Source organism: Pelecanus crispus, chromosome 11, assembly GCF_030463565.1.
Source record: "Pelecanus crispus isolate bPelCri1 chromosome 11, bPelCri1.pri, whole genome shotgun sequence".
Classification (NCBI taxonomy): Eukaryota; Metazoa; Chordata; class Aves; order Pelecaniformes; family Pelecanidae; genus Pelecanus; species Pelecanus crispus.
In genome coordinates, this window is record NC_134653.1 from 20885657 (window position 1) to 21007552 (window position 121896).

A 121896-nucleotide genomic window follows, 5' to 3' on the forward strand; every position below is an offset into this window, starting at 1 on the left:
GCTCTGCCGAGAGTGAGACATCGTTGCACTGGGTAGGCGCGGGGCGAGAGCAGAGCGGCAGTGTTAGCGTGGCGGTGAAACACTGACTTGCTCCTTACTTGCTAGTGAGGAGCGGTGAGGACTGGCAGGAGCATTAAGCGCCAAGGGCATTCCCAGCCTCCAAAACACCGCAGCTCTCTGCTTGCTGTGCCTCTCTGTCTCACTCTTGGCAGTGCCCTGGTAGATAATTGCAAACGTCCCGGCATTTCTCCCACACCGTAGCTGTAAGCGCTTAACGCTCTTGCCAGTCCTCACCGCTCCTTGCCTGCGCTTTCACAGCCGCGCTAACGCTGCCGCTCTGCGCCTGCCCTGCGCCTACCCTGGTGCAACAACGTCTCTCACCACTCGGCAGAGCCCTGCTCCGAAAACGCAGACGACCAGCGATTTCTCCCACATCCTCACTGTTACTGCTCTTTATCTTGTTGCTGATAGACACCTTCCCTCCGCTGCGCTTTCACAGACTCTAAAACGCCGCAGCCCCTGCTCCGAAGAGTCCTAATACCGTCTCTCTGTCTCACTATTGGAAGAGCCCTGGTGGAAAATGGCAACCGTCCACTGATCTCTCCCCCCACACCACAGCTGTTAGCGCTTAGCTCCGATACTGCTCTTGCCAGTTCTCACCGCTACTTGCCTGCGCTTTCGCAGCCCTACTAACACTGGCGCTCGAAGGTTGCCCTGTGCCTACCGAGAGGAGCAGTGTGTCTTACACTCGGCAGAGTCCCGTTAGAAAATTGCCAACGTCCAGCAATTTCTTCCCACACGTTAGGTGTTCTCAATGCTGTCGCTGGCCCTTACGCTCCCTGCTCCGCGCATTCACAGCCTCGACATCAACGCGGCCCTCTGCTTGCCCCTGCTCCAAAGCGTCCTAACAGCGTGTCTCCCGATCTCACACTCGGCAGAGCCCTGCTCCCAAATCGGAAAAGCCCAGCCACTTCTCCCACACCGTAGCTGAAGTAAGGGCTTAATGCTGTTGCCGGTCCTCACTTTCCTTTAGCTGAGCGTTCAGTGCCCCTGCAACACAGGCTCTCTGCTATTGCCTTGTTTCTCTCCACTACAGTGACAGCTCGCTCTCGCTCTTGGCAGGGCCCCGGTAGAAAGTTGCGATCGCCCCGCGATTACTCCCGCACCGTAGCTGTAAGCGCTTAATGCTCTTGCCAGTCCTCACCGCTCTTTGCCTGCGCTTTCACAGCCCCACTACCACTGCCGCTCTGCGCCTGCCCCGCGTCTATCCAGTGCAACACCGTCTCGGCAGAGCTCTGATTCCCGTACCGCAAACGCCCAGCAACTTCTCCCACACCGTAGGCGTTAGGTTCTTAACGTTGTCCCTGGTGATCATCACATTCCCTGCGCTGTGCTTTGACAGCCTCGAAAACACCGCAGCTCTGCGCTTCCCTCTGCTCATAACCGTCCTAATACCGTGTCTCACTCTTGGAAGAGCCCTGCTCGGAAATTGCAAACGTCTTGCGCTTTCTCCCACACCGTAGTTGTCAGTTCTTAATGTGGTCGCTGGTAATCACGGTCCCTTCACTGCGCATTCGTAGCCTGGAAAACTCCCCAGCTCTGTGCTTGCCCCCCCCCCGTCCCTTAGTGTCCTAATACCGTGTCTCCCGAGCTCACACTCAGCAGAGCTCCGCTCCGCAATCGCAAATATACTGCGGTTTCTACCACACCACAGATGGAAGGGCGTAATGCTCTTGCCACTCCTCACCGCTCCTTGCCTGCGCTTTCACAGCGCCACTGACACATCCGCGCTGTGTTCGCCCAGTGCGTAAAGAGTAGAAAAATGTATCTCAACTCGGCAGAGTCCGGGTGCCAATACTTCCTATTTCTCTCAGGGTTGCCTCAGAACACTGACAAACGCTGACCGATTTCTCCCACGATATAGCAGCTGTAAGAGCTTCACACTGCTGGTGGGCCTCACCGTCCCTTGGCTGAGCTTGCACAGCCCCACAAACACTGGCGTACTGCCATTGCCTTATTTACTACAGGGACCCCAAAGTCTCGCTTGCTCTCGCTCTCTCAAGGTTGGCACAGCCCCACTGGCACTATTACAAACTTTGAGGGATTCCTCCCACAGAGTAGGACTGAGGGCCTCAAGCTGTTACTCTTCCTCACCTTCCCTTGGCTGAGCTTTCACAGCTGCACAACGAGTGGGGCTCTGCCGTGGCCCTACTTCCTCTGTGGTCCAAACGCTCTCTCTATTTCTGTCAGGATCGGAACGGCCCCACTGAAATACTACAAACGTTGAGGGATTTCTCCCACACCATAGGTCTAAGGGCCTAATGCTGTTGGTGGTCCTCACCTTCCCTTGGCTGAGCTTGCACAGGTACAAAAATCGGGGCTCTGCCATGGCCATACTTCCTATATGGTCCCGATACTTTCTCTCTCAATCTCTTTCAGAATTGCCTCAGCGTCACGGAAATCTTCACGAACGTTGAGGGATTTCTCCCGCACCATGGGTCTCAGGGCCTAAAGCTGTCGGTGGTCCTCACCTTCCCATAGCTGAGCTTTCACAGCCACACCTACACCGGCGCTCTCCTATTGCCTTACCTCCTATAGGGTCCCCAGAATCTCTTGCTCTTTCGCTCTCTCAGGGTCGGCAGAGCCCCACTCAAATATTAAAAACCTTGCAGCATTTCTCCCGCACCATAGGCCTGCGGAGTAATCGCTGGAGGTGACTTAGACATTAGACTTCGATGTACGATTTCAACAAAAGGCACAGCATTGAAGAAGCTTTCCAGGTGGAATGCAGCCGGCATCTGTTCCACAGGAAGTTCCCTAAGCCTGCAACCTTGGGTGTCGGCAACCCCAGGGGAGCCTGGTGTGCTGACTCTAAGAGGAGTTGCCCAGGGAGCGGAGTGGTGCGGAGACATCGCGGCCAAGCTCTGCCATCAGGGAACTCGGAGGAGTGCCGCGGCACCGATAAGCCGCGTAATTGCTACGCCGAGCCAACGAGCTGTCATGATTTTGACAAGATGCTGTCCTTTTGGTGAACTTTGCTCATGTTAATATCATTATAATACCAAAACCCACCTCCATCCCAAAAACTACCCGCCTCTAAGGTGAGACCACTCCTCACTGAGCCTGCGCTTTGACTTTTTCCAAGCCTTTAAAACGAAGCGAGAAAGTTTTACACCAATCATAACAAAGTATGCATGACTAGAGTCCCTCAAGCTCCGCCGGAAATTGGAAAAAATAGTATAAATTAGCCTAAGAGAGAGGGGATGTTAGGGAAGATACCATCGCGTGCTACTCTGACCTCTGGGATCAGTCGACGGGCTGAGCCTCTCTTACCCCCATCGGGACGCCTTTGGGTAAGAATCTAATACTTGGTTATACCAAGTGCCTCCCCGGGAAATGTAGAAACCTCCATAGAGGCGCCTTTATGTCTTTTGATGCATCTGTGTGACCCAAAGCTTTGGTATTTGCATGTGCCTTGCAGTCAGTGTATTTACCACCGGTAATCCAAAGAACCTGTGTGCCTGTTGCTTTAATAAATTGCTTTGATTTATTGGTCTAGCCGTGATAGTGGTCATTGAACGCGACCGGACGCTTCACGTGTGGCCGTGGTAGTTCATGCAGCACGACTAGACGAAAGGTGCCTACGTTATCCGTGCATCCGTAATCGTGGTAGTCCAGTGTACTGAACGCGACCGGACTTACAACGATGAAGCGGGTACCTTCCAAAGCCCTCTTGACGCAACAAGGTCTAAGGGCGCAATGATGTTGCTGGTACTCACCTTCCCTTGGCTCAGCTTTGACAAGACCCACAAACAGAGAGAGAGAGAGAGAGACAGAGAGAGAGAGAGACGGTGTGGGGGCGATATAGGAGGCAAGGCAAATTGGGCAGAGCACCAGGTCCTTAGATCTGCGGTGGGGGAGAAATCCTTAAACGTTTGTGAGACCGGAGTGGGGCTGTAACGGTCCTCAGAGCAAAAGAGCGAGCTTCTTCGGGGACCCTATAGGAGGGAAGTCAACAGGAGAATGCCGGTGCTTGTGGGGCTGTGAAATCCCAGCCACCGGAAAGGTGAGGACGAGCAAGAGCATTAGGTCGCCAAGGCTATTGTGTGGGAGAAATCCCTCAAGGTTTGCAATATTTCTGTGGGGCTGTGGCCAACCATGAGACAGAGCGAGAGAGAAGAGAGAGCGCGTGGGACCTTGTATGAGGTAAGGGAATAGGAAAGCGCCGGTGTTTGTGGGGCTGCGAAAGCTCAGCCAAAGGAAGCTGAGGACAAGCAGCAGCATTAGGCCCTCACACCTCTGGTGTGGGAGAAATCCCTCAACCTTTGTAACGTTTGAGTGGTGCTGCGACGGTGCTCGGAGCGAAAGAGAGAGAGAGATTTTGGGGGACCCTATAGGACGTTAAGGTAATAGCAGAGCACCAGTGTTTGTTGGGGCTGAGAAAGCTCAACCGGCGGAGCGTGAGGAGCAGCCACAGCTTTAAGCCCTAAAGCTGTGGTGTAGGAGAAGAGGCTGGGTATTTGCGATTTCGGAGCAGGGCTCTGCCGAGCGTGAGATCGAGAGACACCGGTGTTAGGACGCTTAGGAACAGAGGCAAGTGCAGAGCTGCGTGCGGCGTTTTCAAGGCTGTGAATGCGCAGCTTAGGGAATGTGATTACCAGCGAGGAGATTACGAACTACCACCTAGCATGTGGGAGAAATCGCTGGGCGTTTGCAATTTTCTACCAGGACTCTGCCGACTGTAAGACACATTGTTCCACTGGGTAGGCACAGAGCAAGAGTAAGAGCGGCAGCGGTAGTGGGGCGGTGAAAGCGCAGGCGAGGAGCGGAGCGGACTGGCAGGAACAGTAAGCGCTTACAGCTACGGCGTGGGAGAAATCGCTGGGCGTTTGCAATTGTCTACTAGGACTCTGCCAAGAGCGAGAGCGAGCTATCACTGCGGTGAAGAGAGGCGAGGCAATAGCAGAAAGCCGGTGTTGCAGGGGCACTGAATGTTCAGCTAAACGAAGGCGAGGACCCGCGACAGCATTAAGCCCTTAGAGCTACGCGGTAGGAGAAAAGGCCGGACAGCTGCGCTTTGGGAGCAGGGCTCTGCCGAGTGTGAGATCGGGAGGCGCTCTATTAGGACACCAAGGAGGAGCAGGGGCAAGGCAGAGAGCTGCGGAGTTTTCGAGGCAGAGAATGCACACCGAAGGGAGCGTGTTTATCAGCGATAATATTAGAAACGGACACCTACGGTTTAGGAAAAAATCGCTGGACTTGTGGTGTCGGAGTAGGGCTCTGCCGAGCGTGACAGCTATTGTTGCACTGGGTAGGCGCAGGGCGGGCGCAGAGCGGCAGTGTTAGCGCGGCTGTGAAAGCGCAGGCAAGGAGCGGTGAAGACTGGCAAGAGCGTTAAGCGCTTACAGCTACGGTGTGGGAGAAATGCCGGGACGTTTGCAATTTTCTGCCAGGGCACCGCCGAGAGTGAGACAGAGAGGCACGTTGGAAGGTCTCTTAGGAGCAGGGGCAGCACAGAGCAGCGGCCTTTCCGAGGCGCAGCGAAGGGAATGTGATTACCAGCGACAAGATAAAGAACTAAAACCTACGGTGTGGGAGAAATCGCTGGACGCTAGCAGTATCGGAGAAGGGCTCTGCCGAGAGTGAGACATCGTTGCACTGGGTAGGCGCGGGGCGAGAGCAGAGCGGCAGTGTTAGCGTGGCGGTGAAACACTGACTTGCTCCTTACTTGCTAGTGAGGAGCGGTGAGGACTGGCAGGAGCATTAAGCGCCAAGGGCATTCCCAGCCTCCAAAACACCGCAGCTCTCTGCTTGCTGTGCCTCTCTGTCTCACTCTTGGCAGTGCCCTGGTAGATAATTGCAAACGTCCCGGCATTTCTCCCACACCGTAGCTGTAAGCGCTTAACGCTCTTGCCAGTCCTCACCGCTCCTTGCCTGCGCTTTCACAGCCGCGCTAACGCTGCCGCTCTGCGCCTGCCCTGCGCCTACCCTGGTGCAACAACGTCTCTCACCACTCGGCAGAGCCCTGCTCCGAAAACGCAGACGACCAGCGATTTCTCCCACATCCTCACTGTTACTGCTCTTTATCTTGTTGCTGATAGACACCTTCCCTCCGCTGCGCTTTCACAGACTCTAAAACGCCGCAGCCCCTGCTCCGAAGAGTCCTAATACCGTCTCTCTGTCTCACTATTGGAAGAGCCCTGGTGGAAAATGGCAACCGTCCACTGATCTCTCCCCCCACACCACAGCTGTTAGCGCTTAGCTCCGATACTGCTCTTGCCAGTTCTCACCGCTACTTGCCTGCGCTTTCGCAGCCCTACTAACACTGGCGCTCGAAGGTTGCCCTGTGCCTACCGAGAGGAGCAGTGTGTCTTACACTCGGCAGAGTCCCGTTAGAAAATTGCCAACGTCCAGCAATTTCTTCCCACACGTTAGGTGTTCTCAATGCTGTCGCTGGCCCTTACGCTCCCTGCTCCGCGCATTCACAGCCTCGAAATCAACGCGGCCCTCTGCTTGCCCCTGCTCCAAAGCGTCCTAACAGCGTGTCTCCCGATCTCACACTCGGCAGAGCCCTGCTCCCAAATCGGAAAAGCCCAGCCACTTCTCCCACACCGTAGCTGAAGTAAGGGCTTAATGCTGTTGCCGGTCCTCACTTTCCTTTAGCTGAGCGTTCAGTGCCCCTGCAACACAGGCTCTCTGCTATTGCCTTGTTTCTCTCCACTACAGTGACAGCTCGCTCTCGCTCTTGGCAGGGCCCCGGTAGAAAGTTGCGATCGCCCCGCGATTACTCCCGCACCGTAGCTGTAAGCGCTTAATGCTCTTGCCAGTCCTCACCGCTCTTTGCCTGCGCTTTCACAGCCCCACTACCACTGCCGCTCTGCGCCTGCCCCGCGTCTATCCAGTGCAACACCGTCTCGGCAGAGCTCTGATTCCCGTACCGCAAACGCCCAGCAACTTCTCCCACACCGTAGGCGTTAGGTTCTTAACGTTGTCCCTGGTGATCATCACATTCCCTGCGCTGTGCTTTGACAGCCTCGAAAACACCGCAGCTCTGCGCTTCCCTCTGCTCATAACCGTCCTAATACCGTGTCTCACTCTTGGAAGAGCCCTGCTCGGAAATTGCAAACGTCTTGCGCTTTCTCCCACACCGTAGTTGTCAGTTCTTAATGTGGTCGCTGGTAATCACGGTCCCTTCACTGCGCATTCGTAGCCTGGAAAACTCCCCAGCTCTGTGCTTGCCCCCCCCCCGTCCCTTAGTGTCCTAATACCGTGTCTCCCGAGCTCACACTCAGCAGAGCTCCGCTCCGCAATCGCAAATATACTGCGGTTTCTACCACACCACAGATGGAAGGGCGTAATGCTCTTGCCACTCCTCACCGCTCCTTGCCTGCGCTTTCACAGCGCCACTGACACATCCGCGCTGTGTTCGCCCAGTGCGTAAAGAGTAGAAAAATGTATCTCAACTCGGCAGAGTCCGGGTGCCAATACTTCCTATTTCTCTCAGGGTTGCCTCAGAACACTGACAAACGCTGACCGATTTCTCCCACGATATAGCAGCTGTAAGAGCTTCACACTGCTGGTGGGCCTCACCGTCCCTTGGCTGAGCTTGCACAGCCCCACAAACACTGGCGTACTGCCATTGCCTTATTTACTACAGGGACCCCAAAGTCTCGCTTGCTCTCGCTCTCTCAAGGTTGGCACAGCCCCACTGGCACTATTACAAACTTTGAGGGATTCCTCCCACAGAGTAGGACTGAGGGCCTCAAGCTGTTACTCTTCCTCACCTTCCCTTGGCTGAGCTTTCACAGCTGCACAACGAGTGGGGCTCTGCCGTGGCCCTACTTCCTCTGTGGTCCAAACGCTCTCTCTATTTCTGTCAGGATCGGAACGGCCCCACTGAAATACTACAAACGTTGAGGGATTTCTCCCACACCATAGGTCTAAGGGCCTAATGCTGTTGGTGGTCCTCACCTTCCCTTGGCTGAGCTTGCACAGGTACAAAAATCGGGGCTCTGCCATGGCCATACTTCCTATATGGTCCCGATACTTTCTCTCTCAATCTCTTTCAGAATTGCCTCAGCGTCACGGAAATCTTCACGAACGTTGAGGGATTTCTCCCGCACCATGGGTCTCAGGGCCTAAAGCTGTCGGTGGTCCTCACCTTCCCATAGCTGAGCTTTCACAGCCACACCTACACCGGCGCTCTCCTATTGCCTTACCTCCTATAGGGTCCCCAGAATCTCTCGCTCTTTCGCTCTCTCAGGGTCGGCAGAGCCCCACTCAAATATTAAAAACCTTGCAGCATTTCTCCCGCACCATAGGCCTGCGGAGTAATCGCTGGAGGTGACTTAGACATTAGACTTCGATGTACGATTTCAACAAAAGGCACAGCATTGAAGAAGCTTTCCAGGTGGAATGCAGCCGGCATCTGTTCCACAGGAAGTTCCCTAAGCCTGCAACCTTGGGTGTCGGCAACCCCAGGGGAGCCTGGTGTGCTGACTCTAAGAGGAGTTGCCCAGGGAGCGGAGTGGTGCGGAGACATCGCGGCCAAGCTCTGCCATCAGGGAACTCGGAGGAGTGCCGCGGCACCGATAAGCCGCGTAATTGCTACGCCGAGCCAACGAGCTGTCATGATTTTGACAAGATGCTGTCCTTTTGGTGAACTTTGCTCATGTTAATATCATTATAATACCAAAACCCACCTCCATCCCAAAAACTACCCGCCTCTAAGGTGAGACCACTCCTCACTGAGCCTGCGCTTTGACTTTTTCCAAGCCTTTAAAACGAAGCGAGAAAGTTTTACACCAATCATAACAAAGTATGCATGACTAGAGTCCCTCAAGCTCCGCCGGAAATTGGAAAAAATAGTATAAATTAGCCTAAGAGAGAGGGGATGTTAGGGAAGATACCATCGCGTGCTACTCTGACCTCTGGGATCAGTCGACGGGCTGAGCCTCTCTTACCCCCATCGGGACGCCTTTGGGTAAGAATCTAATACTTGGTTATACCAAGTGCCTCCCCGGGAAATGTAGAAACCTCCATAGAGGCGCCTTTATGTCTTTTGATGCATCTGTGTGACCCAAAGCTTTGGTATTTGCATGTGCCTTGCAGTCAGTGTATTTACCACCGGTAATCCAAAGAACCTGTGTGCCTGTTGCTTTAATAAATTGCTTTGATTTATTGGTCTAGCCGTGATAGTGGTCATTGAACGCGACCGGACGCTTCACGTGTGGCCGTGGTAGTTCATGCAGCACGACTAGACGAAAGGTGCCTACGTTATCCGTGCATCCGTAATCGTGGTAGTCCAGTGTACTGAACGCGACCGGACTTACAACGATGAAGCGGGTACCTTCCAAAGCCCTCTTGACGCAACAAGGTCTAAGGGCGCAATGATGTTGCTGGTACTCACCTTCCCTTGGCTCAGCTTTGACAAGACCCACAAACGGAGAGAGAGAGAGAGAGAGAGACAGAGAGAGAGAGAGACGGTGTGGGGGCGATATAGGAGGCAAGGCAAATTGGGCAGAGCACCAGGTCCTTAGATCTGCGGTGGGGGAGAAATCCTTAAACGTTTGTGAGACCGGAGTGGGGCTGTAACGGTCCTCAGAGCAAAAGAGCGAGCTTCTTCGGGGACCCTATAGGAGGGAAGTCAACAGGAGAATGCCGGTGCTTGTGGGGCTGTGAAATCCCAGCCACCGGAAAGGTGAGGACGAGCAAGAGCATTAGGTCGCCAAGGCTATTGTGTGGGAGAAATCCCTCAAGGTTTGCAATATTTCTGTGGGGCTGTGGCCAACCATGAGACAGAGCGAGAGAGAAGAGAGAGCGCGTGGGACCTTGTATGAGGTAAGGGAATAGGAAAGCGCCGGTGTTTGTGGGGCTGCGAAAGCTCAGCCAAGGGAAGCTGAGGACAAGCAGCAGCATTAGGCCCTCACACCTCTGGTGTGGGAGAAATCCCTCAACCTTTGTAACGTTTGAGTGGTGCTGCGACGGTGCTCGGAGCGAAAGAGAGAGAGAGATTTTGGGGGACCCTATAGGACGTTAAGGTAATAGCAGAGCACCAGTGTTTGTTGGGGCTGAGAAAGCTCAACCGGCGGAGCGTGAGGAGCAGCCACAGCTTTAAGCCCTAAAGCTGTGGTGTAGGAGAAGAGGCTGGGTATTTGCGATTTCGGAGCAGGGCTCTGCCGAGCGTGAGATCGAGAGACACCGGTGTTAGGACGCTTAGGAACAGAGGCAAGTGCAGAGCTGCGTGCGGCGTTTTCAAGGCTGTGAATGCGCAGCTTAGGGAATGTGATTACCAGCGAGGAGATTACGAACTAACACCTAGCATGTGGGAGAAATCGCTGGGCGTTTGCAATTTTCTACCAGGACTCTGCCGACTGTAAGACACATTGTTCCACTGGGTAGGCACAGAGCAAGAGTAAGAGCGGCAGCGGTAGTGGGGCGGTGAAAGCGCAGGCGAGGAGCGGAGCGGACTGGCAGGAACAGTAAGCGCTTACAGCTACGGCGTGGGAGAAATCGCTGGGCGTTTGCAATTGTCTACTAGGACTCTGCCAAGAGCGAGAGCGAGCTATCACTGCGGTGAAGAGAGGCGAGGCAATAGCAGAAAGCCGGTGTTGCAGGGGCACTGAATGTTCAGCTAAACGAAGGCGAGGACCCGCGACAGCATTAAGCCCTTAGAGCTACGCGGTAGGAGAAAAGGCCGGACAGCTGCGCTTTGGGAGCAGGGCTCTGCCGAGTGTGAGATCGGGAGGCGCTCTATTAGGACACCAAGGAGGAGCAGGGGCAAGGCAGAGAGCTGCGGAGTTTTCGAGGCAGAGAATGCACACCGAAGGGAGCGTGTTTATCAGCGATAATATTAGAAACGGACACCTACGGTTTAGGAAAAAATCGCTGGACTTGTGGTGTCGGAGTAGGGCTCTGCCGAGCGTGACAGCTATTGTTGCACTGGGTAGGCGCAGGGCGGGCGCAGAGCGGCAGTGTTAGCGCGGCTGTGAAAGCGCAGGCAAGGAGCGGTGAAGACTGGCAAGAGCGTTAAGCGCTTACAGCTACGGTGTGGGAGAAATGCCGGGACGTTTGCAATTTTCTGCCAGGGCACCGCCGAGAGTGAGACAGAGAGGCACGTTGGAAGGTCTCTTAGGAGCAGGGGCAGCACAGAGCAGCGGCCTTTCCGAGGCGCAGCGAAGGGAATGTGATTACCAGCGACAAGATAAAGAACTAAAACCTACGGTGTGGGAGAAATCGCTGGACGCTAGCAGTATCGGAGAAGGGCTCTGCCGAGAGTGAGACATCGTTGCACTGGGTAGGCGCGGGGCGAGAGCAGAGCGGCAGTGTTAGCGTGGCGGTGAAACACTGACTTGCTCCTTACTTGCTAGTGAGGAGCGGTGAGGACTGGCAGGAGCATTAAGCGCCAAGGGCATTCCCAGCCTCCAAAACACCGCAGCTCTCTGCTTGCTGTGCCTCTCTGTCTCACTCTTGGCAGTGCCCTGGTAGATAATTGCAAACGTCCCGGCATTTCTCCCACACCGTAGCTGTAAGCGCTTAACGCTCTTGCCAGTCCTCACCGCTCCTTGCCTGCGCTTTCACAGCCGCGCTAACGCTGCCGCTCTGCGCCTGCCCTGCGCCTACCCTGGTGCAACAACGTCTCTCACCACTCGGCAGAGCCCTGCTCCGAAAACGCAGACGACCAGCGATTTCTCCCACATCCTCACTGTTACTGCTCTTTATCTTGTTGCTGATAGACACCTTCCCTCCGCTGCGCTTTCACAGACTCTAAAACGCCGCAGCCCCTGCTCCGAAGAGTCCTAATACCGTCTCTCTGTCTCACTATTGGAAGAGCCCTGGTGGAAAATGGCAACCGTCCACTGATCTCTCCCCCCACACCACAGCTGTTAGCGCTTAGCTCCGATACTGCTCTTGCCAGTTCTCACCGCTACTTGCCTGCGCTTTCGCAGCCCTACTAACACTGGCGCTCGAAGGTTGCCCTGTGCCTACCGAGAGGAGCAGTGTGTCTTACACTCGGCAGAGTCCCGTTAGAAAATTGCCAACGTCCAGCAATTTCTTCCCACACGTTAGGTGTTCTCAATGCTGTCGCTGGCCCTTACGCTCCCTGCTCCGCGCATTCACAGCCTCGACATCAACGCGGCCCTCTGCTTGCCCCTGCTCCAAAGCGTCCTAACAGCGTGTCTCCCGATCTCACACTCGGCAGAGCCCTGCTCCCAAATCGGAAAAGCCCAGCCACTTCTCCCACACCGTAGCTGAAGTAAGGGCTTAATGCTGTTGCCGGTCCTCACTTTCCTTTAGCTGAGCGTTCAGTGCCCCTGCAACACAGGCTCTCTGCTATTGCCTTGTTTCTCTCCACTACAGTGACAGCTCGCTCTCGCTCTTGGCAGGGCCCCGGTAGAAAGTTGCGATCGCCCCGCGATTACTCCCGCACCGTAGCTGTAAGCGCTTAATGCTCTTGCCAGTCCTCACCGCTCTTTGCCTGCGCTTTCACAGCCCCACTACCACTGCCGCTCTGCGCCTGCCCCGCGTCTATCCAGTGCAACACCGTCTCGGCAGAGCTCTGATTCCCGTACCGCAAACGCCCAGCAACTTCTCCCACACCGTAGGCGTTAGGTTCTTAACGTTGTCCCTGGTGATCATCACATTCCCTGCGCTGTGCTTTGACAGCCTCGAAAACACCGCAGCTCTGCGCTTCCCTCTGCTCATAACCGTCCTAATACCGTGTCTCACTCTTGGAAGAGCCCTGCTCGGAAATTGCAAACGTCTTGCGCTTTCTCCCACACCGTAGTTGTCAGTTCTTAATGTGGTCGCTGGTAATCACGGTCCCTTCACTGCGCATTCGTAGCCTGGAAAACTCCCCAGCTCTGTGCTTGCCCCCCCCCCGTCCCTTAGTGTCCTAATACCGTGTCTCCCGAGCTCACACTCAGCAGAGCTCCGCTCCGCAATCGCAAATATACTGCGGTTTCTACCACACCACAGATGGAAGGGCGTAATGCTCTTGCCACTCCTCACCGCTCCTTGCCTGCGCTTTCACAGCGCCACTGACACATCCGCGCTGTGTTCGCCCAGTGCGTAAAGAGTAGAAAAATGTATCTCAACTCGGCAGAGTCCGGGTGCCAATACTTCCTATTTCTCTCAGGGTTGCCTCAGAACACTGACAAACGCTGACCGATTTCTCCCACGATATAGCAGCTGTAAGAGCTTCACACTGCTGGTGGGCCTCACCGTCCCTTGGCTGAGCTTGCACAGCCCCACAAACACTGGCGTACTGCCATTGCCTTATTTACTACAGGGACCCCAAAGTCTCGCTTGCTCTCGCTCTCTCAAGGTTGGCACAGCCCCACTGGCACTATTACAAACTTTGAGGGATTCCTCCCACAGAGTAGGACTGAGGGCCTCAAGCTGTTACTCTTCCTCACCTTCCCTTGGCTGAGCTTTCACAGCTGCACAACGAGTGGGGCTCTGCCGTGGCCCTACTTCCTCTGTGGTCCAAACGCTCTCTCTATTTCTGTCAGGATCGGAACGGCCCCACTGAAATACTACAAACGTTGAGGGATTTCTCCCACACCATAGGTCTAAGGGCCTAATGCTGTTGGTGGTCCTCACCTTCCCTTGGCTGAGCTTGCACAGGTACAAAAATCGGGGCTCTGCCATGGCCATACTTCCTATATGGTCCCGATACTTTCTCTCTCAATCTCTTTCAGAATTGCCTCAGCGTCACGGAAATCTTCACGAACGTTGAGGGATTTCTCCCGCACCATGGGTCTCAGGGCCTAAAGCTGTCGGTGGTCCTCACCTTCCCATAGCTGAGCTTTCACAGCCACACCTACACCGGCGCTCTCCTATTGCCTTACCTCCTATAGGGTCCCCAGAATCTCTTGCTCTTTCGCTCTCTCAGGGTCGGCAGAGCCCCACTCAAATATTAAAAACCTTGCAGCATTTCTCCCGCACCATAGGCCTGCGGAGTAATCGCTGGAGGTGACTTAGACATTAGACTTCGATGTACGATTTCAACAAAAGGCACAGCATTGAAGAAGCTTTCCAGGTGGAATGCAGCCGGCATCTGTTCCACAGGAAGTTCCCTAAGCCTGCAACCTTGGGTGTCGGCAACCCCAGGGGAGCCTGGTGTGCTGACTCTAAGAGGAGTTGCCCAGGGAGCGGAGTGGTGCGGAGACATCGCGGCCAAGCTCTGCCATCAGGGAACTCGGAGGAGTGCCGCGGCACCGATAAGCCGCGTAATTGCTACGCCGAGCCAACGAGCTGTCATGATTTTGACAAGATGCTGTCCTTTTGGTGAACTTTGCTCATGTTAATATCATTATAATACCAAAACCCACCTCCATCCCAAAAACTACCCGCCTCTAAGGTGAGACCACTCCTCACTGAGCCTGCGCTTTGACTTTTTCCAAGCCTTTAAAACGAAGCGAGAAAGTTTTACACCAATCATAACAAAGTATGCATGACTAGAGTCCCTCAAGCTCCGCCGGAAATTGGAAAAAATAGTATAAATTAGCCTAAGAGAGAGGGGATGTTAGGGAAGATACCATCGCGTGCTACTCTGACCTCTGGGATCAGTCGACGGGCTGAGCCTCTCTTACCCCCATCGGGACGCCTTTGGGTAAGAATCTAATACTTGGTTATACCAAGTGCCTCCCCGGGAAATGTAGAAACCTCCATAGAGGCGCCTTTATGTCTTTTGATGCATCTGTGTGACCCAAAGCTTTGGTATTTGCATGTGCCTTGCAGTCAGTGTATTTACCACCGGTAATCCAAAGAACCTGTGTGCCTGTTGCTTTAATAAATTGCTTTGATTTATTGGTCTAGCCGTGATAGTGGTCATTGAACGCGACCGGACGCTTCACGTGTGGCCGTGGTAGTTCATGCAGCACGACTAGACGAAAGGTGCCTACGTTATCCGTGCATCCGTAATCGTGGTAGTCCAGTGTACTGAACGCGACCGGACTTACAACGATGAAGCGGGTACCTTCCAAAGCCCTCTTGACGCAACAAGGTCTAAGGGCGCAATGATGTTGCTGGTACTCACCTTCCCTTGGCTCAGCTTTGACAAGACCCACAAACAGAGAGAGAGAGAGAGAGACAGAGAGAGAGAGAGACGGTGTGGGGGCGATATAGGAGGCAAGGCAAATTGGGCAGAGCACCAGGTCCTTAGATCTGCGGTGGGGGAGAAATCCTTAAACGTTTGTGAGACCGGAGTGGGGCTGTAACGGTCCTCAGAGCAAAAGAGCGAGCTTCTTCGGGGACCCTATAGGAGGGAAGTCAACAGGAGAATGCCGGTGCTTGTGGGGCTGTGAAATCCCAGCCACCGGAAAGGTGAGGACGAGCAAGAGCATTAGGTCGCCAAGGCTATTGTGTGGGAGAAATCCCTCAAGGTTTGCAATATTTCTGTGGGGCTGTGGCCAACCATGAGACAGAGCGAGAGAGAAGAGAGAGCGCGTGGGACCTTGTATGAGGTAAGGGAATAGGAAAGCGCCGGTGTTTGTGGGGCTGCGAAAGCTCAGCCAAGGGAAGCTGAGGACAAGCAGCAGCATTAGGCCCTCACACCTCTGGTGTGGGAGAAATCCCTCAACCTTTGTAACGTTTGAGTGGTGCTGCGACGGTGCTCGGAGCGAAAGAGAGAGAGAGATTTTGGGGGACCCTATAGGACGTTAAGGTAATAGCAGAGCACCAGTGTTTGTTGGGGCTGAGAAAGCTCAACCGGCGGAGCGTGAGGAGCAGCCACAGCTTTAAGCCCTAAAGCTGTGGTGTAGGAGAAGAGGCTGGGTATTTGCGATTTCGGAGCAGGGCTCTGCCGAGCGTGAGATCGAGAGACACCGGTGTTAGGACGCTTAGGAACAGAGGCAAGTGCAGAGCTGCGTGCGGCGTTTTCAAGGCTGTGAATGCGCAGCTTAGGGAATGTGATTACCAGCGAGGAGATTACGAACTACCACCTAGCATGTGGGAGAAATCGCTGGGCGTTTGCAATTTTCTACCAGGACTCTGCCGACTGTAAGACACATTGTTCCACTGGGTAGGCACAGAGCAAGAGTAAGAGCGGCAGCGGTAGTGGGGCGGTGAAAGCGCAGGCGAGGAGCGGAGCGGACTGGCAGGAACAGTAAGCGCTTACAGCTACGGCGTGGGAGAAATCGCTGGGCGTTTGCAATTGTCTACTAGGACTCTGCCAAGAGCGAGAGCGAGCTATCACTGCGGTGAAGAGAGGCGAGGCAATAGCAGAAAGCCGGTGTTGCAGGGGCACTGAATGTTCAGCTAAACGAAGGCGAGGACCCGCGACAGCATTAAGCCCTTAGAGCTACGCGGTAGGAGAAAAGGCCGGACAGCTGCGCTTTGGGAGCAGGGCTCTGCCGAGTGTGAGATCGGGAGGCGCTCTATTAGGACACCAAGGAGGAGCAGGGGCAAGGCAGAGAGCTGCGGAGTTTTCGAGGCAGAGAATGCACACCGAAGGGAGCGTGTTTATCAGCGATAATATTAGAAACGGACACCTACGGTTTAGGAAAAAATCGCTGGACTTGTGGTGTCGGAGTAGGGCTCTGCCGAGCGTGACAGCTATTGTTGCACTGGGTAGGCGCAGGGCGGGCGCAGAGCGGCAGTGTTAGCGCGGCTGTGAAAGCGCAGGCAAGGAGCGGTGAAGACTGGCAAGAGCGTTAAGCGCTTACAGCTACGGTGTGGGAGAAATGCCGGGACGTTTGCAATTTTCTGCCAGGGCACCGCCGAGAGTGAGACAGAGAGGCACGTTGGAAGGTCTCTTAGGAGCAGGGGCAGCACAGAGCAGCGGCCTTTCCGAGGCGCAGCGAAGGGAATGTGATTACCAGCGACAAGATAAAGAACTAAAACCTACGGTGTGGGAGAAATCGCTGGACGCTAGCAGTATCGGAGAAGGGCTCTGCCGAGAGTGAGACATCGTTGCACTGGGTAGGCGCGGGGCGAGAGCAGAGCGGCAGTGTTAGCGTGGCGGTGAAACACTGACTTGCTCCTTACTTGCTAGTGAGGAGCGGTGAGGACTGGCAGGAGCATTAAGCGCCAAGGGCATTCCCAGCCTCCAAAACACCGCAGCTCTCTGCTTGCTGTGCCTCTCTGTCTCACTCTTGGCAGTGCCCTGGTAGATAATTGCAAACGTCCCGGCATTTCTCCCACACCGTAGCTGTAAGCGCTTAACGCTCTTGCCAGTCCTCACCGCTCCTTGCCTGCGCTTTCACAGCCGCGCTAACGCTGCCGCTCTGCGCCTGCCCTGCGCCTACCCTGGTGCAACAACGTCTCTCACCACTCGGCAGAGCCCTGCTCCGAAAACGCAGACGACCAGCGATTTCTCCCACATCCTCACTGTTACTGCTCTTTATCTTGTTGCTGATAGACACCTTCCCTCCGCTGCGCTTTCACAGACTCTAAAACGCCGCAGCCCCTGCTCCGAAGAGTCCTAATACCGTCTCTCTGTCTCACTATTGGAAGAGCCCTGGTGGAAAATGGCAACCGTCCACTGATCTCTCCCCCCACACCACAGCTGTTAGCGCTTAGCTCCGATACTGCTCTTGCCAGTTCTCACCGCTACTTGCCTGCGCTTTCGCAGCCCTACTAACACTGGCGCTCGAAGGTTGCCCTGTGCCTACCGAGAGGAGCAGTGTGTCTTACACTCGGCAGAGTCCCGTTAGAAAATTGCCAACGTCCAGCAATTTCTTCCCACACGTTAGGTGTTCTCAATGCTGTCGCTGGCCCTTACGCTCCCTGCTCCGCGCATTCACAGCCTCGACATCAACGCGGCCCTCTGCTTGCCCCTGCTCCAAAGCGTCCTAACAGCGTGTCTCCCGATCTCACACTCGGCAGAGCCCTGCTCCCAAATCGGAAAAGCCCAGCCACTTCTCCCACACCGTAGCTGAAGTAAGGGCTTAATGCTGTTGCCGGTCCTCACTTTCCTTTAGCTGAGCGTTCAGTGCCCCTGCAACACAGGCTCTCTGCTATTGCCTTGTTTCTCTCCACTACAGTGACAGCTCGCTCTCGCTCTTGGCAGGGCCCCGGTAGAAAATTGCGATCGCCCCGCGATTACTCCCGCACCGTAGCTGTAAGCGCTTAATGCTCTTGCCAGTCCTCACCGCTCTTTGCCTGCGCTTTCACAGCCCCACTACCACTGCCGCTCTGCGCCTGCCCCGCGTCTATCCAGTGCAACACCGTCTCGGCAGAGCTCTGATTCCCGTACCGCAAACGCCCAGCAACTTCTCCCACACCGTAGGCGTTAGGTTCTTAACGTTGTCCCTGGTGATCATCACATTCCCTGCACTGTGCTTTGACAGCCTCGAAAACACCGCAGCTCTGCGCTTCCCTCTGCTCATAACCGTCCTAATACCGTGTCTCACTCTTGGAAGAGCCCTGCTCGGAAATTGCAAACGTCTTGCGCTTTCTCCCACACCGTAGTTGTCAGTTCTTAATGTGGTCGCTGGTAATCACGGTCCCTTCACTGCGCATTCGTAGCCTGGAAAACTCCCCAGCTCTGTGCTTGCCCCCCCCCCGTCCCTTAGTGTCCTAATACCGTGTCTCCCGAGCTCACACTCAGCAGAGCTCCGCTCCGCAATCGCAAATATACTGCGGTTTCTACCACACCACAGATGGAAGGGCGTAATGCTCTTGCCACTCCTCACCGCTCCTTGCCTGCGCTTTCACAGCGCCACTAACACATCCGCGCTGTGTTCGCCCAGTGCGTAAAGAGTAGAAAAATGTATCTCAACTCGGCAGAGTCCGGGTGCCAATACTTCCTATTTCTCTCAGGGTTGCCTCAGAACACTGACAAACGCTGACCGATTTCTCCCACGATATAGCAGCTGTAAGAGCTTCACACTGCTGGTGGGCCTCACCGTCCCTTGGCTGAGCTTGCACAGCCCCACAAACACTGGCGTACTGCCATTGCCTTATTTACTACAGGGACCCCAAAGTCTCGCTTGCTCTCGCTCTCTCAAGGTTGGCACAGCCCCACTGGCACTATTACAAACTTTGAGGGATTCCTCCCACAGAGTAGGACTGAGGGCCTCAAGCTGTTACTCTTCCTCACCTTCCCTTGGCTGAGCTTTCACAGCTGCACAACGAGTGGGGCTCTGCCGTGGCCCTACTTCCTCTGTGGTCCAAACGCTCTCTCTATTTCTGTCAGGATCGGAACGGCCCCACTGAAATACTACAAACGTTGAGGGATTTCTCCCACACCATAGGTCTAAGGGCCTAATGCTGTTGGTGGTCCTCACCTTCCCTTGGCTGAGCTTGCACAGGTACAAAAATCGGGGCTCTGCCATGGCCATACTTCCTATATGGTCCCGATACTTTCTCTCTCGATCTCTTTCAGAATTGCCTCAGCGTCACGGAAATCTTCACGAACGTTGAGGGATTTCTCCCGCACCATGGGTCTCAGGGCCTAAAGCTGTCGGTGGTCCTCACCTTCCCATAGCTGAGCTTTCACAGCCACACCTACACCGGCGCTCTCCTATTGCCTTACCTCCTATAGGGTCCCCAGAATCTCTCGCTCTTTCGCTCTCTCAGGGTCGGCAGAGCCCCACTCAAATATTAAAAACCTTGCAGCATTTCTCCCGCACCATAGGCCTGCGGAGTAATCGCTGGAGGTGACTTAGACATTAGACTTCGATGTACGATTTCAACAAAAGGCACAGCATTGAAGAAGCTTTCCAGGTGGAATGCAGCCGGCATCTGTTCCACAGGAAGTTCCCTAAGCCTGCAACCTTGGGTGTCGGCAACCCCAGGGGAGCCTGGTGTGCTGACTCTAAGAGGAGTTGCCCAGGGAGCGGAGTGGTGCGGAGACATCGCGGCCAAGCTCTGCCATCAGGGAACTCGGAGGAGTGCCGCGGCACCGATAAGCCGCGTAATTGCTACGCCGAGCCAACGAGCTGTCATGATTTTGACAAGATGCTGTCCTTTTGGTGAACTTTGCTCATGTTAATATCATTATAATACCAAAACCCACCTCCATCCCAAAAACTACCCGCCTCTAAGGTGAGACCACTCCTCACTGAGCCTGCGCTTTGACTTTTTCCAAGCCTTTAAAACGAAGCGAGAAAGTTTTACACCAATCATAACAAAGTATGCATGACTAGAGTCCCTCAAGCTCCGCCGGAAATTGGAAAAAATAGTATAAATTAGCCTAAGAGAGAGGGGATGTTAGGGAAGATACCATCGCGTGCTACTCTGACCTCTGGGATCAGTCGACGGGCTGAGCCTCTCTTACCCCCATCGGGACGCCTTTGGGTAAGAATCTAATACTTGGTTATACCAAGTGCCTCCCCGGGAAATGTAGAAACCTCCATAGAGGCGCCTTTATGTCTTTTGATGCATCTGTGTGACCCAAAGCTTTGGTATTTGCATGTGCCTTGCAGTCAGTGTATTTACCACCGGTAATCCAAAGAACCTGTGTGCCTGTTGCTTTAATAAATTGCTTTGATTTATTGGTCTAGCCGTGATAGTGGTCATTGAACGCGACCGGACGCTTCACGTGTGGCCGTGGTAGTTCATGCAGCACGACTAGACGAAAGGTGCCTACGTTATCCATGCATCCGTAATCGTGGTAGTCCAGTGTACTGAACGCGACCGGACTTACAACGATGAAGCGGGTACCTTCCAAAGCCCTCTTGACGCAACAAGGTCTAAGGGCGCAATGATGTTGCTGGTACTCACCTTCCCTTGGCTCAGCTTTGACAAGACCCACAAACAGAGAGAGAGAGAGAGAGACAGAGAGAGAGAGAGACGGTGTGGGGGCGATATAGGAGGCAAGGCAAATTGGGCAGAGCACCAGGTCCTTAGATCTGCGGTGGGGGAGAAATCCTTAAACGTTTGTGAGACCGGAGTGGGGCTGTAACGGTCCTCAGAGCAAAAGAGCGAGCTTCTTCGGGGACCCTATAGGAGGGAAGTCAACAGGAGAATGCCGGTGCTTGTGGGGCTGTGAAATCCCAGCCACCGGAAAGGTGAGGACGAGCAAGAGCATTAGGTCGCCAAGGCTATTGTGTGGGAGAAATCCCTCAAGGTTTGCAATATTTCTGTGGGGCTGTGGCCAACCATGAGACAGAGCGAGAGAGAAGAGAGAGCGCGTGGGACCTTGTATGAGGTAAGGGAATAGGAAAGCGCCGGTGTTTGTGGGGCTGCGAAAGCTCAGCCAAGGGAAGCTGAGGACAAGCAGCAGCATTAGGCCCTCACACCTCTGGTGTGGGAGAAATCCCTCAACCTTTGTAACGTTTGAGTGGTGCTGCGACGGTGCTCGGAGCGAAAGAGAGAGAGAGATTTTGGGGGACCCTATAGGACGTTAAGGTAATAGCAGAGCACCAGTGTTTGTTGGGGCTGAGAAAGCTCAACCGGCGGAGCGTGAGGAGCAGCCACAGCTTTAAGCCCTAAAGCTGTGGTGTAGGAGAAGAGGCTGGGTATTTGCGATTTCGGAGCAGGGCTCTGCCGAGCGTGAGATCGAGAGACACCGGTGTTAGGACGCTTAGGAACAGAGGCAAGTGCAGAGCTGCGTGCGGCGTTTTCAAGGCTGTGAATGCGCAGCTTAGGGAATGTGATTACCAGCGAGGAGATTACGAACTAACACCTAGCATGTGGGAGAAATCGCTGGGCGTTTGCAATTTTCTACCAGGACTCTGCCGACTGTAAGACACATTGTTCCACTGGGTAGGCACAGAGCAAGAGTAAGAGCGGCAGCGGTAGTGGGGCGGTGAAAGCGCAGGCGAGGAGCGGAGCGGACTGGCAGGAACAGTAAGCGCTTACAGCTACGGCGTGGGAGAAATCGCTGGGCGTTTGCAATTGTCTACTAGGACTCTGCCAAGAGCGAGAGCGAGCTATCACTGCGGTGAAGAGAGGCGAGGCAATAGCAGAAAGCCGGTGTTGCAGGGGCACTGAATGTTCAGCTAAACGAAGGCGAGGACCCGCGACAGCATTAAGCCCTTAGAGCTACGCGGTAGGAGAAAAGGCCGGACAGCTGCGCTTTGGGAGCAGGGCTCTGCCGAGTGTGAGATCGGGAGGCGCTCTATTAGGACACCAAGGAGGAGCAGGGGCAAGGCAGAGAGCTGCGGAGTTTTCGAGGCAGAGAATGCACACCGAAGGGAGCGTGTTTATCAGCGATAATATTAGAAACGGACACCTACGGTTTAGGAAAAAATCGCTGGACTTGTGGTGTCGGAGTAGGGCTCTGCCGAGCGTGACAGCTATTGTTGCACTGGGTAGGCGCAGGGCGGGCGCAGAGCGGCAGTGTTAGCGCGGCTGTGAAAGCGCAGGCAAGGAGCGGTGAAGACTGGCAAGAGCGTTAAGCGCTTACAGCTACGGTGTGGGAGAAATGCCGGGACGTTTGCAATTTTCTGCCAGGGCACCGCCGAGAGTGAGACAGAGAGGCACGTTGGAAGGTCTCTTAGGAGCAGGGGCAGCACAGAGCAGCGGCCTTTCCGAGGCGCAGCGAAGGGAATGTGATTACCAGCGACAAGATAAAGAACTAAAACCTACGGTGTGGGAGAAATCGCTGGACGCTAGCAGTATCGGAGAAGGGCTCTGCCGAGAGTGAGACATCGTTGCACTGGGTAGGCGCGGGGCGAGAGCAGAGCGGCAGTGTTAGCGTGGCGGTGAAACACTGACTTGCTCCTTACTTGCTAGTGAGGAGCGGTGAGGACTGGCAGGAGCATTAAGCGCCAAGGGCATTCCCAGCCTCCAAAACACCGCAGCTCTCTGCTTGCTGTGCCTCTCTGTCTCACTCTTGGCAGTGCCCTGGTAGATAATTGCAAACGTCCCGGCATTTCTCCCACACCGTAGCTGTAAGCGCTTAACGCTCTTGCCAGTCCTCACCGCTCCTTGCCTGCGCTTTCACAGCCGCGCTAACGCTGCCGCTCTGCGCCTGCCCTGCGCCTACCCTGGTGCAACAACGTCTCTCACCACTCGGCAGAGCCCTGCTCCGAAAACGCAGACGACCAGCGATTTCTCCCACATCCTCACTGTTACTGCTCTTTATCTTGTTGCTGATAGACACCTTCCCTCCGCTGCGCTTTCACAGACTCTAAAACGCCGCAGCCCCTGCTCCGAAGAGTCCTAATACCGTCTCTCTGTCTCACTATTGGAAGAGCCCTGGTGGAAAATGGCAACCGTCCACTGATCTCTCCCCCCACACCACAGCTGTTAGCGCTTAGCTCCGATACTGCTCTTGCCAGTTCTCACCGCTACTTGCCTGCGCTTTCGCAGCCCTACTAACACTGGCGCTCGAAGGTTGCCCTGTGCCTACCGAGAGGAGCAGTGTGTCTTACACTCGGCAGAGTCCCGTTAGAAAATTGCCAACGTCCAGCAATTTCTTCCCACACGTTAGGTGTTCTCAATGCTGTCGCTGGCCCTTACGCTCCCTGCTCCGCGCATTCACAGCCTCGACATCAACGCGGCCCTCTGCTTGCCCCTGCTCCAAAGCGTCCTAACAGCGTGTCTCCCGATCTCACACTCGGCAGAGCCCTGCTCCCAAATCGGAAAAGCCCAGCCACTTCTCCCACACCGTAGCTGAAGTAAGGGCTTAATGCTGTTGCCGGTCCTCACTTTCCTTTAGCTGAGCGTTCAGTGCCCCTGCAACACAGGCTCTCTGCTATTGCCTTGTTTCTCTCCACTACAGTGACAGCTCGCTCTCGCTCTTGGCAGGGCCCCGGTAGAAAATTGCGATCGCCCCGCGATTACTCCCGCACCGTAGCTGTAAGCGCTTAATGCTCTTGCCAGTCCTCACCGCTCTTTGCCTGCGCTTTCACAGCCCCACTACCACTGCCGCTCTGCGCCTGCCCCGCGTCTATCCAGTGCAACACCGTCTCGGCAGAGCTCTGATTCCCGTACCGCAAACGCCCAGCAACTTCTCCCACACCGTAGGCGTTAGGTTCTTAACGTTGTCCCTGGTGATCATCACATTCCCTGCGCTGTGCTTTGACAGCCTCGAAAACACCGCAGCTCTGCGCTTCCCTCTGCTCATAACCGTCCTAATACCGTGTCTCACTCTTGGAAGAGCCCTGCTCGGAAATTGCAAACGTCTTGCGCTTTCTCCCACACCGTAGTTGTCAGTTCTTAATGTGGTCGCTGGTAATCACGGTCCCTTCACTGCGCATTCGTAGCCTGGAAAACTCCCCAGCTCTGTGCTTGCCCCCCCCCCGTCCCTTGGTGTCCTAATACCGTGTCTCCCGAGCTCACACTCAGCAGAGCTCCGCTCCGCAATCGCAAATATACTGCGGTTTCTACCACAACACAGATGGAAGGGCGTAATGCTCTTGCCACTCCTCACCGCTCCTTGCCTGCGCTTTCACAGCGCCACTAACACATCCGCGCTGTGTTCGCCCAGTGCGTAAAGAGTAGAAAAATGTATCTCAACTCGGCAGAGTCCGGGTGCCAATACTTCCTATTTCTCTCAGGGTTGCCTCAGAACACTGACAAACGCTGACCGATTTCTCCCACGATATAGCAGCTGTAAGAGCTTCACACTGCTGGTGGGCCTCACCGTCCCTTGGCTGAGCTTGCACAGCCCCACAAACACTGGCGTACTGCCATTGCCTTATTTACTACAGGGACCCCAAAGTCTCGCTTGCTCTCGCTCTCTCAAGGTTGGCACAGCCCCACTGGCACTATTACAAACTTTGAGGGATTCCTCCCACAGAGTAGGACTGAGGGCCTCAAGCTGTTACTCTTCCTCACCTTCCCTTGGCTGAGCTTTCACAGCTGCACAACGAGTGGGGCTCTGCCGTGGCCCTACTTCCTCTGTGGTCCAAACGCTCTCTCTATTTCTGTCAGGATCGGAACGGCCCCACTGAAATACTACAAACGTTGAGGGATTTCTCCCACACCATAGGTCTAAGGGCCTAATGCTGTTGGTGGTCCTCACCTTCCCTTGGCTGAGCTTGCACAGGTACAAAAATCGGGGCTCTGCCATGGCCATACTTCCTATATGGTCCCGATACTTTCTCTCTCAATCTCTTTCAGAATTGCCTCAGCGTCACGGAAATCTTCACGAACGTTGAGGGATTTCTCCCGCACCATGGGTCTCAGGGCCTAAAGCTGTCGGTGGTCCTCACCTTCCCATAGCTGAGCTTTCACAGCCACACCTACACCGGCGCTCTCCTATTGCCTTACCTCCTATAGGGTCCCCAGAATCTCTCGCTCTTTCGCTCTCTCAGGGTCGGCAGAGCCCCACTCAAATATTAAAAACCTTGCAGCATTTCTCCCGCACCATAGGCCTGCGGAGTAATCGCTGGAGGTGACTTAGACATTAGACTTCGATGTACGATTTCAACAAAAGGCACAGCATTGAAGAAGCTTTCCAGGTGGAATGCAGCCGGCATCTGTTCCACAGGAAGTTCCCTAAGCCTGCAACCTTGGGTGTCGGCAACCCCAGGGGAGCCTGGTGTGCTGACTCTAAGAGGAGTTGCCCAGGGAGCGGAGTGGTGCGGAGACATCGCGGCCAAGCTCTGCCATCAGGGAACTCGGAGGAGTGCCGCGGCACCGATAAGCCGCGTAATTGCTACGCCGAGCCAACGAGCTGTCATGATTTTGACAAGATGCTGTCCTTTTGGTGAACTTTGCTCATGTTAATATCATTATAATACCAAAACCCACCTCCATCCCAAAAACTACCCGCCTCTAAGGTGAGACCACTCCTCACTGAGCCTGCGCTTTGACTTTTTCCAAGCCTTTAAAACGAAGCGAGAAAGTTTTACACCAATCATAACAAAGTATGCATGACTAGAGTCCCTCAAGCTCCGCCGGAAATTGGAAAAAATAGTATAAATTAGCCTAAGAGAGAGGGGATGTTAGGGAAGATACCATCGCGTGCTACTCTGACCTCTGGGATCAGTCGACGGGCTGAGCCTCTCTTACCCCCATCGGGACGCCTTTGGGTAAGAATCTAATACTTGGTTATACCAAGTGCCTCCCCGGGAAATGTAGAAACCTCCATAGAGGCGCCTTTATGTCTTTTGATGCATCTGTGTGACCCAAAGCTTTGGTATTTGCATGTGCCTTGCAGTCAGTGTATTTACCACCGGTAATCCAAAGAACCTGTGTGCCTGTTGCTTTAATAAATTGCTTTGATTTATTGGTCTAGCCGTGATAGTGGTCATTGAACGCGACCGGACGCTTCACGTGTGGCCGTGGTAGTTCATGCAGCACGACTAGACGAAAGGTGCCTACGTTATCCATGCATCCGTAATCGTGGTAGTCCAGTGTACTGAACGCGACCGGACTTACAACGATGAAGCGGGTACCTTCCAAAGCCCTCTTGACGCAACAAGGTCTAAGGGCGCAATGATGTTGCTGGTACTCACCTTCCCTTGGCTCAGCTTTGACAAGACCCACAAACAGAGAGAGAGAGAGAGAGACAGAGAGAGAGAGAGACGGTGTGGGGGCGATATAGGAGGCAAGGCAAATTGGGCAGAGCACCAGGTCCTTAGATCTGCGGTGGGGGAGAAATCCTTAAACGTTTGTGAGACCGGAGTGGGGCTGTAACGGTCCTCAGAGCAAAAGAGCGAGCTTCTTCGGGGACCCTATAGGAGGGAAGTCAACAGGAGAATGCCGGTGCTTGTGGGGCTGTGAAATCCCAGCCACCGGAAAGGTGAGGACGAGCAAGAGCATTAGGTCGCCAAGGCTATTGTGTGGGAGAAATCCCTCAAGGTTTGCAATATTTCTGTGGGGCTGTGGCCAACCATGAGACAGAGCGAGAGAGAAGAGAGAGCGCGTGGGACCTTGTATGAGGTAAGGGAATAGGAAAGCGCCGGTGTTTGTGGGGCTGCGAAAGCTCAGCCAAGGGAAGCTGAGGACAAGCAGCAGCATTAGGCCCTCACACCTCTGGTGTGGGAGAAATCCCTCAACCTTTGTAACGTTTGAGTGGTGCTGCGACGGTGCTCGGAGCGAAAGAGAGAGAGAGATTTTGGGGGACCCTATAGGACGTTAAGGTAATAGCAGAGCACCAGTGTTTGTTGGGGCTGAGAAAGCTCAACCGGCGGAGCGTGAGGAGCAGCCACAGCTTTAAGCCCTAAAGCTGTGGTGTAGGAGAAGAGGCTGGGTATTTGCGATTTCGGAGCAGGGCTCTGCCGAGCGTGAGATCGAGAGACACCGGTGTTAGGACGCTTAGGAACAGAGGCAAGTGCAGAGCTGCGTGCGGCGTTTTCAAGGCTGTGAATGCGCAGCTTAGGGAATGTGATTACCAGCGAGGAGATTACGAACTAACACCTAGCATGTGGGAGAAATCGCTGGGCGTTTGCAATTTTCTACCAGGACTCTGCCGACTGTAAGACACATTGTTCCACTGGGTAGGCACAGAGCAAGAGTAAGAGCGGCAGCGGTAGTGGGGCGGTGAAAGCGCAGGCGAGGAGCGGAGCGGACTGGCAGGAACAGTAAGCGCTTACAGCTACGGCGTGGGAGAAATCGCTGGGCGTTTGCAATTGTCTACTAGGACTCTGCCAAGAGCGAGAGCGAGCTATCACTGCGGTGAAGAGAGGCGAGGCAATAGCAGAAAGCCGGTGTTGCAGGGGCACTGAATGTTCAGCTAAACGAAGGCGAGGACCCGCGACAGCATTAAGCCCTTAGAGCTACGCGGTAGGAGAAAAGGCCGGACAGCTGCGCTTTGGGAGCAGGGCTCTGCCGAGTGTGAGATCGGGAGGCGCTCTATTAGGACACCAAGGAGGAGCAGGGGCAAGGCAGAGAGCTGCGGAGTTTTCGAGGCAGAGAATGCACACCGAAGGGAGCGTGTTTATCAGCGATAATATTAGAAACGGACACCTACGGTTTAGGAAAAAATCGCTGGACTTGTGGTGTCGGAGTAGGGCTCTGCCGAGCGTGACAGCTATTGTTGCACTGGGTAGGCGCAGGGCGGGCGCAGAGCGGCAGTGTTAGCGCGGCTGTGAAAGCGCAGGCAAGGAGCGGTGAAGACTGGCAAGAGCGTTAAGCGCTTACAGCTACGGTGTGGGAGAAATGCCGGGACGTTTGCAATTTTCTGCCAGGGCACCGCCGAGAGTGAGACAGAGAGGCACGTTGGAAGGTCTCTTAGGAGCAGGGGCAGCACAGAGCAGCGGCCTTTCCGAGGCGCAGCGAAGGGAATGTGATTACCAGCGACAAGATAAAGAACTAAAACCTACGGTGTGGGAGAAATCGCTGGACGCTAGCAGTATCGGAGAAGGGCTCTGCCGAGAGTGAGACATCGTTGCACTGGGTAGGCGCGGGGCGAGAGCAGAGCGGCAGTGTTAGCGTGGCGGTGAAACACTGACTTGCTCCTTACTTGCTAGTGAGGAGCGGTGAGGACTGGCAGGAGCATTAAGCGCCAAGGGCATTCCCAGCCTCCAAAACACCGCAGCTCTCTGCTTGCTGTGCCTCTCTGTCTCACTCTTGGCAGTGCCCTGGTAGATAATTGCAAACGTCCCGGCATTTCTCCCACACCGTAGCTGTAAGCGCTTAACGCTCTTGCCAGTCCTCACCGCTCCTTGCCTGCGCTTTCACAGCCGCGCTAACGCTGCCGCTCTGCGCCTGCCCTGCGCCTACCCTGGTGCAACAACGTCTCTCACCACTCGGCAGAGCCCTGCTCCGAAAACGCAGACGACCAGCGATTTCTCCCACATCCTCACTGTTACTGCTCTTTATCTTGTTGCTGATAGACACCTTCCCTCCGCTGCGCTTTCACAGACTCTAAAACGCCGCAGCCCCTGCTCCGAAGAGTCCTAATACCGTCTCTCTGTCTCACTATTGGAAGAGCCCTGGTGGAAAATGGCAACCGTCCACTGATCTCTCCCCCCACACCACAGCTGTTAGCGCTTAGCTCCGATACTGCTCTTGCCAGTTCTCACCGCTACTTGCCTGCGCTTTCGCAGCCCTACTAACACTGGCGCTCGAAGGTTGCCCTGTGCCTACCGAGAGGAGCAGTGTGTCTTACACTCGGCAGAGTCCCGTTAGAAAATTGCCAACGTCCAGCAATTTCTTCCCACACGTTAGGTGTTCTCAATGCTGTCGCTGGCCCTTACGCTCCCTGCTCCGCGCATTCACAGCCTCGACATCAACGCGGCCCTCTGCTTGCCCCTGCTCCAAAGCGTCCTAACAGCGTGTCTCCCGATCTCACACTCGGCAGAGCCCTGCTCCCAAATCGGAAAAGCCCAGCCACTTCTCCCACACCGTAGCTGAAGTAAGGGCTTAATGCTGTTGCCGGTCCTCACTTTCCTTTAGCTGAGCGTTCAGTGCCCCTGCAACACAGGCTCTCTGCTATTGCCTTGTTTCTCTCCACTACAGTGACAGCTCGCTCTCGCTCTTGGCAGGGCCCCGGTAGAAAATTGCGATCGCCCCGCGATTACTCCCGCACCGTAGCTGTAAGCGCTTAATGCTCTTGCCAGTCCTCACCGCTCTTTGCCTGCGCTTTCACAGCCCCACTACCACTGCCGCTCTGCGCCTGCCCCGCGTCTATCCAGTGCAACACCGTCTCGGCAGAGCTCTGATTCCCGTACCGCAAACGCCCAGCAACTTCTCCCACACCGTAGGCGTTAGGTTCTTAACGTTGTCCCTGGTGATCATCACATTCCCTGCGCTGTGCTTTGACAGCCTCGAAAACACCGCAGCTCTGCGCTTCCCTCTGCTCATAACCGTCCTAATACCGTGTCTCACTCTTGGAAGAGCCCTGCTCGGAAATTGCAAACGTCTTGCGCTTTCTCCCACACCGTAGTTGTCAGTTCTTAATGTGGTCGCTGGTAATCACGGTCCCTTCACTGCGCATTCGTAGCCTGGAAAACTCCCCAGCTCTGTGCTTGCCCCCCCCCCGTCCCTTGGTGTCCTAATACCGTGTCTCCCGAGCTCACACTCAGCAGAGCTCCGCTCCGCAATCGCAAATATACTGCGGTTTCTACCACAACACAGATGGAAGGGCGTAATGCTCTTGCCACTCCTCACCGCTCCTTGCCTGCGCTTTCACAGCGCCACTAACACATCCGCGCTGTGTTCGCCCAGTGCGTAAAGAGTAGAAAAATGTATCTCAACTCGGCAGAGTCCGGGTGCCAATACTTCCTATTTCTCTCAGGATTGCCTCAGAACACTGACAAACGCTGACCGATTTCTCCCACGATATAGCAGCTGTAAGAGCTTCACACTGCTGGTGGGCCTCACCGTCTCTTGGCTGAGCTTGCACAGCCCCACAAACACTGGCGTACTGCCATTGGGTGATGCCTCATATGGGGATGTCCTGCAGGGATGGACTGGATGTCCAGTCTGTGCGTGTGACTGCTGGACCTGGGGGCCTCGTCCATGTCCCAGAGTTGACACATCCCCAGCTGCCCCCATGTCCAGCCTTGCCCTTTGCTACAGCCAGCTGGCAGTGCTGGCTCCCTGTGGGTGTGCAGGCATGCAAGTGTGTGTACCATGCTGTGCTGCTGGCTGCGTCCTGCTTGTGTCCCCATGGGAGATGCACCAGTGGATGGGGAGCATGGCTCTCCCCTCTCCGGAGAAGGGGCTGTTACCCTGCCCGGGGCAGAGCCAGAGGAGCCTGAGCTTTTCACAGTACAAGCAGGGAGGGGAGCTGGCTCTGCAGAGCCCCAGGCGACCCCAGCTGGGTCCTGCATGTAAACACTGAGCGGCTCAAGGACTGCCATGGGACACTGCCCTTTGTGTGGAGCATCCACAGTGGTTTTGCATAAGGAATTGCTGCAGTACTGGATACAAGCCTTTCTGCTCTAAGCTCGAACTTACAACTTTGTGGAGAAAAAAAGAAGAAAGGATGAACACATGTCCATCCTGTTCAATAGGGTATCCAGGGCATCCATGGCTCTGGACACAGAAGGCAGAGCAGAAGAAAAACCTTCTTTATGTGAGCAAATCTCTTGCAAAGGTTGGAAGCCAAAACAACAGCTGGAGCAAGTGAAGGGATGATGCAGTTATTTCACACCTGAGCTGAGGTTATATATTCAACCAGCTTGCAGACCCAGGGGAGACTCTTGAGGGCTATTGTGGACTCTGCCATGCACCCATAAGTTCTTCCATCCCCTCCCAGGACATGGTGAGTTGGCACTCCCTGGCCGGTAGCTGACACAGCCTCTGCCTAGGTGCCACCACATCTATCACCCGCCCCTGCCTAGGAGAGCCTGGGTCAAGCCGTGGCTGCATGTCACATCTTTGTCCCACCTGGGTCCCCTCCTTTGGCACCAAGACCCCACACTGGGGCCACTCTGTCATGCTTCTGTGGGCACCCTCAGCACACAGCAGCCAGGAGTGCCCCCAGCGCCTCTGCCCCAGTCCACTATATTGGGGTGACTGGACTGGCAGGAGCAGAGCTCAGTTTTTCCATCAGTCAGTGGCACTGGGATGTGGTGGGAGTCAGGCTCTTCTGCTGTTTTGTGGCATCTGTCTGCTCCCTGGCTGCCACCTGGGACCAGAGGCCAGCTCACAGGAGTCCTTCCCTGCCCTGGGTCCCCAGCCAGCAGTGCAGCCTCCTCAAGGTCAAGGAGCATCTTGAAGGTCCTGGGCAGCCTGGTCAAAGTGACCCTGCCTGAGCTGGGGACTAGATGATCTCCACTCTCAGCAAGGCAGTGTGCCGGGCTTCTGGAGTGGCTTCCAGCAATAACCAACCATGATCTCTGTTAAACAGCCATGCCTATGAGAAAATACAGAAAGTCCCAAGATGTAAGAAAAATGAAGATGAAAATGACCCCAAAACCTCCCAAGATACACAGGTTCCTTGTAAGAGATCAGATCCTGATGCTAGGAGGAAATTCCCACCATTTCCTGCTTTCTCTTAGCCCCTAGGCAATTCTCAGTGCCATTGTGTACTTGGGAGGTGCCTGATTTTACTGCCCTGGTGAACATCTTCCTTTAAATTATGGGAACTACCTAGAAGGAAGCAGCTCTGTAAGGAGGAGCTGGTACCTGGCCAATACATATCACTGCACTTCCAGGTGAAGGTCGGGTAAGTGATGAGTCAGCAGGACCTGGGTTGGTCAACAGCATGAGGAGCAGCAGCTCAGAAGCAGGGACCCACTTGTCAGCAGCATGTGTCGAGGTTTGGCAGAAATCATGTGGGCTGGCAAGCTGGAGAGCAGAAAAGGTCATTGGGTTGGGGCATTTCTGGAAAGCAGTCTCCTTCCTTTTGGTGTCCAAGGTAAACCATGCACTGGTATTTTCATCTCTTTGGAAATGAGATGAAGGGACCAAAGCAGCTTGGCAAGAGAAAAGAATTCCCACATGCTTCAGGTTTGCTTAACATTGTGTATGTTGGATCTGACTGTGAACTTCCACAATTGATGGGGATGTTTGTGTGCCTACAGCAGAAAGTGTTTTATTGTGCTAGGTGAATCATTAAACTGCAGAATAAGGCTACAGGTCACAGCATGTATGTCTGCATTACTCCCAGTGTGGGCAGAGTCAGGGCCAGCTATGCAGCCAGCTCCACCTGGAGCTCAGCAGCCCCATGGGGTCCTTCTGCTGCCAGGGCTGCAGCCTGTCTGCCCTGGACCACAGCCATCCATGTCATGTCAACATCATCATATGGCTCAGCAAAGGGTTAGCAAGTGCAGAACAAGCCTAAAATCTTGAGATTTCCTCCTTGAACCCCACACATCTCCCAATAAAGCCAGTTTCCCCAGTTTTGGTAAAGGAAGTAGCCAAATTCAGTTGGCCTTGGGCCCCAGGGGATTTCTCCTTCCTGCTAGAGCTGAGTCTGGTGCAGCAAGACCCTGGGCTTCTCCTGGCTCAGTCCAATGAAATGGTTGTTGCGGTTCCCATTTGTAGGTCCAGCTTAGAAACAAGGCAGGTATACAGGGGCACTCTATTTCTACAGAGGCCAAGCCTGAGGAACAGCCACACCACAGAGCTTCCAGAGAAGAAGCTGCAGATGTTTACCAGTAGCAGGATGAGGCCAGCTGTGTCCAAGGGTGTTAAAGGGTGTCAGTAGTGACAGAGCAGGGCAGTAACACAGAGCAGCAATTCATGCAGTGAGCCCCAGGGCCTGGAGACAAGGCAACGTTGCCAACACAAGGGATGGCGTGAAGGGGACCAGGACTTGGGAGCTTCCTCGTCCCAGGCCAAAGATGGTGTTCTGTGCCTGTGCTGCCACCAGGGATGGTGAGTCTGCAGTAGCACCAAAGGTTTGTGAGCAGCAGAGGGACCCCATGGATGGGGAGTGAACCTGACCTAGAAAACCACTGAGTTAATGCTCTTCCAGAAATCTCCTATTGGAGTACCCCTGAAGAAAGGACAACTGCTGTCCAGAAGGTGTCTTGTTTTTATTTTGGATACTCACAGCACCTCCAATGTTGCTTTAATTCATCCTGGTGTTCATATCAGTCAACTTGGAGGGCCAGGGCAGCTTCACAAGTTCTCAAGCCTTGGGACTGCCTTTACCACTGTGGCCACACCACATGCACAGCACTCTGTAACCTGCCACCCTCTGGGGCCAACAATCACCTCTTCTGCACTCTGTGCCAGAGGTTCTCTGGCCAGGCAGGGACAAGGTCTGATATTCATCAATCTCTTTTGGATTTACACCATGGTCAAAGTGGAGCTGGCTATTTTTCTTGGAAAGCACAAATAAAAACCCAGGAGGAGCCCCATGAGCATTGCAGCACACTTCCATCCTGCAGAGATGTAAGTCAGGGTCATGTACTGGTGTGGTCTTCCTAATTTCTATCACTCTAACACCACCCTGATTACTAAAAGATGGAGAAGTTGTGAGAAGGCATAGTTTGTATTTCACGCGTGTTTCAATCAGTGACGATGCACTACCTGTGAGAGGCCAAGTCCTCAGCTGAGGGTGGTGACTGAGAGCAGAAGCGACAACTCTAGCAGAGACCAACGCTCCACTTTTATTGCATGCAAGGCTGGGCAGCAAATGGCAGCTCTTTCCTGATGGCACAGCCTTTCCAAGTAGGCCATGTATTGCACAGGGCAGAAGACCTCCAGGTGACCTAATGCGTGGAGGTCCTTGATGTTACCCAGCCAACCTGGCACAGGGAAGAGAGGAGAAGGGATGGAGGGCACAGCTGGACTCCTGGTCTTGCAACAGCAAGGAATTGCTGGCCGGAAATGGCCTGGAGGAGCCCTGGGAAGGGTCCATGCTCAATGCTGCAGAGGAAGGCAAAAACCCCTGGGGACCTGTGCTGATCTGCCCAGGGGAAAAAACTCCTTCCTGACCCCAGAACTGTTGATTGGCTGTTCACTGAGGAGGGTCTGGGGAGCTCCTGCGGGGAAGCATGTCTGGGATCAGCAGCCAGGTACCTTTCCCACCCTGTTTGGTGCAGATGCGTGGGACATCAGTCCTGGGACAGCCGTTGCTGACTCCTCTTTCCCGGGAAAGACAGGTCGTTATCGCCATGTCTCTGTCTCTGTCCTGCGCCCATCAGGGTTTCTTTGTCCTGCCAGCTGCTGCCCAGCAAGGAGGTTTTGGCTGAGCTTGGCAGGGATGTCCCAGGCCCCACCTAAGGAGACGTCCTGCTTGGTCAGCATCTTGACCGGTTTGCCTTGGCAGGGGCTCCAGCGCTGTGCTGAGCTGAGCCGAACCAAGCTTAGCTGAGCTGATCCGAGCCCAGCCTTGCCCAGCCGGCCAGGGCACAGCAGCATGGACGGGCAGGGCGGGCAGCGCTGTCTGCGGGCACGGTGCAGCTCCTCCAGCCACAGGTGATGGTGGGCAGGACCCCATTCCTTGGCACTGCGCACCGGGCGCTGCAGCTCCTCATCCTGCTGCACTCCGGCGGGGGAGCTCAGGCTCGGAGACCTCCTGCCCATGGCAGGGGTAGGTGGGCAGATGGAGAGGGACACTGCCAGGGGTCTAGGGAGCAACCCAGGGGTCCCTGCGTCTCTGGCAGCGATTGCCCTGATGACAAGGACACCGATGCAAAGGGACTGAGCTGGTTCTCGTGATGCCGATGCTCGCCAGAGGCATAAAGTGCCCGCTTAGGACTAAGCCTGCGCCAGCCCTTGGCTGCCCCTTTGCTACTCCAGACTAAATGCACCCAGCTCCCCCCGCCTCTCCTCAAGCACCCTATACTCCCAGCCCCTGGTCATCTTGGTGACCTCCACTTGATTTGTTTCTCTGTGTCAGTGACTTTTTTTTTTATGTATTTATCTGGGAGCCCCAAACTGGACACGCTCCTGCCGATGGGGTCTCACCATGGCGCAGCAGTTTTTGTCAGGCTCCACGTTAACTTTGTCTCCCAACTCTGCTTACACTCTACTGGTTTTTTGGATAATAAAATGCAAATTGTTACTCCAGAAGCTTCAGACCTTCTCATTCCCTGTAGATCGACATGAACACCATCAGTTTTTTTGTTTGTTTTTTTTCCCCCACAAGAACGCTGTTTGGGATCTATAGACATTTCCTGACAGGCAGGAGGAGTCCAGATGCTCCCTAGAAGCACCAAAGCGGTGCAAGCGCTTGTCTGAGCCAGGTTGCCCAGGCTCGGCTGCCATCAGAAGCCAGTGAGCACCGAGTGCCTCATGGTTCAACAAGGAGGAGCTCCTCCTTTTAACGGAAGGCATGTCCTTCACAGAGCACAGGGACATTCTGACAGTCCTGCCCCAATTAGGCAGATCAGTGTCTGCTTTCATTTGTGGATTTCATTTAGTTAATTAGAAGCCTCTTTCACACCAAAATCTGTTTTTGTGGTTGGCCCAAGAGAACTAATTGGGACATTGTTTTTCCTACAAGAGTCACTGTTAGACTTTCATGGGATAAGAAGTGGCTTTTTTTCTGATCATCGCTCAGCTGATCATCAGAGCTTTGCAGTTGTGTCTGTTTTAGAAGTACAACGTGGCTACCAGAAAGGCTCAAGACAGCTATCTAAGAGGGTGTTTCCTCTCAAAAACCCCAGATGAGACTAGCGCTCCTGGTGTTGCACTTCTGTGGCCCTCCAGGAATCACATGCTCTGTGTGTAGCAGGGAAATGAAAGAATCTCTGGGAATCTTTGCATGAAAGGTGCCTAAACCAAGCAAAGGCAAAGCTGACATCACCGCAGTTTGGGAGAGGAAGGGATGAGCTACCAGGGCCACTGTCAAGGGACTGTCATTAGGCACCAGAGTTAATGTTGACTTGAGAGGCCTGGTGTCATGACCCTAACTGGACTGTCCAGAGAGGATCGTGGAGGTTCTGTGATTCCCTTGGGCTAAATTAAGGTGAAACAACACCAAATGATCAGTTAAACGCTTTATTGACAGTAAACACCAGCCTGAACTTGGAAAGCACCACGATAGGCAGGGAATAAGGGGGACCCTCCCATTGAGTCATGAGGTTCAGAATAGACCCCCTTGCTTTCTAAACTCCTTTCCAGAGAGGAGTCTAGGTGCGGCTAGGTCTAATCTTTGTCTCAGACTTGGTCAAAGGTTTATGTGAATAAGGAGGCAACCCGAACCAGGAAAGCACCACTCTAAGCAATGTGGATTCTAATCCAAATACTTATAAAAGGAAAGGAAAAGGGAAAAAGAGGAGAGAGAGGGATATCATCACCTTTGGATCCTGTGATGTTGACGATAAACGCAGCAGTCCTCCGGTGGTGGGCACACTGCTCTCAGAGCACAGGGCCTCCGGCTGTGCCGGCAGCGGGTGGGGGAGGCCGGTCCAGAGCAGGGGTGGCAGCAGCACAGGGTCCTCCAGTGGTAGGGGTGCACCACGTGGCTCCTTGAAGTTGTGTCTTTTATAGGCCAGTCCCCGCCTCTAGTCTCACCCGCCTTGAGGCTTGTTCCAGAATGTTCTCCATTTTCTGCGCAGGCGCCACTGGGGGGGGGGGGGGGGGGGGGATGGTCACGAGGGGTCTTTCGGGTGGTCGTGAGCCCCTTCCTCAAATGAACTCTGCATAACCTTTGGCCATCAGAGGGCGGAACTGCGAATTCTCCGACACCCCTGCCGGCTTTGGCTCCATGCCAATCAGCTTCTCACCTGTGGTGCTACATGCAGACCCCAATTTATCACTGCGGAGACCTTAACTTCTCTCTTTGCAGACCTTAACTTGCCTCACCCCAACGTTTGAGATGTTAATTCTTTCAGTCCCTGACACCTGGGCAGAGCCCAAGACCCCTTTGAAAGCAGTTGCAAGACCTGCTGCAAGGTCAAGGCCAACTCCTCTGATGCTTTGGGCTCACACCAGAACCCAAAGCACTCCAAGCCTCAAAATGCAGCTGCCTCTGAAGTGCAGCAGCAGCAGCTGCCAGTGCAGAGCAGCACGTGGCCGTGGCGAGCTGGAGCAGAGGGAGGTGGCCGCCCCAGAGCAGAGGTGCAGCAGGGAGCTCCGTGAGGCAGAAAGGGAAGAAAAGGAGCTGTTGTAGAGGCCGAGGATCGACCCCCAGCCTCCCTGGCGGCAGGCCAGACATCTCCTGGAGCCTCCCCACACCTCTGATGCCACCTCTGCAGCACAGCCCCGGCCACTTCCAGCACCCACCACCAGCACATCCTGCCCCTCTGCCCCCTCCCACGCCTGCACCAGGGCTGGAAAGGGGTTGCCATGCTGGGGCACACGGGGCACTTTGTGCCGTGTCCCACCATGTCACGCCATGCCGTGTCCCTCTGCAGCTAGGGCCAGTCCCCAGCATCCCCAAGGACTTGCCCAGAGTCTTGCTGTGCGAGCGATGCAGCGATGTGCTGCTGAGCGAGCATCGCCACGGTCCTGAAACAGGGTCCCCCTTGACCAGAAAGCTCACCAACAAGCTGTCTCGTCCCTGCCTGAGGTGTGCTGGTCGGGGTCCCCTCCACAGGCATCCTCATGGAGGCATCTCTGGCTGGACCAGGAGACCCCCCCAGCATCCCCACGGGCCAGCTTTCATCAGAGACACCGCAGAGGCCATTCCCTGTCCCCGCTGGTCAGAGTTTGGCCATGTGCCGGTGCACACAGCAGGAGTCGGTTGTGCTCCAGCTCCCCCGATCAGCTCAAGGTTTTCCCCGAAAACAGCGGCAGGGCTGTGCCCAGTGGAAGCACGCGGGTACGCAGGGGTGCAAACCCACCCCCGGGCAGCACAGTCCTGCCCGCCAGCCCCTCGTCACCGCCAGCACCCCGAGGAGAGCCCGGCCTCGCCTGCAGCCGCTCTGACACCGCCGCCTGGACCCCCCGCACCAGGCGGGCACCGGCCCCTCGCCCAGCGGCGGGGCGGGGCGCGGCCCTCCGCGCCGCTGGGGGGCGCGGCCCTCTGCCGGCGCCGCTCGTGCCGCTCGGCTCGGCTCGGCTCGGCTGGGCTCCGCTCTGGCCGCAGCCCCGGCCCGGCACCGCCTGGGGTAAGGGCGGGAGGCGGGGCCGGTGGTCGTGGCGGGGGCTCCTCCCCTTCAGTGGAGCCGTGGGCTGCCCGGTGGTCGCCAGCGCCGGGACTGCCCGGGGGCCTCGCAGGCCGGCGGCGGGGCTGAGGAGGAGGCGGCGGCCGCGGCGACATCTCCCCTGTCGGCAGGCCGGGCCGCTGGGCCGGCGTCCGCGGCGGGTCCCGGCCTTCCCCCAGCAGGCCCGGCCAGTGTCGGCCCCTCCCTCCCGCCCCCGGGGCTGCGGGAGCAGCAGGGGACTGCCTCCCGCTGGTGGCTGTCCGGCGGAGGCCGGGGGGCAGCGGGGAGACGTGCGGGTGTGGAGAGAACGGTATTTCTGCTGGCTGTACCCGCAGGGGCTGCAGGGACCCGCAGCAGCCGGGGGTGTCCCTCACAGCCTGGGGTCGGTCAGGGGCTGCGACACCGTCCTGCCCGGTCTTTCTTGCCAGCCCTCGGGGTAAGAGGCCCGTAAAGCTTCAGGGACGTTGGTAGTGACATTTCCAGAGCAGTGCAGCTGAAGGCGGGGTAGCCATCAGCGCAAAAGCCTGTCCTCTAATCCTGCTCAAAAATACCCTGCTTTATTGGAACGGACACTTGAATCAGCGATTTTCTGACTTGTAGGAGACCGTGGTAGGAAATCTGTTCTCTCTGCAAATGCCCTCTAGAAGGAACATTGCATGTAATCTTTTGTTCTCGTATGACAGAATGAGATCTGGTGAAGGGTTTTAGTACTTTACCTTTGTCTCTCCTGCTTCCCTAGGCTGGCATTCAGGGAGAAAGAAAGATGTCGTTGAAACCATTTGCCTATCCGTTGCCTGAAACAAGGTTTCTTCATGCAGGCAGGCTTGTGTACAAATTTAAAATCTGGTATGGCAACTTCAACAGGTAAGCATGTTAAAGCTGCAAGGTCAACCTGCAGTTTGATGACTGCGTGTAGCAGTAGTTAATATGAGACCCTAAATTCAGGTCTTGGGGGCTCCTCGTTTCCTGCCTTCTTTCACTGACCGTGAAGGTGGTCACTTAGTGGCTACTGCACTTGCACAGGCTGAACGTTGGCCTGAGAGAGTAATTTGTGCTGTAAAAAGCGCTCCCGTTTCACTGGTGTGTGTGGGTTTTGTGCTTCAGTGGAAAAAGCAGCTGGTTTAGCTGATGGTATTTTGAAATTTTCTAAGTGTCTAACTGAGATGCTCTAGAGCCTTTGTAGTGGTTTAACCCTAGCTGGCAACTAAGCCCCACGTGGCCGCTCACTCACTGCCCCACAGTGAGGTGCGGGAGAGAATCGGAAGGGTGAAAGTAAGAAAACTCATGGGTTGAGATAAAGGCAGTTTTAATAAGTAAAGCAAAAGCCGTGTGGGCAAGCAAAGCGAAATAAAGAATTCATTCACTACTTCCCATTGGCAGGCAGGTGTTCAGCCATCTCCAGGAAAGCAGGGCTCCATCACGCCTAATGGTTACTTGGGAAGACAAACGCCATAATGCCGAGCGTCCCCCCTTCCTTCCTCCCCTGGTTTTATTGCTGAGCATGACGTCATATGGTATGGGATATGCCTTTGGTCAGTTGGGGTCAGCCGTCCCGGCTTTGTGCCCTCCCAACTTCTTGTGCATCCCCAGCCTACTTGCTGGTGGGGCGGTGTGAGGAGCAGGAAAGGCCTTGATGTCGTGTAAGCACCGTTCAGCAGTAACTAAAACAGCTCTGTGTTATCAAGACTGTTTCCAGCACACCTCCAAAATACAGCTCCACAGTAGCTACTGTGGAGAAGATTAACTCTATCCCAGTCAGAACCAGCATCGCCTGGGAGCTCTGTACTCAAAGTGTGTACTTATCTCTTGGGCTCTCTGCCACTAGCAATGTGCCTTTCGCTGGCCTTTCGGCTGACGATTGTGGCTACCTTATCTTTCTGGTTTGCACTGGTTTTGGGGGCCTTCCTTCATGTAGCTAAGTAAAAGTTCAATATACAGTCAGCATATCTAGGTGAAAGTTCACAGCTTGTGCCTTAAGGCTTTAGCAAGCCTTCCTACTAATGCTAAGTATTGGATGCCGTTTGAGCTGGGAAGTGACTTCTACAACAGTTAACATTATTTGTAGAATCACAGCAGGATGAGAACTCAGCAACTAGGCAAAGCAGTGCACTGGCTTGCACCCATGAGCCAGGGATGGCAAGGGAAGAACTGGGAACGGTTTTCTAGCTGCATCCGAGCCTGTTTGTCTGAGCTGGCTGATGAATGCTGCCTCTCAGCTTGGGGCTGAGATCTATATCTGTGGATTTCACAGAATCATTGAGGTTTTCGGGACCTTTGATATCATCAAGTCCAACCCGTTCTGCTCAAGCAGGGTCACCCAGAGCAGGTTGCCCAGGATGTGTCCCCATAGTTTTTAAGTGGACTCCAAGGGTGTGGACGCCACAACTTCTGCTGGCAACCGATTGCAGTGGTTGACCACCGTTGCAATCAAAAAGTTTCTTCTTGTGTTCAGATTTAATTTCGTATTTTGCAATTCATGCCCTTTGCCTCTTGTCCTGCCAGAATGTGCTGCTGAGAAGAGCCTGGCTCCTTCTTCTTCATTCCCTCCCATCAGGTGTACATTGATAAGATCCCCCCGAGCCTTCTCCATATGTACTCTTCCCAGGACACCTGTCCCTGCTTCCACTGCCTGTGCAGTTCCCTCTTGCTCTTTAGTTTGACCAATGTGTCTCGACTCAGCCATTCTGGTCTCTTCCGTTCCTTGCCTGATTTCTTACACTTGGGGACTGAGAGCTCTTGCGCTCTATGGAAGGTGTCCTTAAAGATCTGCCAGCTCTGTTCTGTTCCCCTGTCCCTGAGGACCATTTCCCAGGGGGTCCTTCTGACTAACTCCTTGAAGAGACGGAATTTTGCTTTCCTAAAATTTAGGGTCCTGACTGTACTCCTTGCTTTTCCCATGTCCCTCAGGAGTGTGAACTCTACCAATGCATGATCACTGCAGCCCAGGCTGCCTCCAGTCTTGACGTCACCAGTGAGCTCACTTGCATCGGTGACCATCAGGTCCAGTATTGCATCCCCTCGAGTAGGGGTGTCTATTACCTGGCTTAGGAAGTTATCCTCAATGCATTCTAGAAATCTCCTGGATTGCCTACAGCTCGCTTTGTTGCGTTTCCAGCAAATGTCGGGATGGTTGAAGTCCCCCAGCAGGACGAGAGTCTGCAGGCACAAAGCCTTCTGGAGCTGGAGGAAGAAAGCTTCGTCAGTAGGCTCCCCTTGATCAGGCAGCCTGTAGCTGACACCAACCACAAGGTTCCCTTTGTTGCCTCTGTCTCTGATTCTTACCCATGAGCTTTCAACCTGCTCGTGGCTATTCTTCAGAGACAGCTCTTCACACTGTATCAATTTATTTATGTAGAGGGCAATGCCTCCGCCCCTCCTTCCTTTACTGTCTATTCTGAACAGCCTGTAGCCATCGATAGCCTCATTCCAGTCATGGGATTTGTCCCACCAAGTTTCAGTTATGGCAATCAGGTCATAGATTTCTAGTAGCACAGTAGCTTCCGACTCCTCCTGTTCGTTCCCCATGCTGTGTGCGTTTGTGTAGAGGCATTTCATCTGGGCTGTTGGCCGTGTCACCTTCTTAGTGGAACATCCCTTGTTTCCCTTGAGGTGTTTCACAGAGGTTTCCTTGTTAGCTCCTACTACCTCAGGAGCCCCCAGCTCATCTTCACAAGACTTCGATGGTGCTGCAGCGTCCCCAGCATGCCTCTGGGCAACAGGTTGAGGGCTCATAGTAGCACTTCGTCCCTCTAACCATTGTGTACCATCCCACAGTTTGTCACAGGCGAGCCTGGTGTGTTCCCCCTCCCCCTTCATATCTAGTTTAAAGCCCTGTCAATGAGCCCCTTGAGCCCCAATGATCATCTTGAGCTGCTGGCAAAACTCTTCCTTAATGCTGCTCAGGATGCTGTTGGCTGCCTTCAGCATAAGGGAGCAATGCTGGCTCATGGTGGCTAACTTCAAGCTTAGTTCTTGATTACCTTTCAGAAGCAGGCCCATTATTAGTTATAGTCCAGCAGGCTTCTTTATTTTCTGGAATGTAACTTTTAAAAAAAGAAAAGTTGTGTCTGTACTTAATATTCACAAGTACATGGCAGAGAGTCCGAGATCCAGTGTTGTTAATGGAAACATTTATGCTCACCTTTCCCCTTTGTTGTGGTTTAACCCGGTAGGCAGCTAAACACCACACAGCCATTTGCTCACTCCCCCCGCTCCCCAGTGGGATGGGGGAGAGAATCCTTGACTAGTGTAAGCACTACTTAGCAACAACTAAAACATCAGTGTGTTACCAGCATTATTCTCGTACTAAATCTAAAACATAGCACTATACGAACTACTAGGAAGAAAATTAACTCTATCCCAGCTGAAACCAGGACAATATCCACCCCTTATTATATAGCATCTATGTCATGCCCAGGTCTTACCCTTTCCAATATATCCCAATTAATCACCACCACTTGGGTGTCTTGATATATACACAGATATCATTCCCTTAGTCTATGGGCCATCCCTCTAAAAAGTCCATTGAGTTCACTCAGTCTATCACTTTGAGCTCCATCTGTCATAACACTCCTTCAGGGCAGGAGAGATGGTGTGTGGTGTTGGATTGCCAGTTCTGGTTCCATCACCACTGCACTTTGCTCAGTATCATCAAAGTTCATTCGTCATTAATCTGGGTGGTTTCTACTGTAATACTGTTGATATGGCATATAGCAACGATAAAAGAGATGACATACAGTATTATGTAGCAATTGATATCATACCATTCAGTTCATTGGCTATTTTCACCCAAAATTAAATCCCCTTGAGGTACACATCGGACTACCCCATCCTCCCGCATCACCCACGAAGTGCACCTACATCCTTGAGCAAAAGCAATCCCATGAATGGGTTTTCCTTTGCCTGAGGCAGGAGTAACCCAGACTGTCTTCTCCATCATATTTTTTACGTGCACTACAAGACCTTTATCCCCCTCTATAGTACACAAAAGTTTTGTTTGGGCAGGGCCAGCTTGATTGGCAGATCCCCTAGTGTTAACTAACCAGGTGGCTTTTGCTAAATGTGTATCCGAATGTCGGAATGTCCCAGCACCCATTGCTCTCAGTGTAGTCTTTAACAGTCCATTGTATCATTCAGTTTTCCCAGAGGCTGGTGCATGATAGGGGATGTGATATACCCAGTCAATGGCATGCTCTTTGGCTGTGGTGTCTATGAAGTTGTTCAGAAAATGAGTCCCGTTGTCTGACTCAGTTCTTTCCGAGGTGCCATGTCACCATAGGACTTGCTTTTTGAGGCCCAGGATAGTGTTCCAGGTGGTGGCATGGGGCACGGAATATGTTTCCATCCATCCAGTGGTTGCTTCCACCATTGTAAGCACGTCGCTTGCCTTGGCAGGTTTGTGGGAGTGTGATACAATCAATCTGTCAGGCCTCTCCATATTTATGTTTCAGCCATACCATAGAAGCTTTAACTGCTTGGCTTGCTTGATTGCAGCACGTGTTTCACATTCATGGATAACCTGTGCAATAGTGTCCATGGTCAAATCTACCCCTTGATCACGAGCCCATCTGTATGTTGCATCTCTTCCTTGATGGCCTGAGGTGTCATGGGCCCACCGAGCTATAAATAATTCACCCTTATGTTGCCAGTCCAGATCCACCTGAGCCACTTAAATCTTAGCAGCCTGATCCACCTGCTGGTTGTTTTGACGTTCTTCAGTGGCCCGACTCTTGGTACGTGAGCATCTACGTGACATACTTTTACAACCAGGTTCTCTACCCGGGCAGCAATATCTTGCCACAGTATGGCAGCCCACATGGGTTTGCCTCTGCGCTGCCAGTTACTCTGCTTCCATTGCTACCATCCATGAGTCAGTACAGAGATAAAGGACTGGCCATTTTTCTTGTTCGCAATATCTAAAGCCAGTGGGATGGCTTTCACCTCTGCAAACTGACTCGATTCACCTTCTCCTTCAGCAGTTTTTGCGACTTGTTGTGTACGACTCCACGCAGCAGCTTTCCACCTCCCATGCTTTCCCACAATACGACAGGACCCATCAGTGAACAGGGCATATTGCTTTTCATTTTCTGGCAGTTCATGATACAGTGAGGCTTCTTCAGCACATGTCACCTCCTCCTCTGGCAATACTCCAAAATCCTTGCTTTCTGGACAGTCCATGATCACTTCCAAGATTCCTGGGCGACTGGGGTTTCCTGTTCAAGCCTGTTGTGTGATCAGTGCGAGCCACTTAACTCCACCCACATAGCATCAGTTGCATGATGTGTAGAGGGGACCCTCCCTTTGAACATCCAGCCCAGCACCGACAGCTGGGGTGCAAGGAGGAGCTGTGTGTGCTTCAGTACCAACCACTTCTGAAGCAGCTCAAACCCCTTCATATGTTGCCAATATCTCTTTCTCAGCTGGAGTATAGCAGGCCTCGGATCCTTTGTATCCCCGACTCCAAAACCCTACAGGTCGACCTTGAGTCTCCCTTGGTGCTTTCTGCCAGAGGCTCCAGGTCAGGCTGTTCTCCCGGGCTGCAGTGTAGAGCACATTTTTTACATCTTGTCCTGCCAGGACTGGCCCAAGGGCTACTGCATGAACAATTTCCTATTTAATTTATCATAGAATCATAGAATGCTTTGGGTTGGAAGGGACCTTGAGAGATCATCGAGCCCAACCCCCCTGCAGTAAGCAGGGACTGAACCTGTGAACTTGGCGTTATTAGCACCATGCTCTAACCAACTGAGCTAACCCGGCTAGTTTGTTCAAAGGCTTGTTGTTGCTCAGGACCCCATTTGAAACCGTTCTTCTTCCTGGTCAGTCGTTAGAGAGGGCTTACGATCAGACTATAACCTGGAATATGCATTCTCCAAAAACACAAAACACCCAAGAAAGCTTGTGTTTCTTTTTTACTAGTTGGTGGTGAGATGGCTGTTATTTTCTTGATCACGTCCATTGGAATCTGATGACATCCGTCTTGCCATTTTATTCCTAAAAACTGGATCTCTGGTGCAGGTCCCTTGACCTTACTCTGTTTTATGGCAAAACCGGCTTTCAGAAGGGTTTGCACTATTTTCTTACCTTTCTGAAAAACCTCTTCTGCTGTGTTGCCCCATATGACAACGTCATCAAATGTATTGCAGGTGTCAATAGGATTGAGAAAATGCATTAGCAATATCAGTTGTGGCATACCACTTGGCTGCCTTTGGCTCCAGTTCATACTGAAGTTCTAGCCTGTCTGGCACAGCAGCACTCAGCAGTGGCATGACTTTGCTCAGGCCATGATAGTCTACTGTTAGTCTCCACTTGCCATTAGACTTTCGCACTGGCCATATGGGACTGTTAAAGGGTGAGCGAGTCTTGCTGATCACTCCTTGCCTCTCCAGTTGACGAATTGGCTTATGGGTGGGAATCAGGGAGTCTCGGTTGGTGCAATATTGCCACCAGTGCACTGTTGTGGTAGCAATTGGCACCTGTTGTTCTTTGACCCTCAGCAACCCCACAACAGAAGAGTCCTTTGAGAGACCGGGCAAGGTAGACAGATGTTTAATTTCCTCCGTCTCCAAAAGCTGTACCACAAGCCCACTGGTACCCTTTTGGGTACTTGAAATACCCTCTCCTGAGGTAGTCTATGCCAAGGATGCACAGAGCCTCTGGGCCAGTCACAACGGGGTGCTTTTGCCACTCATCCCCAGTTAGGCTCACTTCAGCCTCCAACAGAGTTAGCTGTTGGGATCCCCCTGTCACTCCAGAAATACAGATGGGTTCTGCCCCTGTATAGCTTGATGGCATTAGGGTACACTGTGCACCAGTGTCCACTAGAGCCTTATACTCCTGTGGGTCTGATGTACCAGGCCGTCGAATCGACACAGTCCAGTAAACCCGGTTGTCCCTTTGCTCCCCCTGGCTGGAACCAGGGCCCCTCTAGTCCTGGTCATAGTATTCGTTACTCGCTTCTTGTAAATGCAATTCAGAAGTCCTTTTGTTAAGATCAGAAGTAAAATCAGCCTTTCTATTCTGTCCTGGGGAACTGCTCACTGGAGACTGGAGCAGCAATTTTCCTGGGAGAACCCCCTTTTGTGATTGAGGAGACATAGCAATAGGAACATGCTGGTTTGAACATCCCAAGGATATCCAAAATTCTCAAGAGATATTGTAATCAGCCTGCAGGAGAAGAAGAAGGTGTATGAATCAAATTCATTGAGTTCTTCAATTCATATTCTTCTCTCCATGTTCATGACAGCATAGCTTGGTATTTAGTCAATTGACACACAGGTTGCCCAGAGAGGTGGTAGATGCCCCATCCCTGGAAACATTCAATGTCAGGTTGGACGGGGCTCTGAGCAACCTGCTCTAGTTGAAGATGTCCCTGCTTATTGCAGGGTTGGACTAGATGACCTTTAAAGGTCCCTTCCAATCCAAACCATTCTATGATTCTATGATAAATTGGTCTTCAGGTTTTGCAGGTTATAGGTTTTGCAGTATCTATTGTATTGTTAACGTGATGGTAATAGCAAAACTGATAGGCATCTGTATAGGGCATTTTGAATTTCATATAATTTGCAAGAGTACTTGAACAATTTAATGTTATGTTGGGGTACAGTAGTTATAGTGTCATCAGAAGAAAGTGAAGACAGAAGATGAAGATGGCAAAGATACTCAAAAGCATTATAACCTTTGACAGCGGAAATGTGTCATTTACAGTTTACATGGACAGTTTTACTTCAATGTACTGTTCTTTTCAAAGATTTGCAGAGGACATTTTACTGTTTCCATATCAGAACTTGTGTAAAAAAAAGGACAGTTGCATCCTGGAAAGAAAAGTAATTACACAGACTCAATAGTCTTACTCTTCTAGTTTTCAGTTCTCCTTAAAAAGCAGGGGTGTGTGTGCGCAGTGCAGTGACTAAAAAAACCCCAAACACACAAAACACCACCCTTGCAACTTCCTCTGAAATTGGAGGTGGGTAAGAGACGTCACATTTTCTGCCTCTTCCACTATCCTGCTTTCCCTTAAACTTATTTGTATCACTATCATAAATTCTTTGCTTTCACTAGAGCCAAGACAACATAAGATATTGTTTTTAGGCCCATCGTCTTCTGTCAGGCAGAGAGATCCATGTAGAAGGGCTCGGTCACAGAGGCAAAAGGACTATCAGGTGAGTGCATGGTTAGTGATGGTTATCCCTTGTCAACAGTGCTGTCAGTCGTGTCAGTGAATAATGCTTTGGAGCGGTTTCAGATCAGTGGTAATTACAGAATAATAGTATGATAATTACTGAGGTAGTCTGAGGGTATGAGAAAAACAAAGATTTTGGGGGAAAGAGAGGATACTTTTTATTAGCTCTTACATTTTTTTACAATGCAACATTTGTGGATCACTGATGACGATCATGGAGGTGGTGGCTGAGATTCTGTAACGGAAATTATTTTGTTCTGGAGCTGAAGCCCAAATCACCCTCTAGCAGTCTTAGTCAGACTACCTAATCTGGAAGCATACAGTTTCTTTTCTTACAGTGGAAGATAACTCAGTTAGAGTGAGATTTCCTGTTTGGAAATGTTAGTAGTTTCTGCCCTGTGCCCTTGGCCTGGCGCTCACAGCTGGGAATGGGCTTTCCAAAATCCTGCTGGAGGAAGCCAGATGTGGGACCTGTGGCTGAGCTGGGGGACAGAGAGCACACCTGGACCAGCCTTGGGACCTGCATCAAACCTGCCTTCAAATCAGCTATTCCCAGCTGGATGCTGCCCAGGAGTAACTTCGAGTTTTGCTGTTCTCTTTCAGGAAGCATGGTGCACACCAAGCACACCCAGAGCTGTGCCTGTGCCGGGAGAAGACTTCAAGCACAGCCGGGGCTCATGGTGATAGTTCCCACCAACAGTCCAGCTCAGGAAGATGCAGGTAAGATGCCACAGAGGGGACACTGGTTGTCACTTCTCTTGCAGGAACAGGATTTAACAGCAGAAAAGAGGCAGGACAAAAGGGTCTTTGAGATCAAAAAGTGCACAGACGGCTGGCAGTCGCAATGACAGCAAAGGGAGAAGAGAAAGAGATGCAGGTAACCTTTCTGGGACAATGCTTCCAAGGTAACATCTGCCAAACAAACACAGACAGAGGCATTGGGAGGTCGTGGAGCAGGTGAGAAATGTGCCTGTGAGAGAGGAGAGACAGAGGTGGAGATGGAGGTGAAAAAGCCAGGGTGCTGGAAGTGAGGACTCTCCTGCTGTGCAGGTGCTTGTGTTATCACTGGTGACTGCGTAGCTGCTAGGGCAGGAGCAGGGAGGTGTGAGCAGCCATAACGGCAGCTGGTTAGAAGGGGAAATGACTGAGCCGGACCTTCCTGCCATTCTGGGAGCTGTGAGCCTGGGGACCAGAAGCATCCTTGAAACATGCAGCTGGCCTCTTTGAACCCCAGCTAGGTGGCAATAAACTGGACACCTCCTGAGATTCCATCAACGATCACAAAACCAAGAAAATTTAATGACCATTTATCGTCAGAAAAAGTGGAAACAGTCTAGGAAATTTAAATTGGTCTGAATAAACAGAAACATCATCTCTTGGCTGTTACAGGTGGAAAATAGAAATTAACAGCATCTATGGACTGCTCAAAGTGGTGGCGTCCTATGCTGTCTGATGTCGCTATGATATAAAAAAGGACTTACTTTTTATCCAAAATGGAGTGCCTCTCTCTCTGAGAACATCCTGTGCTGCACGAACTTTTCCTTTCCTAAACAGATTGAACTCTTCGCATGCACTTTCTGCAGGATCTCAGACTCCCACCAGGGACACCTGGCTGCCTCCAACCTCTATGACATGGATCACCTCTGAGGTGAAACTCTGTTGCTTTATCTGTCCCCCTTTGGGAGTCAGTTAGATTTATGTGCTCACCTCTGGGATGTCTGGATCCCCTCTGGGATGGGTTTGTCCCCCCCTCTGGGATGGTTTGGCCCTTTCTGAAATCCGTCTAATTCACTTTATACCAGTATTATATATCTATATGAATAATCTACCACAAGAATATCTGCTGCTATATCAAGGATAATTTTCCTCACTAAAGACAAGTAACATGGGATAGTCTACGCCTACTTGGTTGTTGCTATTATATTGATTATTGCTAAAAGATTGGTTGTTGCTATATGATTGATTGCTGCCGCTATTGACTGCTGCCATACTCTTGATTGATACTATATCATTGATTGCTAATAGGAATGGGAAGCAGGTCCATGTTCTATAGCTCCCCAGGACTCCTCACAGGCATCTCCCAAAGTGGTTTGGAGGAGGGAGCTGTGGAGGGAGCTGAAGTCCCACTTAGCAGCCCAGAAACCTCCAGGGTAGATACCCGAAGAGTTTTGTGTATGTTGGAGGCAGGTCCAATTCAGAAGTCCTTTTATTCAGATCAGAAGTAAAACCAGCCTTTCTATTCTGTCCTGGGGAACTGCTCACTGGAGACTGGAACAGCAATTTTCCTGGAAGAACCCCCTTTTGTGATTGTTTTTCCTTGCAACTTACGTACCTGTGCCTCTAGGGTTGAGGTAGATTTTTCTGACCCATTTTCTCATGTCCTTGCCATGGTCACAGAGGTAAAACCACAGGGTGGCCCATGCCATGTATCCACTACAACCTCTCTCTTGCGTAGAGGGACACTTACTCCTAATGGCTGAGATACTGGTCCATGCAGGTGGGGAGTAGGACATATCCTCCTTGTGTTGCTGGAACTCTCGTGACAATTTTTTGTACAGTTTTTCCACAGCCAAGACAGGCCCGTAGGGAGGAAGAGAGTCTTTCTTCATATTGCCAGAGCTGGCCAGCCAATTCATCCAACGTTGGTTCCTGTCCATCGTTCAAGTTCATTACTGCTAATGAGTTTACATGCGATGATGGTGCGCTCCATACAAACTTCTGCCACATGGGTCCTGTGCACCTGACTTCATCTGGATCTTTGCATAACTGCTCCTTGTCCAGGTCATCATAAATCACCTCCAGCATGGCTAATTCCCTCAGGTACTGGAGACCTCTCTGCATGGTGGTCCACTTGCCTGGGTGACATATAACATCTTCCTTGAAGCGATACCTTTCTTTCACACCTGACAGGAGTCACCTCCAGAGGCTGAGGGCTTGTGCCCCTTTTTCAATCATTTTGTCCACGCCCCCTTCCCTAGAAAGGGATCCCAGTTGCTTGGCTTCCCTATCCTCTAATTCCAGGCTACTGGCCCCATTATCCCAGCATTGGAGCCGCCAGGTGATGATGTGGTCACTTGGACGACAACTGAAATCTTTTCACGTATCTTGCAGTTCACTCAGGCATAAGGATTGGGTTATTACCATCTCATTTATGGGTTCTGCCTGTTCCTCCTCCTGTTCTCGTGATGACCTTGGTTCATCTTCATCCCTTTCTAAATGAGCCGATCTTCTTGTGTATTTCTTCTTGTGTATAGGGGAGAGTGATACCAGCACGGGTTGGTTCTCTAGTTCAGCTGCAGTTGCTGTCACAGGAATTTGAGTAGCTGCAGTGCCTGTTGCCAAGGTTTGAGTCGCTGCAGTGCCTGTTGCCAAGGTTTGAATAGCTGCATTGAGTATTGCGGGGGTTAGAACAGCTGCAGTGCCTGTCGCAGGGCTTGGAGTAACCGCATTGTCCATGACAGGGGTTTGAGTAGCCACAGGGCCTTTTGCTGGTGTTGGAGTAGCTGCAGTGCCTGTCGCAGGGGTTGGAGTAGCCGCAGTGCCCGTCGCAGGGGCAGATCTCTGGATGATATTCTTAAATAGTTGTTTAACCCTAAACAAGACCTGAACCACATTCAGGAGACATAGTAATAGGAATATGCTTGTTTGAACATTCCAAGGATATTCAAAATTCTCAAGAGCTGTTGTAACTAGCCTGAAGGAGAAAGGGATGGTGAAGGAGGGGGGGAAAGTGTCCCCCTCTGTCTCTCCCATAAATTAGTTCTCCAAGGGGAAGAGTTAAAAGTGTAATTATTAATATTTTCTGGGAAATGCCTCCCAAATCTCCTGAAGTATGGGGATGATGGCAGCGCTGAGTACAACCCCATGACCAATAATTTTATCATACCATAAGCCAGTATTACATAGTACAGCAAAGCGGTGACTTTAATCCAGCTCCAAGAGGTGATAAACAGCACCACAGGGAGTGCATACCGCAAGTAAGGTGTTACATAGCACAACTCTGAGAACAAGCACAACAACTCAGAGCAAATGAATCATCATTGCAACCAGTGACTATTAAACTAATATGAAGAATGCTTATCACAAATTTGTTTTAACATGGTCTGGTCAGATCTGTCATTATCTCAAACCCTTCGTACCCCATGTTGGGCACCAAAGAGGACTGTTGTGGTTTAACCCAGTAGGCAGCTAAACACCACACAGCCATTTGCTCACTCCCCTGCCTCTCCAGTGGGATGGCAGAGAGAATTGGGAAAAAAAAAAAACCCGTAAAATTCATGGTTTGAGATAAAGACAGTTTAATAGGACAGAAAAGGAAGGGAAAAAAATAATATACAAATTAAGTGATGCACGATGCAATTGCTCACTACCCACTGACCGATACCCAACCAGTTCCCGAGCAGGAATCGCTGCCCCTGGCCAACTCGCCCCACTTTATATACTGAGCATGATGTCATATGGTATGGAATAGTCCTTGGGCCAGTTTGGATCAACTGTCTTGGCTGTGGCCCCTCCCAGCTTCTTGTGCACCTGGCAGAGCATGGGAAGCTGAAAAGTCCTTGACTAGTGTAAGCACTACTTAGCCACAACTAAAACATCAGTGTGTTATCAGCATTAGTCTCATACTAAACCAAACTACAGTACTATGTCAGGTACTAGGAAGAAAATTAACTCTATCCCAGCTGAAACCAGGACAGCTCCTTCTGCTTCTTGTTGTGTTATATTTGGCTGAGGTATTCCTTGTTAGTAGGGAGACTGTGAGTCTTCTGAGTGTGCACGGACCTCTGGTTGTGTTTTTGGGTATATAATTATAGGCCTGCAGTCAACATAACAGAAACCAACATTTTGGGAGATAGATATCAGCAGAATAATAGGAAACCTTTGTTGTTGTGTTACAGATTAAATCACTGTTGTTCAAGTGTACTAATGGTGCAGTAGCATTAACAATATACATGCAAGATTCAGGTGGAGTAACATTGAGAAGCTGGAATCACATGGCATGTTGATTTGTCCGTGCAGCCAGTGTTGAGACTTTCCCTGTACTGGGAAGCTGACTATAGGTTAGGTTCACCTCAAAGCTGGACAAGTTTGACTTTATGTATTAGTGACAGGGGTGTGCTCACATCTACAAAACATGTAGTTACAACTTTCGTGATATCCAACCCATTCTATACACAGAATTCATCTAAACTATTTAAGGCAGTCTTTGCTAATAATAGCCACCAGTTTGAACTTGGAGTTACATGGAATTTCTCTGCTTGTGTTCAACAGCAACAAAAAGAGGATCATGGCTGGGAGTTTGGTGCAGCTTTCACCTGAGAGTGGTAGTTCCATGCATCTTTACCTGCAACTTCGAGAGCAGATAAGTATGTAACAATACTTGGGTTAACAATACTCCCACTTGAGTTGTAATGCATCTTTAGTCTTACAGAGGTTTGTCATGGCATAATCTCCAGGTTGATATTGATGCAAATAGTCTCCTAAAGGTAAAGTTTGTGTAAGTACAGCTTTGTACCATTTCTTCTTAAAACTCTCTCGTAGCTATAAGACATATTGGGTCGCTGCTTCATCTCTTGCCATAAGGCTTGTGTGTGCTGGTAAAAAGGTTCCTGGAATTCTAGCTGTTCTTCTGAAGAGAGTCTCAAAAGGAGTTACTTTATGACCTGGGTTTGGGCATTGCCTTAATTCCCATAGTGCTAATGGTAAAGCTTCTGTCCATTTTAACTGAGTTTCTCTACAGATTTTTGCCAGTTGACTCTTTAGAGTATGGTTCATTCACTCTATGTGTCCCGAGGATTGGAGGAGGGGTAAAGTGTATGCAGTCTTTGTCAAATTCCTAAAGCTTTATACAGGTTTTCTAATATTTCAGCTGTAAAACGTGGGATCACATTATTGGAGTCTGTTTCTTCAGGCACTCCAAACTGTAGTATGATATCTTTCAGTAAAGCTTTAACCTCCACTTGAGCAGTTGCTTTTTGGGTAGGAAATGCCTCTACCCAATGGGATAATTGATCCATTAAAACCGGTAGGTGGTTTTGTCCATCTTTGGGAGGCCTATCTGGGAAGTCAATCTGCAGTTTCTGGAATGGCATCCAGGCCCAAGGGCTCCCTCCTTTTGGTTTTGCCTATATTTTAGAGTTTGAGTTACATCCTGCACATACCAAACGTCCTTTTGTGACTTGTAATATTGCTTGGCTCAATCCAGGTGCCACCCATGATTGAGAGCCCTGATTTTCTAGATAAAATGCTCCTCCATGTATCCGATGGTGGAGTTCTCTGACCAAAGGTATCAACGTAATCCTGTGGAGAAGAGGTTTTCCTTCTAATGTCCAGATTCCACTTACTCATTTTGCTCCTAAATGTCTCCATTTTTCAATTTCTTCTGTGGGTAAGGTTGAGGTAAGCCTGCTTAGATGCCCCTGGGTCCTGACCTTGAGTGTATCGACTGCCTCTCCTGACTCCCTATTGGAGGGTCATCTGCAAATTTTACGAGCACTCGGTCAACTCCCCCAGGTCATTGATAAAGATGCTAAATAGAATTGGTCCTGGGATAAACCCCTGTGGTTGGGATATCCCCTGGGATAAACTCCTGGGATAAACCCTTCAGTTGCTCCTGGCATCTAGGTAGAGTACGACCTTTTAACCACTCCCCTTTGAGCTCTATCATCCAACTGTTTTTTGCCCATCTAGTTGTCCATGCCTCCAGACCTCGATGTCCTAACATGGGAAAAGAATGCTGGAGATAGTGTTGAAAGTTTTGCTAGAGTCAAGATAAGTGACAACCACTGCTCTCTCCCCATATACAGATTCAGCCATTTCATCAGAGATTACAATCAGGTTGGTCAGGTATGACTCACCCTTGATGACTCCTACTCCATGCACCCAGAAATTTGATCCAAGGGGACTTGCTCCATGATTATATCATAGAATCATAGAATATCTCAAGTTGGAAGGGACCCATAAGGATCATTGAGTCCAACTCCCTGCTCCTCCCAGGACTACCTAAAACTAAATCGTATGATTAAGAGCATCGTCCAGACACTCCTTGAACTCTGACAGGCTTGGTGCTGTGACCACTTCCCTGGGGAGCCTGTTCCAGTGACCAACCGCCCTCTCAGTGAAGAACCTTTTCCTAATGTCCAATCTGAACTTCCCCTGACGCAGCTTCATTCCATTCCCTCATGTCCTATCGCTGGTCACCAGAGAGAGATCAGCACCTCCCCCTCCACTGCCCCCCCTGAGGAAGCTGTAGACTGCGATGAGGTCTGCCCTCAGCAATGACATCACCCCTCAGCCTTCTCTTCTCCAGGCTGAACAAGCCAAGTGACCTCAGCCACTCCTCGTAAGTCTTGCCTTTGAGACCTTTCACCACCTTGGTCACCCTCCTCTAGACACACTCTAATAGTTTGATGTCCTTAGTGTAATGAGGCACCCAAAACTACACGCAGTACTCAAGATGGGGCTGCACCAGTGCAGTGCAGAGTGGTACAATCACCTCCCCTGACCAGCTAGCTATGCTGTACTTGATGCACCCCAGGACACCGTTGGCCCTTTTGCTGCCAGGGCATACTGTTGACTCATATTCAACTTGCCATCCACCCAAACCCCCAGATCTCTTTCCGCAGGGCTGCTCTCCAGCCTCTTCTCCCCCAGTTTGTATGCATAACCAGGATTGCCCTGTCCCAGATGGAGAATCCAGCACTTACTCTTGTTAAATTTCATACAGTTGGTGATTGTCCAGCTCTCTAGTCTATCCAGATCTCTCATAAGGCCTCTATACCCTCGAGGGAATCCACAGCTCCTCCTAGTTTAGTATCTTTGGCAAACTTATGTAATGTACATTTGATTCCTGTGTCCAGATCATTAATAAAAACATTAAGGAGCAGTGGCCCTAAAATTGAGCCTTGGGGAACCCCACTGTGACTGGGTGCCAGCCTGGTGTAACCCCATTTACTATAACACTTTGAGCCTGACCCATCAGCTCATTGCTCACACAGCATATTATGGACTTGTCTAGCTGTGCGCTGGACATTTTGTCCAGAAGGATACTGTGAGAGACAGTATCAAAAGCTTTGCTAAAATCCAAAACTACCACATTGACTGGCTTCCCTTGGTCAACTAGGTGGATGACCTTATCATAAAAGGAAATTAAATTGGTTAAACAGGACTTTCCCCTCGTAAACCCATGCTGGCTATGACCAATGGGGATACTGGTGGGTGAAAAATTGGAAATGAGCTTGCAATGTGCACTCACAGCCCAGAAGGCCGACCATCTCCTGGGCCGCATCAAAAGAAGCGTGGCCAGCAGGTCGAGGGAGGTGATTCTGCCCCTCTGCTCTGCTCTGGTGAGACCTCACCTGGAGTACTGCGTCCAGCTCTGGAGCCTTCAGCACAAGAAGGACATGGAACTACTGAAGCAGGTCCAGAAGAGGGCCACAAAAATGATCCGAGGGCTGGAGCACGTCTCCTACAAGGCCAGGCTGACAGAGTTGGGGTTGTTCAGCCTGGAGAAGAGAAGGCTGCAGGGAGACCTTATTGTGGCCTTTCAGTACCTTTCAGGGGGCCTATAGGAAAGACAGGGACAATCTTTTTAGCAAGGCCTGTTGTGACAGGACAAGGAGTAATGGTTTTAAACTAAAGAAGGGTAGATTTAGACTGGATATGAGGAAGAAATTTTTTACAATGAGGGTGGTGAAGCACTGGAATGGGTTGCCAAGCGAGGTAGTGGAGGTTGCCAAGAGAGGTAGTGGAGGTTGCCAGGAGAGGTAGTGGAGGCCCCATCCCTAGAAACATTCAAGGTCAGGTTGGATGGGGCTCTGAGCAACCTGATCAAGTTAAAGATGTCCCTGCTCACTGCAGGGGGGTTGGGCTAGATGACCTCTAGAGGTCCCTTCCAATGCAAAGCATTCTATGATTCTATGTCCTCACCACCCACAGTGCCCCAGCACAGACACCACTGCCTGCTCACAAGCTGCAGCAGGTGTGGGGCGCCCTTCCTGCTCAGCCCGCAGCCCTCTATGACCCCAAGCTTCACACAGCATGGCAGCTGAGGCTGAGGAAATGCTCTGCATTGTCAGGCACACAGTACAGAGGATGAGGAAGACCCAAAAATGTCCCTGCTGCCCAGGGAGGTCCTCTTGCCTGGCTCCCAGGTACTTACTGACCATGGTCCATGGTTTAGTTTGCCCACTTCCCACTGTGGGACAGGAACTGCTCCCCTCCCAGTGAGGGAAAAACCTCTGCTGGGAGACAGCAGCCCACTACAGCCCAGCACTCCCTCCCTGCTCCTGGCAGCACTGCAGCAGGCCACCTGCCACATCAGGACCAACACAGGGGAAGCATATGCTGCAAGGCCCTCCTCAAACAAGCATGTTTTTATGGTGTGTCTGAGAGGAGGAAAAGAAAGAAAAGAAAATTTCTCTGAAATACAGAGACCATGATCTGTAGGAAACCAGCCCAGTGGAGAGAGAACTTGCTTCTGGAGACCTCGCACATGCTGCTGGCTCCGGAGCTGCTAACAATCCTGCCTGTTCCCCACCCTCAGTGCAGCTGGGGAAAGGGAGAGCAAAGGATGCTTAGCAGGTGCAGTCTCACTAGGGAATCATAGAATCATAGAATCTTCTAGGTTGGAAAAGACCTTTAAGATCATCCAGTCCAACCATTAACCTACACTACCAAGCCCACCTAAACCAATCAAGGGTAGACTAGACTAAACCATATCCCCAAGTGCCACATCTACCTGTTTTTTGAACACTTCCAGGGATGGTGACTCCACCACCTCTCTGGGCAGCCTGTTCCAATGCTTGACCACCCTTTCCGTAAAGAAATTTTTCCTAATTTCTAACCTAAACCTCCCCTGGCGCAGCTTGAGCCCATTTCCTCTCATCCTATCACTAACTACTTGGGAGAAGAGACCAACACCCACCTCACTACTACCTCCTTTCAGGCAGTTGTAGAGAGCAATAAGGTCTCCCCTCAGCCTCCTCTTCTCCAGGCTAAACAACCCCAGTTCCCTCAGCCGCTCCTCATAAGACTTGTTCTCCAGACCCTTCACCAGCCTTGTTGCCCATCTCTGAATGTGTAAACACTTGACAAGGGGCCCTGCTGCCACTGAATGCTGCAAACCAGGGGGTGGCCCAGCATGTCCAGCTAACCCAGCTGCAATTTCAAAAGGAAGTCCATGCTCTCAGCCACAGCATCAGCTTATCCTTACCCCTTGCCTGAACTGAGTGGTGCTAAGAGCTCCTTCCCCTGCTCCAGCACAGGCTCACTCTCCTCCTATGCTTGGCACATAGAGATTGCTTTGCAGGAGGCAGCCACCTTCTCCTTATCACCAGGTCCAGTGGGAACAAGGACCTGACAGCTCTTACAAAACACTGGCCAGGACAGAAAAAACTCGCTTCTGCCTTTGAGAAAAGAGTAAATGTGCAGGTCTCTTCAGGAAGCAGTGGGAGGGACACACCGCCACATCTCCTCCATTCCTTTGCACTTGAAAGGGGAGGCAAACAGGTTTGGTGTTAGAGGGAGCCGCTGGAGGAAGGCATGAGGTGCTGCTGGGGAGATGGGGGATGGCACTTCACAAGGATTGAAGGATGCTCTGGGGCTTGCTTCATCTCCTTCCACCAGGCCTCCAAGTCCCACTTGGCCAAGGCTGTGCTCCAGCACAGCAACACCAAGGAGCACCTGGTGCAAGAGCAGAGTGCCAACATGCCCAGAGCAGGGACCCCGTGGGCTCCCCACTCTGAGTGCTGTTCTGCTTCCCTGCCATGCTCACCGAGAAACTTTTGCATCCTTTGCTTTCTGCACCCGTGCCTGCTCATCCTGCATGATGCATAGCACTCCACTCCAGTCTTCAGCTCCGGCACTGCACCGGGCGTGGGCCCGCCTTTAAAGGCTGCAGGGACGTGGATTTGAGGTGCGTGGGCACCGCACCCCCTCGGGGGGCACTGCAGGACGCAAAGTGAATTTTATACCAAAATCCCCCCCGTGCCCGCCTGCCGTCGCTCCTCACGCGTCGCCCTCGGTGCCCCATGGGCAGCGTGGGGGCTGCGGGCAGCGAACCACTCCTGCCGCCGCGCCGCTCCCCGCGCATCCCGGCGCGGGATACCGGCAGCGAGCCGAGCTGTCTGCAGGAGCGACAGACTGCAGGGCAGCACCCTACGGGGGGGCCGGGAGGAAGATGTTGCGCTGGGGCGGAGCGACAGGCCCGGGGCCGCCCCAGGGTGGGGCCGACGGCCCCCTTATAAAGGCGCGGGGGGGAGGGGGGGCGCTGGTGGCGGGGTCGACATCGCCCTGATAGCGGGGCGTGGGCTGGTGGCGGGGTCGACGTCGCCCTGATAGCGGTGGGGCTGGTCGTGATGCAGTACGCGGAGACGGAGGAGTACTACTACGAGGAGAAGACGACGGGCAACACGACGTGGGAGGTGTGCGAGTGGCAGGCGGACTGGGAGGCGTCCTTCTCGCTGCTACCGCTGCTGTACCTTCTGGTCTTCACCCTGGGGCTGTCGGGCAACAGGCTGGTGCTGCTGACAGTGTGGCGCGGCCCGCGGGCGCAGCGCCGCTACACCAACGCCTACATCGGGAACCTGGCGCTGGCCGACCTGGCCTTCGTGGCCACGCTGCCGCTTTGGGCCGCCTACACGGCACTACACTTCCACTGGCCATTCAGCACGGCACTCTGCAAGCTCAGCAGCTCCCTGGTGCTCTTCAGCATGTTCGCCTCCGCCTTCTGCCTGGACGGCCTCAGCGCCGAGCGCTGCTGCGCCGCCCCCCGCCACTGCCCCGCTGGCCTAGGCCTGCTGGCCGCGTTCTGTGCGAGCTGGCGGCGGGGGGCGCGGGGCAGGCGGCGGCGCTCAGCCTGGGCACCACGGCGCTGGGTTTTGCTGCCCTGCTGCTGCTGATGGCCGTCTGCTACTGCTGCATGGGCGCCGCCGTCTGCCGCCACCTGCGCCCCCGGCGTGCTGAGGCGGCGGCAGCTGCTTTGGCTGATCGTGCCGCTGGTGGCCGTCTTCGCCGGCTGCTGGCTGCCCTTCCACCTGCTCAAGAGCCTCTTCGCGCTGGCGGCCGCCGGGCTGTTGGAGCTGCCCTGCACACTGCTGGGGCTCATTGCCCGCCTGCACCCCTACGCCACCTGCCTGGTCTACCTCAACAGGTACCTCAACCCGCTGCTCTACGCCTTCCTCGATGGCCGCTTCTGCGCCCGCTCCCACCTGCTCCTGGGTCCGCGCCGCCCGCCCGCCGCCACCGCCTCCTCCACGCTCAGCGGCCTCACGCAGCAGTCCGAGCTGCCCTCGGCCGGCACCACGCTGTAGCGCCCTGATAAAAGCCCTTTCCACAGCCAGAGCCCGCTGCCTTCTTTATCCGGTGCGGCAGCCGCCCGTCGCCGCAGGGGAGGGCGGAGACCCGGGGGGGTCCGGGGCCCAGCACCCACAGCCTCGGGTCACCCTGGGGCGCTGCCACCCTCGCTCCCTCACTTCCTCACCCTGACCCACCCCCAGTTAAAGTGCCGGGGCTGGCCCCAGGCTTCCCTTGCGGCGGCAGGAGTCGGCGATGCTCTCCGTGGGGCTCCGGCCGGGACCGCAGGTTTGCCAGCCGAGGGGCAGCCCCTGTGTCGCCGGGCCCAGGCCCGACCCTCCCTCACTGCCGCCTGGGGACGTGCCTCCCCTCCACCAGCGGCTCCCTGCGGTGAGGGGGCTCTGGCATAGCCGCTGACACTTTTCTAAGCCACTGCACTTCACGTTGTCCAGGCAGCATCCCCTCTGCCCTGCATGCCTTCAGGGCCCATCCAACCTGCGTACAGCCATGTCTGGAGGCTGTTCAGCTCCTCTCCTTGCAGACAGAAGCTCGTTGAGGGTTGTCCAAGACAGCTGGGTGAGGACATGGGTGTGTTCCCATTCCCTGGGCATGGTTGTCCCAGAGGGGCCCTGCAGTCTGCTGAACCCAGCGTGCTGGGAGCTGGGGCATTTTTCTTCAGCTCAGGTGTGCCAGCCTTTCCCTAGGCACAATCTGGTGCTGGAGGTGTCCTCTAGGAAAACACATATCCAAGGGGTGACACCTGGCCCCCTGGGTATCTGCCCACTGAGCTGACACCAGGCAGGCAGCAGAGGGTCTTTGGAGCATTGCATTGGGTAGAAGAGTTACCCGTCCCACAGTGCTGTCAGCATGAGCCTGTCCTACTTTGGGCTGTGATGGTATCTCATTTCTGGAATGCTGTGGACATGTCACCACTTTCTGGCTGGCAGTGGGCAGCCCTTTTGTGGAGTTCAATGGCAATCTCTGAGGGCTGAGCTTCTCAGAGGGCACAGCTGCTGATGGTGCTGCTGTGGGAGCTGGGCCAGGGCCAGCCAAGCCTTGTGGTGGGGATGCTGCCCCACCAGAGACATTGCACTAGAGAAAGCTGGGTCTCAGCTGAGTGGATGCCCCACTTGGCAGCGCTGCATGTGGGGGTGGATGTGCTTTCCTCCTCCCCTGGCTCTGCAAATCTTGCTGGGTTTTTGCTGTCTTGTTTTGGCACCCACACATACCTCTGGGCACAGCCTGCTGAGCCCAGACCAAAGTGAGACCTGCACAATCACACAGAGTGACAGGCTGTCCCCCTTGGAGTCACGTATGCAGGGGGACAGAGGAGCATCAGGCCACACAGTTGTAGCTAAGAGGTCTTCAGGCCCACTGGTCATGGGACATCAGGGCAGCATAACACAGGCTGTAAGCATTGTCCCCCAGGCACCTGATGAAGAGTCCTTCCCTGTAGCAGTCCCTGCTGCTGCTCTCCCAGGGCACCCCTGGGAAAAGCTGCTGTCTCTCCATGCCCATGCCAGACCTGGGCACCAGCACCAAACTGGGGCAGGCTCATGCTCCATAGCCTCCTGTTGCTCCTCCTTCCCCTTCAGCTCAGCTGGGCAGCTCTACCTAACCAACGGCATGTAAAAAACTCCCAAATCCTGCCCATCCCTCCTCCTGGGAAGTGCTTTCCCCCTGCCCAAGCCTTGCTGCCATAGGGCGGTGGACTTTTCTTTCCCTGTGAAATGTTTGAACCAGAACATTTGGGACACCTGCCAGGGCAGCTGTGGATATGGCTCAAGACCGCACAAGGGGAACATGAATCCCAGTAAGGAGAGCCCCTGAGGAAGGGCTGAGGGTGTAGGGGGGATCCCAGGAGGGGCAGGCACCCACCACTGCCCCTTTCCTCCACAGAAGCACAGGAGAGATGAGATGGTGACAATGGGGCTGGCAGGTGGGAGCCATCCCATCGTGGGCACCACTTTCCCAGGAGGGAAGGCCAGGAAAAAGGGAAGGCTTCACAGCCCTGCTGCCCTCAGGGTGGCTCTGCATGCTTGCATCCATGCTGGTCACCCTCCCTGTCCCCAGACCCTCCCTTGGAAGCCCCACTGTCCGTGTCCCACCCCAGCACAAGATGCACTCACTGTCCTCCAGCCCCTGCTCCAAGGCACCTGCCCCACACCAGCCCTGTGGGCTGCAGGGCCTTGTTCTGCGGTCCAGGGGCAGAGTGGGCTCTCTCATCGCCCTCATCACCTTCTGGTGCTTCCCCTGGGGAAAGGTCAGAACAAAGCTCAGGGCCAGAGCCTGTGTGGAGGTGACCAGGGCCAGCCCTGCTGCACTCCCGCAGCCATCACAGCCCCTGTCCTAGGTGAAGCCATGCGAGAACCATCTGTCCTCCAGGCTGGTGGCCACACAGACACTGAGCGTTGGCTGGCCAGGTGCGGGGTGAGCATGGGGACAGGCTAGGGCCATGTAAGAGTAACCATGCCAGCCAGGGCTTCTGCCCTCCCTGTTCTAGGGTGCAAGCCCCTGCGCAGAGGAGGAGCAGAGACAGCTCTGTGTCTATCCAGGGTTTCTGCTCTATGTGCAGCCACTGCTTTGCACTTGGAAGATACATCCAGAGTATCTGTGCTCCTGCTGCCCATGAGTGCTGCATCCAGCTTCAAAAACAGCTCTTAAAGCTCAGGCTCTCTGTGCAGTGGCTGGTTTGGCCTTACAGAACACTGCAGCATGGGTTTGGGGAGAACTGAGAGGTGGGAGGCTGGTCCTGCCCATGCCATGGAGCAGAGCAGTTCTCCTCTCCAGTTACCACCGTGTCTGAAGGCAGATGAGCATCTCTGAGGAGTGGAGGGCTGCTACGAGCAGACAGTGCTGAGCCCATGGCCCCACCTAAGCCAAAGGACAGCAAGGCAAGAGCAGGATTTGGGAGGAGCAGCTGGGAGCTGGGCCCCAAGGCACCTGGGGAGCCCCAGGGTGGCTGCTCAAGTAGGAACAGGGCTCCCCCCCAAGCACAGCTCCATACACTGAATGCTCAAGTCACATCCTCTCCATCCTACTGTCACCGTCTCCCCCAGCACCCCAGAGGGACATACCTGTGCCATGGCACTCCAGGAGGGAGCTGGGCTGACAGTCGGGGCAGGGGGGATGTGAGAAACCCCTTGTGGTCACGCTCAGGTGCCACAGGGTGGAAGAGGATTTAAAAAATACCACAACCCAGCCTTCTCTAGGTGTCCCCTAGCTCAGTACATCGGGGCAGTGGCTTGTGCCAGGCAGGCAGAGCTGGGGGGGCTCAGGAGGGTCAGAGGCAAGAGGGGGAAACAAGTGCATGTGGAAGTCTCAGTGGCCCAGAGCCAGCACCTGCACCCCGGCACCCACAGAGCTGCACCTAGGGAAGAGCAGCACCAGTATCACTGTTGTGCCCCAGCAGCTCCTCCTTCCCTGGCTGGGGCAGCTGGACTAGGCAGAGGATACCCAGCTGGCTACAGGGCCCAGGATAAGGCGCTGCCAGCAGCTCCCAGCACTCTGACAAGGGCCCCACTGTGCGCTCAGCGGCAGGCAGCCCTAGGCGCTGCTGCACCTTGGCCCAGGGCTGGCTCTGCACTGAGTGCCTGCCTTCATTCCTTCAGGGAGACACTAGCTGACCCTTTCAGGGCAAGGGGAGCCGCTTCCAGGCAGCTGCAGCAGGAACTGTTGGCTGGCAGGAAAAGGAAGACTATTCCCTTGTCTCCCAAAGAAACATGGTGGAGCCAACAAAGGCAGGGTGGGGGTGCCCTAGCAGGGGCCGGGGATGCCTCTCCTGCCAGCAATGTTTCCCTAGAGACAGGGCAGCACCAGGGGCTGATGCTTCCACACGTGTTCTGAGGCACTGGTGGCTCCTGCACAGAGGCACTTGATGAGCTGGTGGCAATGCCCTTGCTTAAGGGGTCCGGCCATGCAGCCCGTGCCTGGCAGCTTCACCTCAGCCTTGCTGAGTGTGGCCCAGGGGAGGCAGAAGAGCAATTGCCCTGGTGCCTGTGAGGGGCTGAAAGAGTTAATGGCTCAGACATTGTGGTGAGGCAAGTTAAGGTCCACACAGAGACAAGTTAAGGTCTCCATAGTGATAAATTGCGGTCTGCATAGCACCACAGGCAGAGAAGCCCAGGCAGAGGACCACTGTAAAGACCCCTTGGGATCGCCCCACACAGTTGTGCCTGTGCAGAAGATTGAGAACATTCTGGAACAAGCCTCAAGGCGGGTGAGACTAGAGGCGGGGACTGGCCTATAAAAGACACAACTTCAAGGAGCCACGTGGTGCACCCCTACCACTGGAGGACCCTGTGCTGCTGCCACCCCTGCTCTGGACCGGCCTCCCTCACCCGCTGCCGGCACAGCCGGAGGCCCTGTGCTCTGAGAGCAGTGTGCCCACCACCGGAGGACTGCTGCGTTTATCATCGACATCGCAGGATCCAAAGGTGATGATATCCCTCTCTCTCCTCTTTTTCCCTTTTCCTTTCCTTTTATAAGTATTTGGATTAGAATCCACATTGCTTAGCGTGGTGCTTTCCTGGTTCAGGTTGCCTACCGTTACACTTTACAAGTTCAGGCTGGTGTTTACTGTCAATAAAGCGTTTAACTGATCATTTGGTGTTGTTTCACCTTAATTTAGCCCAAGGGAGTCACAGAACCTCCACAATCCTCTCTGGACAGCCTGGTTCAGGTTGTGACAGTGCCAGAGCCATGCTGGGCGAGGAGGGCATACAGCCACCAGACCTGCAGCACCACAGCTGCCCATGCCTTCCTTGGCAAGCAAAACCAAAGCCACATACTCTGAGATCAGACAGGGATGCAGGCAGCAGGAGCCAGTGGCATTGTCCCCAGCCTGGCTTCTTAGTGCAGCTTCTTGGCAGCTGTTTGCAGAGCCCACGCCATCACCTACACATGCAGCATAGGCTCATCTGGGTACTCAGCCCCAGGCATGGCAGCCCTGCACACAGCAGCGCAGCACCATCACTGCTTGCTGCAGGCAGCCACAGCTGCTCAAAAAGAGAGACAGGGAAAACAAGGGCTGTGGGCTTGATGCACCATGCAAACACCCGGGACTGGTACCCACCCTCCCTTCTTCCAGGCTGAGCCAAGGCTTCTGGGGCTTTTTTCTTCCAGTCCCAGCTGCTGGGAATTCCCAGACACTAGGAATCAGGCTCCTCCTTCCTAATGACAGCAATGGGCTCTGCAACACTGTGCTCCTGCTGTACTTACACGACTCAACAGGCCCCTCCCTGCTCAGATGCTTTGCTTAGTGTGTTCAAGTAATAAGAGCAGCCTTAGAGGGCCTTAATATCCCCAGCCCTGTCCCTGCCCTCTTCTGGAGCAGCCAGAGTGGTGGCACCCTGCACTGGGGGGCTCCTGGCAGGATGAAGCAATGGTGAATTTACAAGTTGTTCTGCTCAATGGGCTGCAGCCCACGGAGAAGAGGGAGTGATTGAGGGCTGCAGTGACCTGAAGCACCTCGTTTCTGCACACACTGAAACCACAGGGCAGGGACCCCTGGACACGCAGTCTGGGCTCCCAGAGGTCCCCATGAACCCAGTCTCTCATTCTACTAATGCGGCAGGTGCCCAGAGTCCTCCAGGCTTCCCAAGGGGTGCTGAAGAGCTTTCTTGGACACTTCCCTCCAGTGCAGGCTTAGAGGAGGGTCTCTTCTGCTCCTGCTGTGCAATTGCAGCTTTGCTGATGAGAAAGGGCATAGCAAGATCATTCAGGAGTTGCCTGTTCGGTCTCATCAGACACAGTGGGCACTGATCAAGTTAGATAGCGTATGACCAAGACTCTGAGACCAGGAACAAAGTCAGATGCTGTTAAGAGGGATGTCAAGATAACTGGTACTCTCCTGAGTAGATGAAGATACCCTGGGGCCTGTAGATCAGAAAGATTTTCTTGGCAGAAAAGTTTGGGTTTTTTGGGTAGGGTAAGTTTTGGGTAAGGCAGTGGCAGAAGAAGAGACCGAGTCTGCCCCACTGCATAAGTGTGCCCCACACAGCCCTGTAAGGTAGCTGAAAGCAAGTGGCACCCCAAAGCCCAGCCAGTCCTTGCTATAGGCTGCAGGAATGACTTGCAAAAAAAGAAATGTTGATCCTGTTGCCATAACATCAATCCGAGGCTGGTGACGTGGAGTTTCAAGCCTCCACTTAAGGAACAGCAGCAACACATGACCCTTTCAAGACATGCAGGTAGGACTGTGTCCCTCACACTGGGAGAGGGACCGATTGCCACAAGCTCAGGTGTTCTGTTTCACTCTGCAAGAGAAACTGGGTGAATCTGTACAAGGTCAAGGATCACCAACAGACACCTCAGGGTCCAGGGTAAGGCTGGGACTTCAGCTAGGGAAGCAGCAAGGACAATCATAGTCCTGCTGACAGGAGCCCCGCCCAAGGCCGTGCGCTACAGCAGGAAAGAGGCTGAGGCAAAGTTGGTCTGGAACAATAGTCATCATGAGACACAAAAATTAATGTTAAAAAAGTTATTCTCCTGCCTTATTATTAAATACATACATTTGCAACCTTACCAATAGAAATATGTATGCTACGAAGTATCTAGGTGACAGCTGTGGGAGGAATTTCCAAAATGGATGACTGTAACAATGGGCATAAAGGAGGGACTTAAGGTGGTCTTATAAAGAGAGGGGATGTTGTACAAAATGCAACTTGTATACTACTTAGTATTTCTGCTGTAAGAAACAGCTGGAAGTGGAGAGGAAGACTGAGGGAACTGAGCACAGATGTGGTATCAACAGGCTTCACTGTAGCATGAAGGTCCAGCTGCCAAGGCTGCAGCAGGGACACCCTTGTAAGGTGCAAGGGAAGAACACACTCACTGGAGAGGTGTGCGATGCAGAAAAGTGGTGCAACCTCCACCCTTGAAGATTTTAAGAGCTCAACTGGAAAAGGCCCTGAACAATGTGATATAGCTTTTGACTACACCTTGCTTGGAGCAGGTTATTCAGATGACCTCCACAGGTCATTTTGTTCCTATGTTTTTTAAAGGCATTACTAAAACCTGATGTTACACATAGGTCTACTTAACAAGGTTACCACAAAAAAAAAAATTAAAAAAAAAAATTGAAGGATTTCAGAGAAGGACTACCAGGAAGGTTTTGAGAATGAAAAACTTGTTTTATTGGTGCTTAAAAGTTCTTGGCTTGCTTTTCCTAGCAAAATGGAAGTTTAGAGAGGACACATCAATTGTACTGATGAAAGTAACTCAAACAAAAATACTTGATACAAGATCAAAAAAATGAAATGCCATTAAAAAAGTTAAAATTGGAAATGAGACGTTTCCAGAGAAGGGGGTGGGGTAGGGTGGGGGGGTGGGGAGTAATGCCTTCCTAACAGCAGAGCAGGATTAGGGGATCAAACTGTGTCAGGAAGCTGAAGAAATGTATAAGAGCTATTTGTCCCACTTTGGTATACTCCAGGTATTATGAATTAAAGCTTTGCAAGCAGCAGCATCTCTGAACTGTATTTTAATGAAATCTGGTTCTTTAGGATTTCTGCTTGCCACCTGGAAAGGACAAAGATTTCTTCTTTCACCTTAATATAAAACTCAGCTTCTACAGAAGGATCATTTTAATCTGAAGCACCAGTGTGCCATCACAATTAACAAAACCTCTAATACATGTAAGGAAATAGAGAAGACTGGTAGAGCTTGCTCCTACATTTAAGGAATGCTGCCCCTCCATCCAGGAAGGTGTATGGGGGTGGGGGGAATGCTCCTTACCTTCCTTTATACCAGGATGTCCGGGCCCAGATCCTGAATGAAAGCAGTCAGTCTCACTGTGTGCTGTTACAAGGACCAGGAATTCAGGTAATAAGCAAAAGTCTTCCCTCTCTCCTGCGGTATGTAGAACTTGGGAGCTCTCCACGACTATAAACCATTAGTGCCTAAGGTTTTGTGTGCAACAGATGTTTAATTTGGAATTTTCTTTGCAAAACATCTATTACACATTCAGCTGTCAAAAGAACCCCAATGGTCCATTTAATTTGATGTTCCTGAAGGTGGGCACTTCTTGGTCATGCTGTGTTTCTTCAAACCGCCAGGCTGTAGGGGATTTCAGTTTTCTGAGCACAGAGTTTACAGACATCTTGTCCTAGCAGACCTGATAAGCTGGCTAGCCAGCAAACTCAAACCGAGTCACCCTGGCCACAAGTGGTCTGCTAGGAGCTGTAATGCAGCCTCCAGCTGGGAGGACAAGGGAAAGGCATTGTTCTTGCTGCTGACCCAGGGCCAGATGTGACTCAGCGACGCAAGGCTCCAAAGGCTCCAAATTCCAGCACTCTAATAAAATTACCTGGAAGAGCAAGTTGATCAAAGCAATGCAAACCTGAGGGAGTGACAACAGAACAGAGGGTCACTTTATTTTCAGATGGTTGAGGTGTTCTTCTGCTATTGCAATTATGTCTCAAAGAAACAGCAGCAAAATTGTGCAATAAGGCGACTGCTAGAAAAGAATGTGAACTCCAGCTTTCTCCCTCTGATGATGACAACCCACTGCAAACAGCCTAGGAGGCCATCCTCTTCCAAAAGGATCCTCAGCCTTCTGACTGTTAGCATGGTGTCAACTCCACCTGCTTATGGAGACTTCATATTCAGGAACCTCACTGCACTGGCAAGTGCCAATCCCCTATGCCCAACCCCCTCAGAGCCACCAAGATTTCATCCCCTCCACTCATGCTCACACAGGGACTGTGTTTTGATCTCCTCCATGTACCTCAAATTCCTGACTTGGCTTTCTCTAGCCCAAGTTCAGTATCTTCAAAGTCTAAGTCCTGATCTCCTCTTCCGTAACTCAAGGCTTCTTTTTAAGTTTCTGCCAGGTTCTTACTTGAGACAACCCACTAGGCAGGATGTTCTGGTCTTCCAGGTTTAGCATATGAATATACCCCAGATGCAAAAAGGTTACTCACACTTTTACCTCACTAAAAATACACAGCAACCCTCCCATCATATCAGGCACAGTTCCTATTTCTTTTAAAAATAAATATTTATAAACAAAAGGAAGAGATTCAGAGAACTACAACATTAAAAATTTTCCTGCCAACAGCACAAATGTCTTCCATGTAAAGTCACAAGAACAAGTTGTACACCAACACAAGTACTGCCTAAAAACCCTCTCTCCTCATCAGCTGCCATAGTCCTCCACTGCAGGAATCCACATCTCCCACTGCAGCAACCAGCTCCTCTGCACTTCTCTAGGACTTGTACTGAGGCTGCTCAATCTCCTTTCGTGATCAAGTCCTCGATATATGCATCCAGTTCATCATCTGTATTAATATCAATGTCCTGAAACCAAAGGCACAAGAAACACCAGTGAAAAGTGCATCTTCAAGAACAGTGCAAGAACGGACAAGACAGAGCAGCACAGCATCCTCTGCAACATCTGTCCTGGTCAACCTTTACACCCTGACTTCCAGCATTCTCCAGCTGCTGACATCTGCTGTGAAAGCACCACCAACTTTCTTTGTCAGAGCCTGACAGACAACACCTGGAAACCAGTCAGCACTTGATGCTCAAACAGTGCACTCAAGCAATATATTTACTGTGCTGATCAGGGTCGAGTTAGGTCAGTGGGGTTTTTTTGGGTTTTTTTAGCTTTAACACACATTTTCCTAATAGGGAGCAACTGCTTCCATCTGGTTTTAGTAGCTTTTGCATTGGGTGGTCTTAATTTTAAAGTAGTTTTTTTATTTAAAGTTTATTTATTTAAAGCTTTTATTTAAATATATATTTGCTACTTTAATTTAGTAGTATAATAAATAGATTTCACCATAAATTTTTTATATTAAGTATTATTTGTTTAAAGGTTTGCATTTCTATACATGGGGTTCAGAATCTAGCACCACCTTTCTGCCCAAGAATGGGGCAGAAGTTCCCTCCAGAACACTGCCTATGCCCAGGGAAATTCTCCTGCAGCCCCATGTTTTATAGCAGAAAGCAGAAAACAAATAGAAGCTGTACACTATGTACATGCCATGAAAAATCGATCTGTGAAAATTAACACTCATCAGGACCCCCCAAGGCATGGATCCCAAAAGGTGGGCAGCGACAGCAGCTGCACACTCAGCTGCTTCTGATGGTCTAAGCCCAAGTTGCACCCGATTGAGAAAGAGCTGACCTCCAGTTAAATGCTGGACTAAAACATCTCAAGTGCCTGGAGGGGCCTGGGTCTGGGGAAGGTTGCTACTCATGGGGCAGCTCTGTTTTCACACCCCTTCCTCACCCACCTCCTGCACTTTCTGCAGAAGGGCCACGATGTTAGTCCTCAGCTTCTGCAGTTTCTCCTCTGTCTCCTTCAGCTTTCTCTCCGAGTTGCGGAGGTTTTCTTCACAGGCTTTAGCCCGGGCATCGGCACGTGTCTGATATGAATTGCACAGGTTCTGCAGACCTACCTCATACTGTTTGAAATATTCTTTCTGTAGAAGACAAAACACAACAGATCACACATTAAGAAGCAGCACCAAGTGTCAAAACTCACAGCTTGTAGAAGAGTCCAGCTACTGGCACCCCATGACTGAACACCACCAGCCTAACACCATGCCCCTGCACACCCTGCTCATAGTCATTACCATGCTCACATTTACATTTCTGATTTGCCTACTGCAGGCAGCACAAAAATCACACAGGTTTTCACATTCCTCAAAGACCAGAACTGCAACAAAAGCTGCCTGAATTCAGATTAAGGATGCAGCGTGTTTTAAAAAGCCTAAACCCACAGTTATGCTATAAAAAGATCTGACAGTCTCTCTACACAGTGAGTTTCCTTAGTATAGACCACCCAGACAGCACAGCTTATTACTGCGAGGCAGGAACATCTACACTTGCAGAAAACTCCAGAAAAGACCAACGTGTCCTGTGGAAGCAGCGGGACTGGTAACTCAAGCATACACCTGAATTAACAGAAAGAGAAGAGGAAGAGACAAGAGACTGCCAACATATACATTGTGAGTGAGGGAGTAGGGCACTTTGAAGACTACCAAATAAGCAGTGGCTTTTGTCATTTGGTCATCTGTAGGTGGCTTTTGTCACCTACAGATACCTCCTGAAAATGTCTCCCTTCGTGCTATGTCAGAGAAGAGAGAAGTCAGAGAAGCCAGTACCATATCTCCACACTTCAGCCTGCACTGGACCTTCCAATACCAGCATGCAGATACTGGTGCAGGCTCAGCCCTATCTGTTCCTTGCTCAAATAAATGGATGCCCCACCAAAAGCCTTAAGATGTACAGCTGACTCACAGGCAGTCAGTCACCTGCTCACCTGGAGAAGTGTGAGAGGGGTCGGCTTCCATGTTCTCTCCTAGTTTAGGATTGCTTCCACATAAGTTAGATTTATAAGGCTGGGGGCAAAACGAACAGGTATGCCTACATCCTATTTCTACAAACCTCTAACCTGGCCTCTCTTTTTTCAAAAGGTTAACAGCAATGGACAAGAAGTTAGGATAGTAGCAGCCAACAGCTTTCCCACACAGATGTATAGTAATTAAAAAAAATCCTCAGACAACAACTGTCAGAAGGCAGAACGCATGTTTCAGAGGCTCTCATTCTTTTTCTCAGCTATGTTAGTCTGCTAAGGATCCAAACAACCTTTTGAAGAGTGTGATCTTGCAACAACAGGATGCACACTTGTCATAAGAATGGAATATGTGTGGGGAAAAAACCCAAACTTACTTTTCTAGAAATACTGAACTCACCAAGGGAAATGCCAACAGCCCTTCCGAGCTCATGGAACTCAGCTCCTTCTTGGAGATGGGAAAATTCGGAGGTAAGAAGTACCGCAAACAATTTCTATGCAGGAAAGAAAAACACAAGGCCAGAATTGGGAATTTAAAAGACTAAAGCAATCAGATTGCAGCAGCTCACAAGAACTGCAGTGAACCCACCGAAGAATCTGGACTAGTAAGTCTACTGTTTCTTGGCTGCTGCTGGGACCAGTGGTGTCTGGCTCAATTCTGACACAGTCTGAGGTAGAAGGTTCAGCAACAACCACCTCCTCTTCCTGCTGCATATCTGGAGCCTGGTACTCGGGAGAGGGAGGCTTCATCAACCTCACATCCTCACTGCCCTTCTCTACCCTGAAAAAAAATATTAAAGGAAAGTCAGATATCTTTTCTACATTGGCCATACCTGAAACACTGTTAACAGCTTCATTAGAACCTGTACCCAGCTGTCACTCTGAGACCTCCAGATTACACAACAGTTGCCTCCACAGGAACACCACATCAAAGCAATGTGCAGACTGTATTGAGTCTGTCATGCTCATTCTTTATGAAGAAGCTGGACAGTCCTGAGCATACACACGCTCCCTGACATGACAGCAACACAGCTGTCTTCAGCATCTACAGAAGTAAAATTGGGTCTTCCTCCTGAAAGCAAAACAAGCCTCCAAAATCCAGTAGCTAGAGGTAGTTACCAGCGATCCCTTGGTGTGGTGTCTGTAGGAACGTAATCAAACTTCACCTTCCAGCGTACTGCATGCTTGCCCATTTCCACAGCTGTGACACGGCCTGTGAACCACTCCTTGTTCACACGCACTTCCACATGCAGCCCTTTATCTGCAAGGAGGATGACAGTGAAGATGTTTTCAGACATTCAGACACTGGAGAACACATTCTGCATGAGCTCTAGAGAAGACAGCCACCCTCAGCAGGGAGCAAACCTAAACTTGTGACAATTCCTTCAAATTGTATATAAACCATAAAAACACTACTGTCCCACAGTTCAACTCCTACTTAGAAACACTAAGATGCAAGGAAATTATATGGCATTTTCAGACAGAAGGTTTCTCCTGTACTCCAGGCTGTTTGACATGGCCTTTCCAGACTCATGTTGGCCACTAGGACAATTTGCCACATATTCCTAGTGGGTCACTTTCCAGACAGCTCCTTGGGAACAAGCTGAAGAAATGTCCTGCTCTGGCAGACGGTGCAATACTATCCTGGCTATCATCTTTCCTGGGGGTCTCTTGGCCCCTCTTCTCTCACAGCAGGTCTAGATACAGTCCTCAGCATTTCCCAGCTAATGTAGCCCCATTATCCCTTCAGTTAGGAAGGGTGAGCACAGCATCTGTTTACACCATGCAGTCAAGCATCATACCCGTTAGCATGACACAGCTCTCAGATTACAGATCTTCCCATGCCACAATTGCCTCTTGTCTAATCAAGGGATTCCTGGCCAAAACATTTCATGTGAGTCAAGAGTCATCTTGGGATTTGGGACCCAAATTTACATTAATTCTTATTTTAAAAAGCTCATTAATGAAATCGCACATTTAACCCGCGAGTCTAGTTCTGCAACAGTTCTTTTCCACTGTGTTAGATACCAGAGGCAGTTTAAGGGTTCATTTCTCACCTTTCTGAGCTTTCTTCAGTTCTGCAAGCTCTTCTTCCTCAGCACTGTCTGTGAGCTGTGAGCATAGAGAGCTCAGATTAGCTGCCTCCCAACAAGATTATAAACACTTGACAAATACCTTCTGCTGGGGAAACCAGTGTGCTCTCACCTCTACTACCACCTCACTGGAATCCTTCTTCTCTTCTTTCACTGCCACAAATTTGCCCCGTTTTGTCTTCTCCTTCTTGTGCTCCCCCTCCTCCTCAGACCCATCCTCTGTGGTGTTCAAGGTCCTCTTCCGAGTGGTAGAGGCCTGTAGGAAGCAAACAAGTTCTAGCTATAATTCCAGCATGCTACCAACCAAAACCTTCTTTCAGCCAAGTTAAAAAAAAAAAATGCTCAGCATCCAGTATTTCATTTGATAGTTAATTAGCTTTTCCAGAAGGTTTTAGCAGGTGTGACGTGATCATGCAAACGCCCACCCCATCACTCCATATTTTTTTTTTTCTCTAAGGAAACAGTCTGGTCTAACAGGAAGGAGATGAAACGAGTCTTCATGAGGGGTGTTGAATGGCACCCTAAACCAAGAGTAAAGTAAAAGTCCTGTGCAGGGACTACAGTGCAAATCCCATGCAACAGAGCAAGACAGGCTATGCACAATAGTAGGTAAGGAGCTGACAGTTTTCATCCCATCGAGTCTCACCTGTGGGCATTTGACAGTGGCAGATTTCTTCAGTGCTGGCACCTTGGCAGCTTTTGGACTGGGTGTCTCACGTGAGCTTTTGGGGTTCTGCAGGACAGCAGAAGGTGGTTTTGTTGTTGTACCTGGTTTGGCAAGAGTTTTCAAACCACTGTTAGACTTCCCAGCTGTTGCAGTGTGCTGGTGTGTCCTGGAGGTGCTAGCCTCCTCCTTGGAGAGCATGCTTGCCAGTTTGGGAGTGCTGATATTTGGCCAAGCTAAAGAGCTCTTTTTCAGCTGACTGATGGACTTGGAAAGAGGCTTAAGTGGTGGTGGTCTACTGGGAGCGTTCTTGATTACATCAGGTAAAGGAGGAGATCGCGGGCGCTGAGGTCGGGTCTGTGACTCGGTGTTCTGAAACAAATGAGTACAGAGAAAGAAAGGATGGAAGAGTCGGGCACTGCTTTTCAGAGCAGCTAAGGATAGCACAGAAGAGTACAAAGGCTACAGCAGTATCCCATTTACCTCCCCTGTAGGCCGTGTGGTCACCTCCAGAGGCAGTTTCTTTAAGTCAGCTTGAGATCGAATTGGAGTGGTTTTCTACTTTTAAAAAAAAAAAAAAAAAAAAATTAAAAAACAGAAAGGCCATCTTTAAAAGCTGTCAGGGCCTGCCTGAACCCAGCAAACAGTTTTCCAGTTTAAAATCAGCAATTACTAGGTGTGTTCTGTGTCCTTCAAGAGACATCCCTTCATCCAAACACCAGCAGTCACTCCCGTTTTCCTAGCAGAAAATCAAATGCAAGCCAAGATGCTTGTTTTCTGTTATTACAACAACCCCTACCACATGAAGGAGCACAGGTGGCATGAGAGTCTGAGATAGACATAACTTGGCATCAGCCATTTGCACCAGGAGGTCCCTCAAACCTGCTGTGCTTAGCTGGAGACCTGCAGATTCACCTGCAGAGCTTCCAGCTTTTCCTGCTGCTGGCGGATTTTCTCTGTCAGTTGTTTCTGCTTTTCCTCCTGTGATTTCAAGTCTTTCTTCAGAGTTCCCAGTGGTACCTTCTGCTTCTGCTCTGCAGCTTCACATCTAGCATGAAGGGAATGCAAGACAACCTCAGCAATAACAGCAGAACCTGCACTGTCTCACACACAGAGCACTGTCCCTGTATCCCATCCCAAATGCAGCAGTAAAACCACTTTCCTTTCCACAGTAGCCACAATCTCAAAAACAGTGGTTTTCTTCTTGGGAAACACATACAATTTAAGGATCAAAAGCACAGCTGTTAAAAAACATGCCATTTATGCTGGGAATTACCAATTCAGAGTCCAGGAGCTAAACAAAGCTTAGGAACAGCTATGACTGGTTTTCTATACTGTTTCCATACTCTGGACTTTTACAGCAATTTTCCTTCCTAGCAACTTATGTCTTCATATCAATTCCTCTTTTTACAGACTTCCTTTCCATTTAGAAAGGAAAGCTTATTACCAGTAAACCATGATTAAGTTGTTTACATAAGCCTTCCAACAGAAGATGCACTTCACCTTGCTGACAAGGCCACAAAGTTTTCCTTTGCAATATCCCTTACCTATTTGCTTTTCCCATCCTGTTTGGCTTATGGCCTACAAAACAGTGGCGAGTATCTTACTCGCTCAGATCCTCTCAGATGCAGAATCCTGGAAGAGTCCTTGAGAGAGGAGAAAAACGCAGGTAGGAAATACAAGAAAGTGTACTGGCATCACCTTCAAACTTCTGACTGAGCAGCTGGCCATCAGGAACATTGCCAGAGGAAGAAGAGGGGACTGAGGAGTTCCCAGGCTCATCTTGTGTCACAGAACTGAGTCATGGACAGACACAGCAGGATCAACCCCTTCAGGGCAAAGTCATGCAGGGATGATGTGAGATAGGAAAGCAGCAGTACCAAGACACTCTTGCACAATGCAAGAGATCCAGCTGACTCCTACACTGTCTTGGAACTAAGCCATTAAAAACTTCCCACAAGTGTGAGTCTTACAGATAAAGGGAGGACCCCACTCTCATTGCAGATCACACAGAGCTCCAAGAGGCTGATGAGAGATGATCTGATCAAGATCTCTGATCCTGAACCTGCCAACTGATGCGATATCCTCTAGTCTGCGAGATACATACTGTGATCAGCTTTGTCAGTGGAAGGGAGCACAAGCAGCAGTTTCTCCATCAGCCTCTTCTCAGCTGAGGCACTTCAGGGGAGTTTTTCATAGAGCGATTACTTCCTTGGCTAAGAAAGTATCTGTCATCACTGCAAAATGACTGCCTGACACCAAAGCTGCAATTCCCAAAGATAAAGCTGAACAAGTGGCACCATACGCAAGTTTCCCAGCAGAGAAATGCCATCTCCTATGTTATTGCATGGATTGAGGCTGAAAACATTGTTAAGCTGTATCTCACAGCACAAGAAAGTATGAAAGCACCCATTAGTTCTGCTGTCAGGAAAAAATTAAGACTACTCACAACATTCAAAACATAGATTGCATCACTAGAGGTAGCAAGTCAGAAAAAAGGAATTATCTTTGTAGTCAGAACAGTCTGCAACTCGGCACCAAGACTTTGGTGATGCTCAAGGAGCTCTGAGCCAGAGAGTCATCTTCAGCTGGTGTTTCAGACACGAGTTCAAACGCCATTAGGACCCAGCTGGATTTTAGGTAGGAAAAGGGAGAAGGGTGAGCCTGACATTGAGCTGTGACACAGACATGCTGCCTTCTCCGTGACAAAAGTGAGTGATGGTGCCACTTAGTGCTGACCCCAACATAGACCATGGCATCGGAAGGGGTGACTGCTTTACATGACAGAGATGGAGAAGGGCATTCAGCTCCCATGATCTGGGACAACGTGCCACCAGCAGAAACTGAGGTGGACAAATCAGAAGGGTGGAGAACAGCTCAGTGCCAGTAGTGGACACAATGCAGGCAGACAATGCCAAGGCAGCCAAAATACCATGTGGTCTTCTGATGCCAGGAGAGAGTCTGAACATCAACTCTGACAGTGCTTCATCTTCGACTTGGCTGGATGAGATTCTGCACAGACCCTCATGGCCCACAAGCTTGAGGCCCCCCCACCACGGTACCAACAGCAATGCTTCCCAAATCCTCAGTCCTCCCTCAGACAGTACAAATACCTGGAATGGAACAGCTGGGGCACATGGTCAAGACACAGAGGTGAACAGGTCCAAACCCATGGCACAAGGACACAGCAAGAAACATCAGGCAGTACAGCACTTGGAAGGGAAGTTCAGAAGTGCAGTGACTGCAAGGAAGCCCTGCTTTCTACTGGCAGCAACCAAGCCAGAGAAGTGCTACTGCAACTTCTGTAGAAAACCACCTACCTTATGTAAAAGGACACAACTGCACTCACTGTTGGAAAGTGCACGTGAGCCTACTCAACCCAAAAATATTCTAGAGTTATTTATCCTCCCAGAGCAAGACTCCTGAGATCCCTTTTGAAGAAGGTGAAATGACCAGAAGTTTGGATCACCTGTCCAAAACACCTCACCTGCCCCTTCCCACCTCCCTGCAAGGGGGATGTGGGATGACACCATGTGTGTGCACACTGCAGAAGCGCTCTAACTCACTCTAACCAATATCCCAACATGCTCTCACATGAAATGCAGCCATACCCCTCCAAATTTTCAAGGTATTGCACATACAAAATTTAAATTCTTTCATTAGTAAATCAAATTCCTGTTAGGTTACATGATTAAAAAAAAAAAAAACAACTCATCTGCACATACACAAAAGAGCACAAAGACAACGGCAGGTGGGGGAACCTGAGTAACACTCTTCCCTGGCTACTCCCAGGCCATCTCAGGAGCCACCAGCCCATCCAAGGCCCATTCCCACAAGTCCAGAGGACCAAAGGCAGCCCAGGAAATGCAAATTAGGTACTCAGAGGAACAGATAACCCATTTGGGCTCCTGCCAGGGCTGTCCCAGGGCAACCTCAGCCCCAGTGTCCAGTCAATGGGAGTGGCTCTCTGAGACATCTTTTGGACCGATGGAAGGAACCAAAAGCAGGTAAAGGAAGGGACTGAGATGATTTGGGGAGGAACAAACATGGGAAAACAGAGAAATAAAAAGCTAAAAAGGGCCAGCTGTACATAAACAGATGGCTGGTCAGTACAGTTGTCTTTGTACTAAACTCCATTTTTAACTGTTTTCCTGGGCAAGGGGCTCTATTCTGCATGTGCATGTGTGTATGGGGGTCTGAGTGCCAGCAGCTGGAGTGGGACCACCGGTTGCAGGGGCCTGGGTGCCACCAGCTGCAGTGATTGCAGGCATGCACATGAATGCGTGCTTCACAGCAGATGTCAGGCCAGACGAGCCAGCGAGGAGGTGGCCTGGGAGCAAGGGGAGGGGGTGTCTAAGGGTAAGCCTGCAAGAGCTCACTACTGAAGGGACCAGGAGTCCTGCCCGACTGCTGGAGACGAGTATGGGGGTGTAGGCAGAGCTGTGGGTGCCTCTAGGCAGGAGGTACCTGGGAAGAGCAAGGATCCAGATCCGCTACAGGATGGAAAGCATGCCCAAGGTGAGACACTGGGAGGTCTGTAGTGTGTATGTGTTATCTGTGTCCATGTGAGGAGATCTGTACCACTCACTCCCTGGGGCTGCAGGCCTCGGGGCTCATCTATCCCAGTGCAAGTAACCAGAGGGATGGGATCCAGGAACCAGATACGGAGTATTTCCACTAGCAGTCCTTCATCCTGATCATCCGAGAGGGGGAAAAGGATGAGGCTGCTGGTGCAGTTTGTGTGAGTGCTGTGCATCCCACCTGTGTTGATCTCTGGCTGGACATGCATACATGCATGGTCTATCTGTGTTCGTGTGTGTCTACCAGCAACACCCAGCCTCACTACTGCTTCCACCTGGGGGGCTGGAGATGTGGCAGCCTCTTCTCAGGCTTGCAGATTCAGCTCTGCCCCAGCAGTTTCGTTGGAGAACATCCTCAGCGCAAACGCACTCTTTGTAGCTCCGCACCAGGGCACAAATACATGGAGCAACAGGCAGGTTAGCACTGGTATTCTTCCAATGACAGGTGCCAAAAGGAAGAAGCCAGAAAACCAATACTTTCCAAATAGCAACATCAACACTTCTTTGCAGTCTTTTCAGCCACAGATGTTAAAATTTTTATTCCAGTTAAAAGTTACCACCTGGATTCATTCCCTTTGTCTTTAAGCATAGAGCCAAGGCACCTGAATTACAGCTGAGCAGCTTCCCTCGTTACACAACAAAGACAAGAATCAGCTTCTAGCAGTGTCTCTCTCCACAGAGAAGCAGCAGCCTAGAGCAATCATTTTTCTCATTCAAATAAATAACTAGATTCTACCTAATTTTTATAACTGTGAAACACACTGCTGGTAAGTGAATCGATGTGTTGTTCCCTCAAGTGTGCAAAATGTCATTCTTGGGCTCACTGCAACTCATAGGTGTTGCTGCAGTTTGCGTGTCTAATGGGTTGGAGCTATAGTAGCAATAAGGACAAGTGCAAAGACCCCACTGAACACATATTGCTTCCAGCCTGCACTTATGACTATTCTTCAATTGCTGTCTATGCTACCTACATTAAAATTAATATGTATAAACTAAGGCTACAATCATGTTTCCAGTGGCAGTGCAGAAAAACCATAGAGGAACTTAATTTCACCAAATCACTAGTTGAGGTCGGAGGTGCCTCTGGAGGTCATCTGGTCCAACTCACTGCTCAGGCAGGGCCACTCAGAACTGGTTGCCCAGGACCATGTCCTGGAATATCTTCAAGGAAGGAGACTGCACAACCTCCCTGGGAAACCTGTGCCAGTGCTTGGTCACCCTCGCAGGGAAAAAGTGTTTCCTGATGTTCAGAGTTGCTGTGTTCTGGTTTGCGTCCATGGCCTCTGGTCCTGCCACTGGGCACCACTGAGAAGAGCCAGGCTCTGTCCTCTTTGCAGCCTGCCTTCAGGTATTTATATACATTGATCAGATTCCCTTGAGCCTTCTCTGTTCCAGGCTGGTGCCTGGGGTTGCTCCTCCTCAGGGGCAGGACTTTGTGCTTCTCCTGGTTGAACCTCATGAGGACCATTTCTCCAGCCTGTCCAGGTCCATCTGAATGGATGCACGACCCTCTAGCATATCAGCCACTCCTCTCAGTTTGGTATCATCTACAAACCTGCTGAGGGTGCACTCTGCAATTTGTATATTGCACAAATGCCTACCAACGTATCAGCACCAAATACATACTTCATCACTACTTTTTCACGGACAGTGAGCACAGCTTTTAAGCTTTAGGTATAGAATTACTGCCTATCCCTCCAATTGTTCTCAAAGAACAGATGACCAGAAAAAACCCAAACATGTGCAGATAAAGCACGCTGCAGAAAAGTCTTTATATTAACTGTTCCTTACCTGTCTTGTTCAGGATCAGGGTTCATAGAGCATACCCAGCTATCAGGATAATTCTTCTCCACTGAACTCAGCTGGAATGGGAGAGTCCGCCACTTCAGACATACATCTGTTAGACAAACACTTTGCAAGTCAGAAATATACAGCCTGAGCCACAAAGTAATTTTTTTCCCATAGCACTTCTCAAGCCCATTTAATGCCCAAGGACCTCACCAATTTCCAAAGTATATCCAACGACAATAAGGCTAGTGGCCAAAAAAAAAGTGAGACAGCCACAAGATATATTGAGTGAATTCTTGCTTCATGCTCACAAAATGTTTGGAGAAAGATCTCAAATCTTGTACAAGGCATCCATAACAAAAATCTGAAGAAGCCTGGCATCAACACTAGAGGATCTCACACTCACTGCTGCAATGACAGCACATACAAACCAAACTAAACAGTCTGTCCTGAAATCACTGCTCATCTTGGTAGTCAGGCTGTCTCTTACTGATATCAACACAAAACCAGTTAGAGATATATCCACTAAAAAAAAATTTATAATAATCTAATAAATTTTAGATGAACCAGGAAGACAGATTTGGCTTCCAGAGCATTGCTGACCTACCAGGAAATCAACAGCTTAAAAAAAAAAAAAAAAAATCAAGTTTTGCCAAGATAATGCAAACATTCTTAAATTAGGCTCTGGAAGGATGTCAACAGCAGAGGACAAGAAGAATGACAGGAAAGCCCCTCCTCTTTGGGAGGAACTTGGAAAGGACTGAGAAAAACATCAAGGCAGAAGAGCCTAACAAAATAATTCCACAAGACTGGCCTCACATTCCTTGCTACATCCTCATCCCCAAATCCTGTGCGGAAAATGAGGTCAAGGGAGTTTGGTGTCCCTCTACTAAAAGACAAAGTGGTTGTGCTGAGATCTCCCTTACCCCAGTAAGGGCTTAGCTAGAGCTGTTTAGAGGTGCACAGAAGAGAACTTGCATTAAATTTGAAAGTTGACTGTAAATGGTTCCCTTCTGTGCTCACACCTAGTACCAATTAGCAGGCCAGTGCATCAGAATACAAATTACTTGGCCACTTTCCATTGCCTACAGGGAACTTTCAGATCTTATTCTAGTGTTGAGATGGGTGGCTTTGGCCAGTTCCAGTTCATATGACATTTCTAAGACCATTCTCAACACTGCTGCTGGCCACACCTGCCTCTTCTAAGGGCACCTGAAGAACATCACTGTTAGTAAACTGGGCAGGAAAGGAAGCTTTGCCAAGATGTTTAAGTGTACCGTCAAGTGCAGACAAAGGCAACTCAAAGAAGGAGACATGCCCTAGAAGGGGATAATGATAGTGCAGCAGCTCTTCTCAAATTCCCTACCCATTTAGCTGCTCCCTAACTGCAGCCAGGAGTCCCTCCCCACTTCCCCAGGGAGTACCAGCCTCCTAATAGCAGCCTGGTCGGACGCACCACACTGAATCGTGGTAGGGATCTCCATGGCTCTCCGGCGTTTGTAGCGCAGTTCACTAGATGGAGGCTGGTTCCAGTTTGCTGACAAATAACCAAATTCATCCCAGAATTTGATGATACCTCTCTGGGCTGGGGAAAAAAAAAAGCCCCCACTCAGTGTGGAGCCATTACCACAAACATCACCACCTGCACTCTTGGCTGCTCTCACCCTTAGCTGCCTTCCAGCCACCAAAGTTTCCCCTTCCAGCCCCTGGTAATTGTGAAGCTTCATTACCTATAGCAACATCCTTCCAATATTGAGCCAAATGCTCTCCCATGGCCTTCAGCAAGTGTCGATACTCTTTGGCATCAGCAAAGTCTTGTTTATTATGGGTTGGCTCCAGAACCAAATAGGGCACATCCACCACGCCTACCACTCCACCACATGCCCTGGAAGAGGGACACACCATCACAAAAAAACTACCAAGTCGTCATTCAGAGAAACAATATTGAAAATAGCAGGTTAGACACTCACTCACTCACCAACCCATTACCTGCAGCAGGTTTTAATTTATCAGCTTTCTAAATCAGACTCAAGCCAGCATGCAAAAAGTAAGGTGGGCTCAAATATTTGTATTTGCTTTCAAGACCTTTTCTCCCTGTCCCTAGAATGCCACCAGTATTCACCAGCCCCAAAAGCCAGCACTGAGCACAAAAGCCTCATACTGCTGCAGGTATGACCAAAATCTGTGTAGAGAACTCTCTATCAAGAAACCAGGGAAATATTGGGCAATGTTAAATATAATTTATTTGTCAGAATCCAAACTAAAGGCTGACAAAATGAGTAAGCCTCATGCTCATGAAGAATGATTAATGCAGAACAAGGTTATTGGACAGCCTAAGTTATATGTAGGAACATGCCAGGCTTAAGCAAAAAGATTGCTGAAAAATCTCCAGGAACTCACATGCCACCCTCCAGCTGTGGGCCCACCTTCTCATACATCTTTATCAGTCGACTGCAGTTATAAATGAACATGCCATCCAATTCGCGCTGCTCAATATTCACACCAAAGATAAAATTCAGTTCTTTGGGTTCCTTCAGCGCCCTGTAAAAGAATGAAACAAAGCCTCAGAGATGCTGAAAATAAAATTAATTGTTTTCTGTCATTAGACAGAGGGTACGGAAATCCAGCACCTTTGAGCATTACAGGTTTACCAACACTTGTCCTGTAGTCTGGTATTTCTAAAAAACACAAAGCATTTGTTGAATGTGCATTACAACTAAACATGAACAAAATACAAAAACTTTTCAATACAGACACCAGCTTAGTCTGGACAGTATCTGTTCAGAAAATCTAATTATTCATTTGGATATATTTTCTCCTTCAGGAAGGGATTCTGGTTTTTATTCCAGATCTGCTTGTTCAAGAAAATTACAGTTAACTAGTTTTATGAAAGTAGTTAGGTACAGACTGGTCCGCTCCAATGCTATTTTGGTTTGTCATTTTTCCAGATGTAGACCTCTATGTTAGATAAAGCATGGAAATTAAGATTTTGATACAAAACTACAGTCTTGATATTCAGATTCTGGGAAAGTTCTCATAATTACAAGTATTACAATGCCGTTATTCTAAGTTCCAAAGCTGGAAGATGCAACACACAGCTCAAGCAGAGCTTTTTTTCCTGGAAATGACAGGATAGCAATTTGCCTGAATTCTACTTTATCTATGCAGCAGATGACTTCAACAAAAGTTGGCCTCAAGTATGTTTGTGAGCACGTAAGGATTTCTGCATCTGAATCTTTGATTATCGGGAATTGTATCTCCGCGATGCAGAAAGCCTCAGAGATTTAGACCTCCTTGCGTTATAAATCAAACAAAATCCCCATGTCTCACAAACAGAACTATTGCTCTTTAACAGACTAAATTTAGTAGGTTCCACAGCTTCCATGAAATCCATGCTGAGGATTTTTCATAATGAGGATCCTCAGTTTCTGGCTGAAGGTATGAGGTCCAAACTTTTAACTATTGCAAGGCATAGTCTATACCACTATCCTACCCACCCCTCTCATTTTTGACCCCCCTTACTTCCCCCCCCAATCAAATTCTTAGCACTTACATGCTTTATCTCAAATAGGAATTTGACTTCTCCTTAAGTGCTTAGTTGAAGATAGTGGCATTCTTTAAAATGATCTGTTGACTGTCTACTAATATCAGATATTAAAAGAACCTGAGCTGTGCATATATGAGCACTGCACAATAATAATAAGCAGATATAATAATAAGCAGATAGAATAATAAGCAGAAGCAGATATAAGCCTATCTTAACAGTCAAGCATCTCAAAATAAATCCCTGAAATAGATCAATTTCATGTTCATTTTCTGCTTAATGCCACCCTCTTCCCCACACAGATGTATAGGTACCCGGTGACACAACTTCCTTTAAAACAGATGACTAAAATAAGTTACTAGGAAAATACCTGGAATAGCAGCTTCCAGTAATTTTAAACCCAAACGTTTGCCAAGAGGTGTTTCGAACACTGTCAACATAGAAGCTGGGCTAGAATGTTACTGTTTTGGTCTCAGCTCATGCTTATCCAGGTGGACAACTGTGATTTGAGAGCATGAGGCAAAACACCCATCTCAGGAATTAATTTTCTAACTTCTGGAAAAGGATGTAGAACCTTAAATTTCAAGTAATGACATGCACTCACCTACAAAATAGGAAGGGCATCTCATTTTTATCAGAGAGGACAGGAAGTCAAATTACCATCCAAACCATGGAAAATTAAGTAGTGGCCCAAAAGCCCAGGATTTTATTACTAGGACTTTAGTATCTGTCCTATCCACTGGATTTATAACCTGACCTTACACAGGCTTTGGAAACCAGAAAGCATTTATTTCATTGATGCATCAGAGAAACAGCGTAAAAGTGTCCTAGGGCATTTTCTGTAACTCAAGAGCTTTCTGAGAGACTACAGAATTTGTTTCATACAGAAGGTTTCCTATTATACACATTTTGCAGGAATTTCTCCTGTTTCCTGGATAAAGTACAACATTATGGAAAAGCCTGACCCTCTGAACTGCCTCCGATCACCAGTGATGAATGCAAGGACACAGGCAAAGTCATGCCTGCCCAGAGCTGGCTGAGGACCTGGCAGCTCTCGCCTGGGAGCACACATGGCTGATTCTGCACAGAAATCCGGACAAAAGGCCTTTTCCTCTGCTGTTGATTAGCTGTCACATACATCTATTTTCCTCATCATCACGTATTTGAAACCTGACTACAGATAACCTTTTGACATATCTACAATTGGGGTACTCTTCCAAACCAGCTGGTTTACATTTTGTGGCCTACAAACTTTCTTAGATTTAAACAGAAAGAACTGGTGAAAAAAAACTTGCAATCTCTCATTTCCAACTAGTCAATAAAGGGCGTAGAAAAGCTATTTTCAAACAAACTTGTGTTGTCCAGGTTTTTTGTTTGTTGTTCAGCTTTTTAAAATGAAAAAGTGTTTTGCCCATTGGCAGGAAGGCCAGAAGACCATTCACAAAATTTTACATTGTGCACTAATGTCATTAAAACCAAGAATTAAAAGACAAGCTCTAAATAGAAAAGTACATGGAAGCTGAAGAAAACAGCTTCTCCCAAGAGTTTCTGCATTTTTCAGAACACAGCTCTAGCACTTTTAAATTAGAACTGTATTTATTTATTTATTTATTTTTAGCCTCTTAAGAGCATTAGATCTATGTCCGGCAACAAGTCTGGGATAGTTTTGACCTAAGCAGCCATGTAAACTAGCATGCAAAAAAAGCTAGGTAGGAATGGAGACTTGGTATATGCAAATACCTAAGTTTCTCAGACTAAGCATTTGTTTTAAGAGCATTTGTTTCTGGTTATGACTTCATCTGTGAAATGCATATGACAAATTTGAAAAAAAACTGTATACAAAAGAGTGAAATATTCCTGTGAGCACATGAATAGCGAAGTTAGTTGCAACCAGAGCTAAGTTAGAGCAATGTCTTGGGATTTCACAGCACTGACTACAACAGAACTCAGCAAGTTTTCTAAAAACTTCTCTACAACTCTAAAAGCCATTTCACTGTAACTTGCTAACATTTGTTTGCTTCCCTGAATCTTACCTGCAGATGAAAAAGCAAAAGAGGGAAAAAAGCTGACATGAAAACCAGGCAAACATCTACAGAAAACAAGCCAAATCCAAAGATGTCTTTCAGCAAGTAAGAGGGGAATAGCAGAAGCAACCAGAATCGCTAACGCAATCCCCTTGGTTTAACAGCCAGGGCATACAGGATGCCCACAGGTATTTAAACTTTGAGGTGAACTGCTCCCTCCACCACACAAGCGAAGTAGGAGAGACATCCGAGCACGTGGAGTGACCAGCCTGGGAAAATCAGAGCTTTGAACCACCTTGTACTCACCGCTGCTTTGCATCCTTGATCCTTTTCTTGACATCAGCCTCCCGGCGCATGGTTATTGCGGAGTTTTGGACGTGACGTAGTGTCACCTGCAAACAGGCATCGCACAGTAAAACTGCTGCTGTGAAATTCATGAAATAACTCACTTCTATGATTTTTTTCACCCCTTCAAGAAGATCTCAGAAATGTTTTAAGTGTAAAGAATTCACGAACAGCGGAGGGTGACAATCAGCACTCCTTTACATACAGGGCAGCACTTGCTACTGGGTTGTTTAAGCAGCTGCACAGTGGCTTGGAGGAAAATATCTAAATGTAACTAAATGCCCAAGGTAACTGAAAACAGAGGGTAATAGAGGCACAAGGAAACAGCCAGGGTACTTGGATACTGTTGTTTCCATTAGATGCCAACAGCAAGTACAGTGATTTTAAGCTGGTGTCACTTGCTGACCCACCTGGCGTCCCCACAAGCCCTCCTCCCACCCAGTGGCAGGTTGGGTCTCAGCCTTGCCCCAGTCAAGAGCCACAGCCCCGCTAGGAGGAAGCACACAGCCCCCTCTTCAAAAACCCCTGCCCAAATGCTTTGGAGCCAGCTGCGCATGCAGGGAGGGAAAACAGCCAAAAAGCACCCAATTTTACTTCTGTTCAAATACCCCACATTCCCCTGGCCTCTTTTGCAGAGGCTGACATAAAACAAAGCGCCTGGGGCCTGGCAGTTGCCTTCCCACTCTGGGTATATTGGAGATTGTGGGCAGGGGAACATCAGCACACTTCCCACTTGGGCTGGAAACCACATGTAGATGTTGAAGCTTGTCCAGCAGTGATGAGACCACAGAGCTGCCTGAATGCTGCTGGCAACTCAGCGCTGACTGAAGTCGCCACCTGCTTTACCTACATACCAGGTACTACCACCGGGTGCTGACCAGCCAGTGCTGCTCCAAAGCCAGCACTGCTCCAAAGCCAGTGCTGTGAACCACCCCTCAGTGCCTAAAACATGATGTGCTGCCAAAGCACAAGGCTCACCCTGGACTCCCGTGTGAGATCCCCTCCTAGGCGCAGCTCAAGGGCACGGGCTTTACTCTCCGCCTCACGAGCCTTTTCCTCCGCTGAAACACACAGGGAAAAGGATGATGTAAAACCATTCAGTACAGACAATGTATCATAAGGCATTCACCTGAGGAGACCAATTTCCAGAAAGCCTTTGCTGGACTGACATGTACAAGGGTACAAAGGTAATACAAAAAGGTACAAAATAAAACCTTACATATGAGAGGGTACCACCATGCCTTCTTAAACTTGCTCAGAGGTCACAGCCAACACCAGCATAATAGCAGGGCTAAACTCTGCAAAAGCATGTTTAAAGGAAGGATCCATGAGGAAGTTAGCGAGAAACTGGAAAGAGTAAGGATGCATGTGGCTCTGACTGCTCTGCCCAGAAGCGTGAAGGCAGAGAAAGGCTCTCACAAAACGAAGGCTGAGTTCAGGCTTGAAAAGGAGTTACAAAGAGGTAATTTTCTTGCAGAGATGAAGGGAAAGAACTACTCTCAGAAATGCTTTTATCTTTGATAATTGCTAAATTTTGCCTGGAAAAAGACAAATCTGTGCTACACACAAAATAAGACACTGTTCTGAAAACCTACCACTACACCTGATCTTTGCAAGCACAAAGTTTACCACTTACAAGAAACTGTCCTTTTCGCTTCTCTCCCAGACTACCAACAAGACTGCCTGGCAACAGGTATGCATAACCCTCGTATTGCTTAAGATTCATTCAATAAACTTCATTTTCAGTGAGGAGATCCCTTCCTAAAATTGAGACACAAGGTGCTTTGGTAAATTTGCATGCTCTCCATCCAAAAGCACATTGGCTACAACCCTCTCACACTCCCTTTCAGGTCAGAAGCCTGTTCTGCTCACAGCTGTACAAGAACTAGTTGAGTTAGTAATCTTCCTCCATCCCACAGGCTATGAGGTCCATGGGGGTAAATGTGGATTCACAAGTAATGCCCTGCTTGGGCAGGGAAAGCCAGAGCTGCAGCCGTCACCTGCAAGCACCTGACTCGGGCACGTGTGCTGTGGATGCAGCGCTGACCTTGCTGCAGTGCTCTCTGTGCTCACTTCTGAGCATGGAAATTTCTGAGAGGATGCAGTGACACTGCAGCCTTCGTGAACAGAAATAGACTGGTATAAATAAGTACGAACGGAAATGTTTACATGCAAGATGACTAGAAGAAACAATAAAGCACGGGTTAAAGGAGTGGCATGTGCTGACAGCACAGACACAATTTAGAAATACAACTGGTATGCGCTAAGGGATGGTGTGGCTTACACCAGGGCAAGCAGCAGCCTGCACCCCCTTAAGCAGGAGGGCAGTAGTGCAGTTGCAGCACACCCTGCAAGCCTTCTCCCTCCCTGCTCTCTAAACAGGGAGACAAAATGCAGCTGTGAGACACGCAAAACAAGGCAACACAACAGTGGAGGAGTGACCTTGCCTAAGATTTATGGAGGATGAGATAAGCAAGAAGATGACAGGATAGCAATTGGCTCCTAGAGATTACTAAGCATCCCTCCAAAAAGCAGCGCTCAGTTGCCAGCCAGAAGGAATTCAGACGCTGTAGCCAGTGTTTGGTAACTGGTATCCATGTACCTCCATGCCATGGTCAGCGTTACTTGCAGAAATGCACATTTTTGGTGTGTGCAGGTACAAGAATGCAAATTGGCACAGTCAACTTAGACTGTTACAATAAAAATCACCTTTACTTTCTATTGAGTGTTACATTTGAGTTTTGTTCCACTAATTCCCACAAAAACATGCTCTGAGGTTCACAGCAGCTTACCAAGCAAGTCACAGCAGAACTGCGCTGTGCAACCGACTTCATCAAGAGGCAGCTTCACTAAACATGAAAACAGAGGAGTTTGGAGACTAGTTAAACCATTTGGTCCATTTAAATCAAAGCTTGTACGGTAGAAGCTGGTGGGCTAAATGCAACTGTGTCTAGAGGGAAGAACACAGCAGTGACCCATAAGGGCACAGGTCAAACGTGCTCCACTAGCACAATCACAACTGAGAAGGCATGGCTGACAGGGAATGATTCGGTTATGAGTCTGAGGGTTGAGGTCCTAATGGGCAAAAATACATGCCCTAAGCGGGACGATGAGCATACAGCAGCTAGAATCCACATTCATGTCCTCCCAGTGGAAAACAGACATAGCATACCCATCGTACTGCCAAGCAAGTCACTGAGCACACTAAAATACTCCAGACTAATATTCAGTGCAGAACAAAGCTGTTAATGACTTTCAGTATTGGACACTCCCCATAACTCCTCACCTTTTCTGTTTGTTTGCTATTCAAACTTTGTAGGATTTCTTGAAACTAGGCAATGGCAATACCAAGATGCCTTGGTGCAATATTCAGTCTTGGTTCAGAAGCACACAGAAAGCAGCTGATGGTTTTTGACAGCCACCTTGCCCAGGAATGATACCTTTTTTGTGGGTCCATCTGCTCGCTTAGGGATCTGGATGCTACAGCTTATCGCATAAGGCAGGAAGTCAGTTTCCAGGGAACGATGAGTGGCTTTTCCTCATCTCAAATATAGATATGTCTTCACTCCTGAGCTGTGGCTCTTTTTGGATATGCCAAAGCCATGTCACCAATAGTCATACCTGCCCACCCAAATGTCTTTTTTCCTTTTTCTCCCCAACCTCCTTTCTCCCCCATAGGTATTTTTCAGTTATCATAAGTCTTGGTTCAACAAGCTTATAAGCTACTTCCAGAGACCCATCAATCATCATACTGTAGAGTTCTACAGTATGATGGATTCCAACATATCTCTGGCAGGCAGCCACGGCATACTAGAACTGCAGTTAGCTCAGCTGAGACTCACCATTTCTCACAACTCACCCCTAGCTTTGAAAGAGAGAGCTGCAAATTTGGTGAAAATCCAAAAACTGGTGAAGAGCACTCCTAAGAGTGGTGTGCATCCTCAAGAGAAAACACATGCTGGGGCTGACAAGAAATTAATCTTTTCTATCAACAGCAGAACAAGAGAACTTGGTTGCTACAGATTAAATTAATTTTCCTACTAGAGGCAGCAGGCTAGCTTTGGTGATGAAAATGAGTTTACGTTTCTGTGCCAATGGTACCTGTTCTTAGCACTGGGACACTGCATGGCAGTATTCTTCAGTGTCAAGACACTAAAGGTCACCTTTTAAACATCATGAAGCACGGACTGCTGCAAGAAAGAAGCATCTCTAAATCATGCCATTTGCACCTTCTTGAAGGCAATGCAAGCATGTGCTGAACACCTGCTTTGGCTATAGGACTATGCTGGATTTGGCTGGGATAGAGTTAGTTTTATTCATAGTAGCTAGTATGGGGCTATGTTTTGGATGTGTGCTGGAAACACTATTGATAATACAGGGTTGTTTTAGTTACTGCTGAACAGTGCTTACACAGAGTCAAGGCCTTTTCTGCTCCTCACATCAGCAAGTAGGCTGGGGGTACACAAGAATTTGGGAGGGGACACAGCCAGGACAGCTGACCCCAACTGACCAAAGGGATATTCCATACCATATGACATCATGCTCAGCATATAAAGCTTGGGGAAGAAGGAAGTGGGGGGGAGACATTTGGAGTGATAGCATTTGTCTTCCCAAGTAACCGTTATGCATGATGGAGTCTTGCTTTCCTGGAGATGGCTGAATACCTGCCTGCTGATGGGAAGCAGTGAATGAATTCCTTGTTTCGCTTTGCTTGCATGCACAGCTTTTGCTTATCCTATTAAACTATCTTTATATCAGCCCACAAGTTTTCTCACTTCTACTCTTCCAATTCTTTCCGCCATCCCACTGGGCAGGAGTGAGTGAGCAGCAGTGTGGTGCTTAGTTGCTGGCTGGGGTTAAACCACAACAAGGACTCAATCTAAAAAATAAATTCACCTATGAGGATTGAGGCACAGGATAAAATCTGCTTAAACTTCATAGTTTCAAGTCTATCTTGTTAGGTTGTACTTCATAAAGGAGGAACAGGGAATATAGCAATTTACACAATTTAATTTTGCTGCTTTCCTTTGGGCAGGGTCAAAATCACACTGCCCTTAATGACACTGCATAGGCTGAATGTGGCACTGTCACTTGCATATCTGACCTGCACACACATGCACATGTGCCTAGAGCAGCTCTTACACAGGGAGAGAGGACACATGCCTCTGATTGATTTATGAAGTTAATTTATGAAACCTACCAGAAGACATAGGTCAACATGTCTTACAACTTCCAAGATTACTCCTTCACTATGGCATTTCCCCATCAGGGGTTAGGGAGACTGCTTCATATGTTAAATTTGTGCAACTCAAATGAAGTTATATGCTCTATTTATATGCTTATGTAATTTCTATATACTGAATATGCAATAATGTCAAATTGGGCTTCTCCTGAGGACTACAGGATTTAATAGGAAGGGAAGACTAGACGGACAAAAGGTATGTCTTTGTATTGGGTTTGCATGGCAAGGTTTTGGTAGCGGGAAGGCTACAGGAGGCTTCTGTGAGAAGCTGCTAGAAGCATTCCCCATGTCCGACAGAGCCAATGCCAGCTGGCTCCAAGATGGACCCGCCACTGGCCAAGGCCAAGCCAATCAGTGACAGTGGTAGCACCTCTGTGATAACATATTTAAGGGGGGGGAACCCACCAGGGACACAAACTGCAGCTGGAGTGAGAATATGTGAGAGGAACAACTATGCAGACACCAAGGTCAGTGAAGAAGGAGGGGGAGGAGGTGCTCCAGGTGCCCCATCAGAGATTCCCCTGCAGCCTGTGGTGAAGACCATGGTGAGGCAGGCTGTCCCCCTGCAGTCCACGGAGGTCCATGGTTGAGCAGATATCCACCTGCAGCCCAGGGAGGACCCCACACCAGAGCAGCTGGATGTGCCCAAAAGAGGTTGTGACCCTGTGGGAAGCCCACGCTAGAGCAGGCTCCTGGCAGGACCTGTGGGCCCGTGGAGAGAGAGGAGCCCACGCTGGAGCAGGTTTGCTGGCAGGACTTGTGACCCCATGGGGGACCCACACTGGAGCAGTCTGCTTCTGAAGGACTGCACCCCATGGAAAGGACCCATGCTGGAGCAGTTCATGAAGAACTGTAGCCCATGGGAAGGACACATGCTGGAGAAGTTCATGGAGGACTGTCTCCCGTGGGAGGGACCCCACGCTGGAGCAGGGGAAGAGTGCGAGGAGTCCTCCCCTGAGGAGGAAGGAGCAGCAGAAACAACGTGTGATGAACTGACCACAACCCCCCCGCCCTGTTCCCTGTCCCCCTGTGCCACTTGGGAGGAGGAGGTAGAGAAAAATCAGGAGTGAAGTTGAGCACAGGAAGAAGGGAGGAGTGGGGGGAAGGTGTTTTAAGATTTAGTTTTATTTCTCATTACCCTACTCAGTTTTGATTGGCGATAAATTAAACTGATTCTCCCCAAGCTGAGTCTGTTTAGCCTGTGACGGTAATTGTTGAGTGATCTTCCTGTCCTTATCTCGACCCACAGGCTTTTTCATTACATTTTGTCTCCCCTGTCCAGTTGAGAAGGGGAGCGATAGAGTGGCTTTGGTGGACACTTGACATCCAGCCAGGGTCAACCCACCACAGCCTTGAAGGCAGGGGCAGAAAAACAACAAACAAACAAGGAACAAACCAGGACTCCCTTTTACACCCAGATCGATTACTTTACGTCGAGTGACAGAATAAAAATACATTTTTTGAACAACTGCCTCAAAAGGGAAGGAGCAGAAGGAGAACAGAACCAAAAGCTAATGATACGCAAAAGGTGAGAGCAGAACTGCAGGGTAACAGGGCAGGAGCTTAGCCAGGCTTCAGATGGAGCAAAGGCAGACAGCTGTGACTCCAAGGGTTAATCTGTCCATGTATTCCCCAGAGGAAATGGTCTTAGGGAACAACGTCCATTCCTTCCATTGCATGGAGGTAAGTCTGGGTGATCAGTAGTCACTGTAATAACTGATTTCCTGAGCAACCATAATGATCACACAAGCAAGCAATTTCAGGACATATCCAGCAAGGCAGCCTCTTTCAGTCCTTTCCTTCACTAGAGCAAAATCAGGATGCATACTCCAAAGACTCACCTATCCTTGCCATGTGCTCTGCTTTCTTCACCTCTTGCTCTGCACGGGTCTTGAAACGGTTTGAAGTATATTTGTACATCCTGTGATGATCAAAACTTATTAATCAGCAAACTCAGCAGTAAGGTCAAACCAAGATTTCATCACTGTATGAGAGAATAAGGTCTCCACATGCTACTCTACTCTTCTCAATAGATTCAATAAATGAAGAAGGAGGTTTACATATCAGGAATTGGGCATTTTTGGATACAGTTAGGCAAAAACTTTAAGTCAGAAATGCTTTAGTAGTAGCGGCAACCACAATACCACCTCTTGCATTAGCTGGTGGGGGCAAAATATATCCATATTCTCGGAGAAAATCCCAAGGTTTAGAGGAATAACTTCTTCAGAAGCAGAAAGGAGGAGTGAATATATATGGAAAGCTTCTCAAAAACCTCCCATTACAGATAAATAACCCTTCCTTTCTCCTGCAAACAGATGTCCACAGGCGCAGTCTGACAGTGCCCGTCTCCACACAGGGCTAGCTCAAATTCTCTAAGTGGCAGAGCAACTCTGAATGGAGCTTCAAGTTTCAGCTCTAAAGTTTCAGGACATTTCTGTATGCCAACTCACAACCTTGTAAACTGTGCTTGAGTTGCAGTGGCTTGTTTCACCTTCCCTATATCATAACATGCCAAATGCAGGTCACAATCTAACTGACTACTGCAGAGTGAAAGAGGCAGGCATGTATAAGAGGCAGATGCTGGTGAGTATGCATCACCTCTGTGCAGAGGCACATAATTGGGGAAGAGGAGATGACATCAAGGATGATCAGAGCCTGCAGGAACTCAAACTGCCTTAAGACACAAGGTTTTGGATGTATTGAGAGGAAAATCCCATCCCAAATAATTTTTTATGAAAAAATAAACCTCTCCAGCATTTAGCCAAAGCAAAAGACACTAGAAATGCTGTTTTTACAGAGAGAGGCAGAAACACATAAGGACGTAAGGCTTGATTGATCAACTCATTAATGTAGGAGGAACCACATTTAGATCCCAGTGAGAGACAAGATGCCCCCAAATGGCAGATATCTATCAGGATCCATGAGAAATCACCTTGCACAGATGAAAATTTTTGTTTAGGTATGTTTCAGTACACAAGCACACATGGATATTGATACTGATGTCAGAAATAGTCTCACCAACAGAAATTCCTTGTTCCCAAATCCAGAAAATTCACACCGCAAGCAGTCCACTTAAATACATTTCTGCACTTACTAAATTCATTTTCTGCTATTCATAAGGATCTCCTTACTAGGAAAAAAGCAGGCAGGTGGTAACTCTTCCAGAAATCACCCAATAACCACATTAGGAGATGCAGAGTCAGGTTTTTGGTGGCACCATCTCCTCAAATCTACTTAAGGGCGATTAAAGCTACTTGGGGCTGAGAGAGAGAACACATTCTGAAAACCAGACTGCTTTCAACATGTTGTCATAATTAAATTACCTCATCTACATCCCACCTGACTTTCCTGAGGGAGGCGGCGGGGGGGGCGGAGAGGGAAGGAGAGTGAAGCTGAATTATCTCAACATGCCCAGTTTGTGAGGGCAGGGCAGTACCTGAAGGGGACCTTACAGACAGCACCCCCTTTGCAACAGGGTGCAGTGTGAGCAACTGCAGGGTGTCCCAGATAGGTACTGTGAGCCATCACTGTGCCCACTCTCCTGTTTCACTTTCTTTTCCAACACCAAATTACTTCAGTCAGCCAGGAAAGCCCCTATTCAAGTGGTCTGGAACAGCATATCTAGTAAAGGTGTACAGAAACAGGTCAGACAGGCAAGAAGTCTACAGGATGCAATAGTAAAACACACTCTCCCCGGCTTCAAGACATTCATTATGACTGCCTTGAAGTGCCCTCGTGAAAGGACATCCTTGCACATGGCCTGGCTACTTCTATCTGCACAGCCTGCGCTGCTAAACAAGCTCTAACAGCTATTGCGGGAGGGAACAGATGGAAGCAATCCTTCAGGAGACACAAGCCATTCCCAGGGAGGCTGGTACTGTGGTATCACACTTGCAAATACTGGTGAAGGATCTGCACAAAACCAGCCTGCCCCTGCCACTGGGACGTTACAGGCTCCAGAAAGGTATGGAGAAGCCTTTACCCACAGAAACACAGCTTCCAGAAAGGGCAGATGACAAAAGGAAAACAAGTGCCTTGCTCAGTGACAAGCTGTTATTCCTGATGAAGCACAATGCAATGGATGCAAAACCTCAGTTTTCAGTAAGGGCACTTAAATACCCTAAAGCCCACAATGGGTGTCCATTCTTTGTTCTCTAACACCAACTCATTAACCTGGAGACAAGACAACATACAAGCTCTTCCTTCAGAGATGAAGGCAATCTGACTTACAGCCCTACTCTAGGAGGGGAGCCACCACCTCCTGAAGGTGATCATCCTGAGCAGATCTTGAAAGCAGACCAGAGAGCAGAGAGACAAGCCGATGGCTGTACCTACCAACATCCAACATAAGGCATGAAATGATCACTTCAAACAGAAAGACACCTGGCCCAAAATTCACCAAGAAGTATGTAAAAAGACCACAGTCAGGAGTCATTTGTCAGCTCACCATCAGGTAATGATGACCTGCCCTTTGCACACCAGGCTGGTTTATATCAGACTTTCTTATAAAACCAACAATATGGTGAACAGAGGTGTCTCCATACTGACACATGAATGGCATTCCCTTACAGTAGAGCCCTTAAGTACATACCACATGCAGCACACCATCTACTTGGGCTGTAAGACAGGAGAACCTTCACTGCCTGTTACCCATCCCTTTGCTGGACCAGGAAAGTTCAACAGTTACCTAGTCAAGGCTACTGAGGCTGTGCAAAAAACCAGCTATGCTAAAGAGCTGAGCATCGCTGCCGCAGCAACTGTCCTCTAAAGGAACACCTTAATGGTGGTACACTTCCCCCATGCACCCCCATACAAATCCAAGTCCCTGTACAAGTGCAGGGGAGTAGCATTAATCTGCAGAGCACTCAAAGCCCAGTAGCTAAATGGGGATGTGCTCTGGCTCCAACTCTAAATGGAAAATCCAGGGCATAAGCAACCCTTTTTAGCAGGTTCAGGGAGAAAAAAGAAAAAAAAAAATCACCTGTAGCTGTAAAAGCAGAGTAACTCCACTCTCGGAATGGACTGATATACTGGTTTTCCCTTGTGAAAGAGCCACCCACAACAGACTAAGCTCTGCTCAGGTGTCTGAAGGTAAAAGACTGAGTTTCCACAACCTGTCCAAGGGCACAGTGTGGACACCTACCCCAAGGGCTGTGCTGGCTCTCAGAACCCACAGTGAAGGCTTTGATGGCTTGTCCCAACGGCCACGGAGCTTCTGGAGCCCAAAGCTCGTGTCAGAAGTCTGAGACCAGAAGGAACCAGTCTGGACACTCTCCAGAAAGACCTGGTAAGGCTACGATAATTGCCCCAAGTCCAAGAAGATCTACATTGTGCTCTACAGGAAAGCCTTGTTTGCACAGTCTTTACCACTCTGCTGCAGGAGCAGGGATTATAAATGTAAATGTCTTTACAGTGTTAGGGAATTTTACTGGCCTACCACCATAAGCAGATCTACAGGGAGTCTGCAATGATGTGGCACAAGCAGATTTGTTAGATACACCTGCACAAGCACAGATCCTGTGAGCATCAGCATGGGGCACCTTAGGCCAGCTTTGGGTTCATTCCCCGGCACCAGCTCCATTTACCACAACTGGTCCCTGAGCACTTGGCATTACACCATTGTTATGAGACAACACCACAGCATTTCTTATCCCATCAGCCAGTGTAACCCCTTCTGTGGCTGGGCCTTCTTACCCTCCCTGCCAGATCATTCCTTGGTCACAAATTACCATTGCTGAGCACTTACAATTTGAATTTCCCCTTCCACAGCTGCAACTATTCCCCAAAAGCAATGAAAAGCAGATACAGAACTGGTGATAGGGTCCCAGAAGAGCTGCTGCCTAAATTGCCTAAAACCAGTCTATTTTCAACAGAAGACAGTCATACAGTATAGAACAAAATTCTCGTATCCCTCCCCAGGCATCAACTACTGACCACTTGAAAAAGAAGATACTGAGGCAGATGAACATCTGGGGTGACCTGGTCCATGTTATATTATCATGACAATGCTAGCACCATCCCATAGTGATGGCATCCTGTCTTTGAGTCTTGCAACAAGACTGGTCTCCGATGAGATAAAAACCTCTGCCCTCCTCCTTTACTTTCTCTCCATAATGCTTTTTGTTGGACTGCAGCACAAGAGGAAGCAGCACATGGCACTCACATGTAGGTAAAATGCAGTCAGAAATTCAGAGATTCTCTACCCAGCAAATCAGGATTTACAGTGGCAAGTCAAGCTGCACCTACCAACTGCCTTCTAAAATGGCTGACTGGCTGAGTCAACAAGGGGAGAGAAGTGGAGGTAATCTCCCTTGACTTCAGTCAAGTTTCTGATACCATTTCACACATTTTCACTTAAGAAGCTGAGGAAGTACGAACTTGACAGACAGACTATGCTGTAAATTGAAAACTGGCCAGGCTCTTATGGCAGCAATCAGTGGCGTGGCATCGGATTGCGGTTAGTAAAAAGTACCCAACGGGTTGATAGTGGGCCCATACTATTGAAACACTATTGCAATCCAAAATGCTATATTAAAACGATCTGCAAATACTCTATAAAATTACTACTATTTTATTAAGACAAATCACGTTAAGGTGTCTAGAATGTAGCCTGTGTACTCCCAGGGATGGAAGAACACTATTGCCTCAAGCAGACTTAAATACATGTTTTCCTTTCCCCTCCCATCCTTATAACCTTTTCCAGTCCCTATTAAGCCAACTGGCAGCACACCTCAGCTCTCTTTCTTTTTTTTTTTAAGGGAATTTAAAAGGAAGATAGGGAAAGGTATTTCCCAATCTATATTCAAACCTAGATCAGCTACATATAAAAGTTAATTTTCAAAGCAACTGTTTCTAAGTGCTCAGTCTGGTTTCTTTTGAGTAACAACCCACCATATGTATTTCCTTGTCCTACTTAAAAACCGTTACCCAACAGTTTTGTATGGCTATGGCATTTTGAACAACCAGTATCTTCATTTCTTTGTTTCTTTGCTCTGAAAGGGAGCCAAACTGCACAAATTACTTATGTGATTTTCAAAGGCTTTAGATTTTCCACTATCTACCTCTTTTTCCATGATGTCAATACCACATCCCATTCTCTTACAATCCGTTTCTGTGGCTTTAACATGGAATTACGCAGGATACACTTGGAGAGCAAAATGCTAAACCTTTTCTGTAAGGAAAGTCCAAAAGGTCCCACGTCTGCAGACTCTGGGTCCAACACGTACCTTGGCTTGTACAGGCAGCATGAAAGTCGTTTGGTTTGTACTTTGTGTCCATTTATGAAGATCCTCATTCTGGGATCAATATAAAGCACAGCAGCATAGGCACGGAAGGAGCGGCGCTCAGGCTTTCTGCAAGAGAGGAATGCTTACAGAGACTGAGCAGTTTTTCTGCATTTCCTTGTATTTTAAGCACCTACGGCAGGATTCACAACTGTAAATCAGTTGCACTGATACAACTGTAACTGTTACCATCTCAGCTCATAGCCATCCATTTCAAAACATACCAGAGACAACCTTCAGCAAGAAAGCTAGGTAAAAGAAAAGGCCTTTCTATTTTAATTACTATGCAGCTACATTAAGTGAGGCTTTTCTTTTAAATTTTTTCTACCTATGTCTTCTACAGAGATTTTCTATTGAGCTGTACATTTATAACACTGTTACAAAACACATGCATATATTACTGTAGCTTGAAAAGGATGTTTGAATACAGCTGGATAATAAAGGTTAAACCTATAAACTGGACCATTTAACACTAAGTGTGCACCCCACTTGCTAGTGCTTTCTCTTACCCTTTGGTTAGTCAGGAGTATGCTCCAACAGAAACTGCACTGATCATACACAGAAATAGTATCACAAGGTCAGGAGGAAGAAGCTCCTTCCAGTGATCAGTGGTAACCATGAAAGCTTACCAGCACGCATTAAAGAAACTGAGAAGCATATTGGATCCCTGGAGGTCCCCAAGGAGTTTGCTGCACCCGTGTACTCAATAACATCAAGCTAATACACAGAGAAATAGCTAGGTTTACAGTGTTTGAAACTGTTATTTCTACGGGAAATTCAAGCACTTCAGGGAAGAAGTGTGTAATCTCATAAAAAAGGTAAAGCTTGCTAGGTGTGCCCATGGAGCTCTGGGATTTAACCAAGCATTTGGCTCAGTTTTTCCTTTTCAGGCTATGAGCGAACAACTCAACAAACACTCAGCTTGCCCTGAAACCCCTAGGCCCTCTGCTCCTCCAGCTGCCCTCTGAGCACGTCCTCCTTCCTCCTCTGCAGGGAAGTCCAGGAGCTGCCCCTGCTCCCAGACTGACATGGTGAAACACCCCACCTGTACCATTCCCTCATGGAGGCTGACCTGAGCAGTGCCTTGCATTTTGCCAGGGTTCATTTAATCACAAAACTGAACATCAGCTTGACAGAAGCAGAGACTCATGCTCAGCTGTCATTCTGACAAAAACACCTTTGATGAGCGTAGAAAATTAAACCTCTAGCTTAGGGCTCCTTTGTTTCAAGGTGCCTAAAGAAGGGCATTGAGTTTGCTGCTCTGACTAAGCTGAGACAAGCAAATGGAGGCATTCACACCAAACAAAATCATAACACCTGCAGGCTGTTTACATGCATGAACTCCAAACTGCTAAAGAACAAACTAAAGATCTTCTAAATTCTCCAATTCACCAGAGAAAGAGAACCTTTTAAAAAACACATGCACCCAGTATATAGCCACACCCTACACATAATTTGATCTGGGCCCAAGGGCCTGTAATACCCGTCACACTTACGTTCCCTCTGGGGGTGTTTCTGCCATCTGAATGTCTCGTGGGTCAGAAGTCACATCCAGCTCTGGCTCTCCATTGTCCATTAGTTTGAGGTTAAAGATGATCACCAGGGTGCCTGAGCAAGTAACAAGTTCATCAGGTGAATCCCAGCCAAACCCCAAATACCTTGCCCGTGACCAGCACCATCCATGTGTACCTTTCTCACCACGGATCTTATTAAACTGCTCCATCACTTCCTGTTCCGATTTGAAAGGGGAATACTTGTAAATTAGCTCCGTCTCAATAGCAAACTTCTCCATGTTGTCAGTCACAGGCTCCTGGCTTCGTGCATTCCAGGTGGGCAAGGGAACAATAACCTGCAAATTGTATTGTACCAAGAGTGACTCAGGCTCACCCACTCCAGTCAGCCCCTTCTGCAGATCACAGCCAAGTGACTTACCCCTTCCAACAGCCCCCTAAGTCACTGCAAGAGTGCCTCCTAGCTTTTCAGTGGTTTGCATGTCTGTCCAATGCTCAAGGATGCCTCTTTGCCAGCCTCTGAGTTGCTTTCCTACATCTGGTCTCAGACTGAACCATTCCCAAGTACCCTGTATGGTACTGGCTACTTGCACACACTCAATGTCTTTTTTCTCCTCCTCTTGTAACAACTTTCATAATACTAAAAATCCACCCAAACTTTGTTTCTTTAAAAATGTCAACCTCTGTGCTTAACTCCTCTCTAACTCAAATATCCTTCGCGCATATTTATCCTGATCTCACTCTTTATTATTTTTATAGGATTCTAGCAAGGTTATTGGTGTTTGCTGTCATTTAGAACAAAAACACAGATAGAATTATAGACTGCAGCTGCCTATCAAGGACAGCAAATCCTGTCCTCACTTTAGAATTGAGGTCAAGCCAAAATTTCTGGCTCCAGAGCTGCTGTGGGAACTACATCGCTGTTCCCAACTCGCATCAGCCATCAGCTGGCCGCTAGCAAGCACTGCTCCCTCAACAGCTTCTTTGTAGAGCTCCCTCCACTATCACAATGGAAAATGCTTTCTTAGATAGTATTCCAGTGCAAATTTAAAACTTTTCATTATTGACCCTGCCTGCAAAATACTTGTGCTTGAGCACAAAAATACTCCCATGTTAAGAGTCTGGATACAGAACAACAATGCCTGAATTATCTATTAAGATATACAAGTTTTCAATAGGTAGAACCACACTGGGTTTTTATTAAAAAAAAAAAAAAATCCGAAAGAAGAGACATGTCTGGAGTTTATGACCTGTGGGTAGCAACTTCAATCACACCTTTAATTCTCTACAGAAAATTAAATCAGAGCAATAAATTTAAATGCATCTCAAACTCAAATTTTGCGGGAAAAGAAAAATGAAAGAAGTCTGGGCGTGTCCTGAACTCAGCATAAGCAACTTTAAGCGAGTGAAACAAGCCCTTCAAACTTGCTGTAGTTTAGAGAGACCTCTCAAACAGAATTAAAAACCAAAAGGAAAAAATCTTTGATGACTTCGCAGAACCCTTACAAGTGTATCACCAAGAGAAAACCACACACTGATCCAACCAGAGTGGCAACCAACACTGACACACTCTTCTCCTGTGAGAGCTGGGGAAATTCAGATGGGACAGTATTAATCATATTAGTTAATTACAGCAAAGTATATGCAAACCTCATCGATGCCTTCTTCCTCATGGAACGTTCGTGACAAGAGAAGGCAAGTCATGGTGTTATCTTTCTTCGTGAACAGGATAAAATCCTTCCCAATCCGCATGGAACCCCTGGAGACAGATTTCATGCTGCATGTTACACCTGAAGCACACCACTTTTCTAGAAAGCAGACCACATTGCTAAGTTTTCTTCCCATTATGTTCAATTATGAGATGCCAAAACCAGGAAAGGCAGAAGAAGGGCTTAAACAGCAACTACCATTTCTCATTCCTTTCAAAAGGCATCTCAATCTGGACATTTCCGTAACATTTTGAAACATTTAACACTAGTCACAATTAAAAGGTGCAGAAGTACAGCACAGCTTTTCAGGCTCATACTACATAGAAAGTTAAAAAAAAAAATTATTTTTTAAAATCTAACTAAGGTGAGATGTGACAATAACCTTCAAATATATGAGCAGAAATATAAGTGAGAAAGAATGCACACTTCATTTTGCTGTACACAGAATGAATAGCAGCAGATAAGTTTCTGGGAGACAGACAATTTATCTCCTAATGTCTAACTCAAAAGACTCACTGACACTTTGAGCTAATGCAACTTAGTCATGAAAAGGGACAGTCCCATCTTCCTCCCCACTCTCCCATCCCCAATAGTGCCTTCCCCATCTTCTCTTTTACCCTATTACCCAACTCATCCAAAAAACCTTAACAGAGAAAACATTGCACCAAAAGAAGAATTAGTATTCTGTCAGTTCAGTTCTCTTTAGACTGGCTTAATGTGATACCAAAGCTCACCTTTTCCATGTTTAGGCTTCAGTCTGCATTTCTCAGCTGTAATATAGTATGCCTCTTGCTCAAGGTTAAGAATAGGAGAGAGATCTGTCCTGGAAGTGCACAGGCAGGATCTGGGATCTGTCCTGCACTGCAGCTGATCAGCAGTATCTCAAGATCCCTGACATCCCCTTTTTCCCTTTCCCCCCCAGATCAGAGAGTCCCACAGACTTCCCCGGTAGGATGCATATAAATAATCAAGCCACATGGAACAGCATAAAGCAGAACAGCCAATCATAGTAAGCCATAAAAGCCCTCTAACTTTCCCAAAGACATCAGTTCACCACAGCAAACACCTTTCTTTTTCCTAGCAAATCCCCTCCAACCAGTAAGACTTCCTGCCTCTGTTTCTCTGCCACTTAATCCCACTCCTCCTCTCATTCCTTCCACCATTCCCCTTCTTCATGCATTTGTTTGATTTAAGAAAAAAAAAGGTTTAAGTCTGTCTGACTTGCACCAGACAACTTTCCTAGTGAAAGGCTGCAACACTGCTTTGCTCCAATTTTACCATCTGTCTGCCACAGGCATATTAAAGGTTTGTTTCCTGCTCTTTCATTTTTTTTCCCCAGCTCTTTCATTTTTTTTCCCCAGCTCTAATCTGTATCCTATGGATCATGCAAACATAATGGCAAAACACTATCATCAGCTTTGGACAAACCCCTCTGCCACTACAGAACTACAGCAGATGTTCATAGAACTCCTGTCTACCAAACCATGGTATCTTTATTTAGATTTCATCTGCTTTTTTTTTTTTCCTGGAAAAAAGATATACACCTCCAAGCCAAAAATACATTCACTATCTCAACTCTAACCTCCATAATCTCAGGAGGCTGGCATTTGTTATACCTACGATTTCAAGCCATTCCCATACTGCCCAATTTGAGTTGACTCAGGTGATCGCTTGGCTGATTTGCCAAATTGAATAACACTGGCAGCTTCATCTGGAACAAGAGACAGGGAACAAAAAAAAGTTTATTTTAATATACAGACACACACACACATATCTTTTAAATAAACTTATTCACCACTGTAAGTAGCACAGAAAGACTGTAGTAGCATGGAAGAGGCCAGAAGCCTAAGCCAAAGTCTCATCCTGAAGCTCTACCATATAGCCCTGTAAGATACACATTGCTTAATGGTATTTACATTATCAAAAGCTTTGTAGAGATGCCATTATGCTGACAAAAAGAGTTTTAAGTTTCACACTACCCCCATGCCCCATCCAAACTGCATGAAGACGTTTCTTTTTACAAAAAAATGTCCACAAGATGATCTGTTGTGTCCACCACAATTATCAACATGCTCATAAACCAAAATGTACCCTGGGACACTGCAGCTCTGCAGTACTGCTGACACCACAGATGTGAAATCGCTGGCATTAGAGCATTAGGTCAGTACTATAAAAAAGGTCTTGAATTCAGGAGAAACAGTACTTTTTCTTCATGGCGTTCAGCTGAACACCGATTAATCAATGCACTAGTAAGACAAAAGCTAATTTTCGCAGCAGATTGCTGGACTACTGACAGCAGGACAGCTGTGGGTGAAGAGGCAGCACTAGCAAGTACCACAGCAATTAATGGAGTCTTTTACTAGCATGGGACAAAATGAAAGGACGTGATGGCTTTACAGCTGAGAGGGTCTGTCATTTTTAGTTCAAGCTTTTCTATTGTTCAATAGAAATTGTTCTATTGTTTCTATAGCCATCATCTATAGGACAGAACAATTCCTCTCCCTTCCCCCAAGAGATAGCAATCATTTCACCAGATTTTACTGGGAGAAATGAAATGCAATTCTAGAAACAAGGAACATGAAGTCCCCTAACAGGAAGGCTAACAACAATTACAACCCTCAAATGCGTACACAAGCTGTGAGGGAGTACGGGACATCGCTCACCACACCAGCCAGCTACACGGAAGCTAAGCCTGTGGACAAGCCGGATTTAAGCATACAGGAGACTTACACAGGTCCACTAGTACTGACAGTGAGTTTTTACAGCAAGACATTTAGTACTAACATCATTAGTCTAACACAAAATCACCAACCTGGGTGTCAGAATGCCATTTTCCATTGAAATGACATTTAGATTTAAGGCCACAAATTACAAGGCAAAAATACTTTTGTAACAACTGCGCAAGCACCTCACTGCCTCAATTCAGTATGTTTATAATGGAGGTCCACAACTATTTCAAAACCAACTTTTGACTGGATGAAAGTACCTCTTCCTTTCCTTCAGCCTACTATAGTATTTTCTAGCTAAACAAAGAAAACATTAGATTATCTCATATTTGAGATCTGTGTATGGATATTGATGATGATGATATTACTATTATTACTATTACTGTGTTAGTTTTAAAGCCTGGTCAGAAAAGGGGATAGGGGATATTCTAGGAAGAGAGGGCTACCGGAACCCTTCTGCTATACAAAAAGTTGTATCAGCAACTATTTTTAAGAAAACTTTGTGAAGCCTGAAAAAGGTAAAGAGTAATTGTTCAAAGCATTTCCTCTCTCAGAAAAGGTGACCATATGGTTTATCAGTCAATGCTGGATGTCCAAAACCACCCTACAGAGATTCTTTCTGGGCAGAGGGACAAAGATGATGCCAAGCAGAGGGGACTACTTGGGAGCAAGGGAGCATCTCTCTGCTGCAGGCTTGCTGTCTTTGGGAGAGATTTAATCTTTACCTCCTCCCAAGAATCAAGGCACAAATTTCCCCCCCAGCTTTTTTGAGTTAAGGCTCTGGAGGGAGTTTCACTTAAGGCTATTTTAGTCACAATGTTTTTGTTTTGTCATGTCTCAGAGTTACTGGATTTAAACCAAAACAAACTCCCTGGCAACAAAAAGGGGGGTGATGTGATCTATGCCAAACAGACAAGAGAAAAAATGATCCGAAGGAATTGGCTCAAGATGGCAGATTGATCTTCAGAGCCCAAGAAAAGGAATCAAGGGCATAGATAAAAAGTTTCCTAATGAGAAACATCAGATGCCTGGGATGAAGAACTGGGGGGTGCAGCTGTTTAGTTCCTGCCTGTTGGTCCTCCAGGACAGCAACAGAGCATTCTCCTGAATGAAAGACAGGCTGTTACAGCACATGCACTGGCTGACACACAACGCTGCTCCCCTGCTATGGATCACAAGCCGTACCTTCCTGCTCCCCCGCTCTGGGTCATAAGGCAGCCACTGAAGTCAGACCTGGCTTCACCCTTTAAGGAGAGTCCTCTTGTATTTCCACGTTTTCCGCTTGAGAATACACTGAAGAAGGTCCTGATCTGAGCACAGAAAATTATCCTTCCTGCCTTCTCCATAAATTCATCTGCTGTATTTGCATTAGGTGGAGTACTTGCAGTGGACTCGACCGCACCCTCAAAAAATATCCCAGAGTCAAAGTATCTAATTCACTACCTGGAAGAAATCAGCCTAAACCAAGATTACTTCCAGTCAAGCTTTCCCTGGAACAGCAGAGAATCTCCGAGGTCTTTCATCACCATAACAAACACAAGATACCCAGTCACCTGAGGGAAATGGCTGAACACAGCTAGTGATTGACAAATCAGTTTGATATACATTCCTGTGATTTATTTCAAAAACCTGTTAACTTGACAGGAAATGTCAATGTGCTACAAGGTTAAAGAGACATTTTCACCTGAGAAATACATAGACCACTCCCGAGCATCACTGCCTACACACAGAAGTGTGTACACACACTTTAAAATAAGTACTAGAATCCCAGTTACATTTAAACATAATTCCTCACTGTTGTGAGCCTTGGATAAACAGCATTTTAAAAATACAAGATCTAATAAAGTAACCAAGACATTAGTACTTAATTAACTGCGTCCAGTAAAACAAAAGCTCTTTTGAGCTTCCAAACTTCAAAAATACAGTTTAAAGGAGGAAGAACTGATATATTTACTTCAATCCCTGGGAAAGCAATGGAATGAGTCCTCTTAAGCCAGCATGGATTTACCAAAGGTAAGTTACACCTGACTGACCTGGTTACCTCCTACAACAAGGCAGCACCTTCTGTCCACCTGGGGAGAGCAGTGGATGTTGTTTAGCTGGGCTTCAGCAAAGCATCGGACATTCTTTCCCACAGCCTTCTCCTCGACAAACTGGCAAGACACAGACTGGATGGGTGGTATGCAAGATGGATAGGGAACTGGCTCACAGGTCACACGCAGAGGGTGATCATCAAAATGGTTTTTACTCCAGCTGGCAGCCTGTCACAGGTGGGGTCTGCCAGGGATCAATGTTGTGCCCCACACTGATCTTCATAAGTGATCTGGATGATGGGATCAAAAGCACCCTCACCAGGTTTGCTGATGGTGGTGAGCTGGACGCATGAGAAGGGAGAGCCATCTTGGAGAAAGACCTGGACAGGCTGGCAGAATGGGCAAGCAAGAACTGTATGAAGTTCAAGAGAAGGGCAAGGTCCTGCACCTGGGATGAAATAACCAAAGAGCCCAGTACAGGCTGGGATCTATGTGGTTAGGGAACAGCCTTGCTGAAAAGGACCTGGGGGTCCTAGTGGACAAGCTGAACATGAGCAGCAGTGCGCCACTGCAGCAACAAAGGCAAATGGGATCCTGGGCTGCATCCATAGGGGCATTACTACAGAGACAGAGATGTGATCATCCTTGTCAGGCCACACCTGGAGTACTGTGTCCAGTTCTGGTCTCCTCAATTCAATAAAGATGCAGAAAGACTGGACAGGGACCAAAGGAGAAGGTAATCAAAGGGCTGGAGAATTTGCCCTATGAGAAAAGACTGAAGGAGCTAGGCCTCTTCTTCCTGGAGAAGAGAGGTCTCAGGGGGAATCTCATCACAGTATTCCAGTACTTAAAGAGCTGCTACAAAGAGGATAAAGGCGCTCTCTTCACAAGGAGCCACACAGAAAAGACAAGGGGCAATGGGTACAAGTTGCACTGGGAGAGGTTTCATCTCAATATAAGAAAGAAATTTTTTTAGAGTGAGAACAATCATCACTGGAACAACCTCCCCAGGGATGTGGTGGAGTCCCCATCACTGGAGGTTTTCAAGATGTGACAGGACAGGGTGCAAATCATCTCATCTAGGCTCCCTTTCCCACAAAAGGTTGGGCCAGATGATCTTTGAGGTCCCTTCTGACCTGGGCTGTTCTATGGTTCTGTGATTCTAAAATGCAAGTTAAAGACTTACTTTCTTCAATACTTTAAGAATACAATTACAGATCACGTCCTAAACTAGTTGTTACACTTTTTCAACCTACAAGTTGATTCATTGAATCATTCAACCTACATTTTGATTCATTAAATTCATGCAGCACCTTCAGAGCCCAAGCAGTAGTTAAAATTCTCAAGCCTAAGTATCCTCAGTAGTGATGCCACTGACAATATGGGAAATCCCAACCCAAGATGTGCTACATGAGATGCATTGTTTGGTTTTCTAATTGATTCCTATGTAGTCCCTTATGAAAAAAACAAACTTTTGGACCAGTACTATTAACCCTGTGGGACATGATGCTTTTTTAGAAGAGATCTGTACTGTGGCGTCACTGAATCTTCAGATCTTTTGATAACTTATAACTCTACAGCCTAAGATGTTTGCAGCTTGATTACAAATGTATTTTGATCTTCAGATCAAATGCAGCAAGTTCTCAATGCAATTGTAGTAGGAGTCACTTGACAAACACACCTATTTTTTAGAAATGTTAATCATTTACACCTTCCACTAATTTTAGTTGAGGAGCTGCCATTTGGCTTGACAATCAGGAGCTGTCAGACAGAGCACTCAAATTTGGCCTATTGCCCTTCTCTGTTTTCACAGCTTGTCAGACAAATCTAGAACTGTCCAACATGTTAGAACAAGATCAATGAGACTGAACAGCAACAGGACGGAGTAACACAGAGAATGTGTAATGGAACTGTTCACTTGAGCCATTCAGCTCCTCCCTCTGTGTGAAAGTACCTAGAGATACCTGGGTTCATTTACTCATCCTCCCAGAAAATGCCTCATCCAGCCTTCTAAGCTGTCCTTTCAGTGTACTCAGGAAGATCACATGCCAGTGTGGGCTCCAACAGCACTACAGCAAGTCATGTAGTTATTCTTTTTAACACGTCAGCTTTATGTACAACAAAAATAATCCTTAATTACAATTATCATGCAGGAAAATAAAGCACTCCCAAGCTCTATGATTTCTGCTGAAGGAAGGTCTGTATGGATGTCGATGCTATTTTCAAAATAAGAAGGGAGAAAAGTCTAATAAAAGGTTTTGTGCTGAAATCTCCTAAAATCAGCTTTCAGATAAGAGATCTTCAAGATGTCTTTAAAACTGGTAGATCCTGCATTATGAGAAATTAGAACTCAGACCCCTATAGCCAGGGACAAAAACAGAGAGAAGCCCATGTACGGAGTTAGAATAACAGACTCTCCTCAGTCACTTTTGTCCATGTTGACAGGCAAACAGTGCAGCAAATGGAGTTTCTACGTGGCTGCCCTTGGTGAAGTTACTTTCAAATGCATATCAAGCTTACTGTGACCATCCAGCATTGAAGCCATGAAGATGTGATAGCTAGAGCTAGACTCTGCATCAAAACAATATGTCTCAGACTACTGAAAATTAAGAAGGGCTTTTTTAAAAGCACTAAACAAAGTTGCATACCAATTTTACATTCTGAAAAGCAATGTCCTGGAAAGGGGCAAAGATAACCTCATAGCCTATTTAAAATAAAAAAAAGAAAATTTCAGACACAGAATGAACCACACTGATGCAAGCATCAAGACAGTCAACGGACACAAATTACATGGTATTTGCTGTATATGATGTATAGTGCTGTGAAACACCGCTACAACCCACAGTATCTGCCAACCTCCTTTACAGAGTATCTCAGACTACTAAAGTCAGGATAAAATCCTTCAAGATTTAGAAGATCAGTCAAAATAAGCAACTTAATAGTTAGACAATACTTAAATCCCACTTTGTCACAAAATCAGCAATATGGGAGCAACAACAGTGTAAAAGCTGCTATTAGACTCTGCAGCATTAGAACAGACATTTGTCACCTTCTACTCTCGATTCAGAGACAAACATGTCGTTTTCAAAACATGCAGAAAAGGTTGTATGTCTTCTCCCTGATCCAAAAGTTTGTGAGAAGGTCACAGTTAAGTCTCTGAACTTGTTTTATACAGGGCTTAATTGCTTCTTTCAATTCCACTGGTGACAGAAAAGTACTCTCAGACCTTTTTAGCATCCTTAATTGTATTCCAGAGAATACACCAAAGGTATCTAGAGTTCAAACCAAATTCCTTCATGCAGGTCACAAATCTGTGTAGCAAAGATGTTAATGTACTTTTATAAGCATTAATAAATGGAACTAAATGCTCACAAGAGGATCTTAAAGTACTAAGGAATCAGGTAAATAAGCACTGACTAACATTTTTGTTCTATCTCCCCCACCTTCTCCAAAACCTTCCAATTTAGCCAAACTTTTCTGCCCAGTAGAGAGCTCCTCACAGGAGGATTTATGTGTCTTCGAGACACAAAGAAGGTGGTGTGTGTTGACAGTGCCGTTCACTGATGCTAAAGCAAAACAAGAAGGCTTTTCTCCTGCTAGATACAACACGGATTTACATCAATTCTTATGGCGAGGCAGAAGTACATTTGTTACATTCTTCTCATACCCTAACGTTTTATATTGTGAAGTATTGTCGATCACAATGCCAGTGATGAAACAATGGCAAAATGCTTTCAGAGCTAAGCTTTCAATTTCTGCCAGGGCACACTTTCTTATTAGACCTGAGATACACTAACCGCTTGGCAGCCTCTAATGGGGAAAACACTTACGCCCATCAAAGCTTGTGCTTGTTCCCTTTTCTGGCTACACTATTCTCCCTCCAGCCCCAAGGCCAACTTCAGTGTGCTGGAAAACCACAGGTCAGGCTGACTCAACTCGATAATGCAGCAAAACAATTTTCTTTTGGCCAGATTAGTTTTCTGCAACTGAAGAGGTGAATAGTTTGACATATGATATGGTGTGAAAGAGCCATTGCAGAGGCAGGAACACGTATCCAAGCATAGAACATGCCCCTTTCAACACAACCAAGCTGTTAATTCAGCTTAAGCCATGAAACCTCAGCTTGAAAATGCAAGTGTAACTTCCTGTCACTTACTTGAATCCATTCCTGTTCCATCATCCAAGAAACATAGTATGAATCCACCTCGTAGGTCTTCCTGTCGCTCTATGAGAGAAGATTTATTCACTACTCTCACAAGCAAAAGTTAAAAGTTCCATAAAATAGAATCAGTGTTCACAACAGAAGTAACACTACAAACAGAACTTTCACAACCCCAATATGGCTAAGCTGTAAGAAAGAGCACCAGATTTTTGTTACAGAATGACTAAGAACTACTCCTGCATTTGAAACTGTATGTAAATATATGCTACAAGAGTATATTGTAAAAGCAGGTTTCTTAAGCATCCAGTATAAACAGCTACTCACTTTACCTGACTTCAGCTGAAGGCTGAGTGCTTGCCCAACTTATTTGTAAAGGTACTACTTTTTGAAAGACAACAGGCACTGGGGCACAGGACAAACAGTAGAATCATAGAATCATTTAGGTTGGAAAAGACCCTTAAAATCATTGAGTCCAACCATAAACCTAACACTGCCAACTCCACCACTAAACCATGCCCCTAAGCACCACGTTTACATGTCTTTTAAATGCGCATACGTGGTGACTCAACCACTCCCCTGGGCAGCCTATTCCAATGCTTGATAACCCTTTCAGTGAAGAAATTTTTCCTAATATCCAATCTAAACCTCCCCTGGTGCAACTTGAGGCCATTTCCTCTCATCCTGTCACTCATTACATGGGAAAACAGAGCAACACCCACCTCGCTACAACCTCCTTTCAGGTAGTTGTGGAGAGCAAAGGTGTCCCCTGAGCCTCCTTTTTCTCCAGACTGAACAACCTCGGCTCCCTCAGCTGCTCCTCGTAAGAGTTGTGCCCTAGACCCTTCACCAGCTTTGTTGCTCTTCTTCGGATGTGCTCCAGCACCTCAATGTCTTTCTTGTAGCGAGGGGCCCAAAAATGAGCGCAGTATTGGGCACAAACACCCTCACTCTTATTCTACCAGGTACAACACACATTTGCAGCTTAAATCCAAGTTAACTACTGACTTAATTGCTGACATGCAAGGAAGCAGCAGGAATGACTTACCAGTATAAATGTCTATTCTCGTGGCATCTGCATCTCTAAAAAGTAATAAAACACAATCAGTATTCAAATGTCAAATAAACATGACACAAAAATCCAGGCACATGCAATAATTTCCAAAATGAAGTGGCTGCACAGATCAAAGTCCACAAAGGCCCCACAGTCAGCACTAACAGACAAGTTAAGACACATTGTTCTACTTTTTGCCTACTTGAACCCAAACTCAAGCACAAGACATTGCTGCCACACAACTAAACCTAGTTACAGTGAGTATCACTGTCTTTTTAACAAAAGTCATATGGGGGGGTGTGGGAGGATCAAATAAGCACACACTTCTGAGCTCCCTCCTGTATGAAAAGAAACAATACCTACACTTTTTTCTGTCGAGCTGCCTATGAAAAGTTTAGTAACTCCACATAAAAATCCATCCAAATACATTCAAGGTTGTCATAGGAAACTGTGTCATTACAAGATCATTTAAGTAAAGCCCTTCATACACTGTGCATCCTCCTCTATATTTGAAAAAGCAGCGTATACAACACTACTGCCCTCTTCTCAAAACCCATTTTTAATTTTATTTTTCATGGAGACCATCACATACCCTTGGTTTGCTGATCAGAAGAGTGCAGCTGTAGTGCTGTAATAAAACCCCACTTCCCAAATGCCAAAGTCACTTTGTCTTGTCTTTGTATCTCCAGCCAAGTACAGCTACCTCCTTCCCAGAAGGCCAACCTCTCTTTTCCCAAAGGAGGAACCAAGGGGTTAAAGAGAAAACCACCCATTAATATGAAAGACGCTACATTTAACTACGTTGGAGCAAAAGCGAAAACAGCAACAGTGTGCACACGCATGGCTGATTCCCCACACCGAACTCTTCCTACACAGAAATCTTAAAGTTTCAGCTCCTTACATTATGAACTGCGCAGCACGATAATTCACACTTGATAGAAAATGATCTCAAAATATGTCCATAATGCCATATCAGAATATATTGTGAAGCTCAAGAGATAAGTATGCAAGGCTTGGGGCACAGCTATAGCCCAGATTCCCAAATGCAAACATGAGAAATGTGGCCTAAAACCTGTGGTTTCCAAACACCAAGTCTCTTCTCAAGTGTTACAATTGCTCTTACTGTTCTTGCTCTATTTTTCAGCACCCCGCTTCCGATTTCATTTTCATCCTATCACCATGCTTGATACTAAGAGTCAAGGATTATCCAAGTATCTTAAGAGTCCCAGCTCCAGTAATTATTATGTTACGGATTTCTTTAAAAAAAGGCAGACTGATTTTTTCTTTAAATCTATCTCGGGTCTTCTAACAATTTCCCTTCCAATCTGAGTTGTTCTACGATTCATTCAAACTTACCTTTTCAGGAATAAATTTGTTCTGGCATTTTTTTTAGGGGGTAGGTGTGGCAGTATAAGAGGACCAAATATTCATAGTAAACTGCAGCAAAGTCTTCTATTTTGTATTTTTCATCAAGTCTACCAGAAGTAAAAATCACTCAAGATCAACAAATAGACAGGCTAGTTAAATCTTAACCAAATTTACCTTGGGAATTAGGGAGTCTCAGGTACATACCTGGCATTATCTACAAGTTCAGCAAGGGCACCAAACAAGAACTCATGGGTAGTTCTGCAACAAAACAGAATCAGCAGGGTTACACTGACACTTAAAAAGAGAGACCTTTAAATAAACAAGAATCTCAACCACATTTTAAACAAATCCAATTGTATGTCTACAATACTAACATCCACCACTGACAGCAGACTAGAAATGAGAGTTTTACTGTCTACCAGAGACAGACACACAGCAGACAGGCTGCCCCAGAGTCTGATTCAACAAACTGCTGCTCACTATGGCCTAAAAAACATTGCATGGTAAACAGACAGAGCAAATTATTGACCTAATGACCCAGCCTATGAACCAGTCAACAATTCATACAAATCCTTAATTATTCATCACATTGTCAGGTCTCTTCATGGCAACTAAACACTGCCTATATGTAAAATATGGACAGATGAGGATTATGCGTAAGGTCTGTCTCCCCCATGCACATATTCACTTTGCAGAAGTTATTTCTGACCAGAAGAAGCTCTCAGATCCTGGGAGACTTCCAATAGCTGCAACTGCTCCTAATCCAGAGAAAGACAGTCTTCTGCCACCACTGTACCACACCACATCCAAACACAACACTAAAACCATCTAGCCCAGTGCCACTTCAGCACGATTTCAAAAGCCATTTTTAGTTTCCAGCCTCTTAAATGCCACCTTTTATAAATAGCACCCATTTGAAAGCCAGTAGTTATGTGCCTCAACCTTGAGAGAAAATACATGGTGACAAAACCTTAAAGAGCTAATAAAATCATTACAGTATCTCCACTGAACACCCAACTTGGTGACCAATCTTCAAAATCAAACAATTATTTCAAATGTAGATGAGCCACATCAACCCCAACATTAACAGCAACTACAAGACCTAGACAAACAGTTGCTGGAATTGGTTGCTTCTCATCGAAGATGCTCAATGAAGAGACTGAGTCCTCAGAAACTGTTCTTATCAACATGTTTCAGTTTGTATGAAACCTCTTCACATACAACCTGCTTTCACTACTACACAAAAAGGCCAACAGGTAGCCCCCCAAAAAGTGATGCTTACTCATATTTTGAGCTTTCAAAGAACAGATACATAGGCACTTCCCACACATAAAATACATAGCTGTCCATAACGCTAATAATCATAAAATGACCTTTCACATCCATCTTCGATGTCATATAACACCTAACTCATCAACGCAGCTCCAATCAGAGGTAAAAACACATCGGCTTTCAAAGTTATCACTAGAACCATGAGAATAGAGATTTTCATCTCTGCAAGCTCCCACTTCCCCATGCAGACACAAGAGACAGAAGGGAATGGTGTTTTGAAGACTATCTTCCCAATCAGAAAGCTTCCACAGAAGCTCAAACCTGGTATTCTTTCCTCTGAGCAAGATTTCCTGTGCACAGATTTCAAGTGCTCCCTCAAGTTTACGAGCACCTATTTAGCTCCGCAAATCAATATCCCAGAAGTTTATTTAGGAAGTAACCCATGTCAGGAAAAACCTATAATCAAATGGATGCTTCGGCACTAGTCTATAACTAGCACTGTGCCTTGCTAGCAGCTTTTACTCTACAATTTAAAGAATGCTTCGAACTAAGGAAAAGAATGCAAATAAGATACAAATAGGGATTTCCAAAGAAAGATATTGGAACAAAATAGCTGAAAATGTAGCTGTAGATGATAAGAAGAGAGGCAAGAGAAAACACGATTTCCACATAGACTGACACCATACTCAACTTGAACATCTACCAAAACTGGAACCTCTTGTGCTGGCACAGGCAAAGTGAAAATTTGCTACAGGCAAGTGAAATCCACTCCAGCTATTTATCACTAACAAAAATTTATATACGCTATAAATATCTTCCAGTCAGTATATTAATCTCAACAGTTATGCTTATCTTGTCAATATCTAATTAAAGACACATGAAGTGCTTTGGCCTGATTCAATCAAATCAACTTTAACAAAAACCATGGTCTTGCCTTACAGTCAAAAGTGCCTGAAATACTTAACATCCACCATTAGCAACTGGTGACAATACTCCCTCACCTCCCAAAAAAAAGCTTGGGATTATTTTACTTGCAACGTAAGTTTAAAAAACAAGGCAAACTGTCGGCAAAATGGGAGTCTATCAGAGCTTGCATATAACGTGGAAACACTTAAGCGTGAGCTAGACGAGCATCATCAGAGGCAATAGTAACCTCCATCAGTTAGAGCACTTGAAATACAACTGTTACTGGTCATACAACTGATGAAATGACACATGGAAGGGGGTGGAAGTGTTATCAAATTCTGAAGTCTCAGCAACAGCTCATCTTGGTGGAAGCAGACATGCTTGAACCCTCCCTCAACTTTCACTCGAGACAGCTCCATGCAGGAGTGCAGGCTTGACGAGGAACAGAACAGGCAAGTCCAATGCTGCCAATTTATTGAAATTTGGGTTACAAAAGGTCAAGTCAGATGACTCCGTAGAACACGACCAATTTCAAGCACTTCTACAAACAACCATTTGGAGTAACATCCCAAGGGAAGAAAAGCTTATTTTGTCAACAGTTCTTAGAGAATCACCCCTGTTTGAACCCAGTTGGACTCCTGATCCTGAATAGCCAGACAAGTACCTAATTACTAACGAAAGACGTAAGACTTCATTTTTGTTCTGAAGGAGGCCACATCTAGGAAAATGTTTAAGTTTGGCATCTGCGTCAGGAACAAGAGATATCTTCTCAGTACCGCACTCCGTTCCAGGCCAGAACAGAAAACATGCACAAGAAAAAATGGGAGAGCTTGCGCGTGAGGAGTTGTTGTTGGTCTGTTATTAATAGTATGCCTCAAGTCCACCATCCAGTCATTTTGAAGTCTTTCTATTTGAGTGACCTTCTTCCGCTCCAGCTGCATTCATCAGGACAGTTCTAGTTACAGAAAAAAACTCAAGTTCAATCACAAGCTAAATCCTACCTACTGTTAGAAGACAATTTCCACCGTTCAACTTCTAACAAACCCTTTCAATTTTGCACTACAAATATTAAAAATATGCAAAAGCAAGTTGGTTGGGTTAAGGTGTGTTTTTGTGATCATCTCACTGAACAGCTTTGGAAGTATCTTAAAGTAGCAGCATTTAATTTTCAAGGAAAACCAATGTGAAGGCAAGCAGGAGGCTCTGGGAAGTCAAAAAAAACAATGCACAAATAATTTTCACATTGTCCTGGTTTCAGCTGGGATAGAGTTAATTTTCTTCCTAGTAGCTGGTATAGTGCTGTGTTTTGGATTTAGTATGAGAATAATGTTGATAACACACTGATGTTTTAGTTGTTGCTAAGTAGCGCTTGCACTAAATCAAGGACTTTTCAGCTTCTCATACTCTACCGACCACAAAAGCTGTAGATGCACAAGAAGCTGGGAAGGGGCACAGTCAGGACAGCTCCATTATCAAAATCCCTATGCTGTTCTTGCACTGGTTTGGGTTCTCCCCCGCCCTTTTTTTCGTGGGGAAGCAGGTGTTGTTTATTTGTCATAGATTGGTTTGGGCTTTTTTTTTTCCTTTTAAAAATGACTTCCATTGTTTCCATTGCCATTCTTAGGAAAGCATTTGGCTTATGCGCTGATCCCCATAATGGCAAAAGGGTCTTCACTCATGATGGACAAAAAGCCCTGGCTTCGGCTTATTCATACACATTAGCTTCCAGCTCCTCCTAATACTTTTGTAATGCAGTTATGCATTGCAGACATGTAGCACACCGGAAGTAGACCAGCAGCATAAGCAGAACAGAAAGTATGGTGGCAACATAAAGTAGCTTTAATTTTTAATACTTCAGGGCAACAACACATCAGCCTTTTCTGCAGTACAGACATTATCTTCTTACGCAGACAGCCAGAGTTCTGGTGTTCTGCAGGCAAACACATGCTGCTGACAGAGCTCTGCCATACAGTCTTCTAATCCACAAAAACATTTGTTTTCTGCAGCTGGACATGAGTATTTCACAAATCAGCAACAGCACGAGGAACGTGACTCAGTATTGTCCATCATCTTCAGACACCAGACTGTTCACTCCACATGCAACCACTACCAGCCAAGCCGGAGAACAAAGCCACGGGACACAGACCCAAGGGTGACACTGGGGTGTTACTAGTTTTCTTCTCCTGTGCAAAACCCGTTACTTTTCTGATCCTGAAAAGAAGTGGATCATAATGCTCTTAGCATATGTGAGATTTGCCTTAGTTGCTCTTGCAGATATATCTTCTGTTACCAACAAAACCAGTCAGATCTACTTTGACATCAAGTTGACCATATTTCCGTACATCGGAAGTCTTTAGACTGCTGCAGACCACTGTGGTGCTTCACTCTAAGCTGGCCTTCACACATTGAAAAAGGAAAGTGAAAAGATAAGCTTGCACTTTATTTCTTCTTCCATTGACTGTAACAGTAAGAGTCAACTCTTCCACAAAATGTTAGAAGACAGTCTTATGCCAGTGACCAGGTGATCAAAATGAACAAATGCCAAATGTGGTTCACATTGTTCTTCCAGGGCAGCTCAGCCAGAACAAGCTCTTTCTTTAAACTCTTCTGTACGTGGCACTACAAGGCTTATGTGCAATATGCAGATCTCAAGATGGGTGCTTAACCCTGCTAAGCACTGTTTCCTGGTGGCGCTTCCCATTCTCTAGATATGAACTCAGAAGTAACACATTTTAAAGAAGAACTTCAACTCTTCTCAGGAGATTCTATTTTGGGGTATTTATCAGTGACAGGGAAAAGTCACAGCAGCTTCAAAAAGCTGATCAGAAGAAGAATATCTAATTCCTGCTTGAAATACACCTGCACAAAATATTCCAGCATGAATGAAATGAGATGCCATGGAGGAATGACAGCCACACACCTCTCCAGAGAGGTGCGGCCGTAAGGGTATGGCTGACCTAGAGGCTACACCCACTTCCTCCCGCGAGCCCCCCCCGAGGCCTGTCCTCTCCACACACCGTTATTCTCTATAAACCGCAGGCTCGCCCACAGTACGACATCCCTGCCCGGGCGTGTCCAGCCACCAGAGCCGGCAGCAGCCCACGAGGCGCCCAGGACGTGCGGTCAGGCGGCGTTGGGGCCGGCGTGGGGCAGCTCTGCCTCGCTAGGCCGGCACGGACCCGGCCGGACGCACCCATACTTACCTGCCGCCCCAGGCGCCGCGGCCCGGAGTGGGGGGCGGCGCGGCCGGTGCCGCGAGCCGTGGCACCGCCCCGCCGCAGCCCTACCCAGCGGCCGCTGCCCGTCGCGGCACGGCCTAGTACTCACGAGTTCGTATGCAGGTACTCGAAGGTGAGCTGGGCCCGGTTCAGGCTGCTGTAATTGGCCAAGGCCATGGCGGCGGCGGCCGAGCCCGGGTGCGGGCCCGGGCCCGGGCCGCGCTCCGCGTGCGCCGACGGCCCCCCGCGCCTCGAGGCCTCCCCGTCTGCCGCCGGTCACTGCCCCCGTAGGAGGCCAGCGCGGGGCCCCCGCCGGGCCGAGGCCGCGGCCACCGGCTGCTCCCGCCAAGCACCCCACCCGCCCACCGGCCCCGCTTTGTCTCCGCCGCGATTGCGATCGCGCCCCACAGCCCCCCAGCTGCCCCCGCCCGGCGGGGCGGGGCCGAACCGCTCACCGCCCATTGGGCGGGCCGTGGCACGTGACGGGAGAGCCATGGCGCGGGCCGCTGCGGCTTCTCTGCGGCCGCGTGACAGACGCACTCGGCCGGCGAGAGGCGGGTGGGAGTGGGTGAGTGCGGCGCGCGCAGGCACTATGCCAACCACATCGCAGCGCGCGGAGGCCCTGCGGCCGCCCACGAGACCCCCCCCAGGACGCCACCGCTCCCGGGGCTTCCGCCCCGCCAGGACCCGAGCGCAGGAGCAGCGGCAGGAGCAGCGGCAGGAGCAGCGGCAGGAGCAGCTGCCGTGGCCTCCCTAAGGGTGGGCGGGAAGGGAGGGCCGCGCCGGGAAGGCCGCCCAGTAGCGGGAGCATCGTCCAGCTCGCGCGTCCTGAGGAAACCCCGCCGGAACGGTGGGGCGCGACCGCTGCAGGAGCCGGTGGGGATGAGGGGGGGCACCGGGGCCTAACCAGGCGCCGCCCGGCCCGGCGCCTCTCGGATGGGGGAGGTGGCTGCGGCGAGCGGGTCTCGGCGGTCCAGGTGACGGTAAATCTCGGGCGCCGGGGCAGAGCAGGAGAAGCCTCCTAGTCCCCGGCAGGCACGGCGGCAGTGGCTTTGGGCGCTGTGTGCAGAGGCCGTGGCTCCATCAGAGGGATGCTGCTGGATGGAGAGACCCCACCGCTGAAATCTGTCCGGAGACTGTTGGCCTCTGGCCTGTGAGAGAGTGTGGACTTCAACGGCTGTCTGGTTCCTGCAGCTGGCAGCGCATACAGTTGGTGAAGGCTCTGGGAAGTCGTTAAGGAGAAGCGGCTGAATGTGCCACTACTTACTAAAATGTATTAATAGAGAAGGTATATAAAATCATAAATATTCTTGCTTCAATCCTGTACCTTTGATTCATCTTGAAATCTGAAGGAATTGAGCAAAGTGGGGCTGTCCTCCTTGTATCCTGTGCACACCTTGTCCCCATCTAAACCACAGGCTGAACCCTGGAATCCTGAAGGCCAGAAATGCTTTGCTGAACACTTGAGTTGCCCAGTGGAAAACCATACCAAATTTTCCTTCTAAAATGGACTTTAAAACAGGATGGCTGCATTTTCTGTGTCTCGGATAACAGGAGTCTGAACTAAAGATCTAAAATCTGAAGGAATTCAGTCTGTGCAGAAACTGCTGTGGTGTATCCGAGCTGTTGCAGTGAAAAGTTAAATTTAATGATCTGTTAATCGTGATTGGTGAATGGTTAAAATCCAAGCTTCATATATAAGTTGCTTGCCTCCTGTTTTGTTTGCAATACCTTCTGGTCTGTGTGTTGTGTGAAGTGGGTCCCCAGTGGTATGCAAGCTGACGGGTCTGTAGCTTTGACCTGAGTACTTCACTTCCCAGCACAGCATTTAGTTCTGTTCATCTTCAGTTCAACCTGTTCAGGTCTAAAGATTCCTTCAAGCCAGCAAGTCGTGTCATTCCTGCTGATGGGGATTGCTCTGTGTGTATGTATGTAGTCATCAAAAAGTCACTGCATACATGCCTGCAGTGACTCTTTTAGGACTTATCTCTGAAAAGCTGTGCACAGCAGAACATCAAAGCTGCATGAAAGAATTAGGAAAACTACTGACAACAGCTGTGTTTAGGTGTCATTAAGTTTATGACAGAATATAATGTATTTACTTGAGTCTTTTAAAGATTCTACAATCTTTAAAGCTGAGCACATTGTCTGTTGTGCTCAGCTTTTATTTCATCATTGCAGTCAATATGAGATGTTCAAAAGCAATATAAATCCCATCAGTTTAAGGGCAAAGTAACTACCCAGATACATGTTCCTAAGGAACATGAACCTGAACTCTGGGTATCTCCTCTTTTCCTAACAGGAGCTCTGTCTCATCATCTTACCTTTGGGGAGGAACCAGTGTTCCTTTCCTGACATTGCAGGGGTTGACAATGTCAACAGAGTACTGCAGTGCTCTGGAACAGAGCAGTTGGACACCTTCCTGCTGCTCCTGTCGGATCTGACCTGCTCCTAGGATTGGCTGGCTGGATGCCAGTCCTTTCCATCTGGGCCTTGGGAGAAGACCAGTATGTTGCAGTTCCATTTTATTTGGCCAGTCCCAGGCAGTAAGTTACTTTTTTCCATCCCACCATTTGGTGGTGTTGAATTCCGTGTCTGTTTCATTTTCTTTGACAGAAGTGAAATGAAAACTTAATTCTTACACTGAAGTAGGTTTCACACGTGTTTTTGACTTCTGCTCTTCAGTGTCTCTTGCCCAAGCCTTGAAAGGATTGTATCATTGTTCACTGGCCCTCTGAGCTGCCAGATACTATCCCGAGGAGTCATGAAATGAGTTTACCTTTTGCAGAACAGTATTTGGATCACACCACAGCTCTACCTTGGCCATGGCAGAGCTATTCTTTGGTGGGAACCTGTCTGTCAGTGGATGGAGAGATGATGTGCTCTTTTTGCCCATGTGCCACTGCTGCAAACTGCTGAGTTCCTCAGTGCTTTTGGGATAGAAGTCTTCCCACTGCAAATTCATATTTATCCTCTTTTGGGGCAACTGTTTTATCTTGGAAACTCTGTCTCTAAACTTTGTTTAAATAATTCTAGAACTCTCTGTTATACTGATTCATAATCAGGCAACTTCCCTTTTTTTTCCATCTGACACCAGCACCATTTCCCTGAGTTCCTGTTCAGCACCAGGGTCTCTGCAGCCATCTTACGTGAATGGGCAGAACAAGTCTGGCTGCTTAAGTGTTGCAGGCAATACACTCTCGCCCTTGAGGCACTCTTGTGCAGTAGAAAGCAGCAGTTGCTCTGGTGCACATCTTTCCTGATAAACGACCTGTGGATTGGTGGTTTGTCCAGCCTGTACATGTAGAGCTTGAGGCAAACTGTACTGCTCTTTAACCAGTGGCTGAGTTTCTTACTCTGAAATAATCC

At 49.3% G+C, this 121896-nt stretch overlaps 2 protein-coding genes across 3 annotated transcripts; one reads left to right on the plus strand and one right to left on the minus strand.

Annotated features, from left to right (window-relative positions):
* Window positions 1-58588: 58588 nt before the first annotated feature.
* Window positions 58589-59720, plus strand: LOC142594590 (apelin receptor-like). Its single transcript, XM_075719084.1, is given in 4 exon segments — window positions 58589-58674; window positions 58754-59214; window positions 59217-59382; window positions 59384-59720. Coding segments are annotated over 4 exon segments (1050 nt in total).
* A 9186-nt stretch (window positions 59721-68906) lies between these two features.
* Window positions 68907-118704, minus strand: MORC2 (MORC family CW-type zinc finger 2). 2 transcript variants are annotated; one of them, XM_075718657.1, is made up of 26 exons: window positions 118637-118704; window positions 113336-113389; window positions 111758-111792; window positions 110707-110775; window positions 103412-103502; window positions 101733-101841; window positions 100261-100420; window positions 100068-100179; window positions 98515-98640; window positions 93130-93209; window positions 87025-87107; window positions 86008-86093; window positions 82534-82674; window positions 81864-82018; window positions 81590-81718; window positions 80137-80242; window positions 74681-74813; window positions 74249-74323; window positions 73748-74137; window positions 73226-73357; window positions 73066-73120; window positions 72128-72269; window positions 71598-71789; window positions 71409-71502; window positions 69954-70133; window positions 68907-69003 (listed from the first exon to the last, which is right to left on the minus strand). In XM_075718657.1, the coding sequence occupies exons 1-26, from the start codon at window positions 118702-118704 to the stop codon at window positions 68935-68937; spliced, it is 3066 nt and encodes a 1021-aa protein (XP_075574772.1). In that variant the 3' UTR covers window positions 68907-68934. The 2 variants fall into 2 exon arrangements, with proteins under 2 accessions (XP_075574772.1, XP_075574771.1); XM_075718656.1 differs by having other exon boundaries at window positions 69945-70133.
* Between the last annotated feature and the right edge of the window lie 3192 nt (window positions 118705-121896).

Excerpts from the sequence above, each read along its gene's own strand:
- MORC2 (XM_075718656.1), bottom strand. The coding sequence starts at position 118,704 with ATGGCCTTGGCCAATTACAGCAGCCTGAACCGGGCCCAGCTCACCTTC. Across the intron at positions 74,324-74,680 it reads AAAAGCTGGAAGCTCTGCAG|AAAACCACTCCAATTCGATC; the intron begins GTGAATCTGCAG and ends TTTTAAAAGTAG. Across the intron at positions 73,358-73,747 it reads CCACTGTCAAATGCCCACAG|GCCTCTACCACTCGGAAGAG; the intron begins GTGAGACTCGAT and ends TGCTTCCTACAG.